This window comes from Citrus sinensis, chromosome 9 (assembly GCF_022201045.2).
Source record: "Citrus sinensis cultivar Valencia sweet orange chromosome 9, DVS_A1.0, whole genome shotgun sequence".
NCBI lineage: Eukaryota > Viridiplantae > Streptophyta > Magnoliopsida > Sapindales > Rutaceae > Citrus > Citrus sinensis.
This window is the reverse complement of record NC_068564.1, coordinates 22,941,249-23,080,422: the sequence shown is the minus strand read 5'-3', so window position 1 is coordinate 23,080,422 and position 139,174 is coordinate 22,941,249. Positions and strand designations below refer to the sequence as shown.

The window sequence follows — 139,174 nt, the reverse complement described above, 5'->3', positions numbered from 1 at the left end:
AATCTATTTACATTTATTGATTTTATTTCCTAATTAATAAGGATAATCTTGGACTTTTATAATATATGAGGATATATATAGAATTATACTAAGTATAAAATTGATTCTCAAAATAAAAATTTGAAAAGCGACACTTTTCCTACTTTTTAAAAATTTATTGTAAAATAGGGTGATTTTACCAAAAGTGATTTCTAAAAAAATTTACCAAACACCAAAACTATCTTTATCTTTTTAAAATAACTTTTGACCTTCCAAAAGTAATACCAAATGAGCCCTTAATCTTCTGTTTTATTCATGCATTTGAACTTAATTACAATCTAATGCTTCTGTTATCATTTCAAGTAACAAGATAAATCAAATCTGATCTCACCTTGTTTTACTAGCATTTGGGATATTAACAGCTTACCACTTAATATTTTTTGACATATCACTTATCACCACAGCTTTCTTATAATATTTTTCCCACTTAATGTTTCAATTTTTATTATTTTGTCACCAAAGTGTTAACTCAAGAGTAAATTGCGATGTTGATGTCAAAGAGATATTTTAGAAATTACAATACATTCAATATTTTAGGAATTTTACAAATATAATATTTTACAATTTTATTAATTAATTGTTTTAAATATATTAAATAATTGATTAATAAATGCATTATTTCTTTGTATATAATTATTTTTTTATAAAAAAATTAGTGGGTTAAATCACAATTACATAGTTTAAGATTTAAAATGGAATTTTGCTATAATTTTGGTTAAAAAGTTTGTTATTTTAAAAGTTTAGTAGCAAATGATAAAAATTGAGATATTAAATAAGAAAAGTAATTATTAAAAAACTTTAACAATAAAGTAATATGTCAAAAAAATTACGTGATTAAATCATAATTTACCTTACTTTTTTTTATCTGCACTATTAATTTTTTTCTTTGTAATCATTGCTCTAGTTGAAGGCTAAAGCTACGATGCCATGCTGGGCATTGAACGCTCGGCATTGTGCTTACTTGTGAATGCAGTCGTTGAATCTCGACTGGCTCACATTGAAAAGAAATGAAAAAAAAAAGGAAAAAATGGGTAACCTATTAAACTGGTTCATTAACTTTATAAAACTAAATTTTCTCTCTCACCCGCTCAAATCCCAATCTTTCGAACCTTTCTCTAAACTCATAATTTTCACTGCAATGTCCATCTTCGTTTTGCTTAGTAGTCACACAAAATTGAATCCACCATCTTGCTCCAAGTAAACAACAAGTGGAATCCATTAAGCGGTTGTTGTCATTGATTGACACTAAAAAGTGTGATTTTAATAAGTCTAAAATTATCAATTTTTCACTTACAGTGTTGGTTAATACGCTCATTATTCATACATTATCTTAACATTCTCCTAATAAATTTTTATGTTAAAATTAATTTGCAGTGTGTTAATTTTTATATTATAAAAATTAATTATTAAAATTAATTTGCTTAGTAGTCACACAAAATTGAATCCACCATCTTGCTCCAAGTAAACAAGTGGAATCCATCAAGCGGTTGTTGTCATTGATTGACACTAAAAAGTGTGATTTTAATAAGTCTAAAATTATCAATTTTTCACTTACAGTATTGGTTAATACGCTCATTATTCATACATTATCTTAACATTCCCCTAATAAATTTTTATGTTAAAATTAATTTGCAGTGTGTTAATTTTTATATATAAATATTTCAAGAGTAAACAAAGAACTGGAACTGAAAGCGGGAACAAAGAAGAATTTGAGGAGATGTAATAAAAAAAGATAAACAAATGAGAGGAAGTGAGATATGACACTTTGACGCCTGACTATCACACATTCCTAGGTGAATAGATAAATAATAATGAAAAGAGAAGATGAAGATTTTAGTGGCTTATAAAAGAGGGCATAGAGCAGAGAAAAGAGCCAGTGGAGATTGAGGCTTGGGTAATTTTTAAGGACCTCCCTTGAGATTTAGTGTATTAATACTTAAAAAATAATGTATCCACATAATTACAAGCACCTCCCTTGTCGTTAGTATCCAAATACGTATGGCATCAGTATGTAAGGGTAAATGTGTAAAACCAAAAGTAAAGCTTTATGTTTCTTGATGTATGAGAAATATGTAAGAGTTCACTTTATTAACCAGTGCTTAGTAATAAACACTGGACAAAAGCAAACAAAAATTTTCACGAAATGAATATTGCAATTAGCTTTCTCTTTCACGTAAACAACACCCAGCACCATTTTCATCTTTCTATAGCTGTTAAGAAGCAACTTCATTTGGCCGAAGCTTTGTCAAGATTAAAAAGGATTTTAGCATCAGCAGTGAATGAGATGAGTTCTGGTGGTGGTCCAAGTGCACAACAAAGTAAGTACCAGCGGCGAACGGCTTCAGTTGCGACTGGAATTAGTGTGAAAAAAAGGTAATCCTCTTTTATTACATTTCAAAGATGTAAATCATATGCAATAGATGATTTTGTTGATTCTGTTGATTCTGCGTTAATAAAAATGAAAATGGGTTCTTCATTTTTTTGAAATTTTTTGAATGCATGTTGATTTCAACAGCTATAGTTTCTGAATTTCTTCATTTTCAGCTAATCAGAGCATGTAATGGGTTCTTTATATTTTGATTTTTTTTATGGATGTTTATTTTAGCACAAGTAATATCCATATTTCCTTCAGCTTGAGATAATCAGAGCATGCAATGGTTTCTGATTATCTTCATTTTGAGCTAAGCACAACCTTCGTTCTTATGTAATTTGATTGAAAAGTGGGTTTATCATTGTCATTAAGTTGTTGTGCACTGAACATTGTGAGTTGCAGTTGTTTTAAGGAATAAAAAAAAAATTAAACTTTTATATGATCTGTTAAGAAGCTAAAAAGAGATATGTATTTTTTTTTTAGTAACATGAACTAATACATGTTATCGTATGTGTATGTCTTGTTGGGAAATATGGTGTTTTCACAAGCATATGTTTCCATTTATAATAAGTTTAACTGCCGTTGAAATCAAATTAAGTTTGTTGTTGATTTTTCTAACACAGAAACAATTAGTTGCGGCACTAACACTTAAATTTATGCATGTGCACAAGTTAGTCAATGTAAGTGTCAATTGTTGATTTGTTAGTGTATTGAATGCATTGACATTCAATGTGAAAGCTTAAAATACATAAGAAAATGAAAGGGTAGATGTCCCTATTTAATGATTTATACCATTCATAAACTATAAGTAAATGGCAGCGCTATGACATGTATCAAATGCTACTAGATTCTTATTCTTAGCATAGTAAAAATGCTACAAAATCTTTGATACATTATTGTATCTTTATATTGTTTAAAATTACATAGTTGGTAGCATTTAAACCTAAGTATGATATTTTTTTATAATGTAATAGTGTTGTCGTCATTATTTTAAAGAAATAGTCAATTTGTTAGATGTTTATATTAATCATTTATGCAAACTAACACTTTGCTTTCTAAAATAGAAGTCTATACTCCAGCTCATTTTCACAAATTTAGGAAAGCATCAGAACAATAATACTTTCTTACAATTAGCTGAATACCTTGCTTATAGCTCACTTAATTATTGTAATTACCTTCCATCAACAATAAGTAATAAGCATAATAGACATAGAATACAATAGTCAATCAAACAAAAATCTAAGCAATATTCGAAAAGGAAATAAAGTTCTAGATGTTCATGTTCATGTAGGCAGTAATTTTTTTTTTCAATCAACTAGTAAAACTGATACTACACTGAAACTATTTAAATATTGTCAAGTCGAACATCCAAATATGTTCAATTTATGCAGAATTTAGAGTGCTAGTAGCCTCTAAAACCTAAACTCAAATTAGCTAAGTTCATATCATTATCTTGCTTGTTGTTCTCATCATGAAATAACTATATTAGATAGTATATTTCTCTTTAAACTTTCATATCACATATTTTTATTTGTTAATGGTCTATTGCTATTTACAATGTGCTATTGTTTATAACTTGCAGCCGTGTTTACATGGAGATAGAGATTGTGGTAGTTGGTGAAAAGATTAATGTATCAACAGTAATTCCATAGCAATACACCTTAAATAAGCTGTGGCAAGATGTCAAGGATGTTTGTTTTGACAAGCCTGTAAGGCATGCTAATGAGGTCAGAGTTGATGTCATGTTGCCATGGGAGGCTATTGTAGATTTTCTAATCCTATTAATGTCAATGTGCAAGTGAACACAACAAGTAATATAATGACAAGTATTCAAGATCGTCTCTACAAGATTGTTGTTATAGGAATTACTACAGCAATTTTACTCAAAATTAGAATTAAGACAAATTATTAAATCCATGAACTAATTAAGATAAAAATGCAATACGAACAATGCAATAAAGTAAATTATCATAGCAACTATAAGGATGTAACCAGGGGGAATGTAGTAGTTGAGTAATTAAATTCACTTAATAATTTTGACTATTTTTCTAATGTTTGGTTCGATTGTTACAACATCTGCTATAGCACTGGGCAGAATCCTTATGTATCCTCAGCTGTCGCATATTGTATGTCTTATATCTAAATGCAACTTAACAGTGACCAATTGTTATGCTAACATAAGATATATCATTACACGTTTTAGATTCTAATTACTCTACAAGGTGAATCCCTATATTTAGTTAATCAATAATTTTAGATTAAGCATGGTTCTTTTCGAATCAAGTTAAACCCAACTCAGGAAACCGAATCTAAAACCAAGTATTGCTATGACATGTTCCACTAATACAATCATTTTTAGGTTCTTTTTTAACTAGTATCACTAAATGGGTGGTAAGCCAAAATAGTGAATTGAAATAAGTGTTATAAAAAAACAGTGCTCTAGCAAACATGCAGCAACACAGAATATTAGTCAATTGACCATCAAGTTTGTTCATCACTCAACCACAAGTAAATTTAGTTCATAATTTACGATGAAACAAGAAATACAATAGTTTAAGCCATCAAACAATTCATCATAACGAGATAAAAACAAGAGAACAAGAAATAAGAGTGATATCCGTTTAATGTTCTTTCAAATCCTTTGTTGCAATCGCCAATTCTCTTTCTTGATCTTTATTTTCTCTTGTTTTGTTTCTCTATTTTTTTCTCTAATGACGACCCCTACTTTCTTTGTATTTGTGCTCCTTTTATAGTTTAGAATTATGGCAACCGGAGGCTTAGGGCGTGCATCTTCCAGTTTAGAAAACTTCAGATCGTTATCTTCCAAGTATCTCGCACTAAATCTTCTATATCGTTGCTCTAGGATTGCTACAGCAATGATGCTACAGCAACAATGCTAAAACATTGGCTTTAACATCTGCATTGTTCTAGACTTGTTTCAATATTCTCTAACCAAGTTCTTTCTTTATCTTTATAAGCCCATTGCAGTCGCCTTCATTCCTTGAAATTTGAGCTTCCGATCACCTACAATTATGCATATGATCTAAGTACACAATTTATTCTAAATCAAACAAAACTTATTAAAAGTAAATTAAAATGGATGTTTATGCAAAACATTACTAAAATACAATAAAAACATGTCATGTACTCTTTAAGTAATCAAGATTTAAGTCTAAAAGTGCCATAATAACTCTCATTTCATAGAGTTATCAGAGGCTTCAAATATGATTTGAAAACTGATTCTGACACGTAAAATGCATTAAAAAAGCTAAAGAAGATGAGTTACTCTTGGGCCATGTTCATTATCAGAACAGAGTTAGATGTAGCACCTTATTTTGTTAGATAAGAATGATAATGAAGAGAGTCCACTTGACTAGTTCCCTATTTCAGAAGATCATGAGCTGGATTGGTTTGATTTGACTGGGGTAAATGTTGAAATCATTACTGGTGATGGATGTTCTAGTGTTATTGTTGTAGTGCTTGAAGGTAATAAAGATGATGGCAACACTGCTGGCAAGTCTGTTAATGCCAAGAATAAAATGAATGTACCTAATTAAGAAAATAATGCAGATGATTTAGAATATGATATGAGTAAATATGAGTTTAAATTTGACAATGAAGATGAGTTGGATGCTGGATTGGATGGCTATGAATCTAGTGATGATAGTGGGCGATAACTCTATGAAATAAGAGTTATCATAACACTTTTAGATTTAAATCAATACTACTTATAGAGTAAATGATGTGTTTTCATTGCATTTTTTATTCTATTTTGTATAATCATTCATTTTAGTTTATTATTCATAAATTTTGTTTGATTTAGAATAAATTGTGTGCTTAAATCATATGCATAATTGTAGGTGACCGGAAGCTCAAATTTCAAGGGAGGAATGCTAAAGCAATAGGCTTGCAAAAGATGGAAAAGAACTTGGCTATAGAAGAATTGAAATATATCCGGAACAATGCAATTGTTGTAGACGATGTTGTAGCAATCATTGCTGTAGCAACCATTGCCATTTCTGTAGCAATCCTGGAACAACGACAGAGAAAATTTTATAGAATATTGCGATCTGTAGTTTCTTAATCTGGAAGATATGCGACCTAGGCTTCCGTTTACCTTAATTTTTAATTATAAAAAGAGCACGCATCATAAGGAAAGGGGGGAGCCGTCACCCAAGGAGAAAAAAATACAAAGAAACGAAAGAAAAACATGATTCAAGAGAGAAACTAAGGGCTGAACAAGAGGAGAATTTGCAGAAATCAATTGGGAGCTCAGTCCTTCTTATTATTCTCTTGTTTTCTTGTTTTCAATTTATTCATAGAGATGTGTTTTATGACTGAAACCTTGTTCTTTATTTTTCTTTTACAAATCATGAACTAAATTTATTTGTGGTTGAGTGATAAACAATCTTGATGGTTTATTGACTGAATATATGTGTCGCTGCATATTTACTGTAGCATTTTGTTTTGATAGTATTTATTTCTATTCATTATTTCGGCTAATCACCCATTTAATGATACTAGCTAAGAAAGGACCACAAAAGACATATCTTAGTGGAACATATCAGAGCGATACTTGGTCTTAGATTGGGCTTCCTAGATCGAGTTTCACTTGAGTCCAAAAGGGTCATACTTGATTTAAAATTAGTGATGAACTAGATATAAGGATTCACCTTGTAAGGTAATTAGAACCTAAGTGTATAATGCTATATCTAATATTAGCATAACAACAGATCACTGTTAGGTTGCATTTAGATATAAGATATCCAACATACAACAGCTGATGATACATAAGGATTTTGCCCAGTGCTGTAGCAGATGCTGTAGTAATCGAGCCAAACATTAGAAAAATAGTCAAAATCATTAAGAGAGTTTATTTACTCAACTACTCTATATTCCCATTGGTTTTATCCTTGAGTTAGACGTGATAATTTACTTTGTTATATTTTATTTATTGCATTTTTAGTTTAATTAGTATATTAGTTTCATTAATTGTTTTATTTTAATTTAGAACAAAATTTGCGCTGTTACGATTGTTGTGGCAAAATCTGATAACATCAATCATTGTGGAGACGATCTTGAATACTCATCATTATATTACTTGTTGCGTACACTTGCACATTGACACAAATAGCATTAGAATTCACCCAACAGTAGGCCATCTTCAGATGATGAAGATGAAAATGTTCAAGCTACTGCTTGCAGATATGATGCAAATTCAGGTGGTTTTGAGTTCACCCCTGATGGTGATAACATTGTGCTTAGGATCGTATAGTTGTTCAAGACAGTTGATAAATTTTGAAATGTTGTCAAAGCGTTTGCAATAAAGAATGGTTTCAAACTTAAAAGGGTAAAGACTAAGAAGAGTAGGCTAACATTGAAGTGCTCAACTGCAGAATGCACTTGGAGAATACATGCGAGTCCAAATTGGAACAAGAAACATTTTGAAATTAAGACTCATATGCCTGAACATACCTATAAAAAAAAAAAGAACTATTAAGCAAATTCAACATAGATTGCTACCATATTCTTACATTTATTCAAAGGCAACACACAACTCACTATTGATGTGCTAAGGTCAGAATTATTCAGAAATTATGGGATAAAATGTTGTAATCAGAGGCCGTACAGAGCGAAGAACAAAGCCTTGGAGCTGCTTGGTTAAGACCACAAGGCGAGTTTCATAAAGCTATTCAGGTACATGCATGAAATCTTAGCCTCAAATATTGGTTCAATAGTATCATTAGAAAAAGATTGGCTTAGTAGTGGGGTAAATCCTCACTTTAAAAGTTTTTTATGTTCTTTGATGCATGTCAGAGGGAGTTTTTTTTAAGGTTATAGACAGTTCCTAAGTGTAGATGGTTGTCACTTAAAGGGTCTATATAAGAGATTGTCGATTGTTAGCATAGATGCCAACTATGGCATATATCCACTGGCCATGTGTGTGGTAAAAATTGAAAACATTAACAGTTGGTTTTATTTTATAGAGAAACTATATGATCGATATGCTGTAATCATGGTGAAGGTTTGTGCTTCATGAGTGATAAACAAAAAGGTATATTGAATGCACTTGATAGGGTTTTTCCTAAAGCTGTGAGAAGATACTATTGTAGGCACATATATGAAAACTTTAAGCTGAAATTTCCAGGAATCTTGCTTGGAAAGGAATTTTGGGCAGCATATAGAAGTGGAAACCAAGTAGAGTTTTGTTAGGAAAATATACTCTTTAAAAGCATATTGTTTATATAATTGTAATAAATAATTTTTCTAATTAATAAAATAAATAAGGTACTTTAATCAAGTATCTTAGTTGCATTAATATTTTGAGTAAAGTCCATTTAATCATATTATATGTATTTATCTGATCACCATGTGGATTCACAGAAGACATAAATACAAGTTATTTTATGATTAAATAAATTAAGTTCGTAGTTGATAAATAAAGTTGGACACTTTATTTAGGTATAAACTGTAATAAATTCATTGAATGATTTATTTTAATCATGTATGAATTTATTGATGTAATACAACTACATTGAACATGATCATATATGAGATTTAATTAACTCTATAATAACTATCAGACTTATGAAATCTCATAGGCATTAATTTTACTGTAATCTTTATCTTGAGTTAGTTATAATTTCATAATTGTAATTATTATTCCATTTGAATTACCAATGGGTATGACACACACTTATAGATAAGATTACCCGATATCTTGGTGGGAGCAATTATGAGTATTGAAGTTATAACTTAACAATATAGAATTTGTATAACACATCTATTGATGGATTTTTGACACTTGATCGTAGAATTCTCTAACTAAAGTATGTCAACATATTTAGTATGTTGAAAATGATTATTAGAGAAAACCAGTAAGTATCAAGAAATAAAATGTAATGAAATTAATTAAACAGTTGAGATGTCGATTTAATTAACGATGTGGTACAAAGGATTATGCAGTAAAGAGATTAATGTGGCTTGTGACGAATTATTATTCGAACATACAATTATGGAGGTCAATTCCAATCTTATAGTGGAGTAATGTTGGAAATAAATGATTAGGCTTGTTCATTTATAAGCTTAATTATTTTAAGTTCCCAAATGATCTCTAGGTTAGCTCATTTAATTGACTGCACCACTACTGGACCTAAAAACAAGAAAACTGACATATTAGTAATAAACATAATTATAATATTTGTTAAGACCTTATGTGTTATATTCAGGTGCAAATAGGGCCTTGTGTTATTTTACAAGTTGGGCCCCAAAGTGGTTACACATAAGTGGAGTGATAATATTAAATTCAAAATATTTATTATTTTGAATTATAATAAAGGATAATACATATCTAGAGTTTTACCAGAGATATTACATAAGTGTATTTTTCTCAAGAAGAAAATAAATGGGATTCCAAAATACATGTTTAAAAAAAACATTGCAAAAGAAGCTGGTTGTTTTGGAAGTAGTGAAATGGACGCTCACACGTCCAGTGATCAAACTTGAGTCATTACCTGGAAGATTATTCACTGACGGATCGTGATCTAACAAGAGTAGTGGTAACGAATTGTGATCTAGAAGCTTAGATTACTTAAGTAAAAAAGCCAAGTCGGATTGTCAATGTATGATTTTCTAGATTACAGATTCTTATGTATTGTATGAAATCGGTCCTAAAAGTTTTTTATGAGAAAAATTTATGTTTTACTAACAAGTTCAACAACCACATGGCTGAAATTAATAATACCAGCCTTGCTACTCATAGGTGGTTGTTGCAAATTCCGATGACATGTTTGGCCAAACATTGCTTCCCCACTCAAATCCAGTGCTCACATATCACAAACAATATAACTGAGTCCTTCAATAATTAGATAAGTAGCTTTAAAGGCATGCCAATAGTAAGCATGTTAGAGGAGATTAGGATGAAGATTATGATTCTTATACACAAAAGACATGAGTTAGGCAACACTTGGCATGATAAACTACCCATACTTATTAGAAGGAGAGTAATGGATGTAAGGGTTGAATCTAGAGCATTATCTGTAATATTTAGGACAAAAAATCATTTGAAGTCATGGAAGATATCTTTTAAGAGGTGCATTGTAGATCTAGGCAATAAGGATTGTGATTGTGGGGAGCGGGTTATCTTAAGCTTGCCTTGTAAGCATGCTATTTGTTGCATTGATGCAATAAGGTATAATGTGAATGAATATGTTCATCATTTCTTGAAAAAATTGCATTCATGAAGACCTATTAGCACCAATTACATCCAGTACTAGATGAAAGTATATGGCCATTACACTTGCATAATAACTTGCTGTCACCGACTGTGACTAAAGCTGCTGATAGGCCCTAAACTAAAAGAAAAAGAGAGGATGGTAAAAGACAACCATTTAAGAGGAGCTCAAGCATATGATACTCTAATTGTGATTAGTAGGGCCATAATGTAAGGAGTTGCAAATCTGTTATCAAAAGTGGAAAACATAAAAAATTTATGAAGAAAAAATTATATCAGGTCTTAATTACTTGCTTCTGTTATAATTTTTACATTGCTTTCTTCAATCTTATGATGTTTTGATGAAAAACTAATAGATAATCTAATTACTTATATGTAGGATCAAGGAAAGATCTATCTCTAAGAATGAAGATGTTGTGGCATTTAGTGCTATCATGAACACTTAGAACAGTGTCCATGAAAACGGTAAACATTTTCGTGTCTAGTTTATTTTTTAAATTAATAAATATACGCAAGTTTAAATACACGAACAATTTTTTTTACTCTCATGTTGTACTTTCAAATAATAAATTGCATTTAATTTTTTTTGAATTATTAAGAACATTTTACTCAAGAATGAGCATTGCCAAGTTAAAGCATCCAACAACATTAGAAACACCATTTTGTAATTATAAAGTGAAGATATCAAGAGCGAAGCTAATCCCTTCTAACAAATGTTTTTTAGGGATTAGATGACACATCACCTTCAACTGTAAGCATTGATATGAAGAAGTTGTCTTATCATCTTTTTGTCACTCAGCCGTAGATATAGGTTTGAGTTTTTTAACATTTTGTAGTTGTGTGGTATTTACAAACACACACTATTGATGAGGCCATATATGCTTTGTCTGTTTCGGTACTGGCAAGTTAATACTATAAATGCTGACTTGCCACTACAAGTTTAAATATTGGCTGTTGATATTTGTATTGGCTGATAGGAATTCAGCCATTAATGACATTTGACAGTTTTATTGTTTCTGGATGCATACGAATTTATAATTTATATAGTCACAAATAATGTTTAGCTAGTTTCGTTACTTAGTTCTTTATTAATTTTAGTTTATTGAACATTTCATTACTTGGTTCCTAATTACAACAATTGTTGTGTGTGTTTGCTGTGCTTGAGACTGTCACTTCAAACAACAGAATTTGCTCTATTTGTGCTTGATATTACAAAGTGAGACTTGCTGTATATGTTTGTTGTACTTGATATTTTCAGTTTAAGCATCAATTTGTATTTTATTTCTACTTCGTCTCGAGGATGTACCAGCTGTTATGAATTGAGAGTTGTTGTGTGTGCTTGATAGCGTCAAATTGTACAAAAGCTTGTCATGTGCTTGAAGCTATTGTTATAGAAGGTTGTAATTGTGTTTACTTTCTGAATTTTGAACAACATCTTGTGTTGTGTTTGAGGTTGTAGTTTTAGATTATTGTTACTGTATGTGCTTGTTGAATTGTGGACAAGAGCTTGTGCTAAGAGATGTAGTTGTTGTCCTGTGTTATTCGTTTACTGTGCTATATACTATCAGTTTGTGGGTAACAGATTATTGTCACATGCATTCTCTTTCTTATCCATTAATAAATTACATGCAAAAACCAATATATTTTACACTTTATTGCATTTTGCAAACCTAGGATAGCTTAGGAATATTAGTTCTTAAGCACCATTAAATTGAGCACAAACATAGCTAGGTTCAGGTACATCATCATCTTCACAACACCTTCACAAAATCCTGACTTTTACAGCTTCTTTACAATAGTCTTCACTTATTTCACATTTGATTCAATAGCATTCAAGGTATCACAATCCATAATTGCACCTAAATTCCCCTCAAACACAGCTTCATTATTAAAATCATCTCTCTTTGGAACCCACCATTTGAAATATCCATGTGTTGTTCTATTTAGGCATCTATAATAAAACTTATAAAGATTCTCATCTGAATCGAATATCATCACCTCAGCTCTCATACGGCATTTACAGATTCATTTGAAAACTTAATCGGCCTCTTGTTAGTATAAATTCAAATGCTATAGGTGTCAATGTACAAGTATACACAACAAGTAATATAATGATGAGCAGGTCTGTTCTATCCACTAAATAATGCAGCAGTCTGGTTCTGATTAGTCCATGAAAAGTTTAGGTGTTGTCTCCATCCAGAGTTATAAGTGTTTGAATATGGATTGTTCTAGTTCTGTCAATTGAAGTTGCTCACATAATTGACTGAAACTGGATTCCCGGGGTAATTATCAAATAAGTGTCATTCTCCACAATAAACACAAGATACTTCAGTAACTTGGTTGACAGTTGCTGGAGCAGTGGTAATAACTTTCATCATATTTGTTAATGAGGTTATTTGGGCTAACAATGCTGTCAAGGCATCTACGTTATGGACTTCTGTTGTTCCTCTTGTTGCAGCTTGTCTGGTTAATGGCCACTGATAGTTATTATTGGCTATCCTCTCCAAAATTTCATAAGCCTCATTGTAAAATTTAGATGACAATGCCCTATTTGCTTAAGCGTCAACCATCAATCTAGTGCTTGAGTTGAGACCATTATAGAAAGTTCCCAACTGTATGCAGCAAGGAATACCATGATAAGGACATCTCCTGAGTAACTGCTTAAATCTTTCTCATGCATCATACAAATTGTCATCTTCAAGTTGATGGAAATATGTGATTTCGTTCCACAATTTTGCATTCTTAGTTGGCGGGAAATATTTCATAAAAAATTTATCAGCCAAGTCATTCCATGTAGTGATGGAATCAGGTGGTAAAGAGTTTAACCATACTCTTGCTCGATCTCTCAAAGAAAACGAGAAAAATCTGAGTCTTAATGCTTCCTACGATGCTTTAACAATCTTGAAAGCATCACTCACTTTCAAAAATAGCTTAAGATGTAGATGAATATCTTTTAATGGAAATCCATTAAATTACCCCACTAAAATCGTCAGCTTGAACATTGGGTCTAACTATTCCCAGATGTATGGCTTGAGGAGTCAAAACTGCATAATCTCGAATGGCTTTATCTCTATCGCTCGCCATATGAATAATATTGTTGTTCCCTGGTTGCCTTTGAACATGTTCTCCATTCAAACCTTCATGTACATTGACTGGTTGTATCTCCCCTCTAGGGTTTAAGGTTCTCATATCTTGCAAATCATCCATTGCTACAACAGCTTGTAATTCCCAATGCTCTCTTCCTAATCTCCTTGCAGCTCTTTTAATTTCTGGATCAAATTGGAATTCAATAGATTTATATTTGCGCATGCAAGGGCTACTAGATCACTTATGTCAACAAAGTAAACAAATTAAAATAGAATTAAAAATTAACACCGTTAAAACTAATTTCGCAAATCACAATGAACCATCAATCCCTAGCAACGATGCCAAAACCTTATTGGTATAAATTCAAATGTTATGGGTGTCAATGTGTAAATGTACACAACAAGTAATGTAATGATGAGTATTCAAGATCGTCTCCACAGGGATTGATATTATTAGATTTGCTACAGCAATCTCAACTGTACAGTTTTGCTTTAATTAAAAATAAAATAGGTAAGAAAACTAATAAATTTATTGAAATAAAATGCAACAAATAAAAATGCAAATAAATAAATTCTCACGTCACACACAAGAATAAAACCAATGGGAATGGAGTAGTTGTGTGATACAGCATCTGCTATAGCAATGGACAGAATCCTTATGTATCCTCAACTGTTGCATGTTGGATATCTTATATTTATACGCAACCTAATAGTGATAAATTATTATGGCAACATAAGATATAACATTAAACGCTTGGGTTCTAATTACCTTACAAGGTGAATCCTCATGTCTAGTTCATCATTAATTTTAGATTAAGTACGGCCCTTTTGGAATCAAGTAAAACTCAACTCAAGAAACTCAATCTAAAACCAAGTATTGCTCTTATATATTCCACTAAGATAGGCCTTTTTGTGGCTCTTTCTTAGGTAGTATCATTAAATGGGTGATCAACCAAAGTAATGAATAGAAATAAGTATTATCAAAACAAAGCGCTATAGCAAACATGCAGCAACACATATAATCAATCAAAGAACCATTAATATTGTTTATCACTCAACCACAACTAAATTTAGTTTATGGTTTGTGAAAGAAAAATAAAGAAAAGGGTTTTAGCCATCAAATACATCCCCATGAATAAATAGAAAAAAGAGAAAAGAACAAGGACTGATTTTCAATAGATCTCTGTGTTTTCTCCTCTGGTGCAACCCTCAATCTTTCTCTTGAATTATGTTTTTCTTTTGTTTTTTTGCGGTTTTTCTCCTTGGGTGACGGCTCTCCTTTTCCTTTGCATGGGTGCTTCTTTTATAGCTGAAAATTAGGTAAACGGAAGTCTAGGGCGTGTATCTTCCAAATTAGGAAACTCCAGATCGCAATCTTTTAAATATTTCACGCGAAATCTTCTTTGTCGTTGTTCTAGGATTATTACAGCAATGGCTACAACAACTGCACTGTTCCAGATTTGTTTCAATTCTTCTGTAGCCAAGTTCTTTTCCATCTTTTGCAAGCCTATTGCAGCAACATTTCCTCCTTGAAATTTGAGGTTCCAATCACATACAATTATGCACATAAAATTATTCTAAAACAACACAATTTATTAAAAATAAAATAAAATGGATATTCATGCAAAATAAAACTAAAATGCAATAAAAACATGTCATTTACTCTTTAAGTAATAATGATTTAAGTCTATAAGTATCATGATAACTCTCATTTCAGAGAGTTATCACCTCTCATGATCAAAGTTCCTACAAGCTGGCTCATAAATTAGTTGCATATTTGATCAGCTGGATGTGTTTAAGCTTTGAGAATCCATATGGTTAAGATAATGTTTGATCTTGATTATGTTGAGTTCTTCTGTTGATAAGTTGAATGAATGCTTATGTTGATGAGTTGAATGAATGCTTCTGTTGATGAGTTGAATGAATGCTTTTTATGATGATGATGATGAATGCTTCTGTTGATGAATGAATGCTTCTATTGATGAGTTGAATGAATGCTTCTGATGTTGATGATGATGAGTGCTTCTATTGAAGAGTTGAATGGATGATGATTTAAAACCTTAAGAAGAAGATGAAGATGAAATTTTGTTATGGTGATTTGCTGACTTGCCCAAGCCTTTTCTAGCTGTTGCTACTACTCAAAATATTACCATTTAGTTACAACAATAATAATGGTAGCTTTAATTTATTTTATCCATATTTGGGTAATTTGGTTATTTTTTTTAGGTTTTGTGACTAGTATTAATTTTATTATCTATCGGTTTTTAAAGTCTTGTTTCATAATTTATTATTTTGGAAAGAAGGGGGTTTTTTTTTATAATTTTAATAGTCTACTATTAGTCCAACTAACTAGATACTAATAGTAAGGAAGGTGTTTGTAATTACGTGGATACATTCTTTCTAAGTGCTAATATACCAAACTTCAAGAAAGGTCCTTAAAAATTACCTTTGAGGCTTAAGAGAAATTTCTTCTTTTATAGTTCATTCTATTGTAATATATTTCAAAAGTTTGTTAAATAAAATGAATGTTTTGTTTTGCAATATGAGTGGCTAATTTTTTGAGATGAAGTGAAAGATGAAACTTAAGGATTCAAATTATTGATTAATTATTTTCTTAAGTGAGTCTAAAATTTCATTTTGTTTGTTGTATTTTTCTTCCTTACTAGTTTCTTTTATGTCATGTTAATTTATAATCTAAATCTCTTTATTTTTATATGGTATTATGATATATAATGTCAACTCTTCAATATAGTTGTGGCACATTAGGTACTTGGTCTCATATTTATCACATTAATGGTTAATTAAGAATTAAATGTCATAATAATTAACTAGTAAAATAAATGCAAAATACAAATATGAGAGTATTATAACCATATTTTGAAATTCGAGAGTGGATCTTATAGCCTTAACATATTTTTAGATTGTTTCCTATTAATTTCTTTTCTCGCATTTAATTTTCTTTGTTTAATAATTTGATTACTAGATTTTAAATTCCTTGTGGTTTGACTCCAGACTCACTGGGTTATATTATAATTAGACACTCTTGTACTTTGGAGTAAACAATACTTTTGAGTCATATCTGTCATCTTAAGCTGTTGAAGTTGAACAAAACTTCCTCTCGTTCTTCTTCATTTTGCGAGTTAAGGAAAAGGTGAGGAAGAAATTTTGACCTTTGTGGTTTTTGTGGTGTACTGAAAATGTGATGTTAAATAATTAGAGATTTATGCAATTATATTAAAATTTTAGAGGGATGTGAACCGATTAGGGGTTTGGAAATTTTGAGTGAAAAATGATGTTTAGATGATGAAAAATTGATGTTAAAGAGATGATTAATGGTTTGGAATTGATGAGAAAACTATATCCATGTTTTATTTGATGATTCAAGTGATTTTATACCCTGTTTGACGGACTACTATAGGTTTCGGTCCCGTTCTTTGTTGGAAAAAAATGTTACTGGATGAAGGGTCATGTTGTATGTTAATATCCCAAAGATGACCCTTTTATTTTCGTTACTATAGTATGTTTTTGCAGACCATTATAATTGTAAATTGTTATAGTTTATATAACATTGAGCTAAAGTCTATTTATACCTTACAATTAAGAGTTACAATCAAGTAATCAACCGCACAGTTCTATGCAAGTAATCGTATTCTTTTCAAAAAAAAAAAACCTTTTACAACCACTTAGAAAATTGAGCACAGTGATTACTATAAAAACAAAACTCAGCATCATAATCTTTAAATTAAAAAAAAAATGGAAAAATGATGTTGGAATATGAAGCCTTGTAAACTTGAGTTGAAATGGTTGAATGCCTCGTAGCTCTTCAACCGTGATTCAATCTAATTCACAAAAATTAATCCAAAAAAGAAAAACAAGAAGGAGAATTAGTAATCTCAAAAAATGCAAACACTAAAAAGTAACTGTATCTAGCATACATGACTACTGATTTTATAGTTCCAACTAAGCTAAACCACTGCAACACCAAGATTACTTGTACACTAACTAGTAAGATCAAGTTAGTCAGTGCATTTGATTTTGACTTACTCAAATAAATTGTAAATATATATATTTAAAGTTGCTATATATATATATAGCAGACAAAATTTTAAACCACACGGTTCAAGAGAATTAGTTTTAACTGTAGTTTAAGCGCGTGTTCGTATTAAAAAAAAAATTATGTGTGTATGTATGCATGCATGTATGTATGTATGTATGTATGTATGTATGCATATGTATATGTATATTTTCCTATGAAATTTTATTTTAAACCAAACAATGTGATTTAATTTCATCATTCTCCTCTTCTCCTTTCTTCTCCCTTCCCCTCCATTTCACGCCTCTCCTCTCCTCCCCTTTCTTCAAACCAAACATCACCTAAGAGTTATTATATATCTCAAATTAATTTGGTGCACATATTAAGGGACTAAACATATGTATCATGTAAACATGCAACAAGTCACATAAAACATGCAACATGAAATTCATAGGCCAAAACATACAATATGAAATTTATATGTAAAAAGTCACATGAAACATGCAACAACTGAGGTCAAATATAAGAACCACGTAAACATGCAATAACTTACGCGATATATGTAACAGACTAGGTTCAATATGCAACATGGATGTGGAACACGAAACATGTAGGAAAAAAAATTTTGGGAGTATTTAAAATAATAAAGTTGAGACAAATAACAAAATACATGAAAATTTTTATGTTAAATATCAAACATCACATGTAAAATATGAAACAAATATTTGTCTTTTATTATATAAAATTTTGTATTCTCTCTTGATTGTGATAAGATTATATCTTTCTTTCATTTTTTTTTTACTTATTTTTTCTTACTATTAATATTATTTTTTTCATAATTTTTTAATTAGTATATTATTTTAATTAAATGTTTTTAAATTTAAAAAACAAAAAGCAACCAAAGATAGCCCAGAGCATTGTAGCCAAACGCCTAGTTGAAATATAGTTCCGTAATTCCCATGAGAAATGTTTGACAAATGACAATTGGATAGACTCGGTAGGATTGAGATGATTTGTAATAGGTTGCTAATTTTCAAACTTCTAGAAGGTTGTCCGGCAAGTTCCAAGAACCTTACAAAAAGAGCAAAATAAATAAATAAAAATGAAGTCCGTCAAGCCAAGTCAAGATCTTTTAAAATGTTTCAGAGTTGTTTCCCTTTTTTTTTTCCTTAAAATGATATTACAATGAGATTATTATTAAGATTATTTTATATTATTATTCTTTTTAATTTTATGTCTATTACACTTATATTTTGTAACAGAGAAGACTACTTCCATTCAATTATTCTTTTTTTAATTAAAAAACGAAGCCTAACAAAAGCTAGAGCCTAATAAGGCGAGGGATTGCAGTCCCAATTATTCTTTAATTGGGGGAGGAATTGAGTTCCGATATTGAAATATGATCTATATCTTTAGATTTGTTAGAGCTAAGCTTCTTATATAATATTATATAATGTTGTTTGATAGTTATTTGATAAAAAATAGGATCTAGATTTTGTATTTGAATTTATTATTAAGCTAATCATTTTATATATTGTGACCGGTAGTTATTAGATAAAAAAGAATATCTAATAAATTTGACCTATTAATACATGCGTGATAGATGATTATAAAAAAACATAGATAATTATAAAAAATTAGCTCGACATTTGATATAAATTCCTATACTTTGAAGATAATATCAATATATTATAACTTAATAATTCAAAAAAAGTTTCAACATATTAAAAATAAAAGAAAACTTTTTTTTTTAGAAGTCGTAATTAAAGAATAAGTCTCTTGATGTGTATATTATCTACTTTTGTACAAAGTCATAATTATTTATGACGGACATATATTGGATATGGATATGGATTTTATGTACATGGATATAGATATTCATGGATGTCCATAGGTATTAATATAGTAAAAACTAACTAATGATACGTTACCTTAAGAAATTCTTAATCATTTTTATTTATATTTCCTAAAATCATTAATTTTAAAACATAATTAAAATTATATCGTATAAAATATAATAATTAAACAAATATTGCACTATTCTGGTGGTGGGCTGCACTATCATCAGTCATAGAAAAAGCAGCCGGACTCGTTGACAAAATGTAAGCAAAACAATTAATTAACAATATTTTTGTTTTAGAAACTTTGAAAAAAAAAAATTGCTGCTTAGTGCTTAGTTCCGATGCCACCGCAGGTACTGATGACCCAAAATCACTCACAATCAACACAACTCGTACCAAGGGATCGTGAATTTCATAATCTATATGAAGGTGGCGTCGGATTTGGAAAATAGCAAATGATGGAAGCATTGGCGCACGTGCCTCATTTAAGAGCCGTGGCCACCACATGGTGATCGCACGTTTCGAGCGTGTGCACCTTCACAGTTTGTGATTGTCGTTGACTGCTCCCACAGTTGTATGGATCATGAAATTTCCAAATCTAGTTATGTCGGCGGTGTCGACATTTGATGAAGTTTCGTCGTTGGCGATAGGGTAGGCAGTGATTCCCCGGCAACAGGAGAGTGTTACAAGTAAGTGTTTTTCTAATTTTCTAAAATTTTCTATAATTTTGTTGTGAGGGCATATTTGACAATAAATATTTTAGTCAAGGGCACTTTTGGATTCATGCATTTTTGGTACTTTTTAGATTGTTTGTTTGTTACATTTTTTCAATTTTTTATTTTGTAAAATTAAAAATTTTAAACTTAAATTTGGTTAATTGGATATCCATTGGACAAAAACAATTATTCATATCCTTCCATATCCATCATATAGATATAATCTTAAAATATTCATTCTAGGATTCAAAAAAATTTTGAATGAATATTATGTATATCCATTATAGATGGATCCACTAACCATCCCTAGGCAGGCATCCATCCTGATCTTTTCGAAAAAATAAAATAAAAATCTAACATTCATTTGCCCATTTTTTTGCATACAAACTGTGTTTGCATTAAGCTAGTAGTATTAAAATCGATTATTTCATCTTTATTTTTTTTCCCTCTCTAACTTGCAGAAATTGACCTCCTACCTCCATAAAAGGAAGAAATTAACGAAATGGGTGCCAGCTTAATAAGAAAAAGTATTAATTTAAATTTATTAATTCAAATATAAGGATAAGTCATTTTATTAGTGAAATTAACGAGATCAATACACTAAGTATAAAATATTTAAATATATTATGGATTTATGTATCAAAATTTTGAATTTTTCGACTTTTTTAATTTTGTAACAAACATTAAGGACTATAGCGTTAATAACCCAATAGAAACATCTAGCCATTTAACTAGTTTCAACTTGCATTTTAACGGTGGATTAGGAAAAGGTAAAAACTGGGGTATGCTACTATTGTAATAACATCGCTGGACCCGAAATTAATTGGTATAAAACAAAAGAAGAATTAAAAAAAAAAAATTGAATGGATGGTGATTTTTAATTTTTAATAACCACCCGTTCTAGATTGTGAGGGAATTAAAGCTTAACCGTCAGAATTCAAGCGACATCATTTATGGTTAAGTATAGAGTACATAAAAGATATTCCCTTCATTCAAATAAATTTTTTATTAACATTAACAAACTTACTTTGATAATAACCTCAACATCACTTAACACCATCGATTGACAACATTATGGTGTTCCGTTACTAACTAAATTTTTAATTATTTATAAGGGTAAAACTATGGTACCACAGTGGTACCCTACTATAGCTGGATCCAGTCCACAGTAGTCAACAGAGCTGGATCTAATGACTAGATCCAGCTGTGGTATGGTACCATTGTGGTATCATAGTCGAACCCTATTTATAATTGCAATAAATAACATTATCAAAAAATAACTACATATAAATATTAGCCCTTATGGTCTTATAATCATCATAGATATTGTTGTTGTGCAAAGTTAACTCTTAATAATGTCGATCTGATTGAATGAAAAGAATAGTAACATGGGCCAAGTACACTAGGGGTGTTCACGGATCAGATTTTACAGATTGGATATCAATCCATATTCGATCCACGATTTTGCAGATTATAAATTTTTAATTTAATTCAATCTAAATCCAATCCATATGTTTGTGGATTGGTTTGCGGGCTAAAATTTTTTTAATTATGTCCGATCTACAAACTAACTAAATAAAAAAATTAATATAAAAATAACTTTACTACCGATCAAATTCAAAATTAAATAAGATTTAAATTAATTAATTACTTAAATAAAACTAGAAAATACATTCAAAGTTTTAAAATATAACACACTAAAAAGAAAAAAATCTTATTTGTTTAGATCAATACATGAAAATTAACTGCTTGGGAAACTATATTTTTATTTAATTATTTTTATTTTATATTGTTATCGAATAAGACATAATGTGGTGTTAATGTAACTTATTTATTTATTAGTAAGTATAATGCCATATTTACAAGTTTAATTTTTTTATTAAATAAATATTTTTTTATATTTTTGCGGATTCGCGGATTTTTACATATTTACATAAATAAATTTATATCTAATCCACCAACTACGGATTTTCAAATTTTCAATCTAATCCAATCTACCAATTCACAGATCAAATTTTTACAGGTCGGATTTGTACGGATTAGATGGATTGAGCGGATCGGATTGGATTCTAAACACCCCTAAAGTACACGTACGTCCAATCAATGTAAGTCTTTCGTTCGGGTAGGTTAAGGGTGTGTCACTGAATTGATGCATGTAATCTAAATAAAGTTTTCTCTTAAATGAGATAATACAATTTAATAGTGGCCATTTAAGAACATTTTATTGTCAATGCGTTTAGGTAATTAAACAATTAAAGTTTCTTTGCTAATCATTGAAAGTGTGCTTCAAGTTTTGCACGCCTAGTACAACCAAATAAATAAATAAATAAAATAAAGTAACAAAAATTCTTCGCTAGAAAAATCAAAATATTAGATGATAAGATAGCGACATGTGGAAAATAATGTCATATGTGTTACCAAATACCAACTCAAGTTTCAAAACCCATCCAAAACATTGACATTGATATGTTTGTCATTGCATTCGATTCCAAAAATTCACTGTTAAAACGTAATTTTTGTATAATATATAGTCTAGTAAGTTGCATACTATTTACTTCTAGAGTGTTATATAAATAACATTTTTACCATTTTTGCTATGTAACACTTCTTACCATTAATATGCGTGTCAGTATTATACTACTGATATAAAATAGTTTTAATAAATTTCTGATTATAGATATCTGTTTGTTAACTTGGTTGTTTTAAAGCGACGGAGTTAATTGTAATTATAGATATGCTCTAACGTATATTTAAAAACAAAGAATAAATAATAGTTTATACAATCATAAAATGAAAAAAAAAAGAGGGAGAAATCATTACCAATGAGGGTAATAGTAAGACAACAATCAATCTTATGACATGTAAAATGGGTTCCCAGGGAATAATCGAAGGCCCTTCTCACAGATTATTTTATGGAAACACTAGAGAAACCCATAGTAGAAATTAGATTTTAAAAAAATGATCACAGATTCACGAGCTTGAACTCATAATTATTTGTCACTAAAACCATATCTGTATAAGAAAACATTAGTTGATTAAAAATTTTGGACAAAAGTTTTGTTGACAAAAGTGTTGGAGAAAAATTAATTTTTTAAATTAAAAACAAATTATGGTCGATCTCATACAATATATAAGAATTGATAATCTAAAAATTGTACCTTGACAATCTGAGAAGATGAACAATCTTTGCTTTTTCCGCTGAAGTGAAACTAGGCTCCCAGATCACGATCCGTCATCACCACAACTGTTAGATCACGATCTGTCACCACCACGCTTGTTAGATCACGAATTGTCACCACCACGCTTGTTAGATTACAAACTGTCACCAATAATTTTTCAGGTTATGACTCATGTTTGATCTACACTTGACGTGTGGGCGCCTTTATCACTACCAATAGCAACTAGTAGGAGAAATTTTTTCTCTCAAGATTAGAGAGAAAAATTATTTTTCTCTGATCTGTATAAAATGTGGCATCTCTCTCTTTTGAGAGAAAATAAGTTTTTTTATATTTCTATCTAGTGGAAACTCTAGGCTCCATATTTTCTATTTTTTAATTCTATTAAATCAAATTTGATTTAAATTAAAAAATAAAAAACAAAGGCAACATTACTTATTCATGTGTTATAGGGGCCACCTTGTAAAATAACATAAGGCCTCTTACACTAAGCATATTACATGGAGCCTCTCACTAAATAATATATTTAGGTTTTTAACTCAAATAGCTAGTTATCTTTCTTATTAATCCAATAGCGGCGTAATCAATTAAATGAGCTAACTCGGGGATCATTTGGGAACATACAATAGTGGCTACAATAATTAGGTCTGTAATTAAACTAGTCCAATTATTTAATTCCAAATATACAATAGTGGCTCGAATAATAATTCGTCTCAAGCCACATTAATTTCTTTACTGTACAATCATTTGTACCAAATCATTAATTAAATCGATATCTCAACTGTCCAATCAATTTAATTACATCTTGTTCCTTGATTTTTACTAGTTTTCTCTAATGATCATTTTCAACATACTAAATATGTTGACACACTCTGGCCAGAGAATTATATGATCAAGTGGTGAAAACCCATCAAGAGATGTGTTGTACAAATTCTATATTGTCAATCTATAATTCCAATACTCATAATTACTCCCACCAAGATACAAGATAATCTTGACTACAAGTATGTGTCGTGCCCATTGATAATTCAAATGGAATAACAATTACAATCATGAAATTATAATTAACTCAAGATTAAGATTACAATAAAATCAATGCCTATGAGATTTAATAAGTCTAACAGTTATTACAAATTTAATTAAATCTCGTATGTGATCATGTTCAATGTAGTCGTACTACATTAATAAATTCATACATGATTAAGACAAATCATTTAATGAATTCATTACAGTCTATACCTAACTAAAGTGCCAAATTTCATTTATTAACTGCGAACTAAATTTCTTTAATCATAAGATAATTTTTATTTATGTCTTCTGTGAATCCACATGGTGATCACATAAATACATATAATATCAATAAATTCATACATGATTAAGACAAATCATTTAATGAATTCATTACAGTCTATATCTAACTAAAGTGTCCAACTTCATTTATTAACTGCGAACTAAATTTATTTAATCATAAGATAATTTGTATTTATGTCTTCTGTAAATCTACATGGTGATCACATAAACACATATAACATGATTAAATGGACTTTAATTTTAATATATTAATGCAATTAAAATATCATTTAATAAAATAAATGAGATATTTTATTCAAATATCTTAATTGCATTAATATATTAAAATTAAAGTCAATTTAATCATATTATATGTGTTTATGTAATCACCATATGTTTGAAAGCATATGTATTTATTTATTACAATTAAATAAACACATATGCTTTTAAAGAGCATATTTTCTCAACAAAAAGATCATGCTGAAACAGAATCTTGCTACTAGTAACGACTCTCCATTCAAATCCAGCGGGTAAACTTGACTAATAAGATAAGCCCTCCCCAAATGGAGGTTCTTTTTTGTAGGCAATGCTTCAGTCATGAGCAAAGTATCAAAAACCTACTTGAATTCACTGCTCTGTTGCTCATTTTTGTATTGAAACTCCGTAATTGTTTGGATTGAATTCCCATAGCAGCCATTTATTTATGGGACGAACTTGAAAACCATCTTTGTATTGAAACTCCGTAATTGTTTGGATTGAATTCCTATAGCAGCCATTTATTTATGGGACGAACTTGAAAACCATCTTTCTTTCAATCGTAGTAGTGATATTTGGCGGGTTTATGGACCTAACAGGCAAAACTCACCCCCCTAGCCCACCTGAATCCGCTGCTATGTTACTTTATTTTTGCATTGTTTTGCTTAGTTGTGAGTCACTTAGGCAAATCTGGGTTTTAACGGTAGGATTTCGTTTATTACTTTCCTTTTCTTAGATATATGAATAACACTGGGAGACTATAAATAGGGAAAAAAGAAAAATAACTGACTAATCATGTAAGTTGTTAATTTGTATTTACCATTTCGTAAATTACATATAATTTTTCTATATAAATTACTACAAAGTATGTTGTAATGATCAATTTAAAAGAATCAATGGCCCATCCAAAATGAAAAATCTTCCATTGTCCCGAGCGCCAAGACCCTGTCGAATGATAAGGTAGCAATTAGATGCTTTTCAGCACCCATTTTCATGCATTTGGAACTACAAAGATAGATGGCAAAACAAGGAGAAAAATCAAGGATTTGAGTTTTAAAATCCACTTGATGGACACCAGCATTCATGCAAAATTTTCTGAAAATACAGACAATAGAGCACTGCTTTAGCAACAACAGTACTATACTCCGGTAGGATCATCACCAAGCATATGCGCTTACACCTAAAAACTTATTCCTCATCTACTAGAATGCGGCATCACCCTAAAAATCTGAATTTAGAAGTATGACGTCCAAGTCTCGACTCTTGAGTTGACTAATGAACAAGGAGACAATTAACACATTGTATCCATCTTAGGTAACAAGATTTGTACTATGAAATACCAGAAAGATAACGATCGACTTTTTGTAATATCAAATTCAATGTTTCCATTTTATCTAATGATATAAGACAACAAAAGACTTTCGTAATATCAAACTAAGTACTGTCAATATTTTATCCAAGGATGAGAAATGAAAACTATTACCTCAAACTTCCACGTACTCTTTTAAATGGGAACACCCACCAGTATACTAAACGAGAGAAGGCATTCATCAGTTAAAACCCTATGGTTGACCATTCTCATTAACCACTCCACAATCAAGATCTCCAATCACCAAAGTCATCCAACTACCAACATAAATTAATACACCTCAACCCTGAAAAACTTTGAGATGTTATGCAACCAAAGTCATTCTACTCAACAAGCACTTACTAGAATCACTTAATTCACAGCTAACTCTTGATATCAAAAGTGACACTAAAGAGAATAGCATCATCAAACTATAAATGGCTTCATAAGCATATTGGCCTTGGATTGGTGCGACACTTAATATCATCAAGCTGTAGCTGCCGAATCCCACAGGGCCCTCTAAAATCTAGTGCAATGACTAATTAAACAGTAGGCTCTAATTAAACAGTAGGCTTCACGCAAAGAGTGAACTAGACAGATACATAGGAAGGATAGTTTTGAAGGGACAAATGTTAATCTATTCTACATTAAGAGGTTGGAAGTGGAGAGTTGTAGAAGTAGAACTCCTTATACTAGTAGTAGTGAATGTGATAAAAGTTGAAAAACTGGTTGAAAAATAATAAGTTCCTTTTAGCCATGTATTGTTTCTGGATATTGCTTGCAACTCAAGAGCGGACATAATTTGGCCAAGTTAAATTGTTATACCCACAGGCTCAGATGGCCACTTACTAACCAAGATTATCAACAGAAAATAAAGGAGGAGATGCAATCAAATAAAATTCATACGTATATATAAAAAGCAGACTTCTATTGAAATTACTCGTAGAAGTTAGAAATATATAGACAACTAACTTTAGTAATGGAATCAGGAAACACAATCACATCTCCTCATAACTATACAAGGGCAGAAGATAATTTATTGTGGAAAGCAAAGTATCTTAACCCAAGGCATAGTAAGCTACAAGGCAAACAAACAAATGCTACAGAGAGCCTGTTTCTAGCAAACGCGTCCTTTACTTACCATGTCTACAAGAATTTCTCTATGCTGGTGGTCAAAGTGGATTTAGGAACAGCACCAATCACTGTATCTTTCTTCTCGCCATTCTTAAATATCATGACAGTTGGGATGCTCCTAATTCCATATCTAGTAGCAATTGAAGGACTCTCATCAGTATTAACCTTATAGCATTTTAGCTTCCCCACATATTGCTTTGATAGCTCATCAATAATAGGGTGGATCATCCGGCAAGGCCCGCACCATGGAGCCCAGAATTCAACAAGCACAGGTGATCCAGAGTCAAGAACAAGTGATTGCCATGTTGCATCTGTCACAGCAGGCACTGCAAATTTCAAGAAAAACAGATGACTTATGTTCATAATATGATGTAATTGTGCATTATTAATATGTTCGGAAGAGACTTTATCAGCATCAAAGATATTTCAAACAACCCAAGAAGCTATGTTTGGTTGAAATAGAAAAGTGCAGAATTGCTTATGAATATAAAAATACACTTCGAATACTCTGGAGAGGCAAATGATGCACCCGAAGTGCTTCTTCCGAAGTACTTTCTTAGAAAGAACAAAGCACTTCGAAACGCACCCTAATATAGCCAGTCATATGTTGTCATCCCACAAAACAGATTGTTCATTATTTCTTCACCATTTCAAATTGCTCTTAAAAAATTTATTGAGTTCTATAAAATCCCCATAAATAAACAATTTAATTATTTTCAAAATTTCAAAGAAAACATAACCTTTTTTTTTTTAATTTCAATTTCACAACAGCTCAAGTATAACATAAACACAACAATTCAAAGCATTAATTTTCCAATTATTTAAACAAAATTGCATAATCTAAACAGAGGCTAAATTAACGATTCGGACCTTCAACGGCAGTTTCTTGAGCCTCGCACACGATTTGCGCACCGCGACGGAGTCTGAAGCTCGAACTCGAACCCTGACTCACCGATCCGAACGAGCGAACAGGTCTGACCTTAAGGCCCTTGAACTCGGCGAATTTCCGACGGCCAGAGATCGAATTAATGGAAGAAGACGAAAGTTTAGCCGGGGAGGAGAAAACCGAAGAAGCCGAAGCGCGAGGAACGGCGACGCACTCGAGCACGGTGGCCATCGGAACAGAGGCAGGTCGGACGTCGGAACAAAAAGTGGAGATCTAAAGAGAGCTATGGGATGCTTGTGGTGTGTGTGGAGTTTATTTGGATTCTACTTAAAAAGAGTGTGGATGGTGATGATGCCGACGAGGAGATTTTCTCAGGTGGATATTTTGCAGTGTGTACAAGTGACCAGTAATATATTGCCACGCGTGTGTCGATAATTAACAATTATCAATATCAATTCGATGAAAAACTTATTTCTTGTAAACGAGATTATTTCTTGTTATTGAAATTTAAAAAAAAAAATTTATGCGAACATTTTATACAAATTTGCAAGCTGCGTAATTATTAAATTTTTTATATCGTAAAATTGTATTAGTAATTGGGAAAATGACACTTATATCCTCAAATTTTGAGAAAATAGTCAGATTTTAAAATTTTCAATAACACACATCAATACTTTTTTTTTAACTATAATACTCTTTACCTTTATTAATTCAAAAAAATTAACTCCAATATTTTATAATGAATAGAAATTTTATATATTAAAATAAATGTAAAAATATAAACATTTTAAAATAATTTAATTTCAAAAAATGTTTAATACCTTACAATCTTATATTGTATTAAACTAAATTGCAATAATAAATAGAATCATAATATTCAAATAAATATATAAAATTCTAAATTATTTTCAATATTATATAACATCATTTTTTAATATTATAAATACATGAGATATATTTTATTAATTGTAAAATCTATTTAACTCAAAGATTTATTTAAAATTTTTATGATAAATATAAAAATTTACATTTTAAATATTACTTTGTATATTAAAAATATTATAATATTATTAGTCTACTAGACAAATTAAATTATTTAAATTATATTCATATTTATTAAAGAATTTTAAAGTGAACTTTTTAATTATTATGTACAAAGAATATTATAGTTAAAAACAAATTTGGATGTCTTTTATTAAAAATTTAGGGTTTAGATAATTATTTCCCCCAATTTTGGGGAGTAGGTTTCCTTTTCCCTTAACAATATTATGAATCTAAATTTCTTTGTATAAAAATATTACCGTGACAATTAATTTATCAATATTAATGCGACAGGGTCAAAACAGAAACCACGAAGACAACATGCATGCAGAAAGGGTTGGGTGTACGCGTACAAAATTTATATTTTGATTGGATTGTTCTTAATAAATTACTATTGACTTCTATTAATAATAATAAGAAAATAGTGTTAAAAATAGGTAAAGACTACGTTACTCTGAGAGTTTTTTTTTTAATATTGTTATATAAGATTGTTACTGATATTACATTAAATATTACAATTGAGAACCTCCTCTTAGTATGTACATTGATCTTCTAAAGTACTGTTCATATTCTTTAGACTCTCTTTAATATTCGAGAGGTATCCGTTCTATTTACGTTTCGTGAGGAAGAGATTGTCTTCACTCAATTATTTGATAATTGAGAAATGACTAAAATTAACCCACATAATTCTTTTATTAAGTCTTGAACCGTTACTCTTACTATTGTAGGTGTAAGGACTCTCACACTAAACCAAAGGCTCATTTAGTACGTTACTTCCGGAGTCAAGTACTCAAATTTTGTTTTGTATTAAGAGTGTTGATAGAATTGAGCCTAACAGATCTCTCAAGGTTATAAAATAGAAACATGGCTTTTATACAAATTGGAACAATTTTATGGTTAGTGTTTACATTATAGGTTAGTTTTAACTCAACATGATCGCTACTTTAATCATCAAGTCCACTCTTACCCAAGGGTCGACAAACTTTACATTCTATCTTGAACCCTATTTCTCATTTCCACCACTTCATTTCCTCTCATTCTCATCAAGACCCGGTCACTATTTACCCAAAGCTCAAATTTCAAACTTGGTTGCAATAATTTGCAAAATTTTATCTAATCTTAAAAGGCAAATAACCCGAAACTCAATGAGTTGGCTTTGTCAAGCTCAAACTTCACAGTGTCTTGAAAATCATCAATGCCCATTTAAATACAAACATAATATTGTAGTTTTATGTTAGGTTTCTAAGAGGCAATTTTACAAATATGATAGGGGCTTGTTTTGTTTCGATGTTGAATAGACTTGTTCGTGATTGTAATTTTGCTCCTTTTGATCATGTGAGGATTTTGATGATTAATGTCCCGTTTGGGATTGAGATACTGTAACTTTTAAATTACAACTACTGTGGAAAGAAAATTTGTAATTATAAAACAAAAATTAATATTATGTAGTAAATATATTTTTTAAATAATAATTTTGACAAAATTATTAAACTTATGATAGAATTTTTATTATACAAATGAAAAATTATATCAACATAATTTTAAGCTATACTAGTTAATATTTGCCAAACACTAGTGCTGTAACTTTTAAATTATAGCTATCCAACTTTAATCTCAAACAAGTCTTAAAGTCAGGGCCGACTTTAACCAATTGAGGGTCTTAGGCGAAATTTTATTTTAGGCCTTCTAATGTTAAAATATCAACTCTCACAAGAACATCAAGTAGCTCAAAATTCAACTATATATCAATAATATCTTGAATTACAACAATTATTAATTTCCACATGAATATTAAATAGTTTTGTCATCCGCAAATTCCAACCCTTTAAGATACTCTAAACCTTCATCACCCACAACCATAATCTTCCTATGAACTTTAAATCATTGCTCCTACTTGCTATGATCCTTGCCGCAAGCCATTACTAATGCAAATGACTAATTAATTAAATTTTATTCTTCTTTCTTTTTGAGATGCAAAATTATTAATTAAAATCTTATATTCTAATTTAGCTATTGAATCTTTCTAATAGCTAATATAGCTAATCCATTTAATTTTGCTTGTGACATTGTAGTTCTTAAATAAGATTTTATTAACTTTAATTTAGAAAAACTTCTCTCAACAAAAGCAGAAGTTACGTGTACTGTCAATAATATTCTATAAGTAACAAATGCATTTGGAAAAAAATCTACTTTTTTAATATAATTAAGTATATCAAGTGGATTATTTCTTTCAATATGTAAAACTTATTTTAAGACTTTAAACTATGAAAATTCTAATCCATCAATATCAATATCAGAAAACATATCATACTTCAGGGCAAAACTATGTTGCAACTGTGGTATGATACCACAGTTGCAACCATTCATTGGATCTACAGTTATACAGTTGCATTAACTGAATCCAATGACTGAAAGCAACTGTGGTACCGTATCACAATTGCAACATAGCTGGACCTCATACTTCAAGACATTTTCAAGATTAATACAATAACTTCGAATTGAAACTGCTCAAATGACTGAAATTCATCAACAATGACTGAAATTCCATTTTTATTTATTGAATAATAAATTTTATAATTAATAATATTAATATTCTATTATCCATTAAATTAAAATTTAAAACTCAATTACTAGGATCCATCCCTATAATTTATTAGTAATTTATACATGTATATAGACGCAGGTTCAACGACGTTGCAAAATTTTAGCGGCAATTGCAAAAATGTAGCATGAGAAATGACAAGAGTCAGGTCAACAAGAATCAAAGCGTTACGCACACCCTTTGCGTCAGTACAACTCACGAAACCTGTTCACACGGTTCCTCGGTCCCGCGAGACAAAATAACACTGCAATCAAAACGGCCGCAAAAACAAATTCATGTTTTTTTCGGAACACATGTAAAGCTCTGAGTGGGCAGTGAAGAAACCCACAACACGGCCAGTAATGCAACGTTGCCGTGTACTTTTAATATCCTGAGACAGATTCAGTCAAACAAACTCGTTTCACCAACTCTCTGTGTCACGCCATTCCTATTCTAAACCTGTAAGCTTTTTCTTTTTTTCTTTTTTAATTTTCTCTTCCAAAAAATGGAGGAAGTGAACTTGGCGGCCACGGCAATCAGCCTGAACGTGCGGTTGAGATCATCGGACATGCCGGCCCACATGCAGCAGCATGCGCTGCGCTTCACCCGATCACTCGTCGATGATTACTATTCAGAATCATCGGCTCCCAAGACCTCCCGCCCTAACCCAACCCACCTCGCTCGGGCACTCAAGAAGGAGTTTGATGACGCGTACGGCCCGGCCTGGCACTGTGTGGTGGGTAAGAGCTTTGGGTCTTTTGTGACTCACTCTCCCGCCGGGTTTCTTTACTTTTCCATTGACTCCCTCTCTGTTCTTCTCTTCAAAACGGAGGTTCAGTTGGTCAAGGAATCTTGAATATGATCAATCTTCTTCAACATGATTTTGGCAGATGATTAAAGCAGATGATTCAATGAGTTATATGTTTTTTTTTTTTTTGGTCTGAAAGAGAAAGATTTGTAGTACTTTTTTGAATATGTATACTTGCAAGTTCTTCAGTAGAAAATATCAAATATGCATGCTTAATATTATTAAATGTGCGAAAACCTTATTCATATAAAATATGTGAAATTAATCTAAAGTTTTGATTCATGAAAAGTTTTCATATTGAAACTATACGGACTTGACGGTTAAATATTATAAGTCTTGGTATCATTTTTATTGTGATGCAACTCTTTTTTTTTTAATTTTTTTTTTACTTCTTTGTCTTCAAAGCTTTAGGGTTCAAACTCGCCTTAACTCATTTTTATTGTGAAAAATCTGCGTTGAGAGATAAGTATTGAGAGGTAAGTATGAAGTAGATGTCAAATTGACTATTGCCCGAAGTATTCATGTGTTGATTTTTATGCGAGCATATAAGAGAATTCATTTCAAATGAAAAAATGAAATTGGGATCGTACAAGAACATGTGAATCGCAGTCCATATTTTTGGGATTGATATTCATTTTTTTATTCAAGTTTTCCAAATTAGTAAACAGTTTGTCATTAGAAAGTTTCACAAAATAGCAAAAACGTTTGAGCATGGCGTGGTCCATTTTTGAAACGATCAATATTCATGAAACTTGAACCAAATCATGATGATGATCACATAACGTACATTTTACAATTTACGGTATGGGAAAACAAACCGGCAATTCCACAAATGGGGTTCATAGAAAATCATGTTAGGTTCCATCAAAGGGCTCTAATAATCACTATCCTTTTCTTAATTTGGTGTACAAAATCAGAGCAAATTAAAATGCCGATCAAAGATTTTGAAGAAGGAATTATGATTGTCTTTGGATTTGTGATATAAGTTGAACTGAAGTTCCCGAAATCGATTAATGAGATTTGAAATCAGTAGTCTCTCTAGTCAATGAAATGTTGAATGATTTTGACGCGTCTGTTTTCTTGCCTTCTTTCCCACGCCATTCTTCCTGAAATCTGTGTGTTTTGCACTTATGGTGCGTTTAATTCATGAAAATGGGAATGAGGTGGAATGAGAATAGATTGGGAATGATAATAGACTGAAATGTGAATGAGGAATGAGAATAAAATTTCAATGTTTACTTGACAAAAATAAATGAAAATAGGAATGTGCTGGAATGTCATTGATGTGTTTACTTGGCAAAATAAATGAGAATGATGAATGAGAATTAATTTACCAAAATACCCATAGTATTAATAATTAATAAAAATAATTAATTTATCATTATTAACAATATTATCATTATTGTTGTTGTTATTATTATTATTATTATTATGATTAATAAATAATATTAACAATAATTAATAATAACTAAAATAATAAAGTTAATAAAATTTAATAATAATATTATTAATTATTGTTATTATTATTTTTATTAATATTATCATTATTAACACTTTTATTGATGGATATCAATTTAGTGGAGTTGTCTGGTTAAAGTTTAGCGATTGGTGGTTTGGCTTTTTTTTTTTTTTTTGAACACAAATAGTTGGCATTGAGCTCGAAATGAGGTTAAATTAAAAATATTTATTTCTGGCTCTGTTTGTTTATTGTAAGGTCAAGTTTGGTTTCAGTTTTCAACTTTAAGATTTTGTCGCATGTACAAATCAGATGAAACCAAACCAGCCTTGAGCACCCTATGTTGAAGATTAAATGGATGAGAAGTCAGATTTGCATAAGAATAGCTATTTACGTAATAGTTTCAGATTTCTTCACAGCTATTACGTAATAGTTTCAGATTTGCATAAGAAGCAATTAGAGAATAACATGTTTTTTCACTCTTTTATTTGCCACATGGGTAAGCAAATAGATATTTGAAAAATAAAATTAATAGAAGTTTTTGGAGATGCTCTTACACATTATCCGAATCTGACTTATTTATTACATGTGTCAATTTTAATTAATTTAAACTCATTATTTGGTATTAGGTTCCTGAGTTGTTTAACGAAAAAATTCCACATATACTCAAACTCCCACGTGAGACATGAATATTTTGGTATATTACTCTTAATTAAAGACTTTTTTTTAAGTACTCTTAATTAAAACCAAATATGACTAATCTCTTAGAGCATCTCCAAAAGTCTTTATAAATTTTACTTTTCAAATATCTATTTAGAAAGGTAAAAAAATATGATATTATCCAAAAGACTTCTCGAATAGAAATAAGTTAATATTATTTTAATCAAATAATTATTTTTTAAAATGAAAAGTCAATAGTAATTAAAACACTTCTCTCTCTTTCTTCAATGAAAAGTAATAAAATATAAATTGAAGAGGGAGAAATCAACTCTCCAAATTTGAAGAGAGAGAATCATTTCTTATTTAAAGAATTTTAATTGAAATGTCTTTTGAATATTTAAATATTTGATATAACTCTTTAAATAAATAATAAAATCTTATTTGAAAAGTTTTTGGTAATAATATTAGGCATTGCTCTCGAAGTTTAGAAGCTCCAAATTGTGCATGCTGGAGACCAATTTGGGCTCATCGGCCCAAAGACCGATGGTGGCTCTTGCGGCCCAATGAACCCAAAAAAAGCTCTGCTGAAGTGAAGATAGTGAAGAGTGAAGAAGAAGAGTCGAAGTGTCAGTCAAACTTCAAAGCAATTAGGAAGCTTCGTTGAATAAGATGTGGATTGTGGATCAGTATGCCAGTTTCTCATAGTCGTGTAAAATCAGAATTAGAGAGTGAGAGAGATTAAAAGATGAGCTCAAAATCAATATGTTCGCCGTCCGAATCTTCTTCCTCAACAAAGTCGTGGATCGTGCACGGCATTGTAGCCGGAGCAGCAATTGCTGTTGCCGTCGGTGCGCGCGCCTATCTGGGTCGATCGAAGAACTTTCGGAGCCGGGTCGTGGGTATCATACCCGCCCGTTTCGCTTCTTCTCGCTTCGAGGGCAAACCCCTTGTTAATATCCTCGGTAAACCTATGATCCAGGTACACATTTGCCCTTTCGCTTTATTTTTTATGTTAATTCACAGGAATTGTCGGGGTTATCAAATATCAATTGTTTTTGTGCGTCAAATGAATTGTATTATATCGTTTAATGTTTGATTTTCGACTTATAATGTTGATGATGAAGAAGGAGAGAGCAAGCGAACTTACTCATCTTTTAGCCAAATTTTTATTGAATTATGTTAATTCTATGATCATCATGTGAAGACTTTTATTGATGGATATCAATTTAGTGGAGTTGTCTGGTTAAAGTTTAGCGATTGGTGGTTTGGCTTTTTTTTTTTTTTTTTGAACACAAATAGTTGGCATTGAGCTCGAAATGAGGTTAAATTAAAAATATTTATTTCTGGCTCTGTTTGTTTATTGTAAGGTCAAGTTTGGTTTCAGTTTTCAACTTTAAGATTTTGTCGCATGTACAAATCAGATGAAACCAAACCAGCCTTGAGCACCCTATGTTGAAGATTAAATGGATGAGAAGTCAGATTTGCATAAGAATGGCTATTTATGTAATAGTTTCAGATTTCTTCACAGCTATTGCTTTACATAACTAAAATGGCTGGGCTTGTTCGGTAGATATTGTTTTTTATTTTATATCTCTTTCTTTTTCTCACCATTCTAATTGGTATTTTGCAGAGAACATGGGAAAGGTCCAAACTGGCAACCACATTGGATCACCTGGGTATGACTGTTTCATGGCAATGCTAAAAAAATTTTGCTGCTTGTAATCTTGTCCAAACCACCATGAAATCCTTTATAGATTGTCCTTCAATCTGATTATCAACTTCCATCCATGCTGGGAGAATACTCTTGAAGAGAGTGTTTTTGTTTTCATTTCTGGCTTTTAACTTAGATGCGAATCTCCATTAGTTAGATATGGATTCAGAGTGATGTATGTAGCTGGAAGAGCATGTTGAATACGGCCTCTGGCCCGATGGTGATCCCCATCTTTGCTCTAAATTTCATGGGGATATGGGCTGAAGTTGAGAGTTTAAAAAACAGGAAATGTTGACATCTATTTATGTGAAAATTCCTTGGACAGTACTTTCAAGTTTTTTGTGTCCTTGATTTTTAATTTTCATGTCTGTGATTATTAATTTTTTCTGCTGCTCATGTTGGTAATGTGTCATTCATTTCTTTTTTGTGGTTTAGTTGTGGCAACGGATGATGAGAAGATTGCAGAATGCTGCCAACAATTTGGTGCTGATGTGATAATGACTTCAGAATCTTGCCGAAATGGTAACAAATTACTGCAATTTTAACATTGTGTTTATATTCGCTGACATTCTCTTTCTAACTTATAGGTACTGAAAGATGCAACGAAGCATTACAAAAGCTGGAGAAGAAGTACGATATTGTTGTCAATATTCAGGGAGATGAACCTCTTATTGAACCAGAGATTATAGATGGTGTTGTGAAAGCTCTGCAGGTGCACCTTTTTTTTTTTTTAATTGTTATCATTATTATTATGCAATAAATATGCATCATGAGAGTACTGAGTCTTTGTTTACCATTATTAGTATTGTCATATCTTAATTCAAATTTCAAGTCAAAAGATTTCTTTGAACAACACCAAAGTGTCTTTGACCTTACTTTAAAATCTTGAACAGGTGGAGTGGGCATGTTATGATAATTTCTTATGATATCTTATACATTGAGCTTGTGTTAAAATTCACTAATTCTGCTGCAGGCAGCCCCAGATGCAGTGTTCAGTACTGCTGTGACATCTTTAAAACCTGAAGATGCATTTGATCCAAATCGGGTGAAATGTGTTGTGGATAATCATGGTTATGCCATATATTTTTCAAGGGGATTAATTCCATATAACAAGTGAGTATACATATCCATACGTATATACGTGTTCTCTGCTATTATTACTACCATCTCTTGGTAACATTTTGGGCCTGGTTGATGAACTTGCCTGCTTCTTGATGTAGGTCAGGAAAAGTCAATCCACAATTTCCATATTTGCTTCATCTTGGAATTCAGGTGTTGTATCCTGTTTCATATTACTCAAGTTGAAAGAAAACAGATAGCTTTTTTTTTTTTTTTTGTGGTGGTTACATGTTTCTGTAATTTTTGTTGTGTTAGCCACATTTTATATTGTCCAGTGAACTTATAATTCTGTGCTTAATTTCTTGGGCCAGAGCTATGACTCAAACTTCCTGAAGATATATCCAGGCCTTCATCCTACTCCCCTACAACTAGAAGAGGATCTAGAACAGCTGAAAGTCCTTGAGAATGGCTATAAGATGAAGGTACAACAAACTTATTTTACAATTTTTTTGCCTGGGTGAAATTTTGTCCTTGCAACACCTTAATTGATTCTGTTGTAAGTTTTTGGTTGTCTTATATCACTTCTATACGTATCTGTGACCTCATAGTTCTTTTGTCTTTCTTTTCCCAAAAAAATAAAGATAAATAATAAAAGAAAACTTTTCTGGTGCAATATTAATATGCTGCAGGACCATTTAAATGAAAATGGTCTTGAAATAACGCATAGTGAGAATGACACATGATGTTCGGGTGTTTGCTTGTCAAAATGCAGAACCCCAAAATTTTAACATTTACTTTTGTAGGTTATAAAGGTAGACCATGAAGCTCACGGTGTTGATGCTCCAGAAGACGTTGAGAAGATAGAATCATTTATGCGTGAGAGAAACTTGTCCTAGTTTTTAGTGACATAATCTGATTAAAAGGAAAGGATGCGAATTTGCCTGTACCAGCAGTCAGCTTGCTCCATGTTAATTATAGTTTGATTGGTGGTGTGTTCTTTCTCTCTGTGACAGTCTCTTCCCCGGGAAAATAATTCTATTTATATTTGCCTGCCACGGTTTTTCCCATTGTTGGAGTTACCGGAGTTTTTGTGGGTGTACTTGTACCAGTAGCTGTGAGTAACAGCAATTTTGAGTTAGACGTTGATTCATTGTAATAATACTTTTTTTTGTTTTTTTGGGGTCCTCGTCTGTTGTTGAGTTTGTGAATATGTACCATATTACATATTTTAAAGTACTTCTTGCTGTAATGAATGGAATAAAAAGCGTAATATTTAAGTTCTTTTACTTGCTGATAGTATGTGCTGCAACAAGTCTCGTGATTCAATTTCATTTCGGCACCACCATTTCATGGCTTAAAGATCTTTGTAAAGTTTGTTCGTGCTCTTTCTCCGATGATTTCTTTGCATTTTCCTTTGCCCATATCTATGCTGCTTTGGCAAAACAGCCCAAACAAAAGAAAAATAAAGATAGTTGGAGGTTTGGAGCACAGGTGGAATATTTGCATTTCACCACTCCAAATTTTGATACAAAAGTTGACGTTTAGTATTTATTTATTTTCCACTTCAAATTTGCAAAGGCCCCAGATGGTATTTAATTAACCGTTGCCCCCTAATGCTCTATATTTCAATGCTTTGTGTTCCATTAAAATAAAATTTTGGTAGATCATCAACTAAAGATGAAGATGAAGGCAGCTAGTGGAAAGGAATTGCTTGGTGGTAGTGTCGTTAAGGTGTACTAAATTTAAAACCTTACCATTAATATAAATAATTAGTACAGAGCGAGTAAGGATCGATCCCACAGAGACTATGCTAGTTATATTTATTATTAACTCCAAAGCCCGATTTAAAATAAAATAATAGTAATAGTAATAGTAATAATAATATAAATTAATCTAACTAAAGAAAATGCCAATTAAAAATAAAAGGGGGTTTATGAATTTTTAACTAAATAGTAAGAAGTAAAGAAATTAAAACTACGAACAAGAATTTAATAAAAACTCTAATTAAATGAGAAAGAAATAATAATGATGAAAACTTTGGTTAAAGGATCATTCGCCACCACCAAACATGCACATAATATATTAATTCTATCATTAATTTATATTGAAACTATCAACCGTAGACAACAATAAGCTCTGTTAGTCTCAATCTTTCCTTAGTGTGTCGTTAGGCAAAATAAGCTCTTCACATAATCTCTAACCATTAAATAATTTAAAACAAGCTCTTTAAATTTAAGATAATGGAAGCATTAAACAAAGAAAGATATTAGGTTGATCTAGGCAATAAACACACAAGCTCGGATTATTTAATCTAGGTTATGTTCTCCAATTGAAATCATTAATTCCAACCTGCTACTAATGATTAAAATATCAAGACAATTACGGATCAAGAATTTTAATCTAGCAATAAAATTTATTCAAGTCCTATCTAATTGGCCACTCAAATAAAATAAGAATAAACCATGAACATTAATTATAGAAGAACATAAACAATCTCAATTAAATAAATTAAATGATAGAATTTAAATTTAATTGCATAGCATGTTTAGGGTTTTAAATTCACCCTCAACTAAATAAAAATCTAGCCTAACATAATTGAATTGGGAATAAGAGAATTGATAAAACCAATCATGAAGATTAATTCAAGCGGCTGTTGATTTTCCTCTTGCTGCCCAATTGGATCTGCCCTCTTCCAAAGTCTCTTGCTACCCGAATTCTTCTCCTTTGTTTTTTTTTTCCCTTCTTGCGGCTCCTTCTTCTTTTATAATGCTAGTTGACCGAATTCTTCTCCAACAAGAATAAAGAAATCCTTTTTCAATTCTAATTCCACCAAAAGCCATTAATTCCAACTTTTGAAAGTCAATTGCGGGCCCGTTTAAATGCTTTCCACTTTTGCAATACCATGCACGTGTACTCCAATTGCCAATTGGAAAAAATTAAATCTTTTAATTATTCAACATTTCTCAATTGGATTAATTGCTTTGATTTCTTCCACTCGGTTTTATCAAATTTTGACTGTATTTTTGTCTTCCAATTTAATCTTTATTCCTTCTCAATTTGAACTTCTTCATGCCCTTTTTATTCATAATCTCTAATTAATTCCCTATTCAATAAAATAATACAATTAATTAAAAATAAGAAATAAAAATAACTAGTAAATATATAATAAAAGGGTAAAATATGTATATTAATTAATTCCCTATTCAATTAAAATTTAACTAAAATAACTAGAATATTTAAGATCAAAACAAGAAAAAGACAGAGAAATTAATAACAAAATATATGAAAAATATGCACTTATCAAATTCCCCCACACTTACTCTTTGCTGGTCCTCGAGCAAACCTAGAACAAAAATAAAAAGAAAACCTAAACTAGTCAACTTTCGTAGGAAATCACGATTGCATTTAGCGTATGCAACACGCCTTTAAACCCCTAGGCGGCCCTAGTGGACGAGTTATAGTCTCGTGAGGGCTTCAGCGATGATACCCACAAACATCATTGCAATTTTTTTTTTTGAGAACAAAGAACAAAAGAATTTAGAATAAAAATAGCCTCAAAGATTGTATAAGTCATATAGCTCAAAGAAAATTTCAAATATTATCAAAGTTCTAACTTTAATTCAATAGTCAATCCTATCTCTCTTTTGATTCTCATAGTGTGTGTGTGAATCAATTCAATTAAAATTCATTCCCAAAATCTTCAATGTCAACAGCCTTTGCCTCGAACAAAGAAAAGAGTAGGTCAAACTAATCTTATCATCTTGATCTCCAATTTTTTTTTCTTCTTCTTTTACAGGCATTTGTGTGCATTTTCTTTTGAAGTTCTTTTTTTTTTTTTTTTTTTTAGTCAGGAGCTTTCACTCTACCCCTTAAGGTAGCCTTCTTCTCATGGTAGATTATCCTCTACATACTGGTGGTACATAGGCCCAAATTACTCAAGGATAGCTTCACTCTTAAGGGTTATAGGTAGCTATTTCTGACTATGGTGCCTGTGTATACTACACTGTATTGTGGAGATAAGAATCAAGACAAACAGTCATATACTCAATCTAAAATTCTCAACTCAGGCTGCGTCAATCTCAAATTCTAAGACAAAATTATGAAAGAATTGATATTAGTGCTCATGGTTTAAAGAATCTCAATTAAGAGGAAATCAACACAAGAATCAAATATAAACTAAGGTAATATTCAACCCTTTCTAAGAACCATATTCATTGTCAATTAAATTCTTATCACTGGCTAATATTCAAAACATTTTTTTTGTTTTTTTTTTGTTTTAAAGAAAAAGAAAAAGACGAAGCAACAAAAATTAAGTTCGAAATCCACCCCCCACACTTAATTCTTACATTGTCCTCAATGTAAGCCTAAGCTAACAAAAGACAGAATTAAACATGGGAAAATGAGATGAGACACACAAACAGAAACAAACAAAATTCAACACAACGTAGGTAAAGTATATGAGAATGAGAGGGAGAAAAATCAAATCTGTTATGGCGTGCTCTCAAAATCTTTTCTCTAGCCATTGGGTTGCCTCCCAATAAGCGCTTGGTTTATTGTCCTCAGCCTGACCTGGTTCTCAAGTTTCACTCATCAACGTATGCAGGTTCATAAAGTGGAGCCTCATCTACATTGAGTGTTTGAAAAATTTCATAGTAAGGCTTTAACCTATGACCATTAACTTTGAACTCTTTACCTGTCTTTAAGCTTCTGATCTCAACTGCACCATGAGGAAAAACATTAATACCAACAAAAGGCCCAACCCATCGAGAATGTAACTTACCTGGAAACAACTTAAGGCGAGAATGGAATAGCAAAACTTTCTGTCCAACTTTAAAATTCTTTCTCAAGATCTGCTTGTCATGAAAAACCTTAGTCTTTTCCTTATAGATTCGTGAACTCTCATAGGCATCATTTCGAATTTCCTCTAATTCTTGCAATTGGAGCTTTCTGTGTTGGCCGGCGGCGTCCAGTTCCATGTTACATTGTTTCACAGCCCACCATGCTTTATGTTCAAGTTCCACTGGAAGATGACAAGGCTTACCATATACCAACCTATAGGGTGACATACCAATAGGAGTTTTGTATGCGGTCCTATATGCCCAAAGTGCATCATCAAGCCGTAGGCTCCAATCCTTTCTATTCGGATTAACTGTCTTTTCAAGGATTGATTTCACTTCCCTATTAGACACCTCAACTTGCCCACTAGTTTGGGGATGGTAAGATGTAGATATCTTGTGAGTGATGTTGTATTTTCGAAAGAGGGCTTCTATTGACCTGTTACAAAAGTGAGTGCCTCTGTCGCTGATAATTGCCTTTGGTGTTCCAAACCTTGTAAAGATGTTACTCTTTATAAAATCTACCACAACCTTAGAATCGTTAGTTCGGGTGGCTTTTGCTTTCACCCATTTTGAAACATAATCAACTGTAAGAACAATATAAAAATTACCAAATGATAAAGGAAATGGTCCCATGAAGTCGATGCCCCAAACAACAAAAATCTCAACTATAAGGATGAGAGATTGCGGCATTTGATTTTTAGGTCCCAAATTACATGTTCTCTGACAACGATCACAAGATTTGCAAAACAAATATGCGTCCTTAAATAGTGATGGCCAATAAAAACCGATTGCAAGTACCTTAAGGGCTGTTCTCTTTGGTCCAAAATGTCCTCCACAAGCCAAAGTATGACAAAAGGTGAGAATAGAAGTAAATTCAGTTTCGGGTACGCACATTCTAATAACTTGATCAGAACAATGCTTCCACAAGTATGGCTCATCCCACACATAGTACTTGGCATCACTCTTGATCTTGGCCTTTTGTGCACGGGTTATCTCTTTTGGTACTGTCTTGGTAACTAAGTAATTGATAATATCTACATACCAAGGAGTAACTGTACCTACCTGTAATAACTGCTCATCTGAAAAGTTCTCATGCAATGGAAGTTCATCTTCGTTATGGATAAGTCGACTTAAATGATCTGCCACCAAATTCTCAGAACCTCTCTTATTTAGAATCTCTATGTCAAATTCTTGCAATAGAAGTATCCATCGTATAAGACGAGGTTTGACATCCTTTTTGGTGAGCAAGTACCTAATAGTTGCATGGTCAGAGTAAACGATCACCTTAGATCCAATTAAATAAGAACGAAATTTCTCTAAGGCAAAGATAACTGCTAAAAGTTCTTTCTCTATGGTGGAGTAGTTAAGTTGTGCATCATTCAATGTACGAGAGGCATAATAGATGACATGAGGAAGCTTGCCCACACGCTGGCCCAACACGGCTCCAACAGCATAGTCACTGGCATCACACATAATCTCAAATGGTAAATCCCAGTTTGGTGGTTGAATCACAGGGGCCGATGTCAAAACCTCTTTTAACTTCTTAAAAGCTCTTTGGCACTCTTCATTAAAGTCAAACGTTGCATCCTTTTGAAGTAAGTTGCAGAGAGGTAAAGCTATCTTGGAGAAGTCCTTGATAAACCTACGATAGAAACCTGCATGACCAAGAAAAGAACGAACCTCCCTCACACTAGTGGGAGGTGGTAAGGAGCGTATAAGATCTATTTTAGATTTATCAACTTCAATCCCCTTTTCAGAAATAACATGGCCTAGTACAATACCTTGATTAACCATAAAATGACATTTTTCTCAATTAAGCACAAGGTTAGTGTCAATGCATTGTTTAAGAATAAGTGTAAGGTTATCCAAACATCTATTGAAAGAATCACCATAAACTGTAAAATCATCCATAAATACCTCAATGATGTTCTCCACATAATCAGAAAAAATACTCATCATACACCTTTGGAAAGTGGCAGGAGCGTTACAGAGACTAAACGGCATGCGTCGGTAAGCAAATGTTCCGAAGGGGCATGTGAATGTCGTTTTCTCTTGGTCTTCCGGAGCGATAACGATCTGATTATAACCTGAGTAACCATCAAGAAAACAATAATGAGAGTGACCACTTAACCTTTCAAGCATTTGATCAATGAATGGCAGAGGAAAATGATCTTTGCGAGAGGTTGCATTCAGTTTACGATAGTCAATGCAAACTCTCCACCCAGTTTGAACTCTAGTTGGCACAAGCTCGTTTTCTTCATTCTTGACCACTGTGATGCCTGATTTTTTTTGAACTACCTGCACATGACTCACCTATTTACTATCAGAAATGGGATAAATAATCCCCACATTAAGGAGTTTTAGTATCTCCTTTTTTATGACTTCCATCATTGGTGGATTAAGGCGGCGTTGTGCATCTCTCGTTGGTTTAGACCCTTCCTCTAGCAAAATGCGATGCATGCACATGGAAGGACTAATTCCCTTAATGTCAACAATGGTCTAGCCAATCGCCGTCTTGTGATCCCGAAGCACCCTAATTAATTTTTCTTGTTGAACTGGGGTGAGGGTTTTAGCAATTATGACTGGAAGTGTTTCATTCTCACCCAAGTAAATATATTGCAGGTGTTCTGGGAGTGGTTTAAGTTCTAAGGTAGGTGTCTGCACAATTGAAGGTAAAAGTTTCTCGTTTAATAAAGGCAATTCAAGGTAAGAAACATTATACCCATGGGTGCGTAATGTGATTGCTCCATCTAAGATCGCCATAGCTTCCTCTACCTCATCATCCAACTTTATCAAATTTGCATGTTCCTTAGAATCATCTTTCGTAAGATTTTTGCTTATCGCAATTTCAAAACTGTCATTACCGGATAATTCAAAGAAATCCTGCACCAAAGTATTAATATCATCCATGGCAAAAACAGAATGAACATCACTAGGATACCTCATTGCCCCAAAGATATTGAAGCGGATCACTTCACCATCAAATTCCATTGTGAGGGTTCCATCGTGAACATCAATCTTGGTTCGGGCTGTCTTAAGAAATGGCCGCCCCAACAGAATAGGAGTGGGATTGGGCGACAACTCATCCTCCATTTCAAGGATATAAAAATCAGTTGGAAAGACCAATTCATTGACCTGCACAAGAACATCTTCCATAACCCCTTTCGGGTAAGCATTAGATCTGTCAGCCAATTGAATAATTATACCAGTTTCTTCCATTGGACCTAAATTCAAGGAGTTATAAATCGAGTATGGCATAACATTAATTGAGGCCCCTAAATCTAGCATACATCTTTCGAATCTGGTATTACCAATAGTGCAGGGGATAGTGAAAGTACTTGGATCCTTGCATTTAGGCGGAAGTTTTCTTTGAAGTACAACAGAAACATTCTCTCCAACACTTACCTTTTCGTTACCGCTCAACTTTCGCTTGTTGCTGCATAACTCCTTCAAAAACTTTGCATAACGCGGCACTTGTTTAATAGCATCAAGTAGAGGAATATTTACCTCTACTTTACGAAAGGTCTCAAGGATTTCTTTTTCTTGCTCCTCTTTCTTGGATTGTTTAAATCTGCTAGGAAATGGTGGAGGAATGGAGAGAGTCTTAATTCGAGGTGAGGGGATACTTACCTGGCCAGATGGATCGACTAGCAATGCCGAGTGGGAATCATCTTTCCTTGTTAAAGGAAGAGCCTCAGGTGAGGAATTGGTCACAGAGGGCATTGATGTTGTGGATACTTTTTGATGGTTTAGCTAATAATGGTTCCAATTGCTTTCCGCTCCTAAGAGACATAGCACTAGCATTCTCCTTTGGATTAATTTCTGGTTGAGAAGGTAACTTTCCTGAAGTTCTACCCTCTATCCTACTCATAGATGTGGCTAGTTGGCCAATTTGATTCTCTAAATGTTGGAGCTGTGTCTGGGTAGTCTGTTGGAATTGCATAGAGTTAGTAGCGAGAGCTTTTACAAGATCTTCTAAAGACGTACCTTGATTTTGAGGAGGTGGAGGTGGCCGAACTTGGTAAGGCTGTTGCACCCGCTGTTGGGGGTAGCCCGGTGGTTGAGATGGTGCCACATTAGAAATGCCATGTTGTTGGTTCCCATACCTAAAATTAGGGTGATCCTTCCACCCTTCATTGTAAAAATTAGAGTATGGATCATACCTTTGTCTTGGTTGGCCTAGGAACCCCTCAACTGCGTTGGCCTGCTCATGTGAACCCTCTTGGATGGCAGGGCACATGTTAGTCGCATGTCCGACCATAGAACATACGCCACACGGTCTCATTTGTTGCCCTAGAGCTAATTGTTGCACCAAAGAAGTAAGATTTGAAACTTGTTTTTCTAGAGAAGTAGTACTTACCTCATTGACTCGCTTAGGTGGCGGTATTAGATCGTTCCTAATGTTGAATTGTTGGGAATTAGCAGCCATGTTAGCAATGAGATTTCGGGCTGCTTCTGGTGTCTTATCCACGAGTGCTCCTCCACTAGCAGCATCAATCATACTCCTATCCATAGACAATAGACCCTCATAAAAGTATTGAATAAGAAGTTGATCATTTATCTGATGGTGGGGGCAACTAGCACATAGCTTTTTGAATCGTTCCCAATAGTCGTAGAGTGGCTCTCCATTATACTGTCGGATTCCACAAATTTCTTTCCGAATGCTGCCAGCTTTTGATGCTGGGAAATATTTCTCCAAAAATAGCTGACGCATCTCATTCCATGTAGTGACAGTACCGGAGGGAAGACAGTACAACCATTCCTTGGCTGAATCCGCCAAAGAGAATGGGAAGGCCATTAGCTTAACTTGCTCTTCAGAAACTCCGGCTGGTTTCATTGTGGAGCAGACCACATGGAACTCCTTCAAGTGCTTATTTGGATCCTCTCTTGCAAGACCATGAAAAGTAAGAAGAAGATGAATCATCCCAGATTTGAGTTCAAAGTTTACCTGAGGGTTTGGATTCTCAATGCATAAGGGTTACTGGTCCAAGTTAGGAGCTGCCAACTATTTAAGTGTTCGGTTGTTATTCTGAGCCATTGGTTCGGGTTCTGGGCTGCTTGGCTCTGTCTTTGGGAGTGGAATGTGGATGGCAAAATCGAGTTCTGAATATGATAAGGTTGCTCTAAGTTGTTCGAGTTTCAATCGAATGTCCTCTATGCTCATGAAAATCTAAATATAGAACAAAAATAACTAATTAAAATAAAATAAATAAATAAAATGAGAAAAGAAATAAAAATAAAAATAAAAATAAAAAAATAAAACGAGTGATAATAAAAAAACTAGACGCTAGTCCCCGGCAACGGCGCCAAAATTTTGGTAGTGTCGTTAAGGTGCACCAAATTTAAAACCTTACCATTAATATAAATAATTAGTACAGAGCGAGTAAGGATCGATCCCACAGAGACTATGCTAGTTATATTTATTATTAACTCCAAAGCCCGATTTAAAATAAAATAATAGTAATAGTAATAATAATAATAATATAAATTAATCTAACAAAAGAAAATGCCAATTAAAAATAAAAGGGGGTTTATGAATTTTTAACTAAATAGTAAGAAGTAAAGAAATTAAAACTACGAACAAGAATTTAATAAAAACTCTAATTAAATGAGAAAGAAATAATAATGATAAAAACTTTCGTTAAAGGATCATTCGCCACCACCAAACATGCACATAATATATTAATTCTATCATCACTTTATATTGAAACTATCAACCGTAGACAACAATAAGCTCTGTTAGTCTCAATCTTTCCTTAGTGTGTCGTTAGGCAAAATAAGCTCTTCACCTAATCTCTAACCATTAAATAATTTAAAACAAGCTCTTTAAATTTAAGACAATGGAAGCATTAAACAAAGAAAGATATTAGGTTGATCTAGGCAATAAACACACAAGCTCGGATTATTTAACCTAGGTTATGTTCTCCAATTGAAATCATTAATTCCAACCTGCTACTAATGATTAAAATATCAAGACAATTACGGATCAAGAATTTTAATCTAGCAATAAAATTTATTCAAGTCCTATCTAATTGGCCACTCAAATAAAATAAGAATAAACCATGAACATTAATTATAGAAGAACATAAACAATCTCAATTAAATAAATTAAATGATAGAATTTAAATTTAATTGCATAGCATGTTTAGGGTTTTAAATTCACCCTCAACTAAATAAAAATCTAGCCTAACATAATTGAATTGGGAATAAGAGAATTGATAAAACCAATCATGGAGATTAATTCAAGCGGCTGTTGATTTTCCTCTTGCTGCCCAATTGGATCTGCCCTCTTCCAAAGTCTCTTGCTGCCCGAATTCTTCTCCTTTGTTTTTTTTTCCTTCTTGCGGCTCCTTCTTCTTTTATAATGCTAGTTGACCGAATTCTTCTCCAACAAGAATAAAGAAATCATTTTTCAATTCTAATTCCACCAAAGGCCATTAATTCCAACTTTTGAAAGTCAATTGCGGGCCTGTTTAAATGCTTTCCACTTTTGCAATACCATGCACGTGTACTCCAATTGCCAATTGGAAAAAATTAAATCTTTTAATTATTCAACATTTCTCAATTGGATTAATTGCTTTGATTTCTTCCACTCGGTTTTATCAATTTTTGACTGTATTTTTGTCTTCCAATTTAATCTTTATTCCTTCTCAATTTGAACTTCTTCATGCCCTTTTTATTCATAATCTCCAATTAATTCCCTATTCAATAAAATAATACAATTAATTAAAAATAAGAAATAAAAATAACTAGTAAATATATAATAAAAGGGTAAAATATGTATATTAATTAATTCCTTATTCAATTAAAATTTAACTAAAATAACTAGAATATTTAAGATCAAAACAAGAAATAGACAGAGAAATTAATAACAAAATATATGAAAAATATGCACTTATCACTTGGTAATACAACACTGCTTCTATTCTGATCATTATATTTTGTAGCTTCTTCTTCTATCTTTCTACAATTTTATAATTTCTTCTAACTTTTGCATTTTCCTTTCCTTTAGCTTCTCAAATTTCATGGTGAAAGCAAAGATAAAGAGCTTATTGCTGCGTGCATCTATCAGCTTGGAATGGAAGTTTTTCATCTTAATCATCAAGAAGCTTGACTTGGCAGATTCTGATCAGAAGCCTTGCCAAGTCCTAAACATCATCTGGTACATGCTGAAGCTCCTTCCAAGTATAGCATTCTTCAGTTTGGTAATGATTATCTATCATCCTTGAACTTCCTTTTTTGTGACTAAAGCTATTGATGTTTATGATTCAATTAATGGGTTTATTTCCGCACCTTTCATTTTTGAATAAAAATTGAAAGTGCAACCGTGCAGCTGTTTAACTTCCTATGAAAAGCTGGCAGCCTGGAAGAATCTGTACGACCAATCAAGTTTTTCTTTAAATCTATCAAATTCTTTGTTAGATTCATTATGTTTCAGGTTACATCTCAAGTATCTTCAAAAATAAAATTTAATTCACTAATTGTGTTAAGACTTGTCTTTAATGCTAACGGTTGGACTCTTACCTCATAAGTTTATGCTTTAGGGTTGAATGGTTTCTCTAGCAAGTCAAATATCGCGGATCAAACCCTGTGTTTACTTTGTCTCAATTCATGTTTTGTTTCAATCGTGGCCTATTTAATTTCAAGCTTCTGTTTCAATCCTATCCTATTTCTGGGTCTCTGTCTTCGTTTATTAGGTTATGACCTTCAAAAGTTGGATCTATGTTTCTATTGGAACCCCCACAAATTCTATTGTTGGCTTAAACTTTTTGGTAAAGTGCTTCATCTAAGAAGTAGAGAAATATATGAACTTAAGACGTGTAACAACAAACTTTGCTTAGCTGTAAAGATACAGCTGTTGTATGTAGTACACCGTCCATGTTTTCTTATTCTCAACTTTGTACCATCTAATGTTTAATGGTCAGAAAATTTTTCTCATTTCATATTTCTAGTCATTTAACCTAGTTGTTCTCTTTTTCCTTTTTTGTCCACTTACTTTTTTCTGCTATCTTGTGTCCTCTTCTTTGCAGGATAATACAAAAGCCTGCGGCAGTTGGCTTTATGTATTTGTAAGATTGCCAAGTGAAGTTCTCAGCAGTGTTTCAGGATATCTCCATACCGAACTTTTCTTAGGTAGTAATTATCGTAATCCTTCAGTTAGGCAACGAGAAACTGAAGCTTAATTTGAGCCATGACAAGTTGTTGCTTTAGGAAATATGAGAATACTTGTGATATATTCTACTCTCCTCGCATGCCATTTTAGGACCTCTTTTCATAGAAAGCTTGATGATATAGAATGTGGTAGAGTTAGATTGAAAAGCTTGTTTAGTTTTCCAAACCATTCTCTGTCATATGCTAGTCTAGATCTTTGGCTGCTATGAACTCTTTTTCACAATTTTCAACCATCTAAGTCTGGCATCTTTTCTTTCTTATCTCCTAGCTTTTATTCTCATTTTATTTCATTTATTTGCATTTCTCTGATATCTGGGGTTCCCTTTCATTTGCATGATGTTGTTTTTTTTTTTTTTTGATGAGAAAGTAAACCTTTCCATATATTAACTCGAATGCATATACAACATTTCGGCTGGAAATTCATCCAACCAAACAAACTCACCCATTTTTTGGAGAGCCAACTTAGCAAGAGAATGAGCTATACCATTGCAAGATCTATGTGTGTGTTGAGCCTTGAAATTCTGAAAACTTTTCTTAATTTCCAGAATTTCAGAGATCACCCAAAAGATTTCCGCCATACTGCTGACTCTGTTATTTATCAACTCAACTACTTCATGACAGTCCGATTCAATCAACACAGAGGCTCCCCCTACTCTCAATGCAACCTGCAATCCCCATTTCACAGCTGCAGCTTCAGCCATTGCCATGTTGCCAAAGTAACGAGAAGTGTTTATGGCTGCAGATATGCAATTTTGATTCCCGTCCGTTATTACCACCCCCAGCCCAGCTACCTGCTTCTCGACATTCGCTGCAGCATCTACATTTACCTTTAGCCACACATTTGGAATAGAGTGCTCCTGGATATCCTTACCCTCCCTTTTCTGAATTGGCCTTGATCCATCATATTGGCTGACAGTTTTAAAGGACTCCACAACTGATTCAGCTCTTGCTACTAATATGGCTGGGGCCTCTTGTTTCCCTTCAAAAATCCACTTATTCCTAGCATTCCATATCACCCAAAGTAGGGCTGCAACTGATTCCTTCTCCACATTGGTCTGCTGCTTTGTCATATCTTCTATCAAACTAATTATATCATGGAATTGACAGTTTGGAATGCACCCTTCAGCTTTGAAAAGATTCCACACTTTCTTTGCCAACTTGCAACCTGACAGAGCATGAGCTATTGTTTCCATCGAATTGCAGCAAATTTGACACAGGGGCTCTTGCAACACTTTTTTCTTCCAAAGATTTTCAGCCGTGGGAAGCAGGTCATTTGAGGCTCTCCACAAGAAAATTTTTAGCTTCTCAGGAATATCCAACTTCCAGATTGTATTCCAATGATTCAGGTTCTGGGAAGAGCAGCTGGGAAACTCTGGAAACTTCATTCTCACTGCTATTTGATAGCCACTTTTCACTGAATATTGGCCTCTTTTGTCGTAATGCCAAATAAGCTGGTCCTCACTTGGCCTGATTGGAAGAGGAATTTGCAGGATTGCTTCTGCATCTGCAGGCTTAAAGGCTTCTTTTATCACAACTTCCTTCCAGAGATGATCTTTATCAATTAAATCGGCCACTACAGAATCTACTCTTAATTTTGGGGCTGAAACGGGTCTAAATGTTGAGGGCCTAGGAATCCAGTTGCTTGAGTATACCTGCACCTTCTGCCCACTCCCGATTCTCCATCTAGAGCCTTTTTGAAGCACCTGCCTTCCCCATAAAATGCTCCTCCAAATGAACGAAGGCTTCGAGCCAAGGCCTGCTGTCATAAAATCAGAGTGCTTAAAATATCTGGCTTTCATAACTCTGGCCATCAATGAATTTGGGCTCTGAATGAGTCTCCAGCCCTGCTTAGCAATTAGAGCATGATTAAAACATGAGAAATCTTTGAAACCTAAACCTCCCCTTACTTTTGCTTGACTTAATTTCCCTCATCTTGCCCAATGGATTCCCTTCTTCTCTCTACTTGTCCCCCACCAAAATCTAGCCACTGTTCTTTGGATGTCTTCACACAAACCTAAGGGAATTTTGAAGACACTCATCGCGTAAGCTGGGATAGCTTGCGCAACTGCTTTGATGAGAACCTCTTTGCCCCCGCTTGAGAAGAACTTGTGCTGCCAACTTTGAATCTTGTTCAACACTCTGTGCTTTACATCTGTGAAGAAGCTTTTGGCCTTCCTTCCTATCATAGATGGAAGCCCCAGGTACTTTTCATGGCGGGACACCACCTCCAATTGGAAAATTTCCTTTATTGCTGTGATTCGATCATCTCTTGTATTATTGCTGAAAAACATGGAAGATTTTTGGTAGTTGAAAATCTGCCCCGAAGCTCTTCCATAGCACTCGAAAATCTCCTTAAGGTGGCGACAATCCTCCACTGCTGCTCTAACAAAAATAAGGCTGTCATCGGCAAATAGGAGATGAGAGATCGTCAAATCTTTCCCAAAGCGAAGACCCTGGATACACTTTTGTTCTTCTGCTTTCATAAGGAGATTTGAGAACACCTCTGCACATAGTATGAAGAGATAAGGAGAGAGGGGGCATCCTTGCCGAAGGCCTCGTTGAGGCTGAATCAGCCCTGAGACCATACCATTAATTACGACAGAAAATGATGCTGTGGTAATACAATTCATAATCAAAAGCACTAATTTGGAGGAGAAGCCTAACTTTAGCATTGTGCATTTCAAAAAATCCCACTCCACCCTATCATAAGCCTTACTAATATCCAGCTTAAGAGCTGCCCACCCATGTTTTTTTCCTTTTCCATGCCAAAGCTTATGCAAACATTCATAACCCACAATAATATTATCGGTGATCAGCCTATTTGGAATAAAAGCGCTTTGGAAAGGGGAGATTACATGATTAAGCACATTTTTCAGCCTATTCGCAATTACTTTTGCTACAATCCTATATATAACATTGCATAAGCTTATAGGTCTGAAGTCGGTCACCCGCTGAGGTTTAGGAATTTTGGGAATCAAGACTATGTGAGTGTGGTTTAGTGATGCAACAGAGCCATTACCATTTAGAATGTGAAGGCAAGTATAAATCACACTTGCTTTTACAGAGTTCCAGTGTTTTTGGAAGAAACCTGCTGGCAAGCCATCCGGTCCCGGGGCTTTGGTTTGGCCCATCTGAGACAGAGCCATTGAAACCTCCTCCTCCGTAAAGCTCATATCGAGCTGCTCGTTCATCTCAGCATTTACTTTTGGTTCCAAATGGGTTAAGGCTGCCTCAATTTGCATCTTGGATGGGCTGGAGGTTTCGAAAAGGCTGGTGAAGTATTCATGGAATTCTCTCTCAATCTTCTCTGTATCGTCAATCCAAACATTCTCCTGATTCCAGATACCTTCTATCCGGTTCTTTTTTCTCCTCGCTGAGGCTTTAAGGTGAAAAAACCTTGTATTCTTGTCCCCTTCTCTTAACCAGTTGGCTCGGGATCTTTGCTTCCAATATACTTCTTCATCTAGCAACAAATTCGCAATCTGATTTTCTGTCTTTTTTACCTCGTTAACCTCTTCATAATGCTGAAAGTTTATCTTCAAGTCAGCTAGCTTTTCCTTCAGACTTTTCAGCTTTTGCTTTCTGCCTTTAAATGTCTTTTTGCTCCATGTCAGCAGGGAGGCCATTGTGAGCTTAGAAGCCTTTTGAAAAGAGACTACCGGGTTCCCCTCCCTCCACCTGTTCTGATACTCCCACTCCTCGGAAACAATGCGCTTGCATTCTTCATAATGACTCCACATGTCCTCATAATGTATTCTTCGGCCAGCCCTCATGTTTCGGCCTATAAAATGTTTCTGGTCTTGAATCTCCAACATGATGGGGGTGTGGTCCGAGCCCCAGGCATTCAAATTTGTAGCAATCAAATCGAACGAGCTGCTCCTCCAGTCCTTGCTTCCCAAAAACCTATCAAGCCTTTCCTCCACAAAATGCGGCCCGAACCTTCTATTCGACCAAGTGAAAGGATATCCCCGATACCCTAGATCTTCTAGGTTACAATCATTAACAGCCTCTTTGAAGTTAGCCACCATACTCATGTTTCTTTCCCTTCCCCCGAGTTTTTCATTTAGATTGAGAATTTCGTTAAAATCCCCAAAACACAGCCACGGGAAAGAAAACAGACCAGCCAATCTTCTTAGTAACGTCCAGGTGTGCTTCTTCTGCGGGCCTTCTGGATGACCATAAATCCCTGTACACCTCCATTTCAGCCCCTTAGCGCTTTTCACGACAGTGTCAATGTGGTGGTTGCTGTACGAAACGATATTCACATCCACATCGTTGCTCCACATTAGGGCCAACCCCCCTCCCATTCCATTTCTGCTCACATTAAAACAGTTGTCAAAACCCAACTCTTTACTCCTACTAGTCATTTGCACAGGTCTCAATTTTGTTTCACAGATAAACAAAATATGAGGCTTGTGCTCTCGGAGAATATCTTTTAGAGCCAGGAACGTCCGGGTATTCCCCAGACCTCGGACGTTCCAGCTTATGATCTTCATTGTTGTCGGCGGGGCTGGAGACCAGCCGCCGCCGATGCTTCTTTTCCAGTTACATCTTCTACCTCAGCCACCTCCATAGCCGTTATGTCCCAGCTTAGTTTCAGTTTCGCTGAGGGGGAAATGCTAGTCACCTGCTTTGATGGCCTCTTGTTTGGACTTGTAAGTTTTAATTTCTTGCTTTTTGGATTCGGGGTAGTTTGGATGGAGTTGGCTCTCTTGGAATTCATATTTAGCCCTTTTTTATTTGTCTCATTGGTTGTTCTTCGGGCCTGGCTCTTCCATCTCCTCCATTTGGACTTGGGCTGCTTTGAAGATGAGGCACTATCCACCACCACTTCTTTCAGATTCATATGCATTGAGTTGGGTTGCTGAGGTTCAAGGCCCATAAGTGGGGTTTGGCTCTCCCTCTTTCCCTCCATATTTTTTATTTCGATTGTATTTCCCTCCCTTTGACACACTCTTCCAGGTCTTTCCTCGAGTTCCGTTACCTCGGGTTGTTTTTTCTGCCTGATTTGGTCTTTTTTCGGCTCCATCCCCTGTGACATTGATGGTTTGTCAGTGATTTCACCCACTAGCTTCGACTTCGGAGATGGGCTTCTTGTGATTTCGTGACACTGCTGTGACCCGGACCCGTTTTCTCTTCTCGGGTTAGAATGTTGGTGATGGGTGTGCTCTGTCTCCCCCGAATTTTCCTTTCTCTGTTGTTCACTCCTATCTCTATCTTTACCCCTTTGAAACTTTGTTCGGTCTGCTAACGGGATGGCCTTCAACCATGCTCCATACGCCAGATTTTCTTTTGGCTGGCCCTTGTATTGTGCACACTCCCGGTATTGGTGCCCTATAAAACCGCAACAAAAGCAAAAGTCTGGTAACTTCTCATGGACTACACCCACTATTATTTCCTTCCCGTTTTCTTGCTGGATTCTAATCACTTTCTTTAGCCGCTTCGTGATGTCTATCAAGATTCGGGCCCGTATATATTCTCCAAAGCAATCCCCTGTTGCATCTGTGGCTACAGCATGATGTTGTTACTGTATCTAAATTCCTGTGGCTTTTGGCTTTTATAAATTTTTAAATTGGCAGCCATATGAATTTCTGGACTGACTGAGGATATCTCCTTATAGAAATGCGAAACTGTTCTTACGCATTCATCCTTGATATTCTTCAATTAGAGCTGAAATTATAGTGTTATGGGTAATTACAAAAAGTGACTGACATGATAATATTTTTTTTTTATTACATGAGACTATTACTCATGAGTACAACTCATATTACATGAAATTACAATTTATATTTACAAATCAAACTACCTTCACTCACATGTCGAAAGGAAAAAAATTAATTGTTTTCACTCAAATTGAAAAAAAGAAATTAAACTCCCACAATTCATTGTGGGGACTCGAACCCCTGAGTTTACAATTGTGAGGTTTGATCCTAACCACTAAACTTTAGAAACATGATAATATTGAACGTAGAAAAATTAGATTGAAAGACTTTACTAGTGGCCTAGTAAGTAGTAACACCAATTTAAAACCTATCATATTATTCTTTGTCAAATACTAATCTCTAATCTCTTGCTAGCTACCCACGGGTTCACATGAAAAAAAGGAAGTGAAAATGATAAAGTTGTTGCATTGAATTTGGCCAAGAACTTAATTATTAATAGTTAGTAGTGTACATAACCCTTATCAATTGAATCACTTTCTCCCATAAAATTTTCTTGATTGGAAATTGTACATTGCTTTTTTTTTGGTTGCTCTAGTATTTGCTCAGCTCAATGTTGTATCAAATTATGATCCTTCGATGGTTCTTGAGCTGCATTTTTACATGAAATTTTAAAGCAATGACGTATGAGGAGTCTTTTTAATCTCATAAAAACTTGTTTATGTAATTCATATTTTGTCTTCACTCATCTAGACTGGGATAGGGTTTTGAGATAAGAGTTATAGCTCATTCTAGCCTTATATAAGAGTGATTGGCTATACTTTTGTATAGCACAAATGATCCTAGTTATTTTTTTCCTGGTGGACGGCTAGTCCACAATATATTTTAAATCTTCTTCATTAATACATTTTTTGAGTTTTCTTTAAAAAAAATTCTTTTATTATTATTATTATTATTTTTTTTTTTTTGGGTGTAATAGTATGCTGATAAAACGAGCGAAAACTATTAATGTGTACTCTGTTTTCTAGGGGTAAAACATTTTATCCAAAGTTCTTTTAGACAGATATTTGATCTGTGTTTTCTTAGAAAGTCAGAAAATTGCTCATAGACTGGAATTAATTAATATATTTATCATTTTTCTTCTCATTTACTAATTATATAATCGTTTTCACAATTTTTGCGGAATGGTTCTGGTCTGATTTTACCTGGTCAACAGGTAAAAAACTTAACACAGCAACTACAATTTAGATGGCACAAGAACAACACATGATGTATCTCAAAAAGCTTCATTATATGGGAAAGTTCCTTAAAAAATTAAAATATAATCCATAAATTGTGCTAAAATTTGCCTCCTTAATGCTAATTTTAGACTCTTACCCCATAAGTTTATGCTTTTGGGTTGAATGAATGCTCTAACAAATTAAATTTCATGTTCAATCTCTATCTTGATCTTAATATTGGCTTAAATTTTTCGGTCAAGCACTTTATAACAAGTGAAGATTAGAGATGTAACAAAATGCTTGGCCTGACTGTACAGATAAAGCTGTTGTACTACACACCAACCATGTTTTCGTAATCTCAATTGTCTGCCATCTAATTATTTATAGTCAGATAATTTTTCTCATTTCATGTTTCTAGTCATGTAAGCTTCATGTTCATTTCTTTTCTTCTCTTTTTCCCTTTTTCTCATTTACTCTTTTCTGCTATCTTTTGTCTTCTTTGATTTGCAGGATATTACTGTGTCAGTTGGCTTTAGACATCAGTAATTGATAGCCAAGTGAAGTTGTTAGTAGCGATTGGTGATATCTTCTTACATAAGGTACGGCAAACTGTTTTTATAATTATTAATTATCGCCATTCTTATAGCTGAATCTATAATCAGTTGTATTTTATAGTGTTATGTATAACGACAATGAGAGTATTGAAGCTGAATTTGAGCCCCAACATGATGTAGGATGGTTGTACGCGATGAGTAGGGGTAGGCATTAACCCACAGGTTTACTCAAACTCAAACCAAATAAAATGGTTTGGGTTGGATAGATCATAAAATTGGTTAAATTTGGGTTTTTATGTAAGAAATTATTTCATAATGGTTTGGGTATACTTTACCCATGGGTCATGAACAAATTTAATGTGACATATCAATGAAAAATAAATTAAACAAATAAAAGGCTAAAGTAATATTTTAATAATAATTTTTTATTAAAATTATTATTATATAATAATAATTACACTAATAATAATTATATAATAATAATAATAATAATAATAGAAGTGCTGCACAGGGCATATACATATGCAATTGGTTGTACAATACACTATTATATAATAACTTTTTATAGTCTCAACTTGAGTTAAAAGGCTAAATTAATATTTTAATAAATTACTAAGACAATATTTTTATGAAATCCTCTAATATAATTTTATAGTCCTATTTGTATTGTAACTTACTAAAATTAAAAAAGTAATCGATTATAACATTTTATTAAATAAAATATGATTCGATTGTTATTTTTTGATTAAATTTAAATCTAATTGGATTTCATGTCTAAATTCTCTTAACTACATTTTGGAGCTTTTTCTAATTATAATAAATTTTAGATTTATTTCTCGAAAGATTTAAATTTATAAAATTGAATAATTTAATTTAATTTTGATGGATTGCTTTGATACTTGAGTTGAGATGTCTTATATTGTTTTAATTTGTATTGACATTGTTAGAATTTATGTTGTAATATGGTTAATATTTAAGGACGAAGTTATTGTAAAATCTATTATTTATAATTTTTATCCACTATATTTTTTTATATTTTAATATTAATTTAATAATTAATAATAATTATTTTGATATAATTAAATTTATCAAAATAAAAACTATTTGGATTATAACATTCCAACGAACCCGGGTTTGGTTTGGGTTCAAATTTTTATGATTTAATTTGGATTAACTTAAAATCCAACCCAAACCAACTCATGCCCACTCCTAGCGATGAGTGCGGTACCTTCTCGGAATCATAACTCGAATTACAAATGTATGTTTGGATATAAAATATGCCGTTTCGAATGTTGCCACAAGACAAATCAATTAGCTATTTTTACCTCGTGGTCGAGACAGAAATTCCTTTTCATTTGTGGTTGTTTTGCCATTTTAAGATATTTTGTTATTTTCTTATTATTTTCAAGATTTTTATTTTGTTTAGATATCAAATTTGAGTGCCGTTTATTTTGTTTTCTTTATTTAGACTGAAAAATTTCATTAAAAATAATATTATGAGTTTATTTATTTTAGTAAATTTACGATATTTAGTATTAATATACAAGAGATCAAAAACCTAATTTTATTCATTAAGATTTATCAATAATATTCTAACTTTTCAGCAACTTTGTTTCTCTATCTTTTATCAATTTTTATGTTTTCACATCATCTAAACAGGTAAATCCTAATTCCCAAATAAAAGAACATGCCATGCCATTATAGAACCTCATTTCATAGGTTTTCTTTCTTTCTTTCTTTCTTTTTTTCAAAATACTTATTATCGTAGAAATCTTGACAGCCATAATGTGGAAGAATTCCCATGTGTTGTGGGCCAATTTATCCCATATCATTCTTTGTCATATGCTAGTCTCTAGTTAGCTCCGTCAGGGCGGATATGGAAAAAAAAATCTTTTTTATTATTTTTTTTAAAGGAAAAAAACAATCTTGAATGGTTGCTTTTTTTTTTAAAAAAATCTTGATTCACCAGTATTAAGCCAAGAACTTATAATTAGCTAGCATTGTTATGGGATCAGGATTCTTTCTTGATCTAATCATGTACTGAGCAAATAATTCAATTACTGATTGGTAATTAATAAATAAAAAATTATAAGAAGTTGAATCTTACCCATACATTACCACTAAAAGACACATGACAGAAGATTTTAAAAAACTTAGAAAAGATCAGATCAGGAGAGAATCATTTTCCCTCTATACGACCCTCAATCAAATCACTTTCTTCCATAAAGTTTGCTTAATTCGCTAGTTGCACATTGAATGGTTGCTTTACTATTTTCTCCTTGGCACTGTTTTATTGAAATCTTGATCACTTAATTGTTCTCAGGAGTTGCATTACAGTATGAAAGTCTAACGAGCAACGCATCTGTTTATTCTCGTTTGTTATGACAAGAGACTGATGATGTATTCTTATTTATACTAAAAAGTTTTATGATCTAAAAGATATAAACTGCTTTTTGGATCAGGCTACGGTACCACAGTGGTACCGTGCCACATCCTTTGTCTTTTGTGACTCAAATATTATAAATTTTCATATAAACCCCTTTTACTCGTTTTTATTTAAACTTTAATTCACAAATATTAAGTTAATATCTATTGCATCCATATGAACATTTTAGTTAGCACCTTATACTATTTATTATTTACAAATTCTTATTATATATTGCACTTATATCACAATACCCCCTCTGTGACCCGAAATGCCCATGCCGAACCCACAAACCCAACCCGGATGCTATTTCCATTTCTGGCCACTTCACCGGCCAAGGTTGGTACCGATCGGAAGATCGTGCGATGTCGGTCATCTCCCTGCCAATCTTGTCGCCGAAAAGCGTTCGGAAAGCTGCCGATTGAAGCCGTGAAAAGCCGCGGAACTGTCGCTTCAATTCGCCGTGATTTCTCCGGTTTCCGGTGACGTTATCACTTGAGTTTTGCTCCCCACGATTCCCTCTGTATTTTCCGACCAATCACAGCCATCGGAGGAGCCGATTTGCCGTTGATCGGTCATTGAAGGATTCACGACTTTGGGAGCTCGATCCGGCGCCATCACCACGCGTGAGAGGTCACCACCACCACCGTTGGACTCAGCTCGGCCAAAAGTGTCTAACTCGAGTTTCCCGTCGCCGTTAGTTGAAATCCGGTCACCGTTGGTCGGTATGGGTATTTCGGTAATGTTCACATGGATGCAGTTGAAATTAATTTAATATTTGTAAAGTAAAGTTTAAATAAAAAAGAGTGAAAGGGGTTATATGATAATTTACCACAAAAGACAAAAGGAAGTGGCACAGTGCCACTGTGGTACTGTGCGTTGATCCCTGCTTTTTTGTCTATTTTGTACTTTTTTGCGATAAATTGAAACACTTTTGAGATTGGTAAAAGCTTTTGAAAAGATTATTTTTCTTTCTTTTTAAATCAGAATATGTGGATGATTCTGGTTGTAAAAAGATGTTTGTTTGTTTGGGCTGCACCAAATTATCTGAATTTCTTATATTTTTTAATAACAATATATTTACAAATTCTTATATAAATTAAGAGCATCTCCAAAAAACTCTTCAAATAAGATTCTACTTCTTATTTGAAGAGCCATATTAATATTAAACACTCCAAAAGACACGTTAATTTAAATTCTTCAAATAAGATTTGTTTCTCACTCTTCAATATTGTCGAGTGAGTTTCTCCCTCTTCTATTAATATTTTATTATTATTTATTGAAAAGATAAGACTGCAATAATTATTATTTATGTTTCTTTAAAAAAATATAATAACAATTCAATTTGATTGTGGGAAAGATTTGATTAAAATAATATTATTTTATTCTTATTTGGTGAGTCTTTTGGAGAGGATTATATTTTTTTATACACTTATTTGCCACATCAGTAAGCAAATTGAAATTTGAAGAGTAAAATTTAAAGACCCTTTTGGAGATGCTCTAACAAGTTGAATAAAAATAATATATAATTTATGAATTTTATATTTTATATTTTTCCTCAATTAATGATATAATATTCTATCAATTTGTACAAAAATAATTTATATAAGAATTTATAAAGTTCAGCTATGGTGCTACAGTTGTATGGTACCACAGCTGGATCCAGCCATTGAATCTAGCTCTGATGATAATTGTGGACTAAATCTAATGGTTGGATCTAACTGTGGTACCATACAACTGTGGTACCATAGGTTTGCCAGAATTTATAACTATAATATTACTTTTTTTTCTTCAAAATTTTACGAACCATATACATAATTACACACTGCGTCGTAGCGAGTTAGCATCTAAGGCCAAACTTTTGTCTCGTACCACTTGTATAATTGAAACTTATTTAATATTTATAAGATAATTATAAATAAAATTAAGTATAAAGTGTTTAATAAAATTTAGCATTTATTAGGACAAAAGTGGAGTACGGTGCAACGGTTGCACCGCTGTAAAATAAAACTTTTCTGGTTTCGTTTTTACTTTTTTTATTGACATGATAACATGTTCATTGGATTACCAAAATTAAACTTTAATATACAAGGCAATTCTAACCTCAAATTATTCATAAATATAAGGCAATTCTAACTTCTTTATAAGTTTACCAAAATTAAACTTTAATATATTTACTAATAAATTACATCAAAATAGAGAAAAAATAATTTTTTTAAAGAAATCTTTACACATGCTACTTCACTTTGAAAAATCATTTGAATGGACAAAAATCGGAAACTGTTTTTATAAGAAAGAGAATTATATATTTGTGTTTGTAAAAAATATATGTACAATAATTCTCTAATGAAGGTATTTTCATTTTATTAAAATAAAGATGTCACAAGTAAATAAAAAATATAAATTTTAATATATAAATAAAAAAAATAGAAAAATATCCACCGTCCACCCGTTTTTTACACATTTTTCAAAAATACACAATTCCTTCATTTTTTGGCTGGAATCCACCTAAACTTACATTTTGTTTCACTTTTCCACTTCCGTTTGAAATCTGTTAAGAAAACTAACGGGAACTTAAAAAAATAATAATTTTACCCCTAAAACGAAAATTATAATTTCACCCTAAAAATACAAAAAATAATAAGATTTAATGATGAATATCATTATTGGTACGTTAATGAAGTACAAAAAAATCTTAACTACTAGAGATTATAACTCAATGAATAATAAAACTCTACTTATCTTAAATTCAATTGATGGTTTACGAGATTAAGCTATTTTTAATACTACTGTTATAATTTAGCATTCTAATTACAGACATATTTAAAAAAAAAAACATGCATTTGATGGTTGTGGAATTAATTTCTTTATTGACCGATGGGGAAAATAATTAGATTTAATCTGATTATTTTTGGTAATTTTTAAGGTGAAATTGTAATTTTCATTTTGGAGGTAAAATGATCATTTTTTTAAGTTTCCGTTAGTTTTCTTAACGGATTCCAAATGGAAGTGGAAAAATGAAACAAAATGTAATTTTAGGTAGATTCCAGCCAAAAAATGAAGAAATTGTGTATTTTTAAAAAAGATGTAAAAAACGGGTGTACGATGGATATTTTCTCTAAAAAAATTTAATACACTAAAATTTATATCTTTTATGATACTTTATTGACATATGTTTATTTTGTTAAAATGAAAATGTAGTAGTGGCTATATATATATATATATATATATATATATATATATAATATAGACACGCGTTTATGTGCCACCAGCGCCACGGCAACGGCACCATGTTACTGACTACTGTGAAAATTTTAACAAGAAACGACATCGTGTAGGACAAAACTTACTTTAATCAATCAATAATCGATTATATCCCCTTCAAGATTCAAAAAAAAAAAAAGTTCAAGTTGAAATTCAAAATCCATTAAACTCGTCAACCAAAATAACCAACTAGATAAATACAAACAAACTCCATTCTTAATAATTATTTAAATTTGGATTGATTTTAGAAAACTAAAAATAAATCCGATCGGAGATGTTGGAGAAGATCGGGCTGCCTGCAAAGCCATCGCTTCGCGGCAGTAATTGGGTGGTCGACGCCTCACATTGTCAAGGATGTTCCTCCCAGTTCACCTTCATCAATCGCAAAGTATTGTTTCTTATTACTATTTTCACTTCCTCTTTAGTTTACTTGGCAGATCATAAGATTTTATGATTTTTGGATCAAATTTGATAGAACTCGTACTTTTAAAGTAAAATTGGAATTTTTATGGAATTGTGGTTGTAGAAAACTTTGGGGGTTATGTAGCCAAAAATTCACTTTTTTGTTTTTTTTCCCAACTCCATTGATACTTATTACAGGATTTTACAGTGTGATACTAGTTGATGTGCAAGTTCTTCATGATTATTTTGCACTTGATTTTCAGCATCACTGCCGACGATGTGGGGGTTTATTTTGCAATAGTTGCACCCAGCAACGAATGATTTTACGCGGACAAGGTGATTCCCCTGTGAGAATTTGTGAACCCTGCAAGAAACTAGAGGAGGCGGCGCGTTTTGAGATGCGACACGGATACAAGAGTAGAGCAGGAAAAGGTATTTTTCAGTTGCTTGTAGTTGTTATCTTGTTCATCTTTGTGTACAACATTTACTTCACTGGCACTATTCACATCACCACATAATCTACATGGTTGCTAAATTTCTTTGATGCAGCTTCTTGTTAGAATGGTGTCATCTACTGCCTTTTTTTTTTTTCCTCCCCTTTTGGGGAAACTTCTTTTTAAACCCCTATCATGTCTTCTTTCATTCTTGTTGTTATATGTTGTCGTGCATACCTCAGTTAAGCAATTGGTTAATATTATTTTCAAGAGTTCTCTACAGCCCCTTGGACTTGATGAATTTGATAGAAATACTGTCATCATAGTTCGATATGTTACTTTACTAAATGGTGCTAGCTGTGTTTGCAGGTGGTTCGAAACTGACAGGAAAGTCTGAGGATGAAGTTTTGAACAAGATTTTAGGAACTGATGGAAAAGGATCATTTTCATCTGGACTTTCGTCCAACAATGACATGGGTTCTAGTATTCAAAGAGCAACTAGCAGTGCTTCAAGTTCAGAGACTCATGATGGGCTTGCTGGTATCGGTATATGTCACTCTGTTGATGACCATAATTTTGTAAAGGATGAAATGGGATCTTCTACTCCTGAGGAATTGCGCCAACGGGCTTTGGAAGAAAAAAAGAAATATAAAATTCTGAAAGGAGAAGGAAAACCTGAGGAAGCTCTAAGAGCCTATAAGAGAGGGAAGGAGCTTGAGAGGCAGGCTGAGGCATTAGAAATATCCATGAGAAAAAGCCGAAAAAGAATTTTGTCTTCTGGAAGCAATGGTGAGACCCAGGATAAAGACGGCTCTATAGAATCTGCTGGAAGAAATAAGCACGTTTCAAAAGCAGCAGCAGAAAAGAATGATTTTGCTGCTGAACTCAGGGAACTGGGTTGGTCTGATATGGATATTCAGGATGAAAATAAACCATTGCCAAGTATGAGTTTAGAGGGTGAACTCTCTTCTCTTCTTGGAGATGTGTCTAAGAAGACTACTAAGGATAAGGATACTCATGGAATTGATAAGACCCCTGTTATTGCACTAAAGAGAAAGGCCCTTCTATTGAAGCGTGATGGAAAGCTTGCAGAAGCCAAGGAAGAGCTAAAGAAAGCTAAAGTTCTAGAGAAGCAACTTGAAGAAGAGGAACTGTTGGCTGATGCCGAAGATTCTGATGATGAGCTATCTGCAATAATTCAAAGTATGGACAATGATGAGCAAGATGACTTTCTGATTCAGTATGAGCAGGAACCTGGTCTTGATCACCTTGTAGGTGCTGCTGATGATCTTGGTGTTGACAGTAATTTTGAAGTCACTGATGAGGATATGCAGGACCCAGAAATAGCTTCTGCTCTGAAATCTTTAGGTTGGACTGATGATTCTAATGATGCTGATAATATTATTCCCCATTCTGCTCCTCTTGACAGGGCAGCACTATCAAGGGAAATTATTTCATTGAAAAGAGAGGCCCTTAATCAGAAACGAGCAGGTAATGTTGCCGAGGCAATGGCTCAGTTAAAGAAAGCAAAGTTACTTGAGAGGGATCTAGAAAGTTACGAGTCGCGAGCAAACAACTTAGTTGCCCAAAATCCGAAGGTTATTCATACAGGTTCAGTTTCTCAAGCTGCTGAGGTGGATGATGGAAGTGTTGATTCTAGAAAATACATGGATACCAAAGTGTCTCCGAAGAGTAGATTCGTGATCCAAAAAGAGCTTCTGGGTCTGAAAAAGAAGGCTCTTGCTTTGAGAAGGGAAGGAAAATTGGATGAGGCTGAAGAAGAATTGAAGAAAGGCAAAGTTCTTGAGCATCAGCTTGAGGAAATGGATAATGCTTCAAAGGTAAAAGCTGGCTGTAAAAAAGAACCAGATTTAACGTATAAAGATCCTGTTGTATCTTTAGAGCTACCTGTTGGAGTAGGTGAAGACAATGTAACAGATCAAGATTTGCATGATCCATCATACCTGTCAATTCTTAGGGACTTGGGTTGGAATGATGATGATAATGAGCCTGGAAGTCATCCATCAAAACCTTCTCGGCGAATGGACAATCCTTCTGAAAAAATTATGGGATCCTCATCCTCTGAAGCCACTTCTGATGTTCCAGCCAGGGCATCAAGAAGAAGCAAAGCTGAAATACAGGGGGAACTGTTGGGCCTGAAAAGAAAGGCTCTTGCAATGAGACGTCAAGGAAAGGCTGATGAGGCAGAGGAAGTTCTAAATATGGCAAAAGTATTAGAGGCTGAGATGGCGGATATAGAAACACCGAAGAGAGTGCAGATTGAATCTAATTGGCCAAAGGACAGAGTTAATGAACATCCTCTTGAAAGTACAGATGAGAAAGGAGGCGAAGACAATGTTGCAGAAGAAGATATGCATAACCCAGCATTACTCTCTGCACTGAAAAACTTAGCTTCAAAGGATGAAGAGCTTGAACCTTTTCCTATGCAGAAAAAACCTTCTGCTGAAGTTTCTGGTAATCCTTTGCATTCCACTGGCTCATCTATAATACAATCAGGTGTTTCTGTTGTTACACCGAGAAGTAAAGGAGAAATCCAGAGACAACTTCTGGATTTGAAAAGAAAGGCCCTTGCCCTTAGACGTAAGGGGGAAAGTGGTGAGGCTGAGGAATTGCTGAAAATGGCCAAGGTATTAGAGGCTCAAATGGAAGATTTGGAAACCCCAATGGAGCATCAGATTGATACTTCTGAGGCCAAGGAATCGTCAAATTTTGAATCATTGAAAAATCATGAAAAACAGGGAGATCTGATTGCTGAGGTGGGAGTGAATATACAATCAACGCCTGTGACAGTTGTTTCAAATGACAATGCTGTTGGGTCCTCTCATCTCATTGAAGACAAACATCCATTATTAGGAGAACTGGGCCCCTCTGGTGAAACTGGTCTTCCAACCAACTTGGGAAAAACTGAGGGCTCTGTTTTTATCTCTCCTAGTGATTCTGCGAACTCAGTGGATTTACTAACAGGAAACAACTGGACTAGTTCTCAAGTACCTGCTGGAAAACCAGAAGATAAATGGAACTTTGGTTCTCACATTTCCTCAACCGCTAGATCTTCTTTACAGTCAGAGTCCTTGTCAAATCTCCAGGAAGACCTGGGAAGCAAAAATGATGTTCAGACTCAAAAAAGAACAGTTAATGCTTATGAGAATCCTCGTGTCCATGAAGCAAATGTAGTGCAGGCATATGTTTCACAGAACAACCAGACTTCCATACAGCAAGATGTTTTGGCTCACAAGCGGAAGGCAGTTGCTTTGAAGAGAGAAGGGAAATTGACAGAAGCTCGAGAGGAACTACGGAGGGCTAAGCTATTGGAGAAGAGTCTAGAGGAAGACAACATCCAGCCCAAAACCAGCGTTCCAGATGCACCAATGTCTACATACAAGGCTCCTTCTGATGGACAAAAGGAGCATGATGCATCCAATTTGTCTCTTCCAAAACCATTGTCTGCCCGTGATCGTTTTAAGTTGCAGCAGGAATCCCTGAGCCACAAACGTAAGGCCCTGAAGCTGCGTAGGGAAGGTCGAACGGATGAAGCGGAAGCTGAGTTTGAAATGGCCAAGAATCTTGAAGCTCAGTTGGAGGAGCTGGCTGCTCATGATTCCAAGTCAGCTGCTAATGAGGCAGAAGTGGTAGATGATGTAAATATTGAAGATCTTGATCCTCAGATTTTGTCTGCCCTTAAAGCCATTGGATTACATGATTCTAACGTGGTGTCACAAGTCCCAGAAAGGCCAGAGCCTGTGAAACTCAGTGTCCGAAAGAGTGAGAATTTAAGCCAAGAGAGAATTCAATTGGAAGAACGAATCAAGGCAGAGAAAGTGAAGGCAGTGAATTTGAAACGTTCAGGAAAACAAAGTGAGGCTTTGGATGCGCTTCGCCGGGCAAAACTTTTTGAAAAGAAACTGAATTCTTTGGCCTCAAACTAATGAATTGAGGGTATGCTGTGCTGCCAATCAAAGGCTACTTGTGACTCAGATAGTACTCATTTGAAGCCAGTAATTAGATTCAAACAAGATTGTTAGAAGATTAGTCGAATCATTTCTTTCATCTCAGGCATATCCTGGCATTTTCTCACCATTTTCTTCTATTACGGAAAATAAAGATTTGGTCTTTCACTCTTTCCACTTTTCTGGAGTCTTCGGTATGTGTCATATCTTAAAGACCAGTCAAAATCCAAAGTGTTGTTAATTTGATAATGTAGGAGACAAGGGATTCACTGTCTCCAGCCATATAATTAATCTGTTATGTTATAATTGATGAACTGTCAGAACTGGAATGAGCGTCACTTGAGTAATGAATTATCTTGGTTACTTTCAATTTCATCATTTCACCGATGAAATTCATTCAAAAGCAGCATGAATTTTGTCTGCGACGTGCATGGTACTAGGAGACGACTTGAAAACTCACCCTGTCCTTTTTGAGGGAATGGGAATGACTCTTTTATATATTTGCCTTTGTACGTTTTTTTATTTATTGAAATTACTCTTTAGATGGAGAGATTGTGAAATAACTGTGCTAAAAGTTTAATGAGTAACTAATACATCTATAATATTATCGATTCCACAGTGTTGCATTTCTATCAACTATTTGTCTACTTTGAATTACGATATTTTCATGTTATATGTAGATTTTTTTTTACCGAAATATTCGTTCCATGAATTTATTTGCTCAGATATTCATATTCTTTATGCATTTAATTCATTAAATTTATTAATTTTAAAAATTAATATTTGTGTATGTTACATGCTGTACATAAGAATTTTTTAGTGCAAAAAATATTTAAGTTGAATTTATTGCAAAATAGGACAGTTAATGAAAAAATGATCTAAATATATAACAAAGAAAATAGATATATCGTTAAAAATAAGTACTAAATAAAATATAATTTATAAAATAATAATACTCTGAATAAATTATAAGTCAGTCCATTTTTGTCATTGCATTTGCACATTTTCACTTACCAAACGTGTATAATAGATTATTTGATAAGTAATTGTCAGATATCTTCATTTACCAAACACCGCACTAAATTATTTGCAAAGTTGATTTTTTGAGAATTAAGGTAGAAATTGATTCTTTGGGAAGCCGAAGTAACCCAAAGCAACCCAGCAAACCGATGATATAGGTACACATTTGCCTTTTTTACTTTATTTTTATTTTTTTAAAGTGTTAATTACAAGCATTTTTGTTTGTTCTTCAAATTATGGTGTTGTCAATTAGTTCGTGGCTGATTATGAAGAAGTGGAGCAACAATTTTGTTAAAAGTGGGTAGTAGTTTTAGCGCATATTGAGCTCGAAATGATATTAAATTGAAAATATTTCGTTTTGTTTTCGTTATAATGTTAACGTTTGCTGGTTTGGTTGTGGTTTCAACTTTCAGAAGTTGATCATCTTTTGACTCAACAGCAAATCAATTGAAACCAAACCAACCTTGAATACCCGTGCGGAAGAGTGAATGGATGGGATTAGGATTAAGAAGTCAGATTGGCGTAAGAGTAGCCATTCACATAATGGTTTCAGATTTCTTCACAGCTCTTGCTTTATGTAATTGACAAGCCTTGGTTTGGTGGGTAAATATCAATTTTTTTTTTCCCCAACCTCTTTTCTCTTTCTTACATTGTTTTTGATTGTGCTGTCTCAGAATGTAATGTGTCTTTTATAATTTGACTCACCATTCTAGTGGGTATCTTGCACAGAACATGGGAGAGGTCCAAACTGGCAACTATATTGGATCACGTGGTACTTCACTTACAAGAGCTTTGTGTCACTCTGTTATGGCAATTCCAAAACCGTTTGCTTCTTGTAATTTTGTCTGAACCACCTTGATATCCTCATAGATTGTGTTTCAATCTGGTTATCAACTTCCAGCCTTGGTGGGAGAATACTCCTAAAGCGAGTGTTTTTTATTCATTTATGGTCTAGAACTCAAATGCCTTTGGCTCGAATATAGCGATCCCCATAAAAGTTGATTTTGATTTTGATGATAAATATTTCGTTCTCTCTTCTTCATGTGCTTACATTAACGGCAAGGTTACTCAACTTTGTTAAATCGCTTTGCTCAAAATTTCATTTGGATATGGGCTTGAATATGTTGAGAGTTTACAAGATGGGATATCCTGATATCTTTTTATCCGAAAATTCCTTGGTCATTATTTCCAAGTTTCTGCTGTCAACAGATTTTGATTTTCATGTCTGGTTATTCTGTTGTTTGTGGTTCATGTCTGCAGTGTGTAATTCGTTGCTTCTTTGTGGTGTAGTTGCGACAACAGATGATCTGAAGATTGCAGAATGCTGCTAAGGATTTGGTGGCGATGTGATAATGACTTCAGAAATTTGCTGAAATGGCAAATAGTTAATTGCATATATATATATTTATCGAATGATGCAATGAAGCATTACAAATTCTGTAGAAGTGTAATATTATTGTCAATAATCAGGGGGATGAGCCTCTTATTGAACCTGAGATAGATTTGTAAAAGCTCTGCAAGTGCTGTTTTTATCATGCAATGCAAATGCCTCATAAGATATTACTGCTGCTTTACTGTCAAATAATATTGATAATGGCCTATCCTAAATTAATTCAAGTCAAAAGGGCTCTTTGAACAACATGAAGTGCTTTTGACCTTCCTTTAAAATCTTGAACGGGCTGAGGGGGCTTTGTTACATGTGTTGTAAATTCATAGTTGTCTATTGTGTTATGATATACATTGGGTTCATGTTAAATTTTACTGATTTTGCTGCAGGCAGCCGTAGATGCAGTGTTCAGCACTGCTGTCCCATGACATCGTTAAAACCTGAAGATGCATTTGATCCGAATCAAGTGAAATGATGGTGGATAGTCGTGGTTATGCGATTCAATTTCCTAGGGCAGTGATTCCACATAAAAATTGAGTATATACATTCATATGTCCTAGGTGTTCTTTGTTATTATTTAATACTATATTAATTTTTTGGTCTGGTTTTAGCAAGGTCAATCCAGAATTTCCATATTTGCTTCATTTTAGATTTCAAGTGTTGTATTTTTTTTTTTTTTCCCAAAAACACAAATCTAAAGGAAGAACCTTTCTTTTTATCGTGGTTACAAAGTTGTGTTACTCATGTTTTGTACATCCAGTGAAACTTTTACTGCTGTTTTATTCTTGGGCCAGAGATATATCCAGGCCTTCAACTTACTTCGTTCAACTAGAAGAGTATCTGGGACAGCAGAAAGTCCTTGAGAATGTGTATAAGATGAAGGTACAGCAAACTTCTTTTACCATGCCTTTTGCCTACAGTGATCCATGATAATTTATCATTGCCACACTTGGTTCAATCTTTGGTAGTTTTTGAACTTCTTTTTATATCACGGTAGTACCTCTGCGACCTTATGGTTGTTTTGCCCTTCTTTTACTTTAAAAAGAAAGAAGGGAAAACTTATCTCGTGACTAAGTTCTACAAGATGGTGCAATGTTAATATGCTGCAGATTACTATAAATGAAAATTTGATAATCTTCCTTTGGTGTTGAAGTGTGGTGAGACTGAGAAATGACACACAATGTTTGGGTGTTTGCTTTTTAAAATGCAAAAGCCCAAAAATTTAAGAATCTACTTTTGTAGGTGATAAAGGTTGAGCATGAAGCCCATGGGGTTGATAATCCATAAGAAGTCGAGAAGATAAAATCATTTTTGCGACAGAGAAAAATGTCCTAGTTTTTAGCGACCGAATCAGATAAAAGTAAAGGTTGCCAGTCTGCGTGGGCCAGCAATCAGCTTGCTCCAGATTAAATTATAGTGTTTAGGTAACGAAACAGGGTGACTACCTTGACTATTCGGTGATCTAAAGCAGATAACTTCAACCAGGATATTAGTTGATGACTTCGAGCAGGTCATTTCGATCAAGAGTAATTCTTGAAATTATAAGGAGACCACCGAAAGTAAATTTGCTAACCTTGAGCATATCACTTCGACTAAAAGGTAATTTTTGAGACCATAGGCAGACTATCTCGATCAGGAGATAATTTTTAAGATTATGAGAAGACCATTTCGATCAAGAGGTAATTCTGGTAATTATAAGTAGACCACCTCAACTAGGAGGTAAATCTGGTGACCTTGAGGAGACATTGGATCAAGTGACCAGGATGTAAGATTCAATCAAAATGAATCACCATAGATCTTTTTTAAAAAATCAGGGCACAAATTTGATCCATTAATAATTATTGCTACGATTTAAGGTCGTGGGTTTGAGCTGTTAATAAAAAACCAAGGAAAGTCACGCTGAGGGAGGTTCAACTTTTCTGTCTCTATGATTTTTTTTTTTTAACTCTTTTAACTATTGGAGAGTTTTCATCCATCTTTACAAAGACTCCATCAAAATCAAAGAAGTTCACATGTTTTTTCACCAAATTAAAAAAAAAGAGAAAGAAATAAAAAAAGAGGTTAGTACATAGAGTTCATATATCTCAATTTACAACAATTATGGCTGACAAACAGCATTCCTTAATCCATTTATTTTAATGTTAAATCATTCTTTTTTAGCATTTTAATTTGCAATGAACATGTCCAACCTCACTAGTTGGGATAGAGGTGTAATCAAGCTGGCTTAAAAATGTAAGTCACCGCACCTACTGGAAGAACAACATATCCATGCACATAACAGTTTAATCCAGCACATACCAAAAGGATTCCCAAATTATGTTCTGGAGAAGCTTGACCCTCGTACAGACACTGCACCATAAATATGCCATATAAGGAACATCATTAACTATCTGAGGAAAAAAAAAAGTCCATTATAATGCATAATGCTGGTGAATTAATGAATAGTTCACTTGGAGCGATTATAAGAATTGAAGGCTATTAATATATGTATTCTTAAGGTGTGGCAACTCTTAAGCAGACTGGATTAATAACCACAGAACACTGTCTGCATCAACTGCCAAATTAGTCCAGCCAAAAGGGAAACAAAAAAATCATGAGACAATAGTCTTTGTTGAAATTTAGGACTGGTATTATTAAAAAAGGCTGCGCCCGGCATATGAAGGATTTTGAAGACTTATTTCAAAATTTAATATAGGAGGGCTCGCCTTAGAGAAGGGAATTTTTTTAAGGTTATGCATCAATTTTTTTAAGTCTTCACCCCAGCCCACCACTTTCAATGACGAGCATGCTGCTTGATTGTGTCGCAATGGTACTGGAATGAACCTGCTGTACTCTGATTCGTAGGAGCTCTTCATAATGACATAAATTACCATAAAAACCATCTATTGGGACCTTTTAAGTGCAGAACTGATGACACACGGTGGACCTAATTGTTCATGCACATAACCTTAAGGTTTGCCAGGAACCATATTACACTTCATTTCAATTTACTAAAAGAAGGATGCAGTTAAATAAGCAGAACTCTGATGCAATTTCAGGTATTGAAATATAACTGAAGATATGCAAGGAACAAACTTTAGCTAGCTCTCTAAGTTATAGGAATAAATATCTTTCAGAGCCACATCAGGTCTCATTCCCAAATCTTAATCTTAAACTAATATTCAAAAATAATTACAAATTATCTTTTGATTAGACAATGATGATAGAAAGACAAAAATATATCATAGGGTAACGCCAACAGTCAGATTACCGGGCCTATCGAGGTGAAAACCAAGAATGCAACATAATCTTACCTTCAAGACTGCCATTATCATGGTAAGGAGAGCATAGGAACCAATTCCACCAGAATATTCCTAGACAGTTCAAAGAAATATAAAATTAAACAACTTGTAATAACAGAAAGCCTTAAAGAATGGACAGCACTAAAAAGCCTAACATCATTCAATTCTCTGTGCTGCAAAAAGACTTTCAAGGTCAAACATAATGGTGGCACTTAGCGAATGCATCCTGTACACACATTAAATGGATAAAAATTTATAAAATATGTTGTACTGAATTTCTTATTTTTATAAAGCATTTGAGTTTGAAAACAAAGATACAGCACCGCATAAAGAAACAACATTTTACCAGTAAATTCGTAAAGCTTATAGAATTTAATCTTGTCAGGACACCAAATAAATTTTACAGAGTAAATCTGAAAGCCAAAAGTAAACATTCATCATCACAATAATAGTAACAAAATGCATACTCTTTATACCAATTTATTTGGTGAAGCAGAACTACATTCAGGTGAAGCACAACTACAATAAAAATTAAACAAAGCCCAAATTCTGTTACCTAATTGGGCTCTTGGTCCAAAAATATATAGTAGCTATAGTAGCAGGCAAGAGCAGCTGCGTCTCACCTGATGTGGGATATTAACGTCAGCGTAAAGACGATTACAGCTTCAAGGACGAAGGGAAGGTGCAGTTGCTTCCCCTTCGTGGTTTCAAGGATGATGGGGTTGTTTTAATTGAGGAGGAGGTTGGATTAGGTGATTTTAATTGAGATATTTTTCATTTGTTTTCGTTGATTTTAAACTGATTTGAATTGTAACTCGTTCAAGTTACGAAAATTAACCCAAATGGGTTTTAGAGTTAACCCAACCAAACCGAAACTAATAATGAATTTTGAGTTCGGTTATGTTAGAGTCCACTTAGATAGTATGTGTGTGTGTTTCCCTTTTTAACGTCTTAAATTACTACAAGATTTTAAGTGAACCAAAATGAATCTGTAAAATAGGAGGTACCCACACGTTCATTAATTTTACTAAGTAGTTTACTCACGTATATATGTTATCATATGTGCTCATTATCATGTTAAGGAGGCATACATCAACTTCATCAAATAAGCCGTGACTGATTTTTACGGCCTTAAATTGTCACACTCCCTCCCTCAATGAGTGATTTAATTTTCTGTGAGGCCATGTCAACGAGATTTAATTTAGAAACAGATATAAACATCACCTGACGACAGCTTCACTCTTGCAACACATTTTAAATAAATAAATTTTTTTTAAAAAAAGCAAAAAGGAAAAGGACAAAAAAAGGAAATAAGGAAGGAATTTCTTGGGAACACAACAGTCGTTTATTATCATCTTCGTCAACCTTGCTTTACTTTTGGCATTTTCTTTTCCTTTAGCTTCTCATTAACTTTCATGGTGAAAGCAGCAAAGAATACGTGCTAATCAAGATGCTTGACTTGCCAAATTCTGTTTCTTATCTTCATCTTCTTGCCTATTGCTAATCAGAGACTTTGCAAAGTTTTAACCAAGCTGAAGCGCAGCTCAATTTTCAAGGATAACTTTCTGCAATTTTCGGTACTGTCTTTCTGCATCGAATTTACTTTTGTTTTTTTTTAATTATTTATAGCTTATTACCTTTTTCTTAATTTCAATAGTCATCTATGTACCATGTACAGTTTTGTCTTAAAGCAATGAAATAAAATTTTGATACTTCAGAATAGTTGGCATCCCACATAATTTTTAAAATAATCGTATCCTTATGTAACTTGTAGGGTAATACATGTGTTTATTACTAAAGATTAATACTACATTTATTTTTAACTCTAACATTTACTTGAGCTTTTTGGTTAAGCGGTTTATCTAACGAGTTGAAAATTAAATCAATTAAAGAATTTGAGAGATATAACAAAGATTTTTTTTCCATTGTACGGATGGTACTGTTGTTATGTACACTAGCCATGAATTCGTGCTTTCTTTTCTTCAACCATTTAAATGGATTATGGCTGGACAATTTATTCCTTTTTATCCCTTTCTTTTGCATAATATTACGGTGTTGGAATACCAGTAATTGGTAGCCAGGTGATAGCCAGGTGAAGCGGCGAGGACTGAGAATATCTCCTTACGAAAAGGTACGTGACACTGTTCTTATGCATTAACTGGTATTATTATTCTTTAGTTAATTAGAGATGAATCTACAAAATTTTATGTGTTTGATAGTGTTATGGATAATTACAATAAGACATGAAGCTTGAAATAATCCCGTGTTGTCTGGACTTTTATGTGCTGGTAATTGGTAGCCAAGTGAAGTTCTGCAGGGGACTGAGAATATCTCCTTACAGAAGGTATGGGGAACAACTTGTACGCGCTAATTAGTTAATTAAAATAAGAATCAGGAGCTTAATCTGATGTGTTAAATGATACACATTTATTTTAAGGAGAAGAAAATTAAAAGCTTGAGAAAGAAGAATAGTGTAGAGTAATGTGATGCGGATCGATGAAAGTTTGTATGCATGTATATACAGGCTACAGCTTGTACAATATAATTTGAAAAATATAAAAGGAAGCGTATGTAAATTACTTGTTTATTTTGTACAAAATAAACAATGAATAGAAACAAAATAAACTGGTGTATGCGTTAACCATTGCAATTGGAGCTGAATCCATGGTAGTTCTTTCGGAAATGTAAGAGCACTTATGATTCTGCTCCATTCACATGCCATTTTGGAACATCATGAAAGCTTGATAATATTCATTGTGTATATAATTTAGCTATCTTTTTCTCTTCTTTGCTGCTTTCCTTGCATCATTTACATTCTACTCCATTTTTAATGGCAGATAGGCAGTCATTGTGTTTTTGTTCCTAAAATATATAATAATTCAAGATCGTCATTTCATAGTCGTTCATTTACGAAAGGAAGTAAAAAAACAAAAAAAGTATGCCGAAAATTTTCTATTTTTCTTCAATCTATGTCGCTTTTCTTACTTCATATAAATTCTAATGAGCTCTTAATATCAGATAGGCTGTCAGTGTGGCATTTGCTTTAATTATTATCCACACCACAGGTTGCAATTTTCCACTTGTGCATCTACTGAAACAAGGTATAATTCAAAGTTTCCAATATTCTCAAATCATATATTGTTTATAATTAACTTGCTTGGGTTGCATATATCCTAATGAACTTTTAATATTAACTAGGCTTGAAATGGCAACGGAAATTTTGGGTGGTGCTTTATCCAAAATTGGAGAATACTTGGTGGAAGCAACCGTGCACCAAGTTTGTTTCTTATTTCGTTTCAAAAGCAACATTGAAAGCTTAATGAACGAGGATAAAAATTTGAGATTGGCATTAGATCGTGTGCAGCTACAAGTTAATAGAGCCAAAAGAAATGCTGAAGATATCGAGAAAGATGTACAAAAGTGGCTTGACGAAGTGAGCGACATCATAACGGCCGTTCAAAAGGTAGAAGGAGAAATACAAGCAGAGAGGACATGTCTCAGTGGGTTGTGTCCTAATTTGGCTTGGCGATATCGGTTGAGCAGAAAAGCAGAAAAAATGACAAGCAAATTGTTGAATCTAGTAAACAGAGGCAAGTTCGATAGAGTGGGGCACATTCCACCAGGCATTGAGCTCTTTCCATCGAACGATTTTGTACAATTCGAGTCTACAAAATCTACTTTTGATCAGATTATTGAAGCGATGAAAGATAATAAGATCAACATGGTTGGGATTTACGGCATGGGAGGTGTCGGTAAGACAACCATGGCGAAAGAAGTAGCTAAGAAAGTGCTGGAGTTGGGTATTTTTAAAGAAGTTGTGTTTGCTGCTGTATCTCAGAATCCAAATGTCAGAAATATTCAAGGTCAGATAGCAGACTCGTTAGGCTTGAAATTAGACGAGGAGAGTGATGCTGGAAGAGCGAGACGATTGATGAAGAGATTGACAGATGAGAAACAGATCCTCATTATATTGGATGATGTTTGGGCAAGACTCGACCTGAATATGATCGGAGTTCCCTTAGGTGATGGTTGTGGAATTCTTGTAACTACCCGCCGGAAACAAGTATGTCATTCCATGGGGTGTGAGTCCCCAATTCCATTGAATGCTCTTGTGGAAAAAGAAGGTTTGGTTTTTTTTAAAAGAAATGCATGTATAGGTGATGAACTGCCCACCTTAAATGACTTGGCAAAAGAAGTAGCTAGAGAATGCAAGGGTCTGCCTTTAGCAATTGTGACTATAGGAAGTGCTCTGAAAGGAAAGGCTATTGATGAATGGAATGTAGTGTTGAAAAAGATGAAAAATTCGAAATTTGTGAATGTAGAGGATGTGGATGCTGACATCTATGCTCTTCTTAAATTGAGCTACGATTATTTGAAGGGTGACGAAACAAAGTTATGTTTTTTGTTGTGTTCACTATACCCTGAAGATTATGAAATTCCTTTGGGGGATTTGGTCATATATGGAAAGGGGCTAGGTTTGTTTGAAGATGCCAACACAATTGAAGAAGCAAGGAGCCAATTGCGTGTAACGATTAATCACCTCAAGGCTTCTTGTTTATTATTAGATGGTGGCAATGAAGAACTTGTGAAAATGCATGACATAGTTCGGGATGTGGCCTTATGGATAGCATCTAAGGAGAAGAAGTTCTTTAGTAAGGCTGGCTTGGGATTGAAACAGTGGCCAAAAGATAAAGGCCTTGAACAATACGCAGGAATCTCGTTGATGGCCAACGAATTAGAAGTTCTTCCTGTTAGTTTGCCATGTCCAAAGCTTGAAATTTTGTTATTGGATTGTAGTTCTTGGGCTGAAGTGGAAGTTTCAGATCAATTTTTTGTAGAGATGAAAGCCCTAAAAGTTGTTCATTTACGTCGTGGAGTCATGTCGGTAAAGTCACTTCAATTCTTGACAAATCTTCGATCTCTATGCCTACATTATTGCAGATTAAAAGACATATCTTCCATCGGGACACTGAGCAGGCTTGAGATTCTTAGTTTGAGAGGTTGTTTTTTTGATGAATTGGCGAAAGAATTAGGGGAGCTTGGTGAACTGAGACAACTGGATTTACGTGGCTGTAGATTGTTGAGAAGAATTCCTGCCAATGTGATACGGAGTTTATATCAATTAGAAGAATTGTACATTGGTAAGTATAGCTTCCGTACTTGGGACGTTGAAGGGACAGGTGCAGAGACAAGTAATGCTAGCCTCTACGAGCTGAATTCACTATCTCACTTGACCATGCTGTCACTGAGCATACAAGATAAACGCTTTCCAAAGGACTTTACCTTTCCTAAATTGGTAAGGTATCACATCAGTGTGTTGCCTAGTGACTCTAGGGGGTTTGATTCTTCGTATTTTAGCGAAACAGGTTCACACGGACACATAGAAATCCGAGGCTCTCGATTAACCTCATTTAATGCATTCAAAGAAGTCTGGCATACTCTACAAACTCTTGAGGTAAGTGATTGCAATGCATTGACATGTCTATTCACAGTGTCCCTTGCTCGAAGCCTGGTGCTACTTGAGATACTCTCTGTTGAGAACTGCAGCTCGATGAAGCACATTGTTGTCGCAGATAACGATATGCCTGTTCGGGAGGGGAGCCATATCGTGCTTCCTAAGCTCACAAAATTAGTTCTTAGTGAACTTCCAAATTTCATGGGCTTCTATGAAGGAAGTTATTATTCAACGTGGCCGTCTCTACAAGAGTTGATGGTATATGAGTGTCGCAACACGAGTCCGTCTTTCACTGTTTTTGAACCACCAGGCAAGGTATGTTTTCACAATTTCTAATTTATTTAAAGTTTATTGTTTTTATTCTTTCAGAATAAAAAGTTTGAAATGTTTTACCATTCAAACTGATAAAGTGGGGGCTATTCTCAAATTATTACATATGTCGATCGGAGTCAAAATTTATAGCATAACCTGGGGACATGCTAAGTATTAATTGACGCCTAAACCCCCACATCTATAAATCTTTACGATGAGTGATAGCGTCACCGCACGTGTGTGTATATAAAATGCGGGCGCCCTCGTTCTTTTTTTTATGTGAACACACTTTTAAGATATAGAGTTTAATAAAATCAATTTTTAAAGTTATTAAATCACACGACTTTATAGTATATTAAAAATTAACTCTATTAACCCTTACGATTTAACAGTATGTCTGCATTAAAAAAAAAAAGAGAGTGCTCATACCTGATAATGATTATATGTATGTTCTTTTTTTATGAGGACACACTTTTAACCCGTGAAGTTTAATGGAGTCAATTTTTAAGCTATTAAACCGAATGACTTTATAATATATTAAAAATTAACTCTTTTAAATTATTTTATATGATATTGAAAATAAATTAATTTTATGTATTTATTTTAATACTATGTTTCTATTTATTATAAAATCTAGTTTAAAATAAATAAGATTGGAAAGTATTAAAATATTTTTTTAAATATTGAAAGTATTTTAAAATGTATATATTGTTACATTTATTTTAATATTATATTTATATTTATTATAAAGCATTGGAGTAAATCTTTATGAGTTAATAAAGAGAAAGGGTAATATAGTTAGAAAGGAATCTTGTTGCCCCTTATTGAAAACTTAAAGATTTAGTGATTCACATAACATTTCTCCAAACCTTGAGGGTATAGATATCTTTTTTCTCAAAATGATAATATCGCTCTTTAACTTTTACATATCATCTTAATTTTATAAAAAGCACAAAACAAATTCAATTTTATCATGTAAATTTTATATATTAACATATCATCTTAATTTTATAAAATGCACAATAATTTTTTTTATAACTTCGATAATTTTATATATAGGTTCATGGAGATAATTTCTATGTTTTATTCATTAGCCTTTTTTTTTTCTTTTGAAACTAGTCATGGGCTAATTAAGATTAAATTGAATTATTGTTCCAATATTTATTAATCTAGCAATTTTTCAGAGAAGAATAGAGAATAAGGTTATAAATTATTAATAACCACCGACTTACTTTTGCAAAACGGAAAAATTATTAATAACCAAATAGCAATAGCTTTTAAGAGCGAAAACCAATTTGAGGTCCCTTCATCCTTTGTTTTGTTTTTTTTCTTTTTTCCTGTCGTAGTTGTCTCATATCATAAATCTCATATCTCAATTTCAACACAACAGATTTTAATTTCATGGATTGATTTGTATTCCCAGGATTCGAAGTTTCTGAAGGTAAATAATATTGCTCGGATGCGGCATGGCTTAAAAAATTTGAAGCTTCTAGAAATTGCAGGTTGTTTAACACAAGTGGTATTTCAACTTGAGGGTTTTGAATTTGATGGAGGAGAAGGAGATCATTTCTTATCATTCCCAAGTTTAGAGACTCTTAGGTTCTCTGCTTTACCCGAACTAGAATGTATATGGAAAGGTCCCTCGCATTTTATTAACCTGCAAAATCTATCCATTCTATCAGTGGAGAATTGCCCTAAACTCAGACGTATCTTCTCAACGACTCTTGCTCGACATCTGTCGAAATTGAAAGTTCTAAGAATTAGCTCTTGCTCGGCACTGGATCAAATCATCGTTCAAGATGATGAAGAAGAGGAACAGCATCAGCAAGCGGCGTGCTTCTCAAATCTCTTAGAGATAACTATCGTCGGATGCGACAATTTGAAAAGTCTGTTTCATGTCAATGTAGCTGGAGATCTTCAGCAGCTGAAAAAATTACATATTGCATGGTGTGAAAAGCTGGAGCAAATCATCTTTCAAGATGATGATGAAGAGGAACAGCATCAGCAAGCGGCATGCTTCTCAAATCTCTTAGAGATATCTATCTCCAGATGCAAAAATTTGAAAAGTCTGTTTCATGTCAATGTAGCTCGAGATCTTCAGCAGCTGAAACGATTAGCTATTGCATGGTGTGAAAAGTTGGAGCAAATCTTTGTTGGAGATAATGCTGTCGAAGAGTGCAAAGAAATTGTGCTACCTGGTGTCCAGCAATTGAATCTTCAAGATTTACCAAAACTCGTTCACTTGTGCCCAGTGGGTTGTTACTTGATATTTCCATCATTAACCCATTTGATGGTGACAATTTGCCCAAGAATTGCAGCAAGATTCTCAGTTGACCAAAATGGATCAGTGCATGTCAAATCAGAGGTACTCACATTACTTTTTTTTTTCCCCCGTAACTTTACCACTCAATAATTTTCTTTCCTCGTGTCGGTGTACATGTTATCTTGTTGGTTATGATCATACACTGCACAGATTGGTTGTAAAACCATGCTTAATTTGCTTGCCCACTTATGGATCGAGTTGATAATAGCTTGTCATTGATACTGTTGATTGTGCAGGCACGACAATTAGGTGATGAAACAAACTTTGCCATGGAGATTGATTGCTCGTCAACTGATCAGATACGACAATTGACCTCCAGATAAGCCAGAATGATAGAAGATGAAGCATAGAAATTCTCACCCGTCAATATCAAATGAATAAAAGGAAAAGGAGCAGGTATTATGCTTATGAGTCTCCAGTCCACTCTTCACTTCAGCATGTGTTGCCTTGCCGTGCACATATCTATTGAGGCTTTTCTTCTTTTTCATTCTGTGCTCTTAATTGTATGTTAAGTATCCGTACTGTAATCATGAAGACAATTCTTAGGTTCTTTAAACATAAAATGTCATAAACTTTGAAGACACGGATTGTTAATCTCAAAGCCTATGTACATATAAAAGCTATAGAAAACTTGACCTGAATAATATCGACTGTTAAGGTTCTTTTCTGTGCAGTTTATGAAGAACAAATGAACAGTAATAAAACTCCCCATTACCTGTTGCAATGCACATGTATTATGGGAAGAAAAAATGATTGTTTTATTAATTCTTTCAATACACCAATAAGGGAATGAATGAACATACATGAATATAAGCCAAAACAATCGATTGAGCAACACATGAAATAATACATCAAAACTATCGATTAGACGGACACATTGTGCTCTGTAAACTCCTCTGGCTGCTTGTGGTTACTTTTCAAATGTCAAAACTCCCAATTGATTGAATGCATATGAATTTCTCCAACTTATTTGGGCTCCTTCAAGTTCAGATTCATATATATTCAGACATCCCAACAACATGATTGCCACTTGAATGTCGAGACCATGTGGCATTCTTCATTTCCATTCCTCCTGCAAGGATTGATGAAATGACCGAATGCATCAAGAAAAACCACTGTGGCAAACTTGATACAAAAATGGCGCAGACATGCCAAAGCGCAAGCTTGAAAGGGGATTAACTACTCCATGGGCACCCACCAATACATCAGCTAAAACCATTTGCATGACCTCGGTTTTGTCTCCAACATTTCTTTTTACCACTCTTCTCCTTCTTTGAGCCACCTTCTTCATGGCTTTTCGACTCTCCAATTTCTTCCGTCTTCTTCTTACTAGTAGACTTCTCTTTAGAAAAAGCTTTCCTCCTTTTACCACAAGACTGCACACTACCATTTCCACGGGCAAATGACTCTTCTTCATAATCTGACTGCCAATTGCACATAATCTCCCGCTGATCTCCAAAGTGTGTTTTTAATGGCTACCCTGCTCCAGGAAGTAAGCTGTTAAAAGTTATCTCACCATTAGATCCTCCTTTGCGCTCCAGCAAGACTGGGTCTGGCCTAATTATTGTACCAAGAATGCTTCTGTTTGGCCTAGGCTCAAGATGGTCTTTGGATTTGTCAAGGTTGTAAATGCCATTGCAAAAGCTGATTTAATCTGCAAAAGAGAACAAACATCATGCACACTGCATCAATAGCCAAGAAAACAAAAGGAATTTAGACACAAATTATTCCACAAACCTGGAAATAATTAAAGGAGTTCTTCCCAATGGCATTATCTGGAGCCTATTTTGTCATAAAGATAGCAATACTAATCAATAACAGAAGAATGCAAGAGCCAATGTTCACTGGCAGAACTCCATTAAATAAATTCATGTGCTATTGACAAATCAAACAAGTGACTCACAAAATACTACATATACTCTTTAATCTGTTAATAAATTGTAAAATGAGGTGATGTGCCAAGGATAACAAGATCCCTGTTTGAGAATTCACTACGAGCTTCATAAAAAACCAACCACAATTTCTTTTGGGAACATATGCAACTAAGCACTTAAAGTAAAATGAAAACATCAGAAAAGCAAATATTTTGATTTCATAAAACATCCTCCATTCCTCCTATTGTTTCTCAAGCTGTCCTACAAACAATAAATAACAAATAAATATCTAAAATTAAAAGTAAACCTGTGGATCCTCAATGGCGATGAGAAATGGTCGCCCCTTGTTTGTAAACCTAAAAGAAGAGAACCCATGAAACAAAGACAGTTAGTACCTACCAATCAGAAAATATAATTTTTAACTGAAAAATAAGTGTAGTCGGCATGATTGTCATTCTTTTTACCCTTTGCTACTCTTCTTAAAGAAGGAGCCTGCCCCTTTGCAGGATACACCAACATCGGTGGTTTTCAATTTGCGTCCATAAAAATCAAAGAAGTTCACCTGTTTTTTCACCAAATTAAAAAAAAAAAAAGAAAAAGAAGAGAGGTTAGTACGAAGAGTTCATATATCTCAATTTACAACAATTATGGCTGACAAACAGCATTCCTTAGTCCATTTATTTTAATGTTAAATCATTCTTTTTTAGCATTTGCATGTGCAATGAACATGTCCAACCTCACTAGAGGTGTGATCAAGCTGGCTTAGAAATGTAAGTCACTGCACCTACTGGAAGAACAACATATCCATGCACACAACAGTTTAATCCAAGCACATACCAAAAGGATTCCCAAATTATGTTCTGGAGAAGCTCGACACTTGTAGAGAGACTGCAAATATGCCATATAAGGAACATCATTAACTATCTGAGAAAAAAAAAATGTCCATTATAATGCATAATGCTGGTGAATTAATGAATAGTTCACTTGGAGCGATTATAAGAATTGAAGGCTATTAATATATATATATATTCTTAAGGTCTGGCAACTCTTAAGCAGACTGGATTAATAACCACAGAACACTGTCTGCATCAACTGCCAAATTAGTCCAGTCAAAAGGGAAACAAAAAAATCACGAGACAATAGTCTTTGTTGAAATTTAGGACTGGTATTATTAAAAAATGGCGCGCCCGGCATATGGGCTAAGAGAATGAAGGATTTTGAAGACTTATTTCAAAATTTAATATAGGGAGAAGGGGATTTTTTTAAGGTTATGCATCAATTACTTTAAGTCTTCACCCCAGCCCACCACTTTCACTGACGAGCTCGCTGCTTGATTGTCACAATGGTACTGGAATGAACCTACTATACTCTGATTCGTAGGAGCTCTTCACAATGACATAAATTACCATAAAAACCATGTATTGGGACATTTACAGTGCAGAACTGATGACACACAGTGGACCTAGTTGTTCGTGAACATAACTTTAAGGTTTGCCAGGAACCATATTACACTTCATTTCAATTTACTAAAAGAAGGATGCAGTTAAGTATGCAGAACTCTGATGCAGTTTCAGGTATTGAAATATAACTGAAGAGATGCAAGGAACAAACTTTAGCTAGCTCTCTAAGTTCCAGGAATAAATATCTTTCAGAGCCACATCAGGTCTCATTCCCAAATCTTAATCTTAAACTAATATTAAAAAATAATTACAAATTGTCCTTTGATTAGACAATGATGATAGAAAGACAAAAACATATCATAGGGTAACGCCAACCGTGAGATTACAGGGCCTATCGAGGTGAAAACCAAGAATACAACATAAACTTACCTTCAAGACTGCCATTATCATGGTAAGGAGAGCAAAGGAACCAATTCCACCAGAATATACCTATACAGTTCAAAGAAATATAAATTAAACAACTTGTAATAACAGAAAGCCTTAAAGAATGGACAGCACTATCAAAGTCTAACCTCATTCAATTCTCTCTGCTGCAAAAAGACTTTCAAGATCAAACATAATGGACGTAATGGCGGGCACTCAGCCAATGCATCCTGAGTAAATAGTGCACACATTAAATGGATAAAAATTTATAAAATATGTTGTACTGAATTTCTTATTTTTTATAAAGCGTTTGAGTTTGAAAACAAAGATACAGCAACGCATAAAGAAATAACATTTTACCAGTAAATTCGTAAAGCATATAGAGTTTAATCTTGTCAGGACACGAAATAAATTTTAACAAAATACAGAGTAAATCTGAAAAGCCAAAACTAAACATTCATCATCACAATAATAGTAACAAAATGCATAATCTTTATACCAAATTATTAGGTGAAGCAGAACTACAATCAGGTGAAGCACAACTACAATAAAAAAAGAGACCAGCAATACAAAACTGATGACAAGATCCCAAAAATGGCCCAAGAAGTAGGATGATGGAGACACCAAGCAAACTCACCAAACAAGTCCAAAAATATCTTGGTACTCAGTGATAACAAAGGAGGCTAATAAGTTAAAAATTCACAAGATTATACAAGTATATCTTCTTTCTCCTTTAATAACTTCAAGATAATCAATTCCGTGCAAACATATAAAATGCCACAGTGATATTCACAATTTCCAACAAAAATTTCGCATTCTACCAAGGATTTCCACACATTTCTCATCTTTTTTCCACATCAACATGCATTTATGAGAGCAAGTAAACTGTAGAACCTATTACAACTAATGGTTATAGCATGCTAAGCCTTATCCGAGAGATGTTCAAAACCCAATGAGTAATGCACAAGTAATATTCAAAGTTGCAAAAAATTTTCTCATCTGAAATTTATTAAAGAATTGCAACCGCTATCAGGTCCCGTCAAAAGATAGGTGAGGAACAAACCTTAATAAACTCAGCTGCTTTTGGTCCATTTTGTGCATCAAAACTGTCATCAAAGTGGAAGAAAATTGATGAATATTCCCGACAACAAAATGGAGTTCATAGCTGATGATAATGTACAATAAATCTATTTTCAGACCAATTTCAGTAATATGATGAATATGAGCCCCTTCACTCATTGAAGACAGCAGTGAGATGTTCTCAACATACAGCACTCTCACTTCCCCAGTCCACAACACCAATATGTAAAAGAAATGAGCAAGATATCAAATCAACACACATGTGACTCACTAAAATGATTTTTCTGTACTATCATGCATAGCTAAATGTAATTAGAAACACCCAGAAACTAAGCAAGAGAAGAAAAAGGAAAAGGTGACGGCACAAACACAGCGCATCAAAAGCGTTGGTTACTAATATCACATTTTGAAGCCTGAACAGGTAACATCTTGATTGATTCTGGTATTCAACATCTCGCTGAAATGTTTCTTATAGATTTTTTTAAAATAATCAATTTAAAATAAAAAATAAAATTAGAAAATCAACTATTTGTATTTGTGTGCGTGCACATTAAATTGTTAATCTGGTATAATTTATGTATTAAGAAGTAAGCTTATGTTCAATCCTCCACCAACAAAACCACGTCTCCAACAAACCCATTAAGTAACAATAACAGTTAAAACCAATATAATTTATAGATGTCGAAAATGGAACAGTGCCCTTTCTTTCCTAATTATCATCATTTGCTTCTTTTTGGTTACAGTTACAAGGAAAAAGAATGTTAATCTCTGTACAAATGCAGAAAAAATAAATTTTATGACTTTATTTTTCTTTTAACAGGAAAAAGTACTTTCAAAGATGAAAAATACAGAAAGAGTCAAAACTAGCAAGCAACGCGACTAAACAAGAAGTTAAAATCAATGAAGACAAACAAGCCAAGTTCTTAGGATAGCCACAAATGACTGACATCGGGATAACCGAAATGATCAGAGACCAATGGAAGGCAGAGAAGATACAGTTCTGATCAAGCAGGAACAATGATAGGATGAGTGGATAACGCACATATCCCTCTATATGAGATGCACATAAATATCTCTACACACTCACTCATTATTAATAAACCCTACTAAGCATGGCAATGGAAAATAGGTCCCACTTGCAGCAATTTCTTAGAGCAGACTAAAACATTCTTGCCATAACTTGAATTACAGAAACCAATTTCAACCGTTCAACTGTAGACCACCAAACCTTAAATCTCCAACAAGACCCCAGCATGCTCAAATTAAGATGTCAACAAAGGCAAAATCACACACATGAAATTTGCAATGTAGGCTTTAGATGCAGCTGGTGCGTAAGGTAAGAAATAAACCTTATATCAAATGAAACACCACTTTTTTTCTCGAAAAATTTAACAATCGGCACACGAGCCTTCGCGATCACCTAAAAAGAGGATAGATCAATTCATTAAAAATTATTCTATTAATAAATAAAAAAACCAAAACAAGGTAATTGTTAAGGGAATTCCACCTGTATCTTTTTGGCAATGCCCCGTTGCAATAATGCCGTAGAAAGAGCTTGCAAACCAGTTGCTGGGTTATGGATACCAGATTCCATAATCACAACCTAGAACCAAAGCTTTCAGCGAAAGCCTTAATTAAGATAATAATTAATTAAACTGATCAACGCCAGTACTAGACAACATAGATTCTTATGTTTCACATTACAATAGAGGAAGAAAATGATAAATCACTGAAAAAAGTTCCTAAAATCACAAAGAGGAGATGCAGAAAAATCATCATACTTACATCGATATCACTGGTTGGAAGATAAAGCCCAGTTCTGAAGGTCCCAAAAACTTTAGGCTATAAAGCAACATTAGTAAGACAACCATGCCTACCACAAAATCAGAGAAAGCACAGACAAAAAGAAAGAGATAGCATCTTATCATACCTTGCACTTGGGCCATGTATACTTAAAAAGATCAAGCACAGCTTCTCCTGCAGTGGTGCGAACCTCTCGTTCCTCTGAAGTTGGAGATAGAAAATCACAGAAGTCCACTATCTCTGCAATTTACAAACAGATACAAATCATTATAATATACAGAATTTTTATAAAAACACAACAATAGATTCATAAAAACTTGTTGAAAATATTAAAGAAATTAACCTTCATTGCATAAACGTATTTTCAACTAATCAAGCACAACCGTAAATTCCAAACAGTTCAATTTTTTGAAACATTTAAACAAAAACAAACAAAGCAAGTAAGCCCAGTTGCAAGTATTCACAAATTAAGCTGTTAATCTCGCAATTCAAATCAAATTTATCACCTTTATGCATCTGAAGCGTAGGACTTTTAAACCTACTATTCCCTTTAAACCATCTGCTATTAGGTTCTACAGGTCTATTTGTACCAGTAGTTGTGAGTAATTGCAATTTCGAGTTAAACGTTAATTCATTATAATAATGCCTTTTCTTTTTGGTCCTCGTCTGTTGTTGAGCTTGTGAATCTGTACCGTATTACTTATTTAAAAGAATTCTTTGCTATAATTAGTGGAATAAAAAGGGTAATATTTATGTTCTTTTATTGTTAATTGTAAATATAACAAGTCACCAGCATTTTATGCCTTGAAGATCTTTCTAAAGCTTGTTTGTTCTTTTCTCGAATGATTCTTCGAAAAGAATAACTACTGAGGCTAGTGGGTCAAATGACGAGGATGAGGGTGAGGACACGACTTCTGATCGAACTCCTAGTGAAAATAGAGCAAGGAGCACTAGTAGCGGGGAAAACTCAATATAAGAGGCTCAACTAGCCAAAAAGAGAAAATTCAGTGGTGTCATGTCGAATCTTACTCCACAGACGAATTAAGTATAGTACTAAGGAAAGTGTTCTAGATAGACTTCGGGAGGCTTATGATATACCTAAAGACATATATCTTAAGGTGTCAAGTCTGAAAGATACACATAATCATCCTCTTAGAGGATATGTAACGTTGTACTTATAATATTTTAATATGGGTGTTAAGCTTGCCTGCAATCTTAATTAATTCGAATACTGGGTAGGGTGAATTTGGCTCCTAGTCAATTAAACCTGAAAGGATATAGAGTGTTCTCTAGTCTATTTATTTTATGGAGTAAGTGCGAGCAAGTAGAGCCTAGTGTTGATGAAATTAAGCATTTGTACCAGATAAGGAGTAGCCCCAAGGACTGTCACCAATATTATTTTATGACGAGCACCAAAATAAGGAGGATCACAACCAACATCCTCACCTCGAGTGATGACTGAAAAAATAAATTTCTTTTGTTGGAGATAACTAGGGTCAAGTAGCTCCTATTGATGGTAAGAATATTCATATTCATATTCATTCCCTCTTTTGCACTCTAGGTTTGTGTATTGCTCGTATTATCTCGTGCTCATCCTTTTTTGTCTTGCTCCTCACATATCCCCTTACTTTGACAAATTTCTTGTAGTCATTAATAGCGGATTGGGTTAGATTTTTGCAAACATGATCCAATCCAACCTTTTTCCAACCTTACCTCACAGTAGGATGGTAGTAATCGTTGATAGATAGGTTTCTACTGTATTCACCACTAATAGACGGGTGATCAACACTCGACATCAATAAATGAGCATCTACCGCTAGTGGATGCCTGCAAAGTAATACCGCAAAAAATGCTCCTTTTGGCTTCAAAAGAGAGAAAAAAAATTGATTACATTATATGTATAAATTATTCAAAATATTGGACATGACTGTAAAATTCGTAAATCTTTAAACAAAGCCCAAATTCTGTTACCTAATTGGGCTCTTGGTCCAAAAATATATAGTAGCTATAGTAGCAGGCAAGAGCAGCTGCGTCTCACCTGATGTGGGATATTAACGTCAGCGTAAAGACGATTACAGCTTCAAGGACGAAGGGAAGGTGCAGTTGCTTCCCCTTCGTGGCTTCAAGGACGATTGTAGGTTGTTTTAATTGAGGAGGAGGTTGGATTAGGTGATTTTAATTGAGATATTTTTCATTTGTTTTCGTTGATTTTAAACTGATTTGAATTGTAACTCGTTCAAGTTACGAAAATTAACCCAAATGGGTTTTAGAGTTAACCCAACCAAACCGAAACTAATAATGAATTTTGAGTTCGGTTATGTTAGAGTCCACTTAATATGCGTGAGTGTTTCCTTTTTGCTACAAGATTTTAAGTAAACCACAATGAATCTGTGAAAGCTAAATAAGAGGTACCCACACGTTCATTAATTTTACTTAATAGTTTACTCACGTATATATGTTATCATATGTGCTCATTATCATGTTAAGGAGGCATACATCAACTTCATCAAACAATCTGTGACTGATTTTTACGGCCTTAAATTGTCACTCCCTCAATGAGTGATTCAATTTTTTGTGAGGCCATGTCAAGGAGATTTAATTTAGAAACAGATATAAACGTCACCTGACAGCTTCACTCTTGCAACACAATTTTAATAAATAATTTTAAAAAAAAAAGTAAAAAGGAAAAGGGAAAAATAAGAAAATGCCAAAAGTAAAGCAAGGTTGATGAAGATGATAATAAAGTAAATCAACTTCATCAAACAATCTGTGACTGATTTTTACGGCCTTAAATTGTCACTCCCTCAATGAGTGATTCAATTTTTTGTGAGGCCACGTCAAGGAGATTTAATTTAGAAACCGATATAAACGTCACCTGACAGCCTCACTCTTGCAACACAATTTTAATAAATAATTTTTTTTAAAAAAAAAGTAAAAAGGCAAAGGGAAAAATAAGGAAATAAGGAAGGAATTTCTTGGGAACACAACATTCCTTTATTATCATCTTCATCAACCTTGCTTTACTTTTGGCATTTTTTTTTCCTTTAGCTTCTCATTAACTTTCATGGTGAAAGCAGCAAAGAATACGTGCATCTGTCACCTTGGAATAAAATGTTTTTATTTAACTCATCAAGATGCTTGACTTGCCAAATTCTGTTTTTTATCTTCATCTTCTTGCCTATTGCTAATCAGAGACTTTGCAAAGTTCTAATCAAGCTGAAGCGCAGCTCAATTTTCAAGGACAACTTTCTCCAATTTTCGGTATTGTCTTTTGGCATCGAATTTACTTTTGGTTTTGTATAATTATTTATAGCTTATTACCTTTTTCTTAATTTCTATAGTCATCTACGTACCACGTACAGTTTTGTCTTAAAGTAATGAAATAAACTTTTGAATCGACAAGGACTGAGAAAAAAAGATTTTTTCCATTGTACGGATACAGCTGTTGTTATGTACACTAGCCATGAATTCGTGCTTTCTTTTCTGCAACCATTTAAATGGATTATGATTGGACAATTTATTCCTTTTTATCCCTACTTTATTTTCATTTCGTTTTTTCTCTTTTTTTTCCTTCATTTATTAAATTTTTTTTTTTGTGCTCCCTTTCTTTTGCATAATATTACTGTTTTGGAATACCGGTAATTGGTAGCCAGGTGAAGCGGCAAGGACTGAGAATATCTCCTTACGAAAGGTACGTGACACTGTTCTTATGGATTAACTAGTATTATTATTCTTTAGTCAATTAGAGATGAATCTACAATTTTTTATGTGTTTTATAGTGTTATGCATGGATACTTACAATAAGACATGAAGCTTAATTTGGGATATAACATGTGATTCCTTTAGGCAATAAGAGAAAATTTATGATTCTACTCTCTTCACTTGCATTTACAACTTCATTTCATAGAAAGCTTGATAATATTAACTGATTGTGTAAAGCGTTAATGGCCTAATATAATTTATAATTCCATTCTTTGTCACTTGTTAGTGTCTAGCTAGCTACCCGCAAGATTAATTGACTGATTAATTTCGATTTACCCTCCAATAAACTGATTATCTTCAACATATATTCTAAGCTATTATCTACCTCGGCTCACTCTTGATTACTCTTCCCAAGGATAATGCCATAAAGGTGCAGCTTTCATCTTGGAACAAAATGTTTTTATTTAACTCATCAAGAAGCTTGACTAAGCCAAATTCTACTTTCTCTTCATCTTCGTGCTTATTGCTTACCAGAGAGCTAGCCAATTCGGGTATGAGCATTAACTAATTAATATCGTATATTTACATTTGTTTATTTATTTATGCCTTATTACCCATTCATTAATTGACTAGTATATATAGTCATCTACATTGCACAATTTTTCACGAAGACAAATAAAAATTTTCTCTCTTCAGAATAGTTGGGATCCGCATAATTTTTAAATAATACATATCGTTTCCACATTTCCACGTGTAGTGGCTTAGCTACTAATAATAGTTCTAATATTTGATTTACCTTTTCGATCGGTCAAGTGGTTTATCCAACAACTTAAGAATAGTCAAATTTACAATTTACTAAGATTTTATCTTTTAATTCCAATGCTAGCGTAATTAATTAAATTTTTCGGTTAAGATGTTTACGTAAGACGTTGGAGAATAATAGAAAACTCGAGAGATGCAACAAAAACTTGGATGATTGTCACTGATACAACTGTTTCATAGACTGCTATGAATTCTTACTCTCAATTTTTGACCATTTAATGGTTTACAGATGGACAAATGACATCCACTGTTCCCTTGCATTTGCAGGATACTACTGAGTTTGAAGTAATCCCGTGTTGTTTGGATTTTTATGTGCTGGTAATTGGTAACCAAGTGAAGTTCTGCAGGGGACTGAGAATATCTCCTTACAGAAGGTATGGGGAACTACTTGTACGCGCTAATTAGTTAATTAAAATAAGAGTCAGGAGCTTAATCTGATGTGTTAAATGATACACATATTTATTTCAAGGAGAAGAAAATTAAAAGCTTGAGAACAAAGAATAGTGTCGAGTAATATGATGCGGATCGATGAAAGTTTGTATACACATATATACTTTAAAAATAAACATTGAATAGAAACAAAATAAACTGGTTTATGCTTTAACTATTGCAACTGGAGCTGAATCCATGGTAGTTCTTTCGGAAATGTAAGAACACTTATGAATCTGCTCCATTCACATGCCATTTTGGAACATCATGAAAGCTTGATAATATGCATTGTGTATGTAATTTAGCTTATCTTTTTCTCTTCTTTGCTGCTTTTCTTGCATCATTTACATTCTACTTCATTTTTAATGGCAGATAGGCGGTCAGTGTGTTTTTGTTCCTAAAATATTAATTCAAGATCGTCATTTCGTAGTCTTTCACTTACAGAAGGAAGGGGGAAAAAAAAAGTATGCCGAAACTTTTCTCTTTTTCTTCAATCTATGTCGCTTTTCTGACTTCATATAAATTCTAATGAACTCTTAATATAGGCTGTGGGTGTGGCATTTGCTTTAATTATTATCCACACCACAGGTTGCAATTTTCCACTTGTGCATCTACTGAAACAAGGTATAATTCAAAGTTTCCAACATTCTCAAATCCTATAATTTTTATAATTAACTTGCTTGGGTTGCATTTATCCTAATGAACTTTTAATATTAACTAGGCTTGAAATGGCAACGGAAATTTCGAATGGTGCTTTATCCAAAATTGGAGAATACTTGGTGGAAGCAACCATACACCAAGTCGGTTACTTATTTCGTTTCAAAAGCAACGTTGAAAGTTTAATGAACGAGGATAAAAATTTGAGATTGGCATTAGATCGTGTGCAGCTAGAAGTTACAATAGCCGAAAGAAATGCTGAAGATATCGAGAAAGATGTACAAAAGTGGCTTGACGAAGTGCGCGACATCATAACGGCCGTTCAAAAGGTAGAAGAAGAAATACAAGCAAATAGGACATGTCTCAGTGGGTTGTGTCCTAATTTGGCTTGGCGATATCGATTGAGTAGAAAAGCAGAAAAAATGACAGGCAAATTGTTGAATCTAGTAAACAGAGGCAAGTTCGACAGAGTGGGGCACATTCCACCAGGCATTGAATTCTTTTCATCGACAGATTTTGTACAATTCGAGTCTACAAAATCTACTTTTGCTAAGATTATTGAAGCGATGAAAGATGATAAGATCAACATGGTTGGGCTTTACGGCATGGGAGGTGTCGGTAAGACAACCATGGCGAAAGAAGTAGCTAAGAAAGTGCTGGAATTGGATATTTTTGAAGAGGTTGTGTTTGCTGCTGTATCTCAGAATCCAAATGTCAGAAATATACAAGGTCAGATGGCAGACTCATTAGGCTTGAAATTAGACGAGGAGAGTGACGCTGGAAGAGCAGGACGATTGATGAAGAGATTGAAAGGTAAGAAACAGATCCTCATTATATTGGATGATGTTTGGGAAAAACTCGTGCTGGAAAAGATCGGAGTTCCCTTTGGTGATGGTTGTAAAATTCTTGTAACTACCCGCCGGAAACAAGTATGTCATTCCATGGGGTGTGAGTCGCAAATTCCATTGAATGCTCTGGTGGAAGAAGAAGGTTTGGATTTGTTTAAAAGAAATGCATGTATAGGTGATGAATTGCCGACGTTAAATGACTTGGCAAAAGAAGTAGCTAGAGAATGCAAGGGTCTGCCTTTAGCAATTATGACTATAGGAAGTGCTCTGAAAGGAAAGCCTATTGATGAATGGAATGTAGTGTTGAAAACAATGAAAAATTCGAAATTTGTGAATGTAGAGGATGTGGATGCTGACATCTATGCTCTTCTTAAATTGAGCTACGATTATTTGAAGGATGAGAAAACAAAATTATTATTTTTGTTGTGTTCACTATACCCTGAAGATTATGAAATTCCTTTGGGGGATTTGGTCATATATGGAAAGGGGCTAGGTTTGTTCGAAGATGCCAACACAATTGAAGAAGCAAGGAGCCAATTGCGTGTAACGATTAATCACCTCAAGGCTTCTTGTTTATTATTAGATGGTCGCAATGAGGAACTTGTGAAAATGCATGACATAGTTCGGGATGTGGCCGTATGGATAGCATCTGAGGAGAAGAAGTTCTTTAGTAAGGCTGGCTTGGGATTGAAACAATGGCCAAAAGATAAAGGCCTTGAACAATACGCAGGAATCTCGTTGATGGCCAACGAATTAGAAGTTCTTCCTGTTAGTTTGGCATATCCAAAGCTTGAAACTTTGTTATTGGATTGTAAATTTATGGGTGGAGTGGAAGTTTCAGATCAATTTTTTGTAGAGATGAAAGCGCTAAAAGTTGTTCATTTACGTCGTGGTGTCATGTCGGTAAAGTCACTTCAATTCTTGACAAATCTTCGATCTCTATGCCTAGATGATTGCAGATTAAAAGACATATCTTCCATCGGGACACTGAGCAGGCTTGAGATTCTTAGTTTGAGATATTGTTTTATTGATGAATTGGCGAAAGAATTAGGGGAGCTTGGTGAGCTGAGACAGCTGGATTTACGTGACTGTAGATGGTTGAGAGGAATTCCTGCCAATGTGATACGGAGTTTATCTCAATTAGAAGAATTGTACATTGGTGATGATAGCTTCCGTACTTGGAACGTTGAAGGGACAGGTGCAGAGATAAGTAATGCTAGCCTCTACGAGTTGAATTCACTATCTCACTTGACCATGCTGTCACTGAGAATAGAAGATAAATGCATTCCAAAGGACTTTACCTTTCCTAAATTGATAAGGTATCACATCAGTGTGTTGCCTAGTGACTATGGCATGGATGATTCTCCATATTTTCCCTCGCATTTTAGCGAAACAGGTTCACAAGGACACATAGAAATCCGAGGCTCTCGATTAACCTCATTTAATGCATTCAAAGAAGTCTGTCATACTCTACAAACTCTAGAGGTGAGTGATTGCAATGCGTTGACGTGTCTATTCACAGTGTCCCTTGCTCGAAGCCTGATGCAACTTGAGATACTCTCTGTTGGGAACTGCAGCTTGATGAAGCACATTGTTGTCGCAGATAACAATATGCCTGTTCGGGAGGGAAGCCATATCGTGCTTCCTAAGCTCACAAAATTAGCTCTTAGTGTACTTCCAAATTTCATGGGCTTCTATGAAGGAAGTTATTATTCAACGTGGCCGTCTCTACAGGAGTTGACGATACATGAGTGTCGCAACACGAGTCCGTCTTTCACTGTTTTTGAAGCACCAGGCAAGGTATGTTTTCACAATTTCTAATTTATTTAAAATTTATTGTTTTCATTCTTTCAGAATAAAAAGTTTGTAACGTTTTACCATTCAAATTGATAAATTGGGGGCTATTCTCAAATTATTACATATGACGATTGGAGTCAAAATTTATAGCATAACCGGGGGACATGCCAAGTATTAATTGACGCCTAAACCCCCACATCTATAAATCTTTACAATGAGTGATAGCGTCACCGCATGTGTGTATATAAAATGCGGGCGCCCTCGTTCTTTTTTTATGTGAACGCACTTTTAAGATATAGAGTTTAATATAATTGGTGTTTAAAGTTATTAAATCACACAGCTTTATAGTGTATTGAAAATTAATTCTATTAAGTTGTACGATTTAACAGTATGTCTGCATTAAAACAAATGAGAGTGCTCACACCTGAGAATGCTTATATATGTATTCTTTTTTCATGAGGACACACTTTTAACCTGTGGAGTTTAATATAGTCAATTTTAAGCTATTAAACCAAATGACTTTATAATATATTGAAAATTAATTCTCTTAAGCCGCACGGTTTAACAGTATGTCTGCATTAAAAAAAAAAAGTGCTCAAACCTGAGAATGATTAGAGATATATATAAGTGTGTGTGTGTGTACACATATACATATACACCTATAAATATCCTTAGTAAATAATTCTAAAATTATAAAAATCTTTGAGTTGTCGATACTTAATTTATTTTTTATATGTTTTAAACTATATATATACTCTTCTTGTATGTCAAACCTTTTAAATAAATGATAAAGAAAAGGAGATCTACGCCCTTAAGGTTTAAGGAAATGATTATGTAAACCTTCAAATTTATTTTTCATATGTTTTAAACAATATATATACTCTTCTTATATGTCAAACCTTTTAAATAAATGATAAAGAAAAGGAGACCTACACCCTTAAGGTTTAAGGAAATGATTACGTAAACCTTTAAATTTTTAATAAAAGACACAAAGACTCCCTTTTGAGTATAATATCGGTGTATATATTAACTGAACGAACTAATTTTAAATTTTTTAAATAAATACAAATATAATTTAAATGTTTAATTAGTCTACTAGACTAACAATATTGGAATAATTTTTAATATATAAAATAATTTTAAAAATGTAAGTTATTATATTTATTTTAATTATATATTTGTATTTATTATAAAATTTTAAATAAAATCTTTAAGTTAAATAGATTTTACAATTAATAAAATATATCTCATGTATTGATAATATTTAAATTATTTTATATGATATTGAAAATAAATTAATTTTGTGTATTTATTTTAATATTACGTTTCTATTTATTATAAAATCTAGTTTAAAATAAATAAGATTGTAAAGTATTAAAATATTTTTTTAAATATTGAAAGTGTTTTAAAATGTATATATTGTTATATTTATTTTAATATTATATTTATATTTATTATAAAGCATTGGAGTAAATCTTTATGAGTTAATAAAGAGAAAGGGTAATATAGTTAGAAAGGAATCTTGTTGATCCTTATTGAAAACTTAAAGGTTTACATGTCATTTCTCCAAATCTTGAGGGTATAGGTATCTTTTTCTCTAAATGATAATATCGCTCTTTAACTTTTACATATCATTTTAATTTTATAAAAAGCACAAAACGAATTCAATTTTATAATGTAAATTTTATATATTATATAATTTGTAAATTTTATATATTATATAATTTGTAAATTTTATATATTAACATATCATCTTAATTTTATAAAATGCACAATAATTTTTTTTATAACATTGATAATTTTATATATAGGTTCATGGTCATGGAGATAATTTCTATGTTTTATTCATTAGCCTTTTTTTTTTTAAACTAGTCATGGGCTAATTAAGATTAAGTTGAATTATTGTTCCAAAATTTATTAATCTAGCAATTTTTCAGAGAAGAATAGAGAATAAGGTTATAAATTATTAATAACCACTAACTTACTTTTGCAAAACGCAAAAATTATTAATAACCAAATGAAACCAAGCCTGTTTTACAAATAGCAATAGCTTTTAAGAGCGAAAACCAATTTGAGGTCCCTTCATCCTTTGTTTTATTTATTGTTTTTTTCTTTTTTTCCTGGCGTAGTTGTGTCATATCTCAATTTCAACACAACAGATTTTAATTTCATGGATTGATTTGTCTTCCCAGGATTCGAAGTTTCTGAAGGTAAATAATATTGCTCGGATGCGGCATGGCTTAAAAAATTTGAAGGTTCTAGAAATTGCAGGTTGTTTAACACAAGTGGTATTTCAACCTCAGGGTTTTGAATTTGATGGAGGAGAAGGAGAACATTTCTTATCATTCCCAAGTTTAAAGACTCTTAGGTTCTCTGCTTTACCCGAACTAGAATGTATATGGAAAGGTCCCTCGCAATTCATAAACCTGCAAAATCTATCCATTCTATCAGTGAAGAATTGCCCTAAACTTAGACGTATCTTCTCAACGACTCTTGCTCGACATCTGTCGAAATTGAAAGTTGTAAGTATTAGCTCTTGCTCGGCACTGGAGCAAATCATCGTTCAAGATGATGAAGAAGAGGAACAGCATCGGCAAGCGGCGTGCTTCTCAAATCTCTTAGAGATAACTATCTTCGGATGCGATAATTTGAAAGGTCTGTTTCATGTCAATGTAGCTCGAGATCTTCAGCAGCTGAAAAAATTATCTATTTATCGTTGTGAAAAGTTGGAGCAAATCATCATTCAAGATGATGAAGAAGAGGTACAGCATCAGCAAGCGGCGTGCTTCTCAAATCTCTTAGAGATAACTATCTTCGGATGCGAAAATTTGAAAAGTCTGTTTCATGTCAATGTAGCTCGAGATCTTCAGCAGCTGAAAAAATTACATATTGAAAGTTGTGGAAAGTTGGAGCAAATCATCTTTCAAGATGATGAAGAAGAGAAACAGCATCAGCAAGCGGCGTGCTTCTCAAATCTCTTAGAGATAACTATCTACTTTTGCCACAATTTGAAAAGTCTGTTTCATGTCAATGTAGCTCGAGATCTTCAGCAGCTGACAAAATTATATATTGAAAGTTGTGGAAAGTTGGAGCAAATCATCTTTCAAGATGATGAAGAAGAGGAACAGCATCAGCAAGCGGCGTGCTTCTCAAATCTCTTAGAGATAACTATCTTCGGATGCGGAAATTTGAAAGGTCTGTTTCATGTCAATGTAGCTCGAGATCTTCAGCAGCTGAAAAAATTGTATATTGCATATTGTGAAAAGTTGGAGCAAATCATCTTTCAAGATGATGAAGAAGAGGAACAGCATCAGCAAGCTGCGTGCTTCTCAAATCTCTTAGAGATATCTATCTCCGATTGCGACAATTTGAAAAGTTTTTTTCATGTCAATGTAGCTCGAAATCTTCAACAGCTGAAAAAATTACGTATTTCATTTTGTGAAAAGTTGGAGCAAATCATCTTTCAAGATGATGAAGAAGAGGAACAGCATCAGCAAGCGGCGTGCTTCTCAAATCTCTTAGAGATATATGTCTTCGGATGCGACAATTTGAAAAGTCTGTTTCATGTCAATGTAGCTCGAAATCTTCAGCAGCTGAAAGAATTAGATATTGCAGGTTGTGAAAAGTTGGAGCAAATCTTTGTTGGAGATAATGCTGTCGAAGAGTGCAAAGAAATTGTGCTACCTGGTGTCCAGCGATTGAATCTTCGAAATTTACCAAAACTCGTTCACTTGTGCCCAGTGGGTTGTCACTTGATACTTCCATCATTAACCCATTTGAGGGTGACAATTGGCCCAAGAATTGCAGCAAGATTTTCAGTTGACCAAAATGGATCAGTGCATGTCAAATCAGAGGTACTCACATTACTTTTTTTTTAAATATCTTCACGAGGTTTGGTATAATTATATTTAGATATAATTATAAATATCGTAACTTTACCACTCAATAATTTTCTTTCCTCGTGTCCGTGTACATGTTATCTTGTTGGTTATGATCATACACTGCACAGATTGGTTGTAAAACCATGCTTAATTTGCTTGCCCAGTTATGGATCGAGTTGAACAAATATGAAACAACCTTTGGTTGATGATAGCTTGCCATTGATACTGTTGGTTGTGCAGGCACGACCAATTGGTGATGAAACAAACTTTGCCATGGAGATTGATTGCTCGTCAACTGATCAGATACGACAATTGACCTCCAGATAACCCAGAATGATAGAAGATGTAGCATAGAAATTCTGACCCGTCATTATTGATGAGCATATAATACATACATATTTTACCATTAATTAAATAATTGTTAGTTATATTTATTTGTTATTTTTAATTAATTGAATTATTTTATTGAATAGGGAATGAATTGGAGATTATGGATAAAAAGAGCATAAAGGAGTTCAATTTGTAAGCATTAAAGATTAATTTACTTTTGGAAGGAATTAGACGTACATGCATGTGGAAATCAAGCCAAGAAACCGAATTCAACAAATTCATTTACCCATGCACATGCGGACAAAGAAGATAAATGGATGGAAAGCAACTTAAAGGGGCCCACACTTGGCTTTTACAATTGGAAAAAGGAAATCCTAGTACAAGCTTAATTGATGAGCACGTGAGTGAGAGTAAAGAAAAATAAAAGGCCAAATCCTTTAGGCTTTAGGATTGACAAGGTGGGGCCCATTTTAAAGGCTATATAAGAAAGCTAAGCTCTTGGCTTTTGGGGGGAGTAGCCGCCAGTGGAGGAGAATTCGGCTTTGGAAGAGAGCAATCCGCAGCAGCAATATTTCGGCTTCCCATGGCTGATTTTATTTCTTTTGTTGCTCTCAATTCAAGTATGTCTAGCTAATTTTCTTACACTGAGGTTAAGGATGAAACCCTATTCAATAAAATAATTATCTTTTTATTTAATTAATTCCCTATATATGTTCTTTGATGATTATGGTTTTTATTTCACATGATTAATTGGATGTTAATAAAATCTTTTCATCAATTCTGTCATGCATTATTGATTGTTAGGATTAATATTCGATTAATTCTATGCTTGGATCTATAAAGTTTATACATGATTATCTTTGATTTTATGTCTTTCATTAAATTGTTTACATGGAGTGCTTAGGAAACTTTGACTCTTTGTTATTCAATATGTTTACATGAGATTCTTAGATGTCATATTATTAAGCAGAAAAAGAACCTACATTAGATTTAATTACTTGGGCTTAATTGTTATATCCATGAGATGACATAGATTGATTTCGAGTTGTCACTCTAAAATTGGGGATTAATTAATATTTAGATAATTACTAATTGAATAGTGGTGGATTCCGAAACCTTGGTAATTTTTATCTCATTAAATTCTCATTTACTTTAATTGTTTTCTTAGTTTAATTAGTTTAATTTCTCTTAAAACTCAATTTGCTCAACTAGGTTAGAATTAATATTAATTTTAGATTTAAATTAGACTTTTCAATTTATAACAATCCCTGTGGGATCGACCTCGTTACCACTTTTCTATCTCTAGATTCGTGCACTTGCGAGTATATTAAAATTTTCACAACAAGTTTTTGGCGCCGTTGCCGGGGATTGTGCTAGAAAGTCAGTTTAATCTAGGTTGATTTGATTCTTCCACTAGTTATAATTTAGATTGTCTTTTATATTTTTTTTAATTAAAAAAAAACACAAAAAAAAAAATTTATTTGTCTTTAAATTCATTGTTTGGTTGTTTGATTTCTTTTATTTAATTTTTATTATTGTTGATTTGTTTTATTTTATTTTTTTTTCCTTCTTTCCTTGTCTAGTTAGTTTATGAGTGTTTGGGAACGTGATTTAACAAATCGTTTGGTTAAAAGAGAGTTGAAAATTGATAGTAGTCAAACTAGTTCTTTAGAAGTGATGGATGACCCAAATAGACTATTGCCAATATTTCCACCAATGCAAGCAGAGAAAACCCTTAGAGAATATTTTTCACCACTTGCAGCCAACCAACCATCTTGTATTGTGTTGCCACAAACCACAGCAACACACTTTGAACTCAAGCCCTCTGTCATTCAACTTTTACCATCTTTCCATGGGTTAGAGAGAGAGGATCCATATTTGCACATTAAGGAATTTCTTGACATATGCTCTACATTCCGTTTTCAAAATTTTAATGATGAGTCAATTAAGCTTCGTATGTTCCCTTTCTCATTAAAAGACAAAGCAAAAGCTTGGTTGAATTCACTTCCTGCTGGATCTATTAGTACATGGGATGAATTGAGTAATAAGTTTCTCACCAAGTTTTTCCCTATGTCTAAAACAAATGCCCTTAGGAGAGAGATAAGTGATTTTTATCAAAGAGAGGGTGAGCAATTTTACGAGTGTTGGGAAAGATTCAATGATTTACTCCTCAAGTGTCCCCACCATGGTTTTGAAAAATGGAGACTTATACAATGCTTTTATAACGGTTTAACCATGTCAAATCGTCATATGGTAGAGTCTATGAATGGTGGGAGATTTTTGAACTTACATGAAGGGGCTGCATGGGATTTCTTTAATTCACTTTCTGAGAATTCTCAACAGTGGGATTTTTCAAATTAAAGAGAAAAATCATCTCAAGTTTCTAGAAAGGGGTTATATGAAGTTAAGGATGACTTTGATGTGAAAGCCACTCTAGCTACGCTTTCTAGGAAAGTAGATGCCTTAGCTCTGAACCAATCAATGAATCATCATCCTAGTGTAGCTAATGAGGTTTGTGCTATTTGTTCTAACGTGTCTCATACAGCACAGAATTGTCCATCATTACCAGCCTATCAAGAGGCTTATTCTGAGCAGGTACATGCCTTACAATCATATGAGAAAACCTCCAATAGTCCATATTCATCCACATATAATCCTAATTGGAGGAATCACCCTAATTTTTCTTGGAAACAAAATCAACCTTTGTCAAACCAAGGAGGACAACAATTTAACATGCCCAATCAACAATTTGTCCCTCCTAACCAAGTATATCCTCCTGCCCAACAACCTATGTCTCAATTTGTTGCACCCCAACAAAGAAAGCCTTCTTTAGAGGATACACTTCAAAGTTTCATTCAGTCAACCCAACAAGCTTTTCAGTCAAACACTCAAGCTATTCTAAAGCTTGAACATCAATTGGGTCAATTAGCAACTACTGTAGCTGAGAGAGAAAAAGGAAAATTTCCAAGTCAACCAATTCCTAATCCCAAAGGAGTGCACGAAGTTGGATCGAGTTCAAGCCATCAACATGAAGAAGCAAAATCTGTTATGACCTTGAGAAGAGGAAAGTTATTTGACAACAAGGTGGAGGTTCAAACAAGGAAGATATCTAAGCCTGCTTCTTCAGATCCAGTTCCATCACAAAACTCATCACCAAATGATCCTGAAGAGAGTGACCCGCCAGCTTACATTCCCAAGGCTCCTTTTCCTCAAAGGTTAACAAAGGTAAAGAAAGGGACTTCAACATGTGAGATTATGGAAATCTTCAAACAAGTAAGTATAAACATCCCTTTACTCGATGCTATTAAGCAAGTTCCTTCCTATGCCAAGTTTTTAAAAGATTTATGCACTAAAAAGAGAAATTTACATATCACTAAAAAGGCGTTTTTAACTGAACAAACTAGCAATTTACTTCAATGTAAAATGCCACCAAAATTTAAGGATCCTGGTTCTCCTACTATCTCATGTGTTATAGGAAACCAATGTTTTGATAAAGCATTATTGGATTTGGGTGCTAGTGTTAATCTCTTGCCTTATTCTGTTTACATGCAACTTGGACTAGGGGAATTAAAGCCAACTTCCATTGTATTGCAACTTGCTGATAGGTCAATGAAAATACCTCGTGGTATTATAGAGGATGTGTTGATACAGATTGATAAATTTTATTATCCTGTTGATTTTATTGTTATTGATACTCAGCATGTACCAGATCCGAAGAAACACACCCCAGTTATTCTAGGTCGTCCTTTCTTAGCTACAGCTGATGCTCATATTAGTTGTAGGACTGGAAACATGCAATTGTCTTTTGGTAATATGACCATGGAATTAAATATTTTTAATGTTCCCAAGCAGACACAAGAAGATGATGAAGTCGTTGAAGTAGATATGATAGAAGCATCAATTGATGACTCACTTATTTCTAACCACCGTGACAATCCATTAACACCATGCACAACTAACTCTGATTTCTCTATTGATGTTGACAGTGGTATTGGAGAAGTTAATGCTTTACTTGATTCGACTCTTCTCATAGATCTAATTAAGTGGAAAGAAAAGATTGAGCCACTTCCTCCTGAAGAGAAAATTGAACCATTCAAGTTGGAGTTACTTTCTAAAAAAGTGCAACATAGGTCACATTCTGACATGAAAAAGGTGGTAAGATCTAAAGTGCTTAAATTATTAGATTTTTATACTACTTCAGATAACTCTCAGGAAAGCATGGAACATAAGAGATCAAGGCAGTGCGATATTGAGGAGTTTCATTACCATCATCCTTTTATAGATAAAATGCTCCAGTGCTTAGTCACTTATGTTTTCTGGTATTTTCTGTATAATTGCTTTGATTTTCACCAAATTCTTATTGATCCTGGTTGATTTGTTGTTTACATTAATTAGTTAGTTAGTAGGATTTTTTTTATTTTGTTTTTTATTTTATTATTTATATTTCTTCTAACGTTTTCTTTTTAGTTGTCATTTTTTTTAAGCTTTCCCAGCCCATCCAGGTGTGATCTCTCCAACTTTCTTTTTATTATTTATGCTATTATTATTATTATTTTTTTTTTTCTTTCATTTGTTTGCATGCATATCTTTTGTTTGTGAAACATTGAGGACAATGTTCCAAATAAGTTTGGGGGGTGGGAATAGTGTGTGCTTTGTTTGTTAAAAAAAAAAAAAAACCAAAAAAATTTTTTTTTTTTTTAAAAATTCAAAAATTCAAAAAAAAAAGTTGTTGTTTTTTGTTTTTATGTGAAAAGCCAATGATAAGAATTTGATTGACAATGAATATGGTTTTTAGAAAGGGTTGAATATTGTCTTAGTTTATACTTGATTCTTGTGTTAGTTTCTCTTGATTGAGATTCTTTAAACCATGAGCACTAATATCAATTCTTTCGTAATTTTGACTTGAAATTTGATATTGACGCAGCCTGAGTTGAGAATTTTAGATAGAGTAAATGACTGTTTGTCTTGATTCTTATCTCCACAATACAAAATAGTATACACGGGCACCAAAGTCAGAAATAGCTACCTATAACCCTTAAGAGTGAAGCTATCCTTGAGTAATTTGGGCCTATGTACCACAAGTATGTAGAGGATAATCTACCATGAGAAGAAGGCTACCTTAAGGGGTAGAGTGAAAGCTCCTGACTATGGTTGAAAAAAAAAAAAGAGAAGAAAAAAAAAATCAAGTGCATGTGCTGAAAAAAAAAATCAAAAGAAAATGCACATAAAAGCCTGTGAGAGAAAAAAATTGGAGATCAAGATGATAAGATTAGTTTGACCTACTCTGTTCTTTGTTTGAGGCGAAGGCTGTTGATGTTGAGGATTTTGGGAATGGATTTGATTGAATTGATTTCACACACACACTACAAGAATCAAAAGAGAGGTGAGATTGACTATTGAATTAAAGTTAGAACTTTGCTAATATTTAAAATTTTCTTTGAGCTATATAATTTTTGCAATCTTTGAGGCTATTTTTCATGGTTTATTTAAAGTTTTTCGTTCTTTTGATTTAATTTAATTTTTTTTATTATTATTTTTTTAAATGATGTTTGTGGGTATCATCACTGAAGCCCTCACGAGACTACAACTCGTCCACTAGGGCCGCCTAGGGGTTTAAAGGCTTGTTGCATACACTAAATGCAATCGCGATTACCTGCGAAAGTGGTTTAGTTAGGATTTACTTTTTGTTTCATTATTTTTATTTTTTTTTAGTTTTAGTTTTAGTTTTGCTCGAGGACTAGCAAAATCTAAGTTTGGGGGTATTTGATGAGCATATAATACATACATATTTTACCATTAATTAAATAATTGTTAGTTATATTTATTTGTTATTTTTAATTAATTGAATTATTTTATTGAATAGGGAATGAATTGGAGATTATGGATAAAAAGAGCATAAAGGAGTTCAATTTGTAAGCATTAAAGATTAATTTATTTTTGGAAGGAATTAGACGTACATGCATGTGGAAATCAAGCCAAGAAACCGAATTCAACAAATTCATTTACCCATGCACATGCGGACAAAGAAGATAAATGGATGGAAAGCAACTTAAAGGGGCCCACACTTGGCTTTTACAATTGGAAAAAGGAAATCCTAGTACAAGCTTAATTGATGAGCACGTGAGTGAGAGTAAAGAAAAATAAAAGGCCAAATCCTTTAGGCTTTAGGATTGACAAGGTGGGGCCCATTTTAAAGGCTATATAAGAAAGCTAAGCTCTTGGCTTTTGGGGGGAGTAGCCGCCAGTGGAGGAGAATTCGGCTTTGGAAGAGAGCAATCCGCAGCAGCAATATTTCGGCTTCCCATGGCTGATTTTATTTCTTTTGTTGCTCTCAATTCAAGTATGTCTAGCTAATTTTCTTACACTGAGGTTAAGGATGAAACCCTATTCAATAAAATAATTATCTTTTTATTTAATTAATTCCCTATATATGTTCTTTGATGATTATGGTTTTTATTTCACATGATTAATTGGATGTTAATAAAATCTTTTCATCAATTCTGTCATGCATTATTGATTGTTAGGATTAATATTCGATTAATTCTATGCTTGGATCTATAAAGTTTATACATGATTATCTTTGATTTTATGTCTTTCATTAAATTGTTTACATGGAGTGCTTAGGAAACTTTGACTCTTTGTTATTCAATATGTTTACATGAGATTCTTAGATGTCATATTATTAAGCAGAAAAAGAACCTACATTAGATTTAATTACTTGGGCTTAATTGTTATATCCATGAGATGACATAGATTGATTTCGAGTTGTCACTCTAAAATTGGGGATTAATTAATATTTAGATAATTACTAATTGAATAGTGGTGGATTCCGAAACCTTGGTAATTTTTATCTCATTAAATTCTCATTTACTTTAATTGTTTTCTTAGTTTAATTAGTTTAATTTCTCTTAAAACTCAATTTGCTCAACTAGGTTAGAATTAATATTAATTTTAGATTTAAATTAGACTTTTCAATTTATAACAATCCCTGTGGGATCGACCTCGTTACCACTTTTCTATCTCTAGATTCGTGCACTTGCGAGTATATTAAAATTTTCACAACAATTATCAAATGAATAAAAGGAAAAGGAGCAGGTATTATGCTTATGAGTCTCCAGTCCACTCTTCAGCATGTGTTGCCTTGCCGTGTATATATCGATTGAGGCTTTTCTTCTTTTTCATTCTGTGCTCTTAATTGCATGTTAAGTATCCGTACTGTATTCATGAAGACAATTCTTAGGTTCTTTAAACATTAAATGTCGTAAACTTTGAAGACACGGATTGTTAATCTCAAAGCCTATGTACATATAAAAGCTATAGAAAACTTGACCAGAATAATATCGACTGTGAAGGTTCTTTTCTGTGCAGTTTATGAAGAACAAATGAACAGTAATAAAACTCCCCATTACCTGTTGCAAAGCACATGTATTATGGGAAGAAAAAATGATTGTTTTATTAATTCTTTCAATACACCAATAAGGGAATGAATGAACATACATGAATATAAGCCAAAACAATCGGTTGAGCAACACATGAAATAATACATCAAAACTATCGATTAGATGGACACATTGTGCTCTGCAAACTCCTCTGGCTGCTTGTGGTTACTTTTCAAATGTCAAAATTCCCAATTGATTGAACGCATATGAATTTCTCCAACTTATTTGGGCTCCTTCAAGTTCAGATTCATATATACTCAGTCATCCCAACAGCAGCATGATTGCCATTTGAATGTCGAGACCATGTGGCATTCTTCATTTCCATTCCTCCTGCAAGGATTGATGAAATGACCGAATGCATCAAGAAAAACCACTGTGGCAAACTTGATACAAAAATGGCGCAGACATGCCAAAGCGCAAGCTTGAAAGGGGATTAACTACTCCATGGGCACCCACCAATATATCAGCTAAAACCATTTGCAGGACCTCGGTTTTGTCTCCAACGTTTCATTTTACCACTCTTCTCCTTCTTTTAGCCACCTTCTTCACGGCTTTTCGACTCCCCAGTTTCTTCCGTCTTCTTCTTACTGGTAGACTTCTCTTTAGAAAAAGATTTCCTCTTTTTACCAGAAGACTGCACACTACCATTTCCACGGGGAAATGACTCTTCTTCATAATCTGACTGCCAATTGCACATAATCTCCTGCCGATCTCCAAAGTGTGTTTGTTGTTGATGCTGAAATCTGCTCGCCCTTGGACCGACCAGATTCTTTCACCAACATTTATATTATCGACTGTTTGTTCGAACCACTAAGGCTGGAATTACCCTCCTTTCTCTCACTAGACCTGCGTTCACAAAAATGAGTCAGAGACGCTGGTGGTTTTGCCGACGTAAACCCTCCGATGCCTAAGTTAGCACAAGGTGTTTACGGGAAAACAATGTAATTTGGATTCAAGAAGTTTGTTAGAAATTTGTAAGGAAATGGCCTGGTTGCAATTTGGCAGCGTTTTCCCTCTCTCAGTTTTTCTATCATTTCTTCATCGATTTCTTTCTCTTTTATAGCCGCCCTCTGTCTCCCGTTTTCCGTTTACCCTGTATCCCTCTTTTTTCGGGTGGTGGCAGCCCCTCATGGGGCTCTAACTGTTACATTGTGGGCAAACGTGGGTCTCGCGTGCCCTTCAACGGTTCTGGGAAAAGCGCAACTACCGCGATTCTGTGGGATCATGTTCCCGCTTTCTTGGGGATGAGTATCGGCTCGGTATATACCTATGGTCGGTATGTTTTCCTGGTTGTACTCATCTCTGGTCGGCTCATGTTTGCTCCCGTGTTCTGCTCGCAACACTTGGCTGAAGCGATCCGTGCTGGGGCGGAAATAGTAGCACGGCCGACCTAGTGCTTTTATGTACTCAACACCAGTACCCCAGTTTCTGGTCTGGCGAGTGAAATGAGTTTAGAGTAGAAACTGATGGTCAAATCTTACCAACCCGGGGAGCTTCTCATCTGATCTTCTGTTTATTGGAACTGACCTGAGGCATCATTCTTCTTCTGGGGGGTTCCCGACCTGAACATGGGCCTGAATGAGTGTATCCATTGCCTATCTGGGCTTTCATCTAAGTTGGCCTCTTGTAACGGTTAGTGACGTGGCCTTTCCAGACTCTTCGCATTTGAAATTTGAAACGACAGGCTATCTGTCCTCGATATTTGGTGAGTGAGCTGGCATCTCCCTCACTTAAATGCTTTCATTTCCCTTTTCGCTTCAAATCCCTAGACTTAAATCCTCGTTGTTTCGTTCTATTCGTTCTTCTGTCGCGAGTCAATTCCTACGAACTTCGTTCACACTCTCTGCGTCTGGGACTTCCGTTTGCGGGATTTTACCTTCATCACAGCGACATTATCAGTGCCAGTGTATTCCAGGTACAACCTTTAACTCCTGCTTTGGTTGTTGTTGATTGGGTTTTGTGTTGCCCCCCTGTTGTATCCGTATATTCGAGTTTTCTTTGTTTTTCTTTTGGGATTCCGATATGTCAAACCGGAAAAAAAAGTTAATTGTTGATGAGGGTGATGAAGAATCAGGGGATTCAGGCCTCAACGTGCTAATACCTACCGATTTCTTAGGTCCCTCCAGTAGTATAGGTCCTTCCCATGGCAGGGATACCCTTGAGTACCCACGCCCCCTGGTTGTCTCTCCCTCCCCCGAACTAGAGCTTGTAGGGAATAGAGGTGGACCTGCGTCGGGCTCTGGTGAGAACCACAGCTATGGTGGGGTTGGGGTCCCTGAAGGAGTTGGTGATGGTGAGGGGAGTAGTTCCGGACCGAGCAGACCCCCTCAGAGAAGGCACCTTGGTCATAGGGTGGAGGCGGATTCTTACCCTATTGACTTCACAGCTTGTGCGACCACCCAAACTGATCTGTTCAAGCTGAGGAACCTTTACAACATTCCTGCGGATGTTCTCCTGGTAGTTCCTGGGAAAGGTGACATTCCCAGTCAACCTCCGCGGGGGTATGTGACGATGCATCTGGAGAGCTTCAAATTAGGAGCTCGGCTGCCCCTTCAACGCTATTTTGCTAAGATACTAGGTGGTATGCACCTGGCCCCAGGTCAGCTACATCCCAACGGGTAGAGGGTTCTCTCGGCTATGTTTGTGTTGTGGGAGAGGTGTGGATCAGAGGAGCCCTCCCTTGTTGAAGTGAAGCACCTATACCAGCTGAGGAGTAACCCGAAGGAAGCAGGCTGGTATTATTTCATGTCGAGCTCTGCGAAGACGAAACCAATCACCGGCTTCCCCTCTTCGTGCAAAAATTGGAAGAACAAATTCTTCTTTGCTGGGGGAAATTGGTGTCCGGCAGCTCATTTGTTGGGTGGTGATATTTACCTTCCCACGAATTTTGTCACCCCAAGTCGTTCATTTTTTGCCTAAATTCTTAATCAAACTGCCACTTATTGGGTTCTTTAACCTTCTTTGCTATTTCAGAGTCGTGGGGTTTGATCGGGGGGCTTGAGGATCGACCTTTGCTTCAGGTGGAAACGGCTCTATTGAACGCGTCTACCTGCCAAGACCTTTTGTCGTCAACCAATCTGGTCGGCTCGGGCTTAGTCGACATAGCTGTTGGGATGGATAGCAAGATTCTCAGCGCTATGACCAGAAAGCGTGGTCAGACTTCGAGCAGCTCCAGCAATCCTCCTCCTCCTCATCCAAAGAAGTCCAGCGTCGGCCCTTCCAAGGCTCCTGTTCCTGCTTTGCCCCCTCCCCCACCTCGTAAGAGTGGTGGGGAGAAAGTTGCTGAAAAAAGTTCTGAGGTCAGCACTCGCTCCGGGGATCGATCTTCCCCTCTTCCGGCTCGTGATCAGGGTGATTACTTGACCCCGTATCAGAGGGATTATGGGAAGTCAGTGGGACCGAAAATGGTCCAAGACATTGAGAGTATGAATCTCAATGAATTGGCTGGTTCTGTCCAGAGGGTCTCCTTCAAGCTGGCTACCATAGTTTCCTGCTACAAGAACAGGGTTACGCGCCATGAAAGGAAACTCCAAGCTGAAAATCAGGACTTGAAGAAGCGGGTCGAGTCTGCTGATCGGTCGAAGGATAAGCTGGCCGAGCTGAACAAGCAGGTTACAGAGCTGGAGGAGAAAGTTGCAATTGCTGAGTCCACTACCTCCAAGCTTGAGGGCGAGTTGGGTGACTTGAAGTCTGATCTTCAGGCTGCCCAAAGTGAAAGGGATACTCTGAGGACCGCCCTTGAGGGGGAAATCAAATCCCTGGAGGAACAGCTGGCCGAAGCGAAGGGCAAATCCGCTGACGTGGATGATCGGCTGGATGCCGAGTACGACTCTGGAGTTGCTTTCAGCTATAAGTGCATTATGTCCGTGCTCAAGGAAGAATATCCCGAACTGGACATGAGCAAACTGGAGGCTGGAGTGGAGAGGTATATGGCTGAGGTCGGCCAGGGAGATAAGGAGCAGGGTGAGCAGGATCAGGCGGAGGCTCCTTTGGATGGGGTGCAGGAGGGGGGAGCTGGGGGACGTGCTTTTGAAGTGGGACAAGGGTCCGTGCCGCCTCCTCCCAGTATTGCTGATCTTCCACCTCCTGAGATAGCTGATCCTTCACCTGCTGAAGCCGTCGACCTTCCTAATTCTTAGGTCTATTTTTGTATAGACTTTAAAGTTCCATTAGTCTTGTAAACAATTAATCATTTATAAAATTTCTAGCTGCTTTCCATTGGCTCTCTTGTCTGGTGTTTGCTCATGGATTGTTTTTTGCAAATTAACTTGACAATTTATCTAATTTTGCCTGCTGTTTCTTTGGTGAACCGAGCAGGAATAGGCATTTATTTGCCTGATCACCATTTTTGTAAAATTATCTACTGGTATATTGATGACCGAGTAGGAGCAGGCATTTGCTTCCCTTGGAGAAACTTTTGTAGAGTTTGCTGTTGGCCTTTCCTTGACCGAGCCGAAGCAGGCACTTACTTGCCTTAGTAAAATTTTGAGAAATTAGCTGCTGGTCTTTCGTTGATCGAGCAGAAGCAGACACTTACTTGCCTTAGTAAAATTTTTCAGAATTTAGCTGCTGGTCTTTCGTTGACCGAGCAGAAGCAGGCACTTACTTGCCTTAGTAAAATTTTTCAGAATTTAGCTGCTGGTCTTTCGTTGACCGAGCAGAAGCAGGCACTTACTTGCCTTAGTAAAATTTTCGAAGCTTTAGCTGCTGGTCTTTCGTTGACCGAGCAGAAACAGGCACTTTGTTGCCTTAGTAGATTTTTTGAAACTTTAGCTGCTGGTCTTTCGTTGACCGAGCAGAAACAGGCACTTTGTTGCCTTAGTAAAAAATTTCTTATTGGGCTCGCTAGCAGGGGATTTCATGCTGAATTCATCTTTATTGAAATTTGAATGTATTACAAAAATACAGAATATATGCATGTGCAACAGGCCATCAGGCATTGTAACAGAAATAACTTGCCAGAGTGAGGATTTAATAGAGCATTTTGCTTACTGGAAATACTTCTTCAGGTGTTCGGCGTTCCATGACCTCTTTACGTCTCGTCCTAATTTATATGCTCCTGGTCCAGTGGCTCGTATCACTCGGTATGGGCCTTCCCACTTTGGGCCAAGAGCGCCATGGTTAGGATCCCTGGTGTTCTGGTTCACCTTCCTAAGTACCCAATCTCCTGCTCGGAACTGCCTCACGTGTACGTTCTTGTTGTAATAGCGCATGACCCTTTGTTGACACTGGGCCACTTTCTGCGATGCACCTTCCCTTTTTTCCTCCAGCAGGTCCAGACTTAAGCAGATCTGCTCGTCATTTTGCTCCTCAGTAAAATATTCCGTCCGATGTGTCCCCACTCCCACTTCTGCTGGGACTACCGCCTCTTGACCAAAAGCTAAAGCGAACGGGGTTTCCCCTGTGGCGGTTTTGTGAGTTGTCCTGTAGGCCCACAATACTCCTGGTAGCTCGTCAACCCAAGCTCCCTTCTTCTCTCCCAATCTAGTCTTCAGGAGCTTCTTTATCACCTTATTGGCTGCTTCCACTTGTCCGTTTGCCTGGAGGTGTGCGGGGGTGCAGAACTTCAGGTCCACTCCCAAGTTTCGGCAAAATTCTCTGAAGTTGCTATTGTCAAATTGCCTCCCATTGTCTGTGATGATGGCGTAGGGGATCCCATATCTGCAGATGATATTTTTCCAAATAAAATCTGTTGTCTTTCTCTCTGTGATTTGGCTGAGGACTCCCACTTCCACCCACTTGGTGAAGTAGTCTATTGTCACAATTGCATGTGTCGCCGCTCCTCGTCCCTTAGGCAACGGACCAATCAAGTCGATTCCCCATTGAGCGAAAGGCCACAGGGATGTCATAGCCGTCAGCTTTTCCGGGGGTTGTGCAGGAACCTCGGAGAAGCTTTGGCATGTTTTACAATTCTTTGCCATCCTTTTCGCATCCTGGTGCATGGTTGGCCAGAAGTATCCTTGCCGGAGTGCCTTGAAGGCTAAAGTTCTTGCTCCCGAGTGATTGCCGCAAATTCCCTCATGAATCTCCCTCAGCACATAATCCGCCTCCTCATCATCTAAACATCTCAAAAGGGGCAAGGTGAACCCTCGGCGGTACAGCACTCCATCCAGTAGCATATACCTCGCTGCTCGGCATTTTAATTTTCTTGCTTGCCTTTTGTCCTCTGGTAAAACTCCATCGCGGACATATGCGCGAATCGGGTCCATCCAGGATTCTCCAGTACTTATTCTCATCACCTTTGCTTCTTCCTCTATACTTGGCGAGGTCCTTACCTCTAGTGGAACCGACTTAGGTAATTTTGGATCTGCAATGGCAGCCATCCTAGCCAACATATCTGCTCGGTAATTCTCATTCCGGGATATCTGCTTTACCTCCACCGCTTGGAAAAGCCCAACCATCTGCTTCGCCTTCTTCAAATAAAGACCCATATTCTCTCCCCTTGCTTGGAACTGATCATTGAGCTGATTACACACCAGTTGGGAATCTGCTCGAATTTCTACCCTCTCTGCTCTTAGAGCGTGTGCAAGTCCGAGCCCGGTGATAAAGGCCTCATATTCAGCTTGGTTGTTTGTGAGCTGAAATTCAAACTTCACTGCATACGTTATTTCGGTTCCATTTGGGCTCCGTATTACAACTCCTGCTCCGGATCCTTGCTCACTACATGATCCGTCAACCATTACCAACCACACCCCCTCTGGCTTCTCCTGCTCTGTTGGTTGCTCCTCCCGAATTTCGTCCCCTGTATCAGCTCGGTCAACCATAAATTCTGCCAGAGCTTGGGCTTTGATTGCTCCTCGGGGCATATAGGAGAGGTCAAATTCACTTAGCTCTACGGACCATTTTACTAATCGACCCGATGCATATGGTTTTTGAAGTGTTTGCCGAAGGGGCTGGTCGGTCATCACAATAACCTGATGGGCCTGAAAATATGGTCGGAGTTTTCGTGCTGCCGTTATTAGAGCCAGCGCCCACTTCTCCATCAATGGGTATCTGGTTTCCGCATCTACTAGGGCCTTGCTCGTGTAGTATACCGGGTGTTGCTTTCCTTCTTCTTCCCTGACTAATACCGAGCTGGTAGCCCATTTAGAGATTGCTAAGTACAGCAGCAGCTGGTCACCCTCTTTCGGAGTCGATAGTAATGGGGCCCGGGTCAGGTATTCCTTCAGCTGCCCAAACGCTTCCTCGCATTCTGATGTCCACTCCATCTTTTTCCCTTTCTTTATGGTTTGGAAGAAAGGGTGGCATTTATCTGTGGCCCGCGAGATGAATCGGTTTAATGCTGCCAACTTCCCTATAAGGCTCTGCACCTCCTTAATTGTTCGTGGGGATCTCATTTCGGTCACCGCCCGTATTTTTTCCGGGTTGGCCTTGATCCCTCGGTGGCTTACCAGGAATCCTAAAAATTTACCCGAGCTAACCCCAAATGCACACTTCTCCGGGTTTAGCCTCATTTCATACTTCCTCAACAATTCAAAGGTTTCTTCCAAGTGTTTCACGTGATCCCTCGGTTCTTTGGACTTTATGATCATATCGTCTACATATACCTCCATAGTATGCCCGATCAATGGTTTGAAGACTTTGTTCACTAACCTTTGATAGGTAGCTCCTGCATTTTTCAGGCCAAAGGGCATCACCCTGTAACAAAACAAATCCATATTAGTTATAAAGGTGGTGTTTTCCTCATCCTGCTCGTCCATGGGTATCTGGTTGTATCCCGAAAAAGCATCCATGAAGCTGAGCAGACTGTGACCCGCTGTCGAATCCACCAATTGGTCTATCTTTGGCAGAGGAAAACTGTCTTTCGGGCACGCCTTATTAAGATCTGTGAAGTCCACACACATTCTCCACTTCCCGTTGGCCTTCTTCACCAGTACTACATTGGAAATCCAATCCGGGTACTTGGCCTCCCTTATAAATCCTGCTTTCAACAGCTTCTCCACCTCGGTGTTTATGGCCTCGTACCTTTCCTGGTTAAAGCATCTCCTCTTCTGTCTCACCGGCCTTGCCCCCTTCTTGATTGCCAACTTGTGGCAAGCTACCCTGCGATCAATTCCTGGCATGTCCCCGTGAAACCAGGCGAATATATCTGCATGGGACTGTAGGCACTTTACCAGCTCGTCTTTTACTGTCCCAACCAGTCCTGATTTGATCTTAACCACTCTGCTCGGGTCACTTCTGCTTATAACAATCTCTTCTAGCTTTTCAACAGGTTCTTGGCGACCCTTTTTAGAATCTCCTCGATTATCCAGAGAAGTAACCTGTAATGTCTCCTTGGCTGCTGTAGCATAACAGCTCCTTGCCATCCTCTGGTCGCCTTTTACAACGCCTACCACTCCATTTACTCTGTACTTTAGCGCCAAATAATGTGTTGATACAACGCATTGGCTTATCCTCATGAACAGTCTCCCCAATATCATCTGATAAGGGCTTCTTTCCTCTACCACGACGAAGTCCAACATCACCGTTCTTTCAAACGGCTTTGTCCCCACAGTAATCGGGAGTTCAATGATCCCCAAGGGAGTTAATCGTCCCCCTCCAAATCCTTTTAAGGATGTATTCGTCCGCTCCAGCTTTAAATCTAAAATCCCCATATCATCTAGGGCTGACTTAAATAGAATGTCAACTGAACTGCCCGTGTCCACCAGTATTCGCTGCAATTCTGTGCTAGCCACCAATGCTTTAATCAACAGTGCATCCTCATGAGGATACAAAATACCCTCCTCGTCATCCTCCGTCCACATAATGGGAACTTGCCGTACCTTCGCCTTCTTGGCCGCTGGCAAATTTAGAAGCACCTCTTTTCCAGTCATGGCGTATCTCCCATAGTTCTTCCGTGCTCTGTTCGAATCTCCAGCCAATGTTGGCCCCCCAGCTATCACATGGATGGTCGGCTGTTCACCTCCCAGACCCCTCTGAACTTCTTCATCCCGTGTATACTGTGATTCGATGATCGGGGACACCCCCTCTACATACTCATCCAAGTACCAGTTCCGTACTAAGTCCTTCACCTGAATCTTCAGGTCACGACATTGGTCGATTGTGTGACCATGAGTGTCGTGGAACTTGCATAATCTGTTCTTATCCCGTCGGTGACCCGGTTTTGTTATAGGGGCTGGAGGGTACAGCAGGCCTCGTCCTTCGATCCTCTCATACAATTCCTCCATGGAGATCTTCAATGGAGTGTACTGTCTATATGCCAAGCTCTGGTCTACCAGTTGAACTGCTCGGCTATCCTGAATGTCATCTCGGGCTGGTATAGTCGCTAGCTGGTCTGGTCTTCTTGCCCTGGAACCACTTGCATGTAACGCTCTGGGAGCGTTGTGATAAGGGCGGGCAGCCATCTGCCTGAATTCTCGTTGCCGCTCCGGGAATGAAGTGCGCGGAGGTTGGGCTCGGCTGTGTTGGAACTGTTGTGGTCTCAAAGCTACAGGGTAAGGGCGGGACCGAGCTGATATTCCGCCCATAGCTGAGGATTCCCCAGCTCGCTTTCCCGATCCGCTCCCACTCGGGGTTCTCCTTTCTTTTCTTCTCAGCTCCTCCAGCTGTTCACTTTTTATCATCGCCGACTTTTCCTCTTCGATTTCAATGTCTCTCTTTGCCTGCTCATACCCCGCTGAGTAATTCTGTACCAAGGGACTTCTCAGGTTATACCATAGCCGGCCTATCCTCACTCCCTCCTTTAATCCCCTCAACGCCTGCGGGTGATTGAAGGCCCCCAAATCAAGCACGGCTCGGTGGTATCGTTTTACAAAATCCCGAAGGGATTCTTGTTCCCCCTGCTTCATTCCCATTAGCTCCATCATATCATCCTCTAGGGCCACTGCTCCTCGGAACTGTTCGGCCAACTCTTGGCACATCTGCTCGTACCCTCTGATACTTCCTCGTGACAGCTTGCGGTACCATTCTCGGGCTCGTCCTTCCAGTGTCAATGGTAACATCCTACATCTCTGGGCTGGTGTTAACCCTTGAACACCCGTCACGTCGTTGAAACGTTCAATATGCACCAGTGGATCACTTCGCCCGGAGTATTTGAGGTCGGGGAAGCGGAAATCTCTTGGGATTATGGTACCCATGATCACAGCTGATAGTGGAGATTCTTCATCCAGCATTATCCTCCAGCTCGGGGGCTTTCTCTTGCCCTGTATCTCCTCTATCACTTGCGCTAATCTGTGCACTTCTTCCTACAATTCTATGGCACGGTCAGGATCACGCGTAGCTATCTGAGCTCGTTCCTGCTCGGCGTTTTGCAACCGCTGTCTGAGCTCTCCTTCATCAATACTGGCCCCTCGGCCATCAATCTCCGGTACCCGTCCGAGGCGAGGTTGGTCCCTCCCTTCATCTACTCGTTCTCCTGAAGCCCGACTAGTGCTTCTGTGGGGATGCACCCCATTAAGTTGGTCTACCGGCGGAGGGATTTCCTCAACTCTACGCCTCCGGAAGCTGGGTTCTGCTCCAACATCATCTCTCCCCACGGGGGTTTCACAATTCTTTCTCCGCTCATCCCTCAGCTCATACAGTATGGTCGCGAGAGTCTCCATTTGTTTCTCCATCCGCTCCAATCGGTCTTGCATCATCCTCTCCACAGTTTCATTATCCTCCCTCAAAGCATCCTTTCTCGGCACATCCATATCTAATCGTTCGTTGTTTCTCCAGTAATTACTGATTCGGTGGTAGCTTTTTATCCAGCTCCCCACAGACGGCGCTAAAATGTTGATGCTGAAATCTGCTCGCCCTTGGACCGACCAGATTCTTTTACCAACGTTTATATTATCAACTGTTTGTTCGAACCACTAAGGCTGGAATCACCCTCCTTTCTCTCACTAGACCTGCGTTCACAAAAATGGGTTAGAGACACTGGTGGTTTTGCCGGCATAAACCCTCCGATGCCTAAGTTAGCACAAGGTGTTTACGGGAAAACAATGTAATTTGGATTCAAGAAGTTTGTTAGAAATTTGTAAGGAAATGGCCTGGTTGCAATTTGGCAGCGTTTTTCCTCTCTCAGTTTTTCTATCCTTTCTTCATCGATTTCTTTCTCTTTTATAGCCGCCCTCTGTCTCCCGTTTTTCATTTACCCTGTATCCCTCCTTTTTCGGGTGGTGGCAGCCCCTCATGGGGCTCTAACTGTTACATTGTGGGCAAACGTGGGTCTCGCGTGCCCTTCAACGGTTCTGGGAAAAGCGCAACTACCGCGATTTTGTGGGATCGTGTTCTCGCTTTCTTGGGGATGAGTATCGGCTCGGTATATACCTATGGTCGGTATGTTTTCCTGGTTGTTCTCATCTCTGGTCAGCTCATGTTTGCTCCCGTGTTCTGCTCGCATCACTTGGCTGAAGCGATCCGTGCTGGGGCGGAAATAGTAGCATGGCCGACCTGGTGCTTTTATGTACTCAACATTTGTAATGGCTCCCCTGCTCCAGGAAGTAAGCTGTTAAAAGTTATCTCACCATTAGATCCTCCTTTGCGCTCCAGCAAGACTGGGTCTGGCCTAATTATTGTACCAAGAATGCTTCTGTTTGGCCCTAGGCTCAAGATGGTCTTTGGATTTGTCAAGGTTGTAAATGCCATTGCAAAAGCTGATTTAATCTGCAAAAGAGAACAAACATGATTCATCATGCACACTGCATCAATAGCCAAGAAAACAAAAGGAATTTAGACACAAATTATTCCACAAACCTGGAAATAATTAAAGGAGTTCTTCCCAATGGCATTATCTGTAACAAAATATAGGAAGGAAACAGTAAACACTGCACTTTCATATCTTATTTATTAATCAAACTACAAGATTATATATAGGCTTGAAGCTAACATAGACTAGGAGTCTTATCTTAGCAAAGTCCTTTATTCTAGGGATAAAAACAAAAAATAAGTGGATAGAACATATCATGTAAAACAACCACCAGATAAGGATAACTCTATTTTTTCAAATTCTGCCACACTCCCCCTCGAGCTGGACAAAAAACATTGAACATTCCCAGCTTGTCTACCAACTTTTCAAACACTGGTTTGACTAATCCTTTAGTAAGAAGATCTGCAGTTTGTTGAGATGTAGGCACATATGTCATAGAAATTACTCATTCTTCTATCTTCTCCTTGATGAAATGCCGGTCAACCTCAACATGCTTAGTTCTATCATGATATACTGGATTATGAGAAATATCTATGGCTGCCTTATTGTCACAATAAAGTTTCATAGGTTGAATATCTGCGATTTTTAGTTCCCCTAATAATAGTTTCAACCATAACAACTCACAGATACCTTGAGCTACTGCTCTGAACTCTGCTTCAGCACTACTTCTTGCCACAACTGACTGTTTTTTACTTCTCCAAGTTACTAAATTCCCCCATACAAATGTGCAATAGCCCGACGTAGATCTTCTATCCTTAATTGAACCAGCCCAATCAGCGTCTGTGAAGGCTTCAACACTTCTTGCCTCATTCTTTTTAAAGAGAAGACCTTTTCCTGGAGTTCCTTTAAGATATCTCAGGATTCGATAAACAGCTTCCATATGTTCCTCGCATGGAGCATGCATGAATTGACTTACAACACTAACCGCAAAAGCAATATCAGATCTAGTGTGGGAAAGATAGATGAGTTTCCCAACAAGTCGCTGATATCTCCCTCTCTCAATAGGAATATTGTCCTTCAAGTCTCCTAATTTCAAATTTGCATCCATTGGTGTGTCTACGGGTTTACAACCTATCATTCCTGTTTCTTTCAAAAGGTCTATAACATATTTCCTTTGAGAAACAGATATGCCTGTGTTATTTCTTGCCACTTCCATGCCTAGAAAGTATCTTAGGGATCCAAGGTCCTTTATGTCAAATTCTGTTGCAAGAATTTTCTTCAATCTCTTTATTTCAACAATATCATTCCCAGTCAATATTATATCATCAACATAAACAATAAGAATAGTAATCTTACCATCCTTATGTCTATAAAATAACGTGTGGTCTGTCTGAGCTTGTTTGTATTCTTGTTGTCGTATAGCTCTAGAGAATCTGTCAAACCAAGCTCTAGGTGACTGTTTCAGTCCATAGAGTGATTTTTTCAATTTACACACTAGTCCTCTTCCTTCCTTATCAAATCCAGGTGGCAACTCCATGTAAACTTCCTCTGCTAAGTCTCCGTTAAGAAAAGCATTCTTAACATCTAATTGTTGAAGTGGCCAATCCAAGTTTGCAGCCAAGGATAATAGAACTCGAATTGTATTTAATTTAGCGACTGGAGCAAATGTTTCCTAGTAATCAATCCCGTATGTTTGAGTGAACCCCTTTGCTACTAGTCGTGCCTTATACCTCTCTATTGATCCATCAGACCTATACTTGACAGTAAAAACCCATTTACAACCCACTGGAACCTTTCCTTTTGGTTTTTGTACCAGCTCCCATGTTCCCATTTGTTCTAGAGCACTCATCTCCTCCATAACAGCCTGTCCCCACTTCGAGTCTTCTAACGCTTCTTGAATATTCTTTGGAATTTGTACACCTGAAAGATTAGTAACAAATGCTCGAAGAGAAGGTGACAGTCGGTCATAGGTCACATAATTAGAAATAGGATATTGAGCACAAGATCTAATCCCCTTTCTTAAGGCTATAGGAACATCAAGATCAGCAATTTCAGGTTTAAGAACAGTATTTTGAGGCTGTATACCTTCATTCAGTTCGGTCTCTTGACAGTGCTGTCGGTGAATAGGTTCCTCAACTATTTACGGATTATTCCGTCGTGAATAAACACGTAGCTCTTGTTGTTGCTGTGTTTCTCCCCCTGTCTTGAAATTTTCATCATCAGTAGACTTCATTGGCTGAGATGAATTTTGAGTTGTTTCTGATGAAGATAAATCTGATTGAGACTGACACGGCTGAACAGCAGTGAGTTTAGGTGGAGATAACAATTCTGAAGACTGGGGAAAAATTGGAGATGGTAAGGACGCTTCCCAAAAGTTCCCTTCATTAGAACTCTCCCCCTGAAGGGAATTCTGGGCATAGAAAGGGTGAGTTTCAAAAAAGGTAACATCCATAGAAATGAAATATTTGTGCTGTTCAGGAGAATAACATCGATAACCTTTTTGAGTGGCTGAGTGACCTAAAAAAATACACTTATGAGCTCTAGGATCTAGCTTTGTTTGAGCCAAACTATGGACATGGACAAATGAAGTACAACCAAAGACTTTAAGTGGCAGATCCGTACATACTCGAGTGTGTGGATAATATTGGAGAAACATGTTAAGTGGAGTTTGGTAATTAAGAACCTTAGAAGGCATGCGATTAATTAAGTACGATGCCGTAAGAATAGCATCTCCCCAGAATTGTTTAGGTACATTGGTAGTGAACATAAGAGACCGTGCTACTTCAAGTAGATGACGATTTTTTCTTTCGGAGACACCGTTTTGTTGTGGAGTATAAACACAAGAACTTTGGTGTATAATCCCATGGTGTGAAAGAAATTGACTAAGAGAAGTGTTAAAAAATTCTCTACCATTATCAGTACGTAAAATCTGGATTTTGGCTTGGAATTGTGTTTGGATCATGGAGTGAAAATTTTTAAAGGTTTGTGCTACGTCAGATTTATCCTTTAATAGATACACCCAACAGATTCGTGTGTGATCATCAATAAAAGTAAGAAACCATTTTATACCCGTAAGGTTTGAGACACGAGAAAGTCCCCATATGTCACTATGAATCATTGCAAAAGGTCTGGAAGGTTTGTATGATTGAGAAGGAAAATAGGAACGCTGATGTTTAGCCAATTGACATACTTCACAATGAATCATAAGAGAATCTTTATTACGAAATAATTCAGGAAACAAATTTCTTAAATATGGAAAACTAAGATGACCTAACCTACGATGCCACAACATTATTTTTTGTTCCCTAGATATAGAAAGAGATCCACAATCAGCAGTATGAGCTTGTTTATTCACGTTGAAATCCTCAAAATAGTAAAGTCCCCCATGTTCCCTAGCACTGCCAATCCTCCTCCCCGAAATTAGGTCCTGAAATTCACAAGAGGAGTGCGAAAAATTAGCAACAAAATTAAGATCTTTAGTGATTTGGCTGACAGAGAGTAGATTGCAAGATAATTTAGGAACATGGAGAACTGATTTGAGAATTATGCTAGGAGTAATCTTTATAGTGCCCATCCCTGCAACAACTGAAAGTGAACCATCAGCTATCCTTACTTTAAAATGATCTGGACTAGGAGCATAAGAAGAGAAAAAATGAATGCAGCCTGTCATGTGATCTGTGGCGCCAGAATCAATGATCCAGGGATCTGGAACCTTGGCAGAAGCATGAAAAACTGTTGGGATCTGGAACCTTGGCAGAAGCATGAAAAACTGTTGGGATCTGGAAAATACCTTTTTGGGCCAGCAAAGAGGACGAAGGAATAGGAGTTAAAAGTTTTTAAAGCTGCTCAAGTTGTTCTTTAGTAAATGATGGAATCACACTGCTTACACCTTCTGTTGGAACACTTTGATCAGTGTCAGTTGCAGATTGAAATCCTTTTGGACTTCGCTTATTGCCTCTATTGTCTTTCCAATTTATTGGTTTACCATGTAGCCTCCAACAACGCTTTTGGTGTGATTCGGTTTGTGGCAATGATCACACCACAGCTGGCCACCTTTGTTGGAATTATTAGATCCCTGAACAGCCAAAGCATACATTTCAGGTGCTGTAAGTGATTTTGGCTCCCCAAGCATGACCCGTTTACGACTCTTTTCTCGCCTAGCTTCAGCAAAGATTTCTCGGATGGAAGGTAATGGTTTAGTGCCAAGTATACGACCACGAACATCATCAAGCTCCTTATTAAGACCAGCCAAAAAGTCATAAATTCGATCTTTATCCACCAGTTTTTTGTATCGAGCACCATCATCAATACACCTCCATTCACACTCATTGAATAGATCTAATTCCTGCCAAAGATTCTTCATAGAGTTAAAATAATGGGTTACATCCATATCACCTTTTTTCAAGTTACGAGCTATATTCCTCAATTCAAACAGCTGTGATGAATTTTCTAAATCCGAGTAAGTTTCGTTGACAGCTTCCCACAGTTCAGCAGCTGTTTGGTAAAATAAATATGTCTGCCCGATGTTTGGTTCCATTGAGTTAACCAGCCATGCCATAACGATAGAATTTTCAGCATCCCATGTTTGAAATGCAGGATCATTTTCATCTGGCCTTTGCTTTTGGCCAAGGAGATAGCCAAGTTTTCCACGCCCTCGAATTACCATTTGAACAGAACGAGACCATGGGAGAAAGTTCTTTCCGTTGAGTTTGTGGGATGTAATTTGAAGTGATGTATTTTCAGTAATTGCAGTGTGAACAATTGTAGGGGCTGACAGAGAAGGAATTTGAGATGTTTCAGCAGATTCGGAAGAGTCAATACTCCTACTTGTGCCAGTCATGGCTGTTTTTACCATGGTTTCCTTCAACTAATACCTAGCTCTGATACCATGTAACAAAATATAGGAAGGAAACAGTAAACACTGCACTTTCATATCTTCTTTATTAATCAAACTACAAGATTATATATAGGCTTGAAGCTAACATAGACTAGGAGTCTTATCTTAGCAAAGTCCTTTATTCTAGGGATAAAAACAAAAAATAAGTGGATAGAACATATCATGTAAAACAACCACCAGATAAGGATAACTCTATTTTTTCAAATTCTGCCACATTATCTGGAGCCTATTTTTTCATAAAGATAGCAATACTAATCAATAACAGAAGAATGCCAGAGTCCATGTTCACTGGTAGAACTCCATTAATAAATTCATGTGCTATTGACAAATCAAACAAGTGACTCACAAAATACTACATATACTCTTTAATCTGTTAATAAATTGTAAAATGAGGAGGTGATGTGCCAAGGATAACAAGATCCCTGTTTGAGAATTCACTACGAGCTTCATAAAAAACCAACCAAAATTTCTTTTGGGAACATATCCAACTAAGCACTTAAAGTAAAATGAAAACATCAGAAAAGCAAATATTTTGATTTCATAAAACATCCTCCATTCCTCCTATTGTTTCTCAAGCTGTCCTACAAACAATAAATAACAAATAAATATCTAAAATTAAAAGTAAACCTGTAGATCCTCAATGGCGATGAGAAATGGTCGCCCCTTGTTTGTAAACCTAAAAGAAGAGAACCCACGAAACAAAGACAGTTAGTACCTACCAATCAGAAAATATAATTTTTAACTGAAAAATAAGTGTAGTCGGCATGATTGTCATTCTTTTTACCCTTTGCTACTCTTCTTAAAGAAGGAGCCTGCCCCTTTGCAGGATACACCAACATCGGTGGTTTTCAATTTGCGTCCATAAAAATCAAAGAAGTTCACCTGTTTTTTCACCAAATTAAAAAAAAAAAAAAGAAGAGAGGTTAGTACGTAGAGTTCATATATCTCAATTTACAACAATTATGGCTGACAAACAGCATTCCTTAGTCCATTTATTTTAATGTTAAATCATTCTTTTTTAGCATTTTCATGTGCAATGAACATGTCCAACCTCACTAGAGGTGTAATCAAGCTGGCTTAGAAATGTAAGTCACTGCACCTACTGGAAGAACAACATATCCATGCACATAACAGTTTAATCCAAGCACATACCAAAAGGATTTCCAAATTATGTTCTGGAGAAGCTCGACACTCGTAGAGAGACTGCAAATATGCCATATAAGGAACATCATTAACTATCTGAGAAAAAAAAATGTCCATTATAATGCATAATGCTGGTGAATTAATGAATAGTTCACTTGTAGCGATTATAAGAATTGAAGGCTATTAATATATATGTATTCTTAAGGTCTGGCAACTCTTAAGCAGACTGGATTAATAACCACAGAACACTGTCTGCATCAACTGCCAAATTAGTCCAGCCAAAAGGGAAACAAAAAAATCACGAGACAATAGTCTTTGTTGAAATTTAGGACTGGTATTATTAAAAAATGGCGCGCCCGGCATATGGGCTAAGAGAATGAAGGATTTTGAAGACTTATTTCAAAATTTAATATAGGGAGAAGGGGGTTTTTTTAAGGTTATGCATCAATTATTTTAAGTCTTCACCCCAGCCCACCACTTTCACTGACGAGCTCGCTGCTTGATTGTGTCACAACGGTACTGGAACGAACCTAATATACTCTGATTCGTAGGAGCTCTTCATAATGACATAAATTACCATAAAAACCATCTATTGGGACCTTTACAGTGCAGAACTGATGACACACAGTGGACCTAGTTGTTCCTGAACATAACTTTAAGGTTTGCCAAGAACCATATTACACTTCATTTCAATTTACTAATAATGCATAATCTTTATACCAAATTATTAGGTGAAGCAGAACTACAATCAGGTGAAGCACAACTACAATAAAAAAAAGAGACCAGCAATACAAAACTGATGACAAGATCCCAAAAATGGCCCAAGAAGTAGGATGATGGAGACACCAAGCAAACTCACCAAACAAGTCCAAAAATATCTTGGTACTCAGTGATAACAAAGGAGGCTAATAAGTTAAAAATTCACAAGATTATACAAGTATATCTTCTTTCTCCTTTAATAACTTCAAGATAATCAATTCCGTGCAAACATATAAAATGCCACAGTGATATTCACAATTTCCAACAAAAATTTCACATTCTACCAATGATTTCCACACATTTCTCATCTTTTTTCCACATCAACATGCATTTGTGAGAGCAAGTAAACTGTAGAACCTAATACAACTAATGGTTATAGCATGCTAAGCCTTATCCGAGAGATGTTCAAAACCCAATGAGTAATGCACAAGTAATATTCAAAGTTGCAAAAATTTTTCTCATCTGAAATTTATTAAAGAATTGCAACCACTATCAGGTCTCGTAAAAAGATAGGTGAGGAACAAACCTTAATAAACTCAGCTGCTTTTGGTCCATTTTGTGCATCAAAACTGTCATCAAAGTGGAAGAAAATTGATGAATATTCCCGACAACAAAATGGAGTTCATAGCTGATGATAATGTACAATAAATCTATTAAATCAACACACATGTGACTCACTAAAATGATTTTTCTGTACTATCATGCATAGCTAAATGTAATCAGAAACACCCAGCAACTAAGGAAGAGAAGAAAAAGGAAAAGGTGACGGCACAAACACAACGCATCAAAAGCGTTGGTTACTAATATCACATTTTGGAGCCTGAACAGGTAACATCTTGATTGATTCTGGTATTCAACATCTCGCTCAAATGTTTCTTATAGATTTTTTTAAAATAATCAATTTAAAATAAAAAATAAAATTAGAAAATTAGAAAATCAACTATTTGTATTTGTTTGCGTGCACATTAAATTGTTAATCTGGTATAATTTATGTATTAAGAAGTAAGCTTACGTTCAATCCTCCACCAACAAAACCGCGTCTCCAACAAACCCATTAAGTAACAATAACAGTTAAAAACCAATATAATTTATAGATGTCGAAAATGGAACAGTGCCCTTTCTTTCCTAATTATCATCATTTGCTTCTTTTTTGTTACAGTTACAAGGAAAAAGAATGTTAATCTCTGTACAAATGCAGAAAAAATAAATTTTATGACTTTATTTTTCTTTTAACAGGAAAAAGTACTTTCAAAGATGAAAAATACAGAAAGAGTTAAAACTAGCAAGCAACGCGACTAAACAAGAAGTTAAAATCAATGAAGACAAACAAGCCGATTTCTTAGGTTAGCCACAAATGACTGACATCGGGATAACCGACATGATCAGAGACGAATGGAAGGCAGAGAAGATACAGTTCTGATCAAGCAGGAACAATGATAGGATGAGTGGATAACGCACATATCCCTCTATATGAGATGCACATAAATATCTCTACACTCTCACTCATTATTAATAAACCCTACTAACCATGGCAATGGAAAATAGGTCCCACTTGCAGCAATTTCTTAGAGCAGACTAAAACATTCTTGCCATAACTTGAATTACAGAAACCAACTTCAACCGTTCAACTGTAGACCACCAAACCTTTAATCTCCAACAAGACCCCAGGTATGACACACCATTCTTATGAAACGACATATATCCATAAAGTGGCTCAGCATGCTCAAATTAAGATGTCAACAAAAGGCAAAATCACACACATGAAATTTGCAATGTAGGCTTTAGATGCAGTTGGAGCGAAAGGTAAGAAATAAACCTTATATCAAATGAAACACCACTTTTTTTCTCGAAAAATTTAACAATCGGCACACGAGCCTTCGCGATCACCTAAAAAGAGGATAGATCAATTCATTAAAAATTATTCTATTAATAAATAAAAAAACCAAAAGAAGGTAATTATTAAGGGAATTCCACCTGTATCTTTTTGGCAATGCCCCGTTGCAATAATGCCCTAGAAAGAGCTTGCAAAGCAGTTGCTGGGTTATGGATACCAGATTCCATAATCACAACCTAGAACCAAAGCTTTCAGCGAAAGCCTTAATTAAGATAATAATTAATTAAACTGATCAATCCCAGTACTAGACAACACAGATTCTTATGTTTCACATTACAATAGAGGAAGAAAATGATAAATCACTGAAAAAAGTTCCTAAAATCACAAAGAGGAGATGCAGAAAAATCATCATACTTACATCGATATCACTGGTTGGAAGATAAAGCCCAGTTCTGAAGGTCCCAAAAACTTTAGGCTATAAAGCAACATTAGTAAGACAACCATGCCTACCACAAAATCAGAGAAAGCACGGACAAAAAGAAAGAGATGGCATCTTATCATACCTTGCACTTGGGCCATGTATACTTAAAAAGATCAAGCACAGCTTCTCCTGCAGTGGTGCGAACCTCTCGTTCCTCTGAAGTTGGAGATAGAAAATCACAGAAGTCCACTATCTCTGTAATTTACAAACAGATACAAATCATGATAACATACAGAATATTTATAAAAACACAACAATAGATTCATAAAAACTTATTGAAAATATTAAAGAAATTAACCTTCATTGCATAAACGTATTTTCAACTAATGAAGAACAACTGTAAATTCCAAACAGTTCAAATTTTGAAACATTTAAACAAAAACAAACAAAGCAAGTAAACCCAGTTGCAAGTATTCACAAATTAAGCTGTTAATCTCGCAATTCAAATCAAATTTATCACCTTTATGCATCTGAAGCATAGGACTTTTAAACTTACTATTCCCTTTAAACCATCTGCTACTAGGTTCTACAGGTCTATTTGTACCAGTAGTTGTGAGTAATTGCAATTTCGAGTTAAACGTTAATTCATTATAATAATGCCTTTTATTTTTCGTCATCGTCTAATGTTGAGCCTGTGAATATGTACCGTATTACTTATTTAAAAGAATTCTTTTCTATAATTAATGGAATAAAAAGGGTAATATTTATGTTCTTTTATTGTTAATTGTAAATGTAACAAGTCATCACCATTTTATGCCTTGAAGATCTTTCTAAAGTTTGTTTGTTCTTTCCTCGAATGATTCTTCAAGAAGAATAACTACCGAAGCTAGTGGGTCAAATGACGAGGATGGGGGTGAGGACACGACTTCTGATAGAACTCCTCGTGAAAATAGAGCAAGGAGCACTAGTAGCAGGGAAAACTCACTGTTGATGCGAGATTCTGGTTACACTCTTCCTACGACTAGGATAATTGCTCGACCAACCTCACCTCGATCAGGATCTCTCATCGTACGCTTTCTTCTCCAGGTGTTCCTGTGTCCACAGAAACAAGTCAGAGCACGCCGGTTGGTTTTCCGGCGTAAACCCTCCGACGCTCAAGTCAGATATGAAGGTTCCGGGAAAGCTTGCCACGGATTTTATGGCTTTTCTGTAATCTCCGTTCTTTAGAGTTCTCTTTTTTTAGTTCTAAATAGCAAAAATTCTAACCCTTTTACCTTCGTTGGCTACCTTTTTATAGGCTTCCTCTGAATCCCGGTCTTCCGCAGTCTACGCCCGTCATTCTCCCCACTCTCGGATGTGGACGCCCCATTATCGCCATTATGGGCGAATGGAGTCGGACCTCGTGCCTTAATTCTCGGATAGGAACGCACGTCCTGCCAATTGTCATTGGCTGGGTCTCCTCGCCTCGACCTTTAGCAGGAATGACCTTATGCCTCTAATCGGGAGTCCGGCCTCGCGAATGGCATATTCGTGGATGAGCAGAATATTTCTACTCCTATTCCCCTGCTACTTGGCTCTTACAGGACACACCTGCTCACAGAACTCTGCCACCAGACACCTGCTCATCACGTCTGGTCTCCTCGATATATTTCCCTCGAACACCGGTCCCCCAGTTCTGGTGTTGGGTAATGTAATGGACCAGCAGTAGAAACTCAATAGCTCTTGCTCGCGTGGGACTGGGAAAGGCTGCCAAGAGTCATATCGCATTTAATTGCGGAGAAGGTGAGGTGGCAGAAATCTGCCCCTCTATTCGAATTTCAAACCAACGGTTACGAGGCCCTTGGGATTTGGTGCCGTTAAATGCTGGCAACCCAAGAGTCCGTCCCCATTAGGTAACCCATATCTTTTCGAATCGGCAAACTCATATTTCCCTTCGTCTTCGTCTCTGTCTCTCCGGCGAAGAAGTTCCGGCATAAAGGCCTCCATCTCTGTCTTTCACCGACTGAACCATTACTTCAGGTATTTCTTCTATCTCCTTCGTCTCGGATAGTTATAGATAATTTCTCTTCTCTTTTGTTTGGGTAGTAGTTGGTGGTGGTGTTGTGGTTAGAGCTTAGGGAATGTCGAAAGGTAAAGAAAAGGTCATTGAGGTTGACGACGGTGGGTTGGACTTCCTGCCTAGTCTGCTCACCGATCCTGCTTTTGACCCCGGGATCCCCTTGGAGCCTCTTAGATCCAGTGTTGGCACTAACGCTAGGAGGATGTCCCCTCAAACAACCTCCTCGAGCGGACATAGCGATGAAGAGGGGTCTTCAAGCTCGGAGAACACCTTGAGTGAGGGTTGAGGAGATAATTCTGGTGAGGTGTCCCCATTAGGAGCGTCGCGACCAGAAGGGCAGAGTACAATAGGGGGTAGAGCCCTATCGCGGGATTACGCTATTGATTATATGACGTGCACGACCCCGTTTGGCGAGCTCGATGACCTCCGGCTTAGGTATAGCATTCCTGGTGAAATAATTCTTAAGGTCCCAGGAAAGAAGGATACCCCTAGCCGGCCTCCTAGGGGTTATGTTACCTTGTTCTTGGAGAGTTTCAGGCACGGGCTGAGGTGTCCCTTGCAACTCTACTTTGCCCGGATTATTAACGGGCTAAATCTAGCTCCTGGTCAGCTGAACCCAAACGGGTGGAGAGTGCTCTCTGGTCTATTCATACTGTGGGACAGATGTTGCCAAAGCGAGCCCATGGTCGATGAGGTGAAGCACCTGTACCAGCTGAAAAGCAGCCCCAAAGACGCCGGCTGGTATTACTTCCAATCAAGTACCAAGACCAGGAAACCCATAACCGATCTTCCTACTGGTGGTGGTCGGAATTGGAAGAGGAAGTTCTTTTTTGCAGGGGGTCCCTAGGGTCAAGTTGCACAGGTTGATGGGCAGGACTTCCGCGTCCTACCTCATTTCGTGGTCCCAGGTTGCCTGCTCGTATTAGATGTCTTGTCTCCCTTCTTGTTTGCACTTTACTGGTTTGTCCCTAACCAAGAGTTTGTTTGTGTTGCAGGTTCTTGGGGTGTTCACTTCCCGCTCAAACCTGACCAGCTTAAACGGGTCGAGGCTGTACTGGCCAATTCCTGCTCAAGCCGAGAACTGCTAACTACATACAACTTCCTCGAGTTTCGCTTGATACTTCCTGGCCATAAGATGGAGGACGCTGTGATTGGGGCTTTAACTAGGAAACGTTCTCGTCCTCCAGCCACGAAGAAGGACCAGAGTAAGGACGCCCCTACTGCAAAGCGGGCCAACATCGTGCAACAGGTCTCTCCTTTGAAGACTTTGCCTCCTCCTCCTGCCAAAGCCGGAGAAACCAGTGGAGCAGCCACTGATCCTGCTTCCTCTTCTCCTCCTGTTGGGCCTCAGTCTCGTCTACCTGACAACCGAGCAGAGCACTTGGCCCCCTATCTCAACGAGCTTTCCAAACTCGTGAGCAAGAAAGACCTCGAGGATTTTGATGGCTGCACCTTAGGCGAGCTGGTGGGAGCCATGCAGTACAACGCTTTCCATCTCAGCTGCATGACCACCTACTATAAGGCCAAGGTTGGACGCTACGACCGGAAGATAAAGGAGGATATTCAATCGGCGACGACCAGAGCTGACGTTGCCGAGAAGAAAGCAGGGGAGCTGAATGTTGAGGACCTTAAGCTGATAGAGCAAGAATCTCTCGCTCAAGCAAAAGCCATTACCCTCGAGGAGCTGAACAAGGTCAAGGAGGATCTGCGAAGGCAAAAGGCTATGTATGAGGCTCAGCTCGAATCTCTTCGCGATTCCCACCAAGCTCAGGTCGAAAACTTGGAGAGGGAAGCCGACAACCAGTACGACCAGGGACTTCGGCATTCCTACCGTTGTATCATGGCCGTCCTCGGGAAGCAGCACCCTGATCTGAAGATGGATGACCTTGCAGCTGGTGTTGCTCAACATATGGATGAGGAGGCGGCTAAGGAAGATGCCGAAGGGACAGAACCGATCGTGATTGAGGAGGAAAATTTTCCTCCACGTGTAGTCCCTGCTGACGTTGGCGAGGCGAGGACCCCTGCCGTTGTTGGCGAGGCGAGCACCCCCCCGGACGCAACTGGTGATACTCCCCCTGCACCTGAGGAGGTCCAGCCAACTGATGCTGCTCGGCTTACCGATCCACCATCTTCCTGAACATATTTCTTGTGTTGTAATGAACAATATCTGTGAAGATTACCTCTTCTGTTAATTATTAACAAATTAATAAAGATGTTTTTGATTACTTTCTTGCGTTGGAATCATGAGTTATTTTCTGTTTGAGAACATGCTCGTCTTCGTCTGGTTGAGCAGGTTCTGGCTTGGCATATGGTTTTGCCACATGCCTTAGAGAATTCTTCAATGCTTGAGATTCTGCTCGCCTTCGCGTGGTCGAGCAGATCCTGGCATGCTTGGCTTCCGGTCTCGCCATGGCGCAGGCTTTGAGACTTGACGAGCCTTTGCATGCCTTAGAACTTTTTTCGAATGCTTTGGAGTCTGCTCGCCTTCACGTGGTCGAGCAGATTCTGGCACGCTTGGCTTCTGTCTCGCCATAAAACAGGCTTTGAGACTTGACGAGCCTTTGCATGCCTTAGAACTTTTTTCGAATGCTTTGGAGTCTGCTCGCCTTCACGTGGTCGAGCAGATCCTGGCACGCTTGGCTTCTGTCTCGCCATAAAACAGGCTTTGAGACTTGATGAGCCTTTGCATGCCTTAGAACTTTTTTCGAATGCTTTGGAGTCTGCTCGCCTTCAAGTGGTCGAGCAGATCCTGGCACGCTTGGCTTCTGTCTCGCCATAAAATAGGCTTTGAGACTTGATGAGCATTTGCATGCCTTAGAACCTTTTTCGAATGCTTTGGAGTCTGCTCGCCTTCACGTGGTCGAGCAGATCCTGGCACGCTTGGCTTCTGTCTCGCCATAAAACAGGCTTTAAGACTTGATGAGCCTTTGCATGCCTTAGAACTTTTTTCGAATGCTTTGGAGTTTGCTCGCCTTCACGTGGTCGAGCAGATCCTGGCACGCTTGGCTTCTGTCTCGCCATAAAACAGGCTTTGAGACTTGATGAGCCTTTGCATGCCTTAGAACTTTTTTCGAATGCTTTGGAGTCTGCTCGCCTTCATGTGGTCGAGCAGATCCTGGTACGCTTGGCTTCTGTCTTGCCATAAAACAGGCTTTGAGACTTGACGAGTCCTTTGCGTGCCTTAGAAATTTTCACGGTTTCCAGTGACTGAATTTCCTCGACGTTCCATTAATTGCAGGATTCAACTTACATGGAATTGTTTGTACATAAAATAAATAACGGCAAATACTAACAGAAATAACTTGAAAATATTAACGACTCTTACTGGAAATATTTCCTGAGATGTGCTGCGTTCCATGGGCGCTTCACCTCGTGGCCATCCATGCGAACCAGCTTGTACGCTCCTGGTCCAACTAGCTGCTTGACTCTATATGGTCCCTCCCAATTCGAACCGAGCACTCCCTGAGTCGAGTCTTTGGTGTTCTGATTTACTCTCCTTAACACCCAATCTCCGACCTTGAACTGTCGTACATTCACCTTCTGGTTATAATACCGGGCAACCCTCTGCTGGTAAATGACTAATCGCTCAGCTGCTTGCTCCCTTTTTTCCGTTAGCAAGTCCAAATTCAAACACATCTGCTCGTCGTTTTCTTGCTCGTTGAAATGATCTGTTCGGTGTGTGGTCGTTCCTATCTCAGCTGGTATGACCGCTTCATGTCCGAAAGCCAAGGCGAACGGTGTCTCCCCCGTTGCTGTCTTATGGGTTGTCCTGTATGCCCATAGTACGCATGATAGCTCATCAACCCAAGCACTTTTCTTTGCTCCAAGCCTGGTTTTCAAAAGCCTCTTGATGGTTTTGTTGGCTGCTTCTACTTGTCCATTCGATTGGGGGTGAGCAGGCGAGCAATACTTCAGCTCTATCCCGAGGTTCTGGCAGAAATCTCTGAAGCTGTGATTATCGAACTGCCTGCCATTATCCGTTACCAACGCATAAGGGATCCCGTATCGACAAACCAGGTTTCTCCACACAAAGTCTGTTGTTTTCTTCTCTGTGATCCTGCTAAGGGCTTCTACCTCTATCCACTTCGTGAAGTAGTCTATAGCAACTATTGCATGTGTTGCTGCTCCTCGTCCCTTTGGCAGCGGGCCGATCAGGTCAATTCCCCATTGAGCAAATGGCCAAGGGGAGGCCATAGAGGTGAGCTTCTCTGGTGGCTGGTTGGAGAAACATGCAAAACTCTGGCAGCTTACACAGCTCATGGTCTTCTCTTGTGCATCCTGGTGCATTGTCGGCCAGAAATATCCCTGCCTTAGAACCTTGTGGGCCAAGGACCTCCCACCAGAATGATTCCCGCAAATTCCTTCATGTACTTCTCTCAGTACGTAATCTGCGTCGTCCTCATCCAAACATCGCAGGAAGGGTAATGTATATCCTCGCCTATACAGTACCCCGTCGATCATCATGTATCTCGAGGCCTGGGCTCTAATCTTCCGAGCTCGCAGCTTATCTGGTGGCAATACCCCGTCTGTAAGGTATGAAGTTATCGGATCCATCCACGAACATTTTCGTTCTATCTGCAACACCCCCAAATTCTGCTCAATACTCGGTCTGGTCTTCACTTCTAGAGGGATCGACTTTGGTATTTTTGGGTCTGCTACCGCTGCCATCCTGGCCAAAATATATGCTCTACTATTCTGCTCCCTAGGGATTTGTACCACCTCCACTGCTTCAAATTTCCCTATCATCTGCCTGACTATCTTCAGGTATTGTTCCATCTTCTCCTCTCTTGGTTGAAATCTTTCACTGACATGATTCGCGACCAGCTGGGAATCAGTTCTGATCTTAACCCTATCTGCTTTCATGGCCTTAGCTAATTCCAATCCTGCTATCAAGGCTTCATACTCTGCCTGGTTATTTGTGGCCGCGAATTCTAATTTTATCGCATAAGAGATCTCCTCCCCCTCTGGGCCTTCTAAAACAATTCCTGCTCCTGATCCTGATCCCTGCTCCCCTGATGACCCATCTACTGACATCTGCCATATTCGGGCTTCGTTGCTATCTAAGGCAACATCCAGCTGGTCCAAGCATATTTCAGGCTCTGCGAACTCTGCTACGAAGTCGGCCATTGCTTGCGCCTTTATTGCTGCTCGGGGTTTGTAGTCTATGTCAAACTCGCTCAGCTCTATAGCCCATTTGACGAGCCGACCAGAAGCATCTGGCTTGTGCAGAGTTTGACGCAATGGCTGGTTTGTTATTACCGAGATGGGGAATGCCTGAAAATATGGCCTCAATTTCCGAGCAGCAACCACAAGGGCAAGCGCCCATTTCTCCAACGGTGGGTATCTGGTCTCAGCGTCGAGTAGGGCCTTGTTGGTGTAGTATATTGGATACTGAACTCCCTCTTTCTCTCTCACCAGAACAGAATTGACGGCCCGATCCGATACCGCCAAATACAAAAATAACTTGTCCCCATCTCTCGGTGTAGATAGTAGAGGGGCTTGCTGCAAATATTGTTTCAAGTTCTGGAAGGCTTCCTCGCATTCTGGGGTCCATTCCATTTTCTTTCCCCTCCTTATTACTTGAAAGAATGGCTGACACTTATCTGTAGCCTTGGATATGAACCGGCTCAATGCCGCCAACCTCCCCGTAAGGCTCTGCTTCTCCTTCAGGTTACGAGGAGACCTCATCTGCACGATCGCCTGGATCTTCTCGGGGTTTGCTTCAATCCCCCTATGGCTTACCATGAATCCAAGGAACTTCCCTGACTCGACCCCAAAAGCACACTTCTCCAGGTTGAGCTTCATCTTATACTTCCTCAAAAGCCCGAATGTCTCCTCGAGGTGTCCGACATGATCCTTCGGGATTTTGGATTTGGTGATCATGTCATCCACGTACACCTCCATGGTTTTCCCAATCAACGGCTTAAAGACTTTATTCACCAGCCTCTGATAGGTGGCCCCAGCATTTTTGAGACCAAATGGCATTACCCTGTAACAGAATAAACCCTGGTTAGTGATAAAAGCAGTACTCTCCTCATCCTGCTCGTACATGGAAATTTGGTTATATCCCGAGAACGCGTCCATGAAACTGAGCAGGCCGTGCCCAGCTGTTGAATCTACTAGCTGGTCGATTTTTGACAAAGGGAAGCTATCTTTCGGGCATGCTTTATTGAGATCTGTGAAGTCCACACACATCCTCCATTTGCCGTTTGCCTTCTTTACCAACACCACATTCGATATCCACTCAGGATAATTGACTTCCCGAATGAACCCTGCTCTTAAGAGCTTTTCCACCTCGCCATTTATAGCCTCATACCTCTCCTGGTTGAAACACCTCCTTTTTTGCCTTACTGTTTGAGCACCTTTCTTTATCGCCAGCTTATGACATGCTACCTCAGGATCAATCCCTGGCATGTCTTCATGTGTCCAAGCAAACACATCGGCATGAGCCTGTAAGCATTTCACCAACTCCTGCTTCTGCTCTTCCTGAAGTCTCGACCCGATTCTGATCGTCTTCCCCGGATTCTCTGGTCCCAGGCTTACGGTCTCCAGCTCCTCTACGGGTTCTTGTCTACCATTCTTGTTTTCCACTCGGGCATCAAGGGATGTTATCTGCATTGCTTCCCTTGCTGTCGAGGAGTAACAGCTTCTAGCGATTCTCTGGTCTCCTCGTACCACCCCGACTACCCCGTTCACCCGGTACTTGAGAGCCAGATAATGGTTAGACAGTACCGCTTTGCTCATCCTCAGAAACGGCCGACCTAGGATCATCTGGTATGGACCTTCTTCATCCACCACCACAAAGTCTAATATCATAGTTCTTTCTGTCGGGGAGCTCCCAATTGTGATAGGCAGCTCAACCACACCCAGTGGGACCAGCTTTCCTCCTCCGAATCCCTTCAAGGAGGTATTGGTGTATTCCAACTTCAAGTCTGCTATTCCCATTTCCTCCAGGGTCGACTTAAACAACACGTCAACTGAGCTCCCTGTGTCAACCAGTATCCTGTCAAACTTCTTGCTAGCGATAGTGGCCTTGATGACCAAAGCATCCTCGTGGGGGTACAGAATTCCTTCTTCATCCTCATCTGTCCACATAATTGGCACTTGCCTTACTCTTGCACGTTTGGCTGTTGGGGTGTTGAAGAATACCTCTTTGCTGGTCATGGCGTATCTAGCATAGTTCTTCCTCGACCTGTTGAAATCTCCGGCCAATGTTGGGCCCCCAGCTATCACCCTAACTGCAGGCTGCTCGCGCCTCAAGTTCCTGTCTCTCTGCTCCGCTTTACTTGTCGAGGCTACCATTGGGAAGGTCCCATCTATAAACTCGTCCAGGTACTGATTTCTCACCAAATCTTCTACCTGGGTCTTGAGATCTCTACACTCTGCTGTGGTATGGCCATGAGTGCCATGGAACTTACAATAGCGTCCCTTATCTCTCCTGTCGGGTAGCTTTGTTATTGGGGCAGGGAGGTACAGCAATCCTCGATCCTTTATGGCCTTGTACACCTCATCCAGGGACATCTTCAATGAAGTATACCGCCCGTAGTCCTGGTTTTGGTCGATCAAGT

At 35.8% G+C, this 139,174-nt stretch overlaps 10 protein-coding genes, 2 long non-coding RNA genes, 2 other non-coding genes and 1 pseudogene across 24 annotated transcripts; 9 read left to right on the top strand and 6 right to left on the bottom strand.

Annotated features, from left to right (window-relative positions):
• The first annotated feature begins 13,271 nt into the window (after window positions 1–13,271).
• Window positions 13,272–13,378, top strand: LOC112496532 (small nucleolar RNA R71). Its single transcript, XR_003063096.1, has one exon. It is a non-coding gene; the product is annotated as a small nucleolar RNA R71 (small nucleolar RNA).
• Window positions 13,379–27,297: 13,919 nt separating this feature from the next.
• LOC102621218 (uncharacterized) lies at window positions 27,298–28,738 on the bottom strand. The gene is made up of 2 exons (XM_006464677.3): window positions 28,393–28,738; window positions 27,298–27,848 (listed from the first exon to the last, which is right to left on the bottom strand). Exons 1-2 carry the CDS (start codon window positions 28,637–28,639, stop codon window positions 27,535–27,537), a joined length of 561 nt encoding a protein of 186 aa, XP_006464740.1. The 5' UTR covers window positions 28,640–28,738; the 3' UTR covers window positions 27,298–27,534.
• Window positions 28,739–35,562: 6,824 nt separating this feature from the next.
• Window positions 35,563–39,010, top strand: LOC102621706 (3-deoxy-manno-octulosonate cytidylyltransferase, mitochondrial). Its single transcript, XM_006464679.4, has 8 exons — window positions 35,563–35,933; window positions 36,585–36,630; window positions 37,101–37,187; window positions 37,253–37,377; window positions 37,639–37,778; window positions 37,886–37,937; window positions 38,096–38,206; window positions 38,528–39,010. The coding sequence occupies exons 1-8, from the start codon at window positions 35,700–35,702 to the stop codon at window positions 38,618–38,620; spliced, it is 888 nt and encodes a 295-aa protein (XP_006464742.1). The 5' UTR covers window positions 35,563–35,699; the 3' UTR covers window positions 38,621–39,010.
• A 10,531-nt stretch (window positions 39,011–49,541) lies between these two features.
• On the top strand, window positions 49,542–58,373 carry LOC102621995 (uncharacterized). 2 transcript variants are annotated; one of them, XR_369171.3, is made up of 4 exons: window positions 49,542–49,767; window positions 50,593–50,695; window positions 58,125–58,213; window positions 58,290–58,373. XR_369171.3 is itself a non-coding variant. In XM_025092277.2 (3 exons), exons 1-3 carry the CDS (start codon window positions 49,588–49,590, stop codon window positions 58,148–58,150), a joined length of 309 nt encoding a protein of 102 aa, XP_024948045.2. In that variant the 5' UTR covers window positions 49,542–49,587; the 3' UTR covers window positions 58,151–58,367. The 2 variants fall into 2 exon arrangements, 1 of the variants encoding a protein (XP_024948045.2); XM_025092277.2 differs by having other exon boundaries at window positions 58,125–58,367.
• A 5,611-nt stretch (window positions 58,374–63,984) lies between these two features.
• On the top strand, window positions 63,985–69,031 carry LOC102622186 (uncharacterized). The gene is made up of 3 exons (XM_006464680.4): window positions 63,985–64,245; window positions 64,523–64,691; window positions 65,063–69,031. Exons 1-3 carry the CDS (start codon window positions 64,132–64,134, stop codon window positions 68,638–68,640), a joined length of 3,861 nt encoding a protein of 1,286 aa, XP_006464743.2. The 5' UTR covers window positions 63,985–64,131; the 3' UTR covers window positions 68,641–69,031.
• Window positions 69,032–69,657: 626 nt separating this feature from the next.
• On the top strand, window positions 69,658–71,250 carry LOC107175687 (uncharacterized). Of its 3 annotated transcripts, none has more exons than XR_008051790.1 (4): window positions 69,658–69,839; window positions 70,095–70,284; window positions 70,411–70,453; window positions 70,972–71,250. It is a non-coding gene; the product is annotated as an uncharacterized LOC107175687 (long non-coding RNA). The 3 variants fall into 3 exon arrangements; XR_001507210.3 differs by having other exon boundaries at window positions 69,659–69,839; window positions 70,095–70,280; XR_001507212.3 differs by having other exon boundaries at window positions 69,659–69,839; window positions 70,095–70,280; window positions 70,942–71,250.
• A 1,867-nt stretch (window positions 71,251–73,117) lies between these two features.
• LOC102623865 (uncharacterized) lies at window positions 73,118–75,233 on the bottom strand. Its single transcript, XR_008051789.1, has 3 exons — window positions 74,973–75,233; window positions 74,362–74,421; window positions 73,118–73,417 (listed from the first exon to the last, which is right to left on the bottom strand). It is a non-coding gene; the product is annotated as an uncharacterized LOC102623865 (long non-coding RNA).
• Window positions 75,234–75,629: 396 nt separating this feature from the next.
• LOC102623364 (disease resistance protein At4g27190-like) lies at window positions 75,630–83,101 on the top strand. Of its 8 annotated transcripts, none has more exons than XM_052433764.1 (7): window positions 75,630–75,926; window positions 76,417–76,480; window positions 76,649–76,693; window positions 77,372–77,450; window positions 77,548–80,119; window positions 81,540–82,481; window positions 82,676–83,101. In XM_052433764.1, the coding sequence occupies exons 5-7, from the start codon at window positions 77,555–77,557 to the stop codon at window positions 82,760–82,762; spliced, it is 3,594 nt and encodes a 1,197-aa protein (XP_052289724.1). In that variant the 5' UTR covers window positions 75,630–75,926; window positions 76,417–76,480; window positions 76,649–76,693; window positions 77,372–77,450; window positions 77,548–77,554; the 3' UTR covers window positions 82,763–83,101. The 8 variants fall into 8 exon arrangements, with proteins under 8 accessions (XP_052289724.1, XP_024951974.2, XP_024951963.2 ...); XM_025096206.2 differs by having other exon boundaries at window positions 75,631–75,926; window positions 77,368–77,450; XM_025096195.2 differs by lacking the exon at window positions 76,649–76,693 and having other exon boundaries at window positions 75,631–75,926.
• Window positions 83,102–83,150: 49 nt separating this feature from the next.
• LOC107175784 (uncharacterized) lies at window positions 83,151–89,715 on the bottom strand (annotated as a pseudogene).
• A 2,439-nt stretch (window positions 89,716–92,154) lies between these two features.
• Window positions 92,155–102,206, top strand: LOC112497585 (disease resistance protein RPS5-like). The gene is made up of 7 exons (XM_052434101.1): window positions 92,155–93,272; window positions 93,811–93,917; window positions 94,345–94,436; window positions 94,518–94,596; window positions 94,694–97,277; window positions 99,467–101,128; window positions 101,396–102,206. The coding sequence occupies exons 5-7, from the start codon at window positions 94,701–94,703 to the stop codon at window positions 101,480–101,482; spliced, it is 4,326 nt and encodes a 1,441-aa protein (XP_052290061.1). The 5' UTR covers window positions 92,155–93,272; window positions 93,811–93,917; window positions 94,345–94,436; window positions 94,518–94,596; window positions 94,694–94,700; the 3' UTR covers window positions 101,483–102,206.
• Window positions 102,207–103,570: 1,364 nt separating this feature from the next.
• LOC112497831 (small nucleolar RNA R71) lies at window positions 103,571–103,677 on the bottom strand. Its single transcript, XR_003064814.2, has one exon. It is a non-coding gene; the product is annotated as a small nucleolar RNA R71 (small nucleolar RNA).
• A 289-nt stretch (window positions 103,678–103,966) lies between these two features.
• On the top strand, window positions 103,967–105,859 carry LOC107176085 (uncharacterized). The gene has a single exon (XM_015528130.2). The coding sequence runs from the start codon at window positions 103,967–103,969 to the stop codon at window positions 105,857–105,859; it is 1,893 nt and encodes a 630-aa protein (XP_015383616.2).
• Window positions 105,860–110,946: 5,087 nt separating this feature from the next.
• On the top strand, window positions 110,947–113,121 carry LOC127899757 (uncharacterized). The gene is made up of 6 exons (XM_052433766.1): window positions 110,947–111,397; window positions 111,496–111,502; window positions 111,582–111,823; window positions 111,898–112,223; window position 112,275; window positions 112,339–113,121. The coding sequence occupies exons 1-6, from the start codon at window positions 110,947–110,949 to the stop codon at window positions 113,061–113,063; spliced, it is 1,752 nt and encodes a 583-aa protein (XP_052289726.1). The 3' UTR covers window positions 113,064–113,121.
• Window positions 113,122–113,912: 791 nt separating this feature from the next.
• On the bottom strand, window positions 113,913–119,036 carry LOC127899946 (uncharacterized). Its single transcript, XM_052434100.1, has one exon. The coding sequence runs from the start codon at window positions 119,034–119,036 to the stop codon at window positions 113,913–113,915; it is 5,124 nt and encodes a 1,707-aa protein (XP_052290060.1).
• A 6,969-nt stretch (window positions 119,037–126,005) lies between these two features.
• Window positions 126,006–131,533, bottom strand: LOC127899945 (poly(A) RNA polymerase protein 2-like). Its single transcript, XM_052434099.1, has 10 exons — window positions 131,371–131,533; window positions 129,690–129,802; window positions 129,545–129,601; window positions 129,267–129,362; window positions 129,109–129,179; window positions 128,820–128,887; window positions 128,656–128,708; window positions 126,543–126,593; window positions 126,175–126,272; window positions 126,006–126,066 (listed from the first exon to the last, which is right to left on the bottom strand). The coding sequence occupies exons 1-10, from the start codon at window positions 131,531–131,533 to the stop codon at window positions 126,006–126,008; spliced, it is 831 nt and encodes a 276-aa protein (XP_052290059.1).
• Between the last annotated feature and the right edge of the window lie 7,641 nt (window positions 131,534–139,174).

What these genes read in the sequence shown, in the direction of transcription:
- LOC102621218 (XM_006464677.3), bottom strand. Translation starts at nt 28,639, where the DNA reads ATGGCCACCGTGCTCGAGTGCGTCGCCGTTCCTCGCGCTTCGGCTTCT. An exon ending in TCAAGAAACTGCCGTTGAAG is followed by an intron (nt 27,849 to 28,392) that starts GTCCGAATCGTT and finishes TGAAATTTGCAG; the next exon opens with TGCCTGCTGTGACAGATGCA.
- LOC102621706 (XM_006464679.4), top strand. Translation starts at nt 35,700, where the DNA reads ATGAGCTCAAAATCAATATGTTCGCCGTCCGAATCTTCTTCCTCAACA. An exon ending in TTCAGAATCTTGCCGAAATG is followed by an intron (nt 37,188 to 37,252) that starts GTAACAAATTAC and finishes TCTAACTTATAG; the next exon opens with GTACTGAAAGATGCAACGAA. An exon ending in AGAATGGCTATAAGATGAAG is followed by an intron (nt 38,207 to 38,527) that starts GTACAACAAACT and finishes TTACTTTTGTAG; the next exon opens with GTTATAAAGGTAGACCATGA.
- LOC102621995 (XM_025092277.2), top strand. Translation starts at nt 49,588, where the DNA reads ATGGTGAAAGCAAAGATAAAGAGCTTATTGCTGCGTGCATCTATCAGC. An exon ending in GTATAGCATTCTTCAGTTTG is followed by an intron (nt 49,768 to 50,592) that starts GTAATGATTATC and finishes TCTTCTTTGCAG; the next exon opens with GATAATACAAAAGCCTGCGG. An exon ending in CCATACCGAACTTTTCTTAG is followed by an intron (nt 50,696 to 58,124) that starts GTAGTAATTATC and finishes TTTGATTTGCAG; the next exon opens with GATATTACTGTGTCAGTTGG.
- LOC102622186 (XM_006464680.4), top strand. Translation starts at nt 64,132, where the DNA reads ATGTTGGAGAAGATCGGGCTGCCTGCAAAGCCATCGCTTCGCGGCAGT. An exon ending in TCACCTTCATCAATCGCAAA is followed by an intron (nt 64,246 to 64,522) that starts GTATTGTTTCTT and finishes CTTGATTTTCAG; the next exon opens with CATCACTGCCGACGATGTGG. An exon ending in CAAGAGTAGAGCAGGAAAAG is followed by an intron (nt 64,692 to 65,062) that starts GTATTTTTCAGT and finishes CTGTGTTTGCAG; the next exon opens with GTGGTTCGAAACTGACAGGA.
- LOC102623364 (XM_052433764.1), top strand. Translation starts at nt 77,555, where the DNA reads ATGGCAACGGAAATTTTGGGTGGTGCTTTATCCAAAATTGGAGAATAC. An exon ending in TTTTTGAACCACCAGGCAAG is followed by an intron (nt 80,120 to 81,539) that starts GTATGTTTTCAC and finishes TTGTATTCCCAG; the next exon opens with GATTCGAAGTTTCTGAAGGT. An exon ending in CAGTGCATGTCAAATCAGAG is followed by an intron (nt 82,482 to 82,675) that starts GTACTCACATTA and finishes TTGATTGTGCAG; the next exon opens with GCACGACAATTAGGTGATGA.
- LOC112497585 (XM_052434101.1), top strand. Translation starts at nt 94,701, where the DNA reads ATGGCAACGGAAATTTCGAATGGTGCTTTATCCAAAATTGGAGAATAC. An exon ending in TTTTTGAAGCACCAGGCAAG is followed by an intron (nt 97,278 to 99,466) that starts GTATGTTTTCAC and finishes TTGTCTTCCCAG; the next exon opens with GATTCGAAGTTTCTGAAGGT. An exon ending in CAGTGCATGTCAAATCAGAG is followed by an intron (nt 101,129 to 101,395) that starts GTACTCACATTA and finishes TTGGTTGTGCAG; the next exon opens with GCACGACCAATTGGTGATGA.
- LOC107176085 (XM_015528130.2), top strand. Translation starts at nt 103,967, where the DNA reads ATGAATCATCATCCTAGTGTAGCTAATGAGGTTTGTGCTATTTGTTCT.
- LOC127899757 (XM_052433766.1), top strand. Translation starts at nt 110,947, where the DNA reads ATGTCAAACCGGAAAAAAAAGTTAATTGTTGATGAGGGTGATGAAGAA. An exon ending in CACGAATTTTGTCACCCCAA is followed by an intron (nt 111,824 to 111,897) that starts GTCGTTCATTTT and finishes TTGCTATTTCAG; the next exon opens with AGTCGTGGGGTTTGATCGGG.
- LOC127899946 (XM_052434100.1), bottom strand. Translation starts at nt 119,036, where the DNA reads ATGCTGGATGAAGAATCTCCACTATCAGCTGTGATCATGGGTACCATA.
- LOC127899945 (XM_052434099.1), bottom strand. Translation starts at nt 131,533, where the DNA reads ATGGAGGCCTTTATGCCGGAACTTCTTCGCCGGAGAGACAGAGACGAA. An exon ending in GCATTGCCAAAAAGATACAG is followed by an intron (nt 129,180 to 129,266) that starts GTGGAATTCCCT and finishes TCCTCTTTTTAG; the next exon opens with GTGATCGCGAAGGCTCGTGT. An exon ending in ACCTATTTTCCATTGCCATG is followed by an intron (nt 128,709 to 128,819) that starts GTTAGTAGGGTT and finishes CTGCTTGATCAG; the next exon opens with AACTGTATCTTCTCTGCCTT.